The following is a 141,571-nucleotide window of genomic DNA, read 5'->3' on the forward strand; positions in this document are numbered from 1 at the left end:
AAGTATTCTGGTTGGGTAAACACGACATTCTCATTAGCCAGGTCTGGGCCGGAGGCTGACCCCTGGAGAGGCACAGGTGGGCTCGGCTGCCCCCGGAGCACACAGACCACGGGTGGGGAGAGCTGGGGAGCTGGGGCACGGAACGGTTCCACAATGGAGGTCGGACTGGCCAACAGAATCCATGTCCACTTCGTCGTCCTCAAAGGACAGAGCACCAGGAAGCCAAAATGGTCCAATCCATTAAACTAATAAGGTGGGCCCGAGCCCAGAGATGGTGGTCACAGAGAACCAGAGGTTGTGGTTTATTATTTCATTTGTTTAAAGAATCAGGCAGGGGCTGGAGATGTGGCTCAGTGGTAGAGCGATTGTGTGACATGTGAGGTCCTGAGTTTGATTCCCAGGATTGGAGAAAAAAAGAATCAGGCAAAAATAATCTGTGGTGTTAGAAGTCAGCCGAGTGATTAGGTGCATCCATTATTTTTGCTGCATAACACATCTCCCCTGCACTTAGCGAGGTGTGGATGATAGCTTATTATTAATAGAGTTGTATCGTCACCATGCTTCTGAGAGTGGCCTGGGCTCAGCCTGGCAGTTTTCACTTGGGCTCTTGTTTTTTGTTGTTGTAATTTTTTGGCCTCAGAGATTGAACCCAGGGGTGCTTAGCCACTGAGCCGCATCCCCAGTTCTTTTTTTTTTTCAATTTCATTTTATTTAGAGACAGGTCTTGCCAAGTTGCTTAGGGCCTTGCTAAGTGCTGAAGCTGGCTTTGAACTTGTGACCCTCCTGCCTCCGCCTCCTGAGCTGCTGGGTCACTCGGGGTCTTGCATATGATATAGTCAGATGGTGGCAGGAGCTGGGGTCACCTTGGTGGCCTCCACCCTCACATCCCAGGCAGCTACTGCTGCCTGTTGGCCAGAATATCCACAGATATTCCTCACAGCACATCCAGAGATGAATCTTCCCAGAAAGGGAAGCGGGTGGAAGCTGTGTTGCCTTCGGTGACCTGGCCTGAGAAACAACAGCGTCACCTCTACCAGACTTCTTGGTTGTCTCGGTCATAAATGTCTGTCCGGGATCAGGAGGAGCCCTCAGAGACCCCACCGCTTGGTGTGGGAGTGGGACACTGTCAGAAGAGGGTGTGGACAGGGGACATTGCTGTGGTCCCTTTTGCAAAATATACAAATGCTCCTTAAACTCCGATGGGGTCATGACCCCAGAGCCCGTGGTCAGTTTTATCATGAGTCCAAAATGAACGTGATCCACCAGCGCATGTAGCCTAGCAGAGCAACCCTCGCATCGCAGGCCGTCCATGGTTCCTTCTCACGACTTCCTGTGGCTCCCTGAGGAGCCGCTGGCGCCTGGCGGGGGCCTTGCCATTCCAGGATACGACCCGGATTCAGAACTCCAAGTACTTCTACTGAACGTGGTCACTTCCCCGTCATCGGAAAGCTGAAAAATCCTAAGTCAGATTATCTTTGTTGGCGACTGTTTATGATATGCCAACGGGGGGGAAGACTGGAAGAAGGGCATGGGGGGGCCGGGGGGGGCACTATTAATGGCGTTTAAAACCAGTTACACCATTTTTGAACGCCACCAGGGTGTCATTTCCAGGGTCTTTGCACGTGCAGTCCCTGACTTCCGGTTATCCCCAACTGTGGGGACTACTGTCCTCCCCTGGCATAGGTGGAAATGGCACCCCACACTCCCTCCCCAGCCCTAGTTCTCTCAGCCCCGTGGCTGGCGAGACCTCTAGCCTGGGGCACACCTTACCTCAAACTGTCCCCTTTTTGTGTCTGCACACTGCTCTAGACCAGAGGCCCTCAGAAACGTCTGTCCATATCCCCCATTAATAAAAGCCTTGGAAACGTCTCCCCAGTCTCTGTGTGGCGATGCGGGTGCGTGTTTGTGGAATCCACAGGTTGCACTGTATTGATGTACACTGTATAAAGCACGAACTAAAATAGACACGCTTAAAGGATGAGATAAAGTGGTTATAAATAGACTTTCCAATGTTCTCCTACACCTAAAAGATTTGTCTGGAAAACTCCTGGAGAACCAGAATGAATTCCACAATGGCAGATCTTGGTTCCCTCAGTATCCCAACCACTGAACAGGGTGTAAAACTGTATCCAACTGTCCACTAGACTTGTGCTTTGTGCATCTTACAGGATGCATTATTCTCCAGTAAAAGAGTTTGCTTAACAATAAGCCAGGAACTGTAGCACATGCCTATGATCCCAGCAACCTGGGAGGCTGAGGCAGGAGGATCACAAGTTTGAGGCCAGCCTCAGCAACTTAGTGAGGCATTTAGTGAGACCCTGTCTCAAAATTAAAAATAAGAAGGCCTGGTGATGTGGCTCAGTGGTTAAGTGCCTCCCCTGCCCAGGGTTCAATCCCTGGTACCAAAGAATAAGTAGGAAGAAGATGAATAAAAAAGGTTGAAATTTTCAAGGCTGCATGACTTTGAAGTCAAGATATTGAGAAGGTGTATAAAATCCAAGCCACCTCTGGCCAACAGGCCTGATGCCAGACGAAGTTTCTAGTGAAGAGCCAGGGAGAGGGTGGCAATGCAGTGGGTTGCAGGGCGGGAAGCGGAGCAAGAAGCAAAGGGCTGGGTGCTCGGTTGTTCTTGTGATAAGCTGTGACTGGCTGCAGCAATGTGCAGATCCCCAGTGTGGCATTCAAAATTTTATTTTATTTATAAACATACACACACACACACACACACACACGCGCACACGCACACACTGGGTGACTGAACCCAAGGGCCCTTTACCACTGAGGTACATCCCAGTATTGCTAATTTGCGAGGCTGGCCTCAAACTGTGATCCCCCTGCCTCTGCCTCTCAAATTGCTGGGATTATAGGTGTGCACCACTGTGCCTGGCTGCATCCTAACATTTAAAACGAATTCTACTTCAATGAAAATTTTATTTAAAAATATGTGTTCCAGGGCTGGGGGTTTAGCTCAGTGGTAGAACACATATGCAACATGCCCAAGGCCCTAGGATCTATCCTCAGTAGCACAAAAATAAATAAATGAACTTTATACATATGCCAACTATTTGCCAGCTCAAGTGCCAGGAGCTGGAGAGCCAGTGGAGAAGAAAGCAAAAGCCCCTGGGGGACTCCTCGGCTCTGCCAAGGTCTTTCCTCTGCCTTGACATCCTCAGCCCGACAGGCGCATCTCCCAATGGCAGTTTGCACCCCGGACTCACCTCCTCACATTGCGTACACAGGGACAGCACAGGGAGTTCATTCTAGTCTATCCCTCTCGTTTTAACTCAGCTTCACTGAAGTGACTTACATGCCGTGAAACATACCCTTTTAAGTCCAATATGGATCCCATTGCTATTCACCTCTTGCTAATTTTAGTTCATCACATATTTTTGTACGCCTAAACAGTGTTTCCTTTTGCTTAGTTTTTGAGCTTTAGAACAACAGTATCATCCTCTATAGTCTTCTGAATTTTACTTTATTCACAGTATGCTTCTGAGATTCATCGTTTTCTTGAGCATCTGTAGTTCCTTCATTTTCACTAGCATATAATATTCCACCATGTGGATATACCGCAATGTATTTATCCATACCCCTTTTAATGGGCAACAAATTTGTTTCTAACTTGCTGTAGCAGTGGTGCTACTACAAACTCCCTTTCTCACCAGGTGCACATGGTCAAGGGATTCTTCTTAGCTAAGAACCTGGGAAGGGAGATGTCTAGGCATAAGGGACTCAAATCTTCAGTGTGGTTAAATGTTTCAAAATAACATCACATCATTTTCCAAAGGGTTAGACTAATTGGCAGTCTCACCAGCAACCTAGATGTCCCACTCATCCCAGCCGTTACCTTCCACCATCTTAATTTTTGTCAACTAGAAGGTGTGAAGGTGTGAGATAGAGTTTGGGTGTGGCCTTTCTTCCTTTAGGTGTTCATATAATTAAGGGCTGGCTTGTAGTCAGATGGTTGGGATCAAGTGTGAGAAAGAGGACCTGTAGAGTGACGGTGGGGACGGTGGGGACGGTGGGGATGGCATGGAGCATGGCCTCAGGGTGCGCAGCAGGGATTGCAGAAGGTCCTTGCACAAGCAAGCGGCAACGAGAGAAGCCCACTGCCGTTTCCTCAGCTGGACTCTTATTCCTGAGCAGCCGGAGCACTTTTGCATATCAAACTGACTATTGAAGTGACATGAATCTCCAAGGAAAAGACCAACGGGCTGGTTTTTAATGACTTTATTTAAAGCAATGTTTCTATGCAATTAAGGGAAATTTCTGGGGGGAAAAACTATCAAAATCCATGTTGTGTCGAAAGTTGATGTAACTGCACAATAAAAAGATTGGGTCCCTGTTTGGAAATGTGCCCTTGGCGGAGGACAAGTCCTGAGGAGGTGCCGGTAGGGGCCAGGACAGGTCCACAAAGAGGCAGATGCGTGGCACCGCGGGTCTGTCCGCCCTGCAGAGTGGTGACGGGAGGGGAGGACGCTGCGCGGGTGGCAGGGCACATCAGAGCAGACGCCGGAGGCCAGCTCGAGGGAGGTGTGCGTGGCTGGAGCTGATGTGTCATGTATTCATTCAGTTAAACGTGTGCATCTCTGCTGGGTTCTGGTGATAATGTGACCAAGGTGGACTTTGTCCCCATCCCATGGCTTTACCAGTCTAGGGTGGGACACAGACACTCGGATGCTGACCTCTCAGGTGGTCAGGGCTGGGATCCCAGGGAGCTGTGGAAGCTCATGGTCCTAGCGGGGCTGGGGGCTTTCTGGAGAAAAGTCATCGTGACTGAGGCCTGAAAGACCTGGAATGAGTCGTGGGCAGTGTGTGATTTTCTAGTAGCCACATTAAAAAAAAGAGAGAAACAGGTGAAATTTAATAATATATTTTATTTAACCCGAGATATCCAAAATATTACCATGTCAACATGTGATCAATATAAAATACTTCTTGTACCCAACCTGCCCTGTCTGGCGGGTACTCTACACTTAAAATCCACCTCCATCCGCGCCACGTTCCAAGTGCTCAGGAGCACAGGGCGCCGGCTGCCACACCCACGGCACCCTCGCTGCTGGAAGCACTGGCATCGCTTGAGACTCGTTGACATGCAGAACCTCAGGCCCTTCTCACACCCAGGCCTCTGCCAACAAGACCCAGGGGACTGACATGCACATTCAGTGTGGGGGAAAACGGACCTAGTCCTGCACAAAGCGGCTGTGCCTACCGCTGCCCTCAAGTAGACGCTCAGCTCTCAGGCCTAGCCGCATCCATTCATCCGTTCAGGCATCCGTTCGGCATGTGGTTTACCTGAGCACCTATTACGTGCCAGGCCCTGTGCTGGGTCGTGCTGGGGACACAGCAGGAGCAGACAGACCTGATTCCTGCCTCTTGAAGCTTCCCAGCAGGCAGTTAGAAGTGAGTACCCAAGTCAGCGTTCTGTCCTGGCTACAGCGAACACTGCGTGCTTAACGTGAAATCCCATGTGCCAAGCGTGTCGAGGGAGGCCTGACCTGGCGTGAGTGGCAGCAGATCCAGAAAGTAACCCAAATAAGGGAAGAGGCCACAACCGTGGCAAGGGGCCACCGGCAGATTACATGTCCTGCTGCAGGGATGGACAGCCAAACAACCCCAGGCTGTCTGCAGTCACTGAGAGGGATCGCTTTCAGGCCTCGGAGCAAGGAGCAGAAGCCTGGAATATAAGGTTACAGGAAGCCAGCCAGGGCGGCCGCACCCCACACACAGACGTGCCTGAACTGGAAAACCGGGAGGAAGGGGATGGAGAACCAGGAAGGCCCACTGGCCAGGGGGGCATGGCTTGAGCCAAGGAACTAGTTAGTGGTCAGTTTTTCTAAAAAAAAAAAAAAAAAAAAAAAGTCCTTTAATAAAACATATCTGAATTATCTGAAATGCTGTAGACTAACTGAGCAGCGGAGAAGAGTGGGCAGGGCGTGGATGGACCAAGAACAGTCGTGTGCTGACAACTGCTGAAGCTGAGTAACGTTGGGGACCTGGCCATTCATTCGCTTTTCTTTCTGCTTCTGTGTGTACTTGAAATTTTCCCTAAAATGAAGTTAAAAGTGTTAACCCAAAACATAACCCTACTGACATGTGATCAATATGAATATTTTTTGGTCCCAGATCTTTCAGATCTAGTGGGTGGTGAGAGGGACATTGGAAATGGTTTTCAGTTACTGGAGAAGAAAGTAATTTAAGCCCCCCCTTCCTAAAGGAAGAAATCCCAAGATCAGAAATGTGGCCTTCTCCTTTAAGAACGGCGTCAAGAAAGGAATGTCTAAAGGCTCACGTATGGGACCAGGACCCTGGGGTCTGCGTCCTGCTGTGGCCACTTACTAGCTGTGAGCCTGAAGCAACTGAGAGAAACTCTAAGGCTTCCCTGAAACATGGCGAGTAACAGTAAAGGCGACCTCTCAGTGGGTGTGGCGTGTGGTGGGGCAGAGCTCACCAGGCCCAAGGCCCTGGGTTCAATTCCAGCACCTTCCACCAACAAAACAGAGACCACTGAATTCACGCATGCAAAGACCTTAGCACAGTGCTGGGCACAAAGAAGGCACCGGGAGGCACCGGTAGTTTCACTGACGCACACGCCCATCAGATTTAGACAGCACGATGCCTCGAAGCAGATGCGCTATGAGCTCCTTGACCCGGGACTCACTGTCTGACAGCCGCCAGCACCGAGTGGACGGCGATCCTTGAGACGCGGGAGACTCCATGGACCTTCCTTTCACACAAACTGGAAGCTCCAAATGCTTGTGAGACGCTGTGGAGACTCCCTACATAGGTCAGGTTTACAGTGATAACTAAAAACTAATGGCAGAAAATGCCTTCAGCCTACGTAAGCGCAAAGGATACTTCCTATTTTATTCATTCTTTTGTGGTATTGGGGTTTGAACCCTGGGCAAGTGTCTGCCACTGAGCTGCATCGCCAGCCTGTGAAGGATACTTACGGTGCCCTTTAAAAGTCTGCTCTGGCTTGTTCTGGTGACAGGGAAATACGCACGCTCTTCTCTTCCTACAGTCGTACAATTTTCTAATAAATGTGATTCCTGAAAGTGTTTCTTCCTAAGCTAAAGCACAAGGCAATTTTTTTCCTTATTAAGTTAACTAAATGCAAGTGCCCACTCACGATGGGGTTAGCTGGGCTGAAAAGCGAGTCAGGGAGCCGAGCCCGGGGAGTGAGCCGGAGACGGGCCGGAGAGGACGGGGCTGGGTCAAGGCCCAGCAGCCCACGGGGGAAGGGAGGGGCCATGCGAGATGTCCAGGAATCCTAGTGGACAAGCCACGGAGGCTGATGGGCCAGGATGGGGCTGGGGGTGGGGACAGGGAGGGAAGTGTCCAGGACGAGGCTCCCAGAGAATGGAAGGGCACCCTGAGACGGGCTGAGAGGAGGACAGGCTGGAGCTCAGGACACGGTGCGTGTCAGGGGCTCAAGGACCTCCAGGTTGCAGGGAGGTGGGCGTCCACAAGGCCTCCACCCCCAGGTCTGGGGCTCAAAGGAGGTCAGGGCTAAGGACAGAAGGGGTGACATCAGCACAGAGACAGGAAACAGACCATAGAGGGTAAAATGGCACAAAAGGCCGAGAGAACAGAGTCCCCACGTGAAGAAATTGGTGAAAACAAAGAACTTTCAAAGAAGCACAGCACGGAAACGTCAGGGGACAGCAGACTCACAGAGCCGGGGGATGAGCTTTCAAAGGCGGGCAGGGCCAACACGGCCAATTTTTTGCCAAGCTGAGCACTCAGGAGGGCCCACCGAGCCAGGCTTCCCTACGAGCCAGGCTTCCCTACGTCTGACGGAAGTCACAAAGAACGCAGGGTGCGGGGATGGAGCCTTCCGTGCTGGACTGGAGCAGGATGGAGTCTGACACCCAGGGCAACGAGCACTCCCCAAGCCGAGACCTGAGTTCCTAACGCCATTCTCCAAAAAAGGAACCACAGGTCTCCTGGACAAAGAGCTGATTCTAGGGCGGGGACAGGGAAAATCCAGTATGAGCCCGGGACATCTTATAGTGCCAAAAGTAAGGTGCTCAAGGAGGAAAAAAAGGAGCAAAGAACACAGAAGCCAGCCTGAAAGGGCCTCTGATGACCAAAGTTAGAACAACTTGAACCAAAAAAAAAAAAAAAAAACCAAAAAAAAAAAAAAAAAAAAAAAAATTACGACAGTATTGAGTTTTATCCAAGGAATAAAATAAATATCCATGAGTCCCTACTGATACAATTGCATAAATAAAGCAGAGAAGGGATAGATCTTCCATGTAGGAATCTAAATAATTAATGTAAAAGGAAGAGGAAAGTAGGAAGTTATCATTAAAATACTATAATAATAATGGCTACTGGCAAGATCCACTGATAAATGCTGAAAGTAGTGGGTGAAGTTTAAGGAGGAACAGGACATTTGCACAGCTTCAAGGTACCTCCCCCATATCTATCAGTCCTATTGCTATGGTCTGGATAGGTTCGATGCTCCTCTCCAAGGTTCATGTGCTGGAAGCCTGGTCCTCCGTGTGGTGATGCAAGAGGCAGGAAGGCTGGAGAGGGGAGTCCAGTGGGAGACGGCTAGGTCACTGGGGCGTCACCCTCAACAGGATCGATGTAGTTCCTGTGGGAACTTGGTTAGTTCCCATGTGACTGGGTTGTTATAGAAAACCAAGACTGGCCCCTCCCCACTCTCCAGCCTCCTGTCTCACCAGGTGCTCTCCCTCATTCAGGCTCCTGCCATGATGTCATCTACCATGAGGACCTTGCCAGAGGCTGAACAATGGGGCCACCCAATCTTGGACTTTCAGTCTCCAAAACTTGAGCTAAACAAACCCGTTTTCTTCATACATTATCCAGCCTCAGGTATTTTGTTACACCACAGAAAAACAGACTAATATGCCATAGTAGTTTCAACCCATGAAGACAAATTCTTTAGGTATTTTTCTCTCCGGAATGGGGGCTTAAACTCCTTCCTTTGAGTGAGGCCTTTAGTGACTTGCTTCTAACCAACAGAGGAAGCAAAAAGGAAATAATAACACTACAAATGAAAACCCGCAGACCCCATCTTAATGAAGGCATTAAGGTTAACATTACCTTGGTGAGGATTCTTCCCAAAGCCTATAATCCCAATCAAACAGAAAAATATCACACAAACCAACTCTACAAAATACCTGACCAGTACTCCTCAAAACTGTCAAGGTCATGAAAAACAAGGGAAGTCTGAGAAACTGTCACAGACTGGAGGAGACCCCGGAGACACGACGAACAAAAACAACATGGCATCCTGGACGGGATCCTGGAACAGAAGAAGAACTTCAGTGGGAGAGTGGAGAGGTGCGAACGAGGTCTGGAGGGTGACAGGACACTAACCAAAGTCCACCTCTTAGCTCTGACAAATGTACCACGGTTGTGTGAGCGGAGACATTTGGGGAAGCTGTGTGTAGACACACAGGTAATCTCTGCATTGTTTTTGCAGTTTTCGTACACATTTTAAGTTATTAAACGAAAAAAAGTTCGAGAAGTTTTAAGTCTACTAACTTGGCTGCAGTAGTGATGGGCAGAGTTCCAAACCACCCTCTGAGTCCTGCAGATCCCCTCTCCTGGGCACCCCATTCCAGAAGTCCTTCCTGACCCCTCACACTGGGTCAGATGCGCGCCCCTCCTGGCCATGACCATCAGCTGGGGGGTCATGTGTCCCACTGGACTGGGCTCCGTGAGGGCAGAGGCTGGCTCAGTCATCACTGCGTCTCGCTCAAGTTAGGAGTAACGTGTGTCTCCCTGAGTAGACTGCATACCTCTCAAACGGGCAGCACCGGTGCCTGGATTCTTCCAGCCTGACTTTTAACCCTTCTCAGCCCAGAGTCCGCCACAACCCACCTTTCTAGTATCCATTTACCCAATCCAGACACACACAAGGCAACATAAACAGTCCATCCTGCCCACCTACCAAAACAGGGTCAAATCACGCCCCTCTGTCCCACACAGCCATGTGTCCCCCCAAACAACCACTGTCAGAAACATTGTAACTAAGTATTTGGGTGGCCTGCACAGCCCAGAGCCCTCTAAGGCAGACGGCACCGCAGGACTCCCCCACCCATGGTGGGTTGCGCCAGGTTGGACACCTCGACCCCCAGCAATCTAGTTCCCGTCTGGGGAATTTGGAGTAGGGACAGAAGAGCTGAGGGAACGAGGGGAGCTGAGGAGGAAGGCTGCACAGAGCTGGGGCAAAAGCGCCCCCAGGGCCAGCCCAGCAGCCTGCAAACGGAGGAGGGGCGCCAAGTGAAGCAGAGACCACAGGCACCGGGGGCAGAGGGCCCGTGTGAATCCACTGTGGTCCTGTGACCCTCCTTCATGTCCTTCTATTATTATCCCCACCCAATCCACTGGGGGCCAACACTCAAAAGGTGCCCAGACTCCATTGATGACTGATGGTGCCTGGGTCCGTCCACGTCATTGTCACCTCTCATGAGAAGCTGCAGTCACCTCCCCCGGGTCTCCCAGCTCTCAGACCTCATTTCCATCTACGCTCCCTCCCTCAGTGACCCTGGTCTGGGCGTTCATGCCACCAATGTGCCACACTCCCAAATTTACAAACCAGCCCTGACCCCGCCCCCAAAGGCTAGTCTCCCCATCCCCTTGGACGCTGAGTCCACCCCGCCTTCCCCATCCAGTTCCCAGCACCCCCTCCTTCCTCCGTGCAGGCTGTCCCGACTCCCCCTCCTAACCCTACCCACACCCCGTATCTGGATGTTCCCTACAATTATATAAAAAATCTGACCACCGCTCTTGGTACCGCCCTGGCCAAGACCCAGCACCTCTGGACTGGACCATCGCAGTGGCCTCCCCAGGGGAGTCTATGCCTGCAGGACTGGACTCCGGGGCTCACAGAAATCCTTTTAGAACTTGAGATCGTATCATTTTAGCTGGAAGGGGTCTGATTGCTCCCCATGCCACTCAGCATCAAAGTTAAGTCCTCACCGTGGCCTATCAGGGCCCGCTGACCTTCACCCACCTTGCTCACCTGCTCCTTCCGCTTCTCCAACAACAAACAGGCCTTGGGGCCTCTGACCTGGGAAGTCCTTTCTCCCAAAATATGTACACAGATGGCCTCCTCCTTTTGGGTCAGGTCCTGCGTCACATTATAGTTGAAGACACCTCCATCTACAACCACCCTGTCCCCCCGCACCCCGCAGCTTTAAGCTCTTAGCACCAGTATTCCTTATCACCGTCTTGTCAACAAGAGTGTAGGCTCGGAGAAGTCAGGAAGTGCCCAAGAGCTGATGGGTGAACAAGCCAGTGAGCAAACCCTGGGGGGTCAGGCAGGGCAGGTGGACTCCAAGCAGCAGGAAGCCCAATTCAAGAGGCTTAAATGATAAGGATCTAGTGCATCCCTAAGGAGAAAGACCAGGAGCAACCTCGCTCCAGGTGATCTGGCACTCCAAGGATATCACCAAGTACCGCTGCATTTCTGTCTCTTTACCAGTCCTCAAAAAACAAATAAGCCAGTCTAAAACCATACTGCTAAAGGTGAGTTAACAACGCTTATATTTATCTAACTGAATACCATTTTATTTTGGGGAGAGGAGTTCTGAGGATTTAACCCAGGGGCATTTTACCACTGAGCCACATCCCCAGTCCTTTCTTAATTTTGACATTTTGAGGCAGGGTCTTGTTAAGTTGCTTAGAGCCTTACTCAGTTGCTGAGTCTGGCCTCAAATTTGAGATCCTCTTGTCTCAGCCTCCTGAGTCCCTGGGATTATAGACGTGTGCCACCATGCCTGGCTTTAATACCATTCATTTAACAATTGTGAAAGTTTCAGTGCTGATGAACATGATGCTGATGTTAGCTATCACACATGCAGGACCTACTGTGGGAGAGGTACCAGGCAGTTCATTAACTCTTTTATGCCTTCACTTTCTCGTCTATAGAATGGGAATAGTAGGTGACTATTAAGGATTCAGTCATAATGGTAAAATCTTGAAAAATATTAGCTTGTTTCAGTTAGCTACTGCTATGTAACAAATCATCCTAAAACACAGTCATAATATAGCAACCATTTATTTGCTCATAATTCTGCAATTTAGGCAAGGGTCAGAGGGTGAGGGGACTCAGGATGGTTTGTCTCTAACCCAGATGGGGTCAGTTGGCAGTGGTTGGATATCCAAGACAGCATCCCTCACATCAGCTAAAACAGCCAGAACTGCTGAGTTCTGGTCAGTTCTGCTCAGGAGGCTGCTGAGTCTCTATAAAGAGGTCAGGGTTCCAAGAGTAAAAGCAGAGGTCACTAGGCCTTTTAAGGCCCAGGTCCCACATTTGGTAAGTGCCACTTTTCATGGCATTCTAGTGGTTAAAAAATCACAGGCCTAGCCTAGATTCAAGGGGAAGGAAGGAGACTCTGCTACTTCATAGGAGAAACAGTGAAGGATATATGTGGTTGCCTTTCAGTACACCATTTTAATCTCACACAATAACAGCCTTGTCATTGGTTTTTCTACTTCGGTGCTTAAAATTTTTCTACATCTTCCCAACTCACATGCAGGGAGGACCTAAACTCCTTAAAGGATCGAGACTGCCCAAGTCTCTAGGTTCCAACCATCACACTCTTTTCTGTCAATGGAGTTAACACAGCTCCTGCACAGCCTCAGACGTCTCCTAGGATCCAGACCGGATTTCCTGTCAAGGGCTCATATTGCACGCTCTGCCTTTCTTTGTAATTTCACGTTTGTGTGATTACCATTCCAACCCCTATCCCTGAGACTGAGTTCTTTGGGGAGAGAAACTGTTTTGTCCTCTGGTGTGTTCCCAATACTGAGCACAAGGCAGAGGCAAGATGAAATGTCTGTGGAACGTCTTGAGTCCTCAGAAAAGTTTAAGGTGGCCCCTTTGAGTTGTGCAGGGATAGCCCCCAGGATACTTTGATCCAGATCTATGCTCTAAAAATAGCTCAATCTGATAAATGGTGAGCCTTACTATGTGCCAAGTCACTCCTCTAGAGGTTGGAGATAAAGCATGAAATAGATAAAAGCCCTGCCCTCATGAAGTTGATGGTATTGGGAGGGGCATGTCAGTAAAGATAAATTGTACAGTGTGTTTAATAGCGATATGATTGACATGAGGAAAAAATGGATATTAGTGGTATAAATTTTCAAAGGATGGTCATGGAAGATCTCAAGGTAAAGGTATTATCTGAGAAAAGAACTAAAGGAAGTGAAGGGATGACTATGGGTAATCTGGGAGATGAGTCTTCCAGGTAAAGGGAACAGCAAGTTCAAAGGCCCTGAGGCCAGTGTAGCTGGAGCAGAGTGAGTGATGATAGTCCACCATGTCACAGAGATGATGAAGGCATCTTGCAGGCCATGCAGAGGACTCTGGGCTTTAACATGAGTGAGATGGAGTTATGGAAGTGTTCTGAGCAAGGGAGGGATAGGACCAATGTGGACGTTCAGAGTCCATTTGGCTACACGTGAGGAACAGACTCAATGGCTCCCAGAAAGAACATCAACTGTGGCTACCACAGTTCAGTTTGACCAAGATGACTCTGGAAATGCCTCCAGAAAAACAAGGAGGTATGAGGTAGGCAATTAGTCAAGAGCTCAGGAGAGTGGTTCTGGGCTGGTAAGAGAAATGTGAGATACACACTTCTGTTCCTATCTCATATACTTCATAGACCTACCTAATCTAGCACCTTCTGACGTCTTCAGGCTCATCCAGCACCTTGGTACGTCAATAGTTCCCCGCTTCCCCCACCCCCACCCCCATGCACACCCTGACCCACTTCCTAGCTTTGTGATCTTGGGCAAGTTACTAAACTACCTCTGCTCTCTGTATCCTTATTTGCAAAAGGGAGGTAACAATAGCACCTGTCTCCTAGTACCATTCATTCAAAATATTTTTACTGAGTGAACTAAGTATAGCTCAGTGATAAAGTATTCAATCCCCAGCACTGGAGAGAGGGAAAAAAATTAAAGAAATTTTTTACTGGGAATCTAGAGTGTGTGTGGGGGGGCACTGTCTCATGTGCTGGAGATATCCCCTCCCCATCCCTTCTACCCCCTTCCACAAGCCTGTCAACTCAACCTTCTGGATTTCTCTCCTACTTGTCCCCATCCTTCCCTCCCTACCATAGCCCCTGCTCTGATCCATCCATGACCTTTCCTGCCGAGGAACCTGCTACAGAGACTGCCAGACCCCGGTCTTTTTACCAAACTATTCCCACATCGCAACAAAACTGGACAAGGCTCCTTTCCTTCTGTAGTGGCTCTTCCTTGTTCTCAGGACAAAAGCCAGCTCCCTAGATTGCCAAGAAAATGTCCCACGACTTAAATTTATACATAACTTTCAAAACAATCTCCACCACATAAATAAATAAATATCAGCTTCTTTCCATGACTACCTTTGCGCATGCCATTCCAGCGTACTGCCCCGCGACACATCCTGCTCAGCTCCTATTCTCCCCGGAAAACCTCCCTACCGCTGCCTCCTCCGGGCTCTCACCACGTTCCAGATTGACTCCATTATTGAACAGGTACAGGTCCGTAACGACGTCCTTGCCTGTCTTCCATGACAGAAGCTCCCCTCAAGTCGGTGATGTCCCTCGTGACAAGGCCGCTTCAAGCCTCAGCTCCTACCTCAGCTCCAGAAACGCGAGCACAGAACCTGTACGCCGTGACTAGAGACCCACCTTCCGCACGCTGGACAGCTGCACACCTGCGCAAACCATGGCCAAGGAGCCCCAATACACCTCTACTGACTGCTTCTACCATCCGGGGCCCCGGGCTGCTGATTGGCTACCTCAAGCCCCGCCCCCAAACGCGAACGAAGAGAATTCTGGTCTTTGTAGTTTCCCAAAGGAAAGGGAGATAAACAAAATGCCTCCTAGAACTTCATTTCCCAGAAAGCGCCACGCCCCAGTGGTAGAACATACCCTTTGTGAACCAGGAAGTTCCTGATTGGCCGGATGGGAGACAGACATTTTCAAGTTGCCATGGAAACAAGAGCACTTACCTGGAACCCCGGGAATATCTTTTTGCCTGAGAATCTCAAAATGCTTTGTTCCGCAATGATTCCAAAGAGGGAAACCAGACTTGGATGGGGTGAAGTCTGTACCCACTGCCTATTTCTCAGGTGGCACTAAAAGGACCTGCCACGCGCACCTGGCATGTACCAATGGAGACACTTTTGTATCAACTCTGTGGGAACCCTGGTTTATGAGAGTCTAACATGGTGTTTTCCAGAGACAGAAGAGGGCCTTCACCTTTCAGGGTTTTAGTTTACCCCAGAAAAGGCAAATGTGGGCTAGGATCCTACCCAGATGTCTAGGAATCTATAGCCCCAGACCTTCTGCAGCTCCACAGCCCTCCTTTCTCCAGAAGGGATGTATCCACACACAAAGCTCTTCTGGCACCCACTCCCAAAACTCCCTTCCCCACCATGCTTCTAAGGGCTGGATGAGGGGAACCAAGGCCCTGCAAACGCTCAGGCAGGCATGTGAGAAAGCTCTTTACTGGGGGGTACAGCAAGGAGGAGCAAGGCCATCTCCCCCTACCTGCCCCCACCCCCTCCTAGGGCCCTGGGACGAGGGGGGTCTCCCCTCCACCGGACCACCACTGTCTTTGGTACAATAAATAGAAAACAAGGGGGGATAGGGGGTCAAGGGTCCAGTCCTCAGTGGGGAGAGTGTGGCCAACCCCCTCTCCTTGACCCCCTGCCCCAGGCCCCAATCAGTGCAGGCCTCACCCACCCCAGCTGGGTAGCAGCAATTCCAGTCAAGGGGAGAGATGAGGATGGGAGCCCAGGGCCCCCAGATGGGGTGGGGGGTATGGCTTCAGGAGGGGCCCCAGGGAGAGGGCAGGGTCATGAGCTGGCTGCTGTACTCTGGGGTACACCACGAAGGCCTAGGCGAGGCCCCAGAGTGGCAGGGTCATCAGGGGGTGGGAGAGGTGGACGACCTCCTGTCATCCGAGTCCGGAGGGCTGAGGCAGCCGGGTGCTGGGGGGCAGGCGCTGGGTGAGGTGGGGAGCAGTCTGGAGGGCCGCCCACCAGGCTCACATCCATCAGCTCCGGGGGTGGTGGTGAAGTTGGTGACGGGGGACGGCCAAGGCATCGGGGTTGAGGGGGTAACTGGGCCCCTGTCCCCGGCAGTGAGGAGGCAGAGGTAGGGGCTTGATGTGTCTTGTGGGGCACATCACCCCCTGCCCAAGGGCGCAGCGGCTGGGAGGGTGGGACCTAAGAAAGCAAAGCAGTGGTTGGTAAGAGACCCAGGTCCTGAGGCCTAGGCATCCCATCACCGCCTCCAAGGCCCTCAAAGCCCCCATACCTGGGGGCTGTTCATCTCACAGTCAGTGATGGGGGGCCCAGGGCCCCCACAGTATCTGTTGCTGTAGCGGTAGGTCCGGTTGTCACTGGAGGAGCCACTGGAACCTCCTGGAAGTACCAGGGAGGAGAGGCCACAGGTGAGGAGAGAGGTAGCTGAATCTATTTGATGGTCTAGGCCTGGATTTATACTCATTGGCCAGAGCCCACCCGAAGGATCCAGCCCAATCTTGAGATTTGGGGTCAGAGTTTTGTTTTGGGTGTTAAAAGTCAACAGAATTTTGGGGGTGTGAGCCCAGGTCCAGTCTTAGAAGTCACCTCAGGGCCGTGTGGGGCTTGCCTGCTCCACCCCATTTTGGAGTTCAAAATCAGGCAGTTTCAAAGCTCTCATGTGGAGGCCCACTGACTAGGTCACACAAGCCAGGGCAAACCAGAGCTGACCCCACCCCACTGTGCCCTTCTGGGCACTGGGCACCCACCAGAGCTGGAGATGGAGCTGGCGGTGCTAGAGGAGGGGCACGTGTCGAGGGGTGCGGGCGAGGTGGAGGCACTGCTGCCTGCCGGGCCCGTGTTGGTGGCCTCGTCGGCCGTACGGCGGAAGAAACCATGCTGCAGAGCCCCCAGTGGGCTGATGCGGGCGGCGGGCTCATACTCCAGCATGCGCAGCACCAGGTCCTGGAAGCGGAGGTAGTCGGCGGGGCTGTGGCCCGGCTCCCCCGCCCGCCGGCCCCCGGGCCCGCCCGTCTGCACGCCCAGCACCTCCTGCAGCCGCCGTGTCCCGGGGCCCTGGTAATCCTGGCAGGGAGGGGGTGGGAGGGGGGGCAAGAGAGTGGCCGTCAGTGGGCAGGAGGGGCAGGGAGACACACACGGGGAAACAGAGGCACAAGAGAGAAAGTGGAAAGAGAGAAGCTAGAGTTGCGGGGTAGGAGGGAGAGACGGGGTGGGCAGGGGAGGAAGGAAAGGGTAAACAGGCGGAGAAGAAGAAAGGGGAAGACACAGGGAGGGAGAACAGGGAGAGAGGGAGCCCCAAGTGTGAGAGAGTGAGGGGCCAGCGGGGTGGGAGGAGTGGCGCGGGGCAGGAGCCGCACCTTCCTGAGTTCCTTTGTCCTTCGTAGGGTCCAGCCACCCCCAGGCAGCCGCTCAAAGTATTTGCGAGCCTTGGGTGCCTGCTCCAGCATGGGGGCCGGCGGGATGCCCAGCACCTCCACAATGCGGCTCATCTGGTCCACCTGTGGGCGGGCGGTGGTCAGGGGTACCAGGCCAGCCAGGCCCCACCCTTCCACCACCTCCGGTACAGCCCTTCCTGGGGGTGGGGGCGCACCTCATTGGAGCCGCTGAAGAGGGGTTCTCCCGTGTGCATCTCCACAAGGATGCAGCCCAGGGACCACATGTCAATGGCCAGGTCGTAGGGCGTGCCCAGGAGTACCTCTGGTGAGCGGTAGAATCGGCTCTGGATATACTGGTAGATCTGGGGAAGGGAGATAGTCAGGAGTTCCAGCCTCCCTTATTGATGCCACCGGCACCCCTAAAGCTAAGAGGACCCAACTGAGGACAAGCCCCCCAGATTCCCAAATTGGGAATGGAGGCTCAGCAACCACTTTCCAGAAACCACTGCCATCTTGTTTATCAGAATTCAGTCTCTGCTCGCCTGATTTAACCCTATCTCCACCCCAACTCCTTGACCCCTCTTGGTGACCAGTCAGAGGCTGGCAGTCTCCAAAGCCCCCTACTTTTTATTCTTTATTGTTCTAGGGCACTGAGCCACATCCCCAGCCCTTTTTATTTTTTATTTGTGACAGGATCTCTCTAAGTTGTTTAGGGCCTTGCTAAGTTGCTGAGGCTGGTCTTGAATTTGCAATTCTCCTGCCTCAGTCTCGCACATGGCTGGGCAACAAGGGGTGTGACATGGCCTCCGGCTCTTATGTAACCTTATTGCCTGTTCACATAAAGCTGCAAAACTGAAGGCCCCTTCCATCCCCAGCTTGAAGAGCACAGAGCAAACAACTTAGCAAAGCAACAGCCCAGGCTCCAAAATGACCAACTTCACCGATTGCATCTGGCTATTTGAGAAACTACCCTTCCCCTTCCTAAGTAGGTAGTGTACCCAGTGGGCCTCTCCTCTACTTCCATTACGCAGGGGCCCTCGAGGGCAGCACCAGCCATATCCCCAACTCCAGTGCAACCCCTCAAAGTGAATCTGTCGGTAGGCCTGGGCTAGCCCCGCCCCGCCCCGCCCCGCCCACCCTGCTAGCCCCGCCCCCAGGCGGGTCTGAGCCGCACCCGCTGGCCAAGCTGGCAGGAGCTGCCGAAGTCCACAATCTTGATAGCACTGCGCTTGGGATTGCAGAGTAGGATGTTCTCTGGCTTAAGGTCGCAGTGAATGATGCTGAGCTCAGGCGTAGCCAGGAAGAGCAGCGCCGTGCAGAGCTGCTGCGCTAGCTTCCGGGTCAGGTTCAGTGAGACGCCGCGGAAGTGTGTGTTGCGCAGGAGGTCGTACAGGTTGTAGGACAGCAGCTCGAACACCAGGCACAGGTGGTTGCGGAACATGAAATGCCGCTTCAGGTGGACTATGGGGAAGGTGAAAGAAACAGTAACAGAGAAGACAGGTTCAGAGAGGGCCAATGGTAAACTAGGGTCACACAGCAATAAGTACCTCAGCTTCCTAAGCACTGGCTAAATTGCTGTGTGCCCATGGGAACCACCCACCAGTCGAGATGTTTCTATATGGTTATGTTACTTGATTTAAGTCTCTGTCAAACCTGATTAAAGCAAAAAAAAAAAAAAAAAAAAGTCTTTGACACAATTCTACACTTCCTCATTTGATTTTATAGCACTGTTTTCATCATAGCTTTATTTATTTTTGTGGCAAAAAAAAAAAACACTAGTTTTCCATTTGTAGTAAGGATGTAAATTTTCCTTTCAGGAGAAACACAGTGAATCCACTTGCTAATTCTAAGAGGAATCAGTGTAAGGAAGGAAGAAGACTAGCATAGAAGTTGAGTCAAGGTCCTGGAGCCTCATCAAAATATAGCTCTGCTGAATACAAACTGTCACCTCACGCAAGTGACAACATGGAATGCCTGGATTCCTTATCTCCAACATGTGGGCAACAGTGCCCTGTCCCTCATGGGGTTGTGGTGAGGTCATTTATGTAAAATGTAAAGTGCTTATCACAAAGCCTGGCCTTTCATGAGCGCTTGATAAACTCTGACCATGGTTATCAAGCGAACAGGCAAAAATTACTAAAGCCACAGAGACTCAGTGAGGTTGAGAGGCACAGACCAGGCGCTGCCTGAAGACAAAGCCCGTCCTGTACAGGGGGTAGGCAGCCCCTCCCTATCCCCAGGCGCACCCCCTGCCAGGTTCCCACAGCCCAGCCAGTCCCAGGCCTCACCTATGTAGTACTTCATCTCCGTGTCATGCTGGTTCATCAGCTCCAACAGCCGAAGCTCAATCTGGGCCTGGTTCAGGAAGGCCTTTTTGTTCTTGATGATCTTGATGGCCACCAGCTCCTGAGTCTGATGATCATAGGCTTTCACCACCTGTTGGGCAGAGCACGTGACCAAGTGAGGCGGGGGTGGGACAGAGCCAGGCACTGCTCTTCTCCCGCAGCCAGGAGACCCAGCAATCACAGTACTACTACTACTACCAACTCACCACCAGCTGGGCACGGATATAAACTACCTTGTGTGGAGTCTTGTTACTTGTATTCTTACAGAGAAGTAAACTGGGGCACAGGGAAACATAGTGACTGGACAGCAGTCAGGACTCGAAGCACTGGATGTGTGGATCAATGTTAGTGGGTGCCTGTGCCCCCAACCCCGGGACAGGGTGGAGGGTATCCTGCACCTGGCCAAAGGAGCCTTTGCCAATGAGAGAGTCAATCTCGTAGCGTTCCAGCCAGCGCTCGCCACTGCGCACAATATAGTCATGGTTGTCATCGTCATAACCATGGTTCAAGACCTTCTTCTCCTTCTTGGTGCTCGAGTCCTGGGGTGGCGCCTGCTGGGCCCGCCGCTTCTTCTTGGCATAGTACACCTGCCCAGCCAGTCAGAAAAATGGGGACTGTGAGCCTGAACCAGCCATGACCCCTCAGCAGCCAGCCCGGGAACCCCCACCCGCTGCCCACCTCATTGATGTGCTTGTAGGTCTTGATGAGGTCCACAGAGAGCTTGCGCAGTGGGGCTGAGGTCGCGTCCCGGAAGGCCAGGGGCAGCCTCCGAGGCAGTAGCCGCACATCAGGCAATACCTATGGGGCAGAGTGAGAAGACAGTGAGGACATGCCTTCACCTCAGACCTCATGGGGGAGAATTAAATGGGTTGCTGGCTCATCAAGGGCACACACGTCTGTAACTGGATATTGTCTAGCTCCCCCACTAGAATATAAACTCCCCAAGGGTATAGACACGGATCCTGTCCTTGCTCAATCTCCAGTGCCTTGAGCAGGGACTGGCATGTGATGGATGTTGGCTAGAGATCTGTCCTGTGAATGAAGGAGTGAATGGTTTACCCTGACCTTTCACCCAGACCTGGGGCAGCTCTCACTCTTTTTGAACTCAGTGGGAGAGCCTGTACAGGACACCGGGCGCTGCGCCTCTAACATTCCACCTGAGATCACCTATTGGAGGAATCCTACCTCTAAGGTCCTCCCAACTCCATTTGCCCTCATCCCCCGTGGCCTTCCCAACCCTCGCCCCACCCTCCCCGCCACAGAGCACCTCTACCCACTTCCTTCACTGCAAGTTTCTTGGACTGGGACCTGGCCCCCAGAACTCCTGCTCCACCCCGCTTCCAGGTCTACGTTTTGGAGCCTTGTCTACCGCCTCTGTGGACAGCTGCGCACCACTCAGGCCCAAGACCCTTCGGCTCAACCCTTTTCCCCATTTGACCCCTCCAGGTCTTTCACTTTGAACTTTCTTTACTCAGTGAGCACTTTTTGTCTGCTGTGTGCCCGGCACTGTTCTTAGCATTTTGCTTGTGTTTTGTTAACTTGTTTGACCCTAGCAACGACCCAGTAAGGGGAGGACCCTGTGAGGGAGGCACTGTCATTGGCTCAATTTCCTAAACAGAAAGCTGAAGTATGGGGAACCTAATCAGCCCAGATGTCAGGATTTGAACTCAAGCTCCAAAAACTGACTGCCTGAAACTATTCTACTTCCATGGGTCTCACAATGTCCCCTGGAGACTGTCCTGCACAACTACTCCATCATTTGAACCTCAGACCCTTCTATTCCCAGTTTCCCTCTACCGCCAGGCAGGTGAGGAGCCAGCTGAATGCCTACCTGTGTGTGCTCCTGGGGCCCCGGAAAGCCAGAGAAGGGACCATGGCCTGGTGGGACGGCCATGGTGGGCTCAGAGGGCCGCAGGGGTGCGAGGCCTGGAGCGGGAGCCCGGCCGGGGGGCGCCTTCTCGCATCCTGCACCTCGGCTGCCACCGCCGCTGAGACCTGAGAGCAGGTGGAGGTGGGAAAACAACATGGAACAAGGGGATATGTGGGACAGTGCCAGGCAGGGAAGAGGTGGGCATGAGAGAGAAGGCGGGGTGGGAGGGAGGAGAAAAAGGTGCACAGAGCAACAGGTAGCAATAGAGAGAAGACAGAGAGTACGTAAGTGGGAGGGGGTGGCACGGCAGAGTCCCAGAGCAAATGATAATCAAATAAGCAAATGAGGCGGCACAAAGAAAGAACACATACAAGGGGATGATTGGGAGCCAGACAGTGTGGGAGGAGGTGGATATGGACAGTGACAGGAAAGGAGGACAGAAAGACACCAGTAATTGGGGGAGGAGAAGAGAAGACAAAAACCAGGGGTGCTCTGGGGAGAACTCATTCTTTCCTCCCTTTTCTAATCATGGCTCTCCCTGGACCCCTTACACAAGACCTCACCCTCAAATAGTCTTCCCTGGACATCAGGATCTGTTCCAGTCCCACAGCAAGGACCCTCCACTTCAAGTAGACCCTTCCCAGTACATTCCCCCAATCCAGAGAACTCTAGGATCCCCCAAACCACAGCAGAGTCCTCTGTAGGTCCCTAAAACCACATCAGGATCCTTAGGGACTGCCAGGCCACTCCGAGGTTATCTGAGAACCCTTATATGACAAAGTCCTCAAGCACCAGGGTACACCTTTCCGGGGGCACTCTTTCCATATCATGACAAGACCTCTTCCCTATATTAGGTTCTCCCAGACCTGGAACCATCCCTCCAGGAGGTCTCCCTATGCCATATTTTAGTTTTCCTGTGCCACCCAGAGATCTTCCCCATATTACTTTAAGACCACCTCCCAGGCAAGGCCAGCTCCTCCACCTCATGGGCTTATGGGGGAGGCACCTTTTCCAGTAGTTTGGAACTACTGTCCTTTTCTCCCCTATACTGGATCTTTGCCCCCATCCTATTACCCAATATGCCTACCAGAAGTCTTTCTCCAGTCACCCCTCTATACCAGGTCATTCTACAACAGTGTCTATTCCTAGAAGGCCCCCATAGCCAAACCCCAAATATCACATAGGATTCTCTCCTTCCAGTGTCTGCCACAACAAAATCCTCTTCCTACAGAACTCCCTCCATGTCAAATCCCTTCTATCCCGTGCCTTGCCACTCCAGGACCCCTTCCTCTCTTGGAGCTTTTCCCACCAACAACCTCTTCCCAGGGGCCCTCCCACATTAGGACCAACTCTCCCAGCCCCCACCCCCTACCGGGGTCAGGGCTGGCGCGGGGCCCACGGGGGGCTGGGGCGCGCTGAGGCCCCCAGTGGGGTGGGCGAGCGGCCAGCATGGCGGTGGTGGTGGCAGCGGTGAGAAGGTGGCAGCCAGTCCCCGGCCCGGCCGGCCCTGCAAGCCCCGCGGCGGTGAGGGCAAGCGGGACAGGCTGCCCCGTGGGTGACAACAGCAGCCGCCGCCGCCGCGGGCGGGGAGAGGAGGGGACGAGGGTCAGCCCGGGGCACGCGGGGGAAGGGGAGAGCAGGTGGAGGGGGGAGGGGAGGGTTAACCCTCGCCCCACCGGCCCCGCCCCGCCCCGCGGCCACCTGCCCCCCGGGGACCCTGGTGTCCCGCCCTCCACCCAGGAGGCCCGCCCCGGCCCGCTGAGACCCGGCGGGCGGGGCCAGAGTTTGGCAATCCGCACCTCCCATGGCAACAACCGTGCCATTGGCCGTCGCTGCCAAGAGCTCAGCCAATCACAGACCAGGGCAGCTGTTGCTAGGCGACGACGAAGCGGCCGGCGGTGCCGAGCCCAAACAAAGGGCGGGAGTGGGGCCCGGCAGCCCCCTCCCAGCCTCCCTCTCAAGAAGGCTCCCTCGGGCTCGGCCCCTTCCAGGAATCCGACTATGAATAGCTAGGCACAGCTCGCACCTGCCCGATGCCCCCCTCTTCTTCTCCCTCGGCCTCGTGCTAACTCTCGCGGCGACGCAGGCAGGGCGGATCCCGTCCTGCCCTCCTTCCCGCAAGTGCGTGCCGCCCCGCCCGTTGCCGCATCGTTACCTGAGGGCGCGGGTAAGGGGACTCAAACTGCTCGGGGAGCCCGAGCTCAGACCTGCCCACTGGCTGAGGGTATCCGGCGGACGCGGCGAGCCAGGGCCCCGATTACCCAGTAATGCAACCAGCAAAATGGCGACCACAACAAACCGCCCCCCCACCCCGCCTCAGGCTCCGCCCCCTCTCCACTCCCCTCACGTGACCGAGGGTAACACTCTACGCTTGCGCTCTGCGGCGCTTACTGGTACACATGCGCAGTGAACAGCCAACAACCGAAATCTGGGTTAGGACGGCTGCGCAAGAGTTGGCTGCAAGAGGAGTAAGGGCTGTGTGACAGGATGCGATTCCAACCCCCACCAAGCAAAGTTGACCGAGGGCACAAGGATCCTGTTGTCTACAGACAACAGCAATTACAGAACAATCAGCTGCAGGGAGCGACTTGATCAGTCTTTTAATAGAAAAAAAACCAACGTTCAACAGTAGCAACACACATCTCTTGGAATCCAGACAGCTTTGAGCTTCAGTTCTTCACCTTTGGAGGTGGCCTGTGTGCAGAAGATAGGAGATTGGGGATGGGGAGACGGTGTCACAGCTTGTCATCATTTTGGGGGTCCCTAGAACCATGACACTGCTGCTGCTTGGGAGGGAGATCTCTGTCTGGTGGATTACTGGGCCCCTGCTCACCTGTACACACCCACAACCACAGCGTGGTCTCTCTCATAGGGCTCTAGGGTCAACTGCTCCTGGGGCTTCATGTTCTCCTGCTGCATCTTCTTCACTTCAGAGGCAAACACAGCCTCAGCTGAGGCTGTGGAGTCAATGCAGTTGGCCTACAGAGGAGGAAGGATTTGTGGTCTGCAGCAGGGAAATGGGCTGTTTCCCTTTTTTGGTGTTTTTTAAACCAGAAGTATGCTTTCATTAGAAATTCAAGTGAAACCCAGGCTTTGCAAATGTGGTCAAAGACTTAATTGAATTAAGTTTTAATATGGTTCTAGCTGAAGCAGGATGTTCCTATTTAAAAGTCAGTGTTTAAATTTTAAACCCAGCTTTTTGTTTCCTCTTCTTCCTCTTGGTAATATTAGCGTGAAGCTGGGAACAATAAAGGTCGCAAAAGGCTAACAAATGATAAATCTTGTGAAAGGTACATAGAGGAGTTTGTATCTCAAATTAAAACATTTTGAAAAATGAAGTCACCACTAATCTATTACCCATTCCATGCCAGGATTTGTTTGAACACTTCATATGTTGCCTAATTTAATCCTTACATCAATCCTTTTAAAAAAAGGGCTAATATTTCTATGTTGCAAATGAAGAAACTGAGTCACAAAGGTTAAATAACTTACTCAAAGTCACACAACTGGAATTCAAACTCAGATGGTCAATCTCAGCATTGATATACATGACCACCACTCTCTTGCTTCTTTTAGTCCAAAAGATACCTCCCTGGGATGCTGCCACCCCATCTTAGATTCCAAGCCCCCGCACCTTAATGGAAATCACAAAGTGTCCTCCATTGCGCAGGAAGGTGTGGGCATTCAGGGCCACAATCCGGGTTTGGTCTGGCTGGGCCACGTCCGCAAAAATCACATCCACCATTGCTAAGGAGAAAAGGCAGAGTTGTTAAGGAAGTTAAAGTTGGATCTACCCAAGATCTTCCCAGATCCTCCCATGGGGCCTATGCTCCATCACCAGCAGGTTCCTGGAAGAGTCTCCCTACTTCCAGTCTCAATTCCTTCAAATGATACCTTTCCCTCCACAGTGCCCTGAGATGGGCCTGAAACTGACGGTCACATCACTCATTCAATCCTCCCAAGTGGTTGCCACCTACTCTTGTAGCCAACCCTAGGCTGGATGTGGGGGACACAGGAGTAAGACCTGGATCCTGTCCTTGAGGTGCTCTGAAGTCTTGAGGATGCAGACAGACACACCATCAAAAAGGCAAGTAAGGTTAAAGGCAAGAGTGGGTGGGTACAGGTCTGTCAAAAGAACTATGGGACAAGGGGAGGGGATGACTGCATGGGAAAAAAATACACAGAAAAATGAATGGAAGGAAAATATTTTTAAGGCAAAATGAATAAAAAAAAATGAAAAGGTGGTTTAATGAAAATTGATTCTTTAAACATCAGGAAAAGCGGACAGCAAATGTTCTTATCAATTGCCTCTGGGGCAGATTGTAAAATAAAGCTTTCCATTTTTGTACTGTATTTTGGAAAAAAAATTCAATAGTCATTACTATTCAATAGGCCCCTCTGGGCCAGGCCCACTCATCTTGTGCTTTCTGGGCTAGGATCTCACCAGATAATAAGGATCCCTGAAAGAGGCTTTAAAAAAAAATAAAAGGGCTGGGGAGATAGCTCAGTTGGTAGAGTGCTTGCCTTGCAAGCACAAAGTCCTGGGTTCGATCTCCAGCACCGCAAAAAATATATATAAATAAATAAAATAAAATAAAAAATAAGGAGCAATATAAAGATTAAGAAGAGGGGAGGAGACAAGACTGATTTTCCCAGGGCACCAGATACCTGAACCCCTGAAGCAGGGTTGCGAACTTCACTGCCTCTCTTGGTTCCCCTCCCCACTCTTCCACTCCTGTTGCCTCGAGAGACCTGCTCACCCAATCTGACTCCATCTGAATCTGGGCTCCACTGGCCTCTTCCAGGAAACCTGGTGTGGCATGCCTTACCCACCTTGGGCCACCCCACAGACCCCTCACCAATGAGCATGCGGTATTTGTGCGGATGCCGAGCATCTTCGATCACAGGAATAATGTTAGTCCTCTTCTTGGCCAAATTAATGAGGTCACGGCCAGAGCGGTGAGAAAACTCAACTGCATAGACCAGTCCATCCTAAAATAAATCCAATAATAACCAACAATCTTGGTCCTCATCTATGGAGAGACTACTTTGGGTCCGTCAATTACACATAGCATCACTTCAGACCCCACATCAAAGTGTGACTGTTTGATTACTGTTATCATCACACTCATAGTCCACCAGTGTAAAGTGAGGCAAGAAGTCACTGGCCAAGAGCCATTTAGTCATCAGCAAAGCTATGCAGTCCCAATTTGCCTGATGAGAGGGCTCCCAAAGACTTAAAATGGGCAACCACAGCACAGAGATGAAGCAACCAGAGCTAAGAGTATTTGAAATAGGTCAGGCACTTTTAGGAATTCTCTTATTTAACTGTCAAAACAACCTCATTCTCCAGAGTATTAAACTGAGGCTCAGAGAGGTTAGGTAACTTGCTGAAACCCACTTCATCTTTAAATACCCAAGAGCCTGGGGTTTTTAACATGCCTATAGTCATAAAAATGAACAAGAGGTCACGAAGTGAGATGCATACGTGCCAGGTGCCCTCTATGGGAAATGGGTACACATGAGAAATGCAGACTGGACACCATGAGAACTACTGGTTATTTCAAGAGAAACCGGATGACCAAATTTTGGGGATATGAATCCCACCCCCAACCTCCCATATGGGGGATTTATTCCAAGGGAGTTTTACTACTGAGCTGTATCTCCAGCCCTTTTTATTTTTGAGACAGGATCTTGCTAAGTTTCCCAGGCTGGCCTCAAACTTGACAAGGCTGGTCTTGGACTTGCAATCCTCCTGCCTTAGCCTCCTGAGTAACTGGGATTACAGGTGCGAGCCATCCTGCCTGGCAGGATGTACATTTTTTAAAAATGCAACAAAACCAAATAGTCTGGTATGTCTACCCCAAGTTCTTGGTCCCACTAACGCTGGTCACTCCATGCCCACACCTCCTCCCTCAAGGTCAAGAACCCAGGAGTACAGCTGAATGAGCATCTGCTTCAGGTTGCTCCACTGACTTCAGGTACTGTGACGAAAGGACCTGGCCCAACATCACACATGGTGGGAAAGTAGCCAGGCTCCACTTCAGGCTGGCAAAGAGGAGGTGGCTCTTCTCTCCATCCACCTGTCTACCTGTTCACTCACCGGGCCTACGATGTCTGAGACATGAGAGACGGTGGTGCCCGAGGCTGCTCCGAGGTAGAGCACCTTGGCCCCTGGCTTTATGTGGATCTGGTCCACGCCACCGAGGATGGCTGCTGCCAGCTTGGAGCGGAAGGGGTTCCAGGCTCGGTACTCAATTTTGTCATCTCCCTCCTAGGTCAAGAGATGAAGATGGAAGTCAGTGCTGGACTCTTCTACAGGACCCCATTACCCTTAACCCTAAGAACCCTCAGAAGAAATGAGCAAAAGAAATTGCTATACAGGAACTGAACATGGATTCCCAGCAGTGAACACAACAGGTGTACCCTTGCCCTCTCGTGGATGTGGCTGACTTGGTGAGAAGAGGCTGCAGGAGACAGTAAACAGAATAGAATAATAGTAAGACCTGTGCAACCATCATTTTCCGTCCCAGCACCTGTTTATGCCACTCCTAGTTCCAGGCACAGGACACAACAGTGAGGAAGACTTCTATCCTGCCCTTAAAGGATTAAGAACACACTGAACTAAACACAACCTGGCATGTTAGGTAGTGACACGTGCTTGGAAAGAACATTGAGCCAGGAAAGATGTGAAGTGTGGGAAACATGGCAAGGAACATGTGACAGTGAGAAAGGCCAGGAAGGCTGGAAGACGACTTCTGAATCAGACCCGGAGGGCAGAAGGAGCCATGGCTGCTACCTGGGAAGGACCTTCCAGGCAGAGGGAGGGCGAACAGGAAGGCCTGAGCAGGCCCATGGCTGACCACAGAGAAAACGACACAGGAGAGCAAGGCAGGGGATGGGCGGTAAGGGCTGCTTTTTAACAGACAGGGTGACATGAGCCTGCCCTGTCAGAAAGACCAGGTGATACCTAACCAGAGATGCAGAAGAGAAGGAAGTAGCTTTGCACAGAGCCAGGAGAGGGCAGAGCGAGGAGGCCAGTGTGGCTAGGGGAACTTGGGGGGCCGTGGAGGAGACAGGGGTATGGAAGTTAGAATGGGCAGGCCACAGTGAGGACTCAGGACGGCCACCTCAACAGGGAGTCTTGTGGGGTGTTTGAGGAGGGGGTCATAGTCTGACTTCTGTATTAAGATGAGCCCCTGGCTGTCATATGTGGGAAACACAGCAGGGTAGGGAGACATGACCACTGTGACACCATCCGCTGGGGCCTGGGAGCTTGGAGAGGGGCCCAGTCTCACCGAAATGGAAACTCTCTTCTCTCCATACACGGATTCTCCAGGGACCAGATTCTTGGTGACAAGTGCATCTTCCTTTCCACGACAAATGAAGACCCCTGGTGAGGGCAGAGAGCAGGGCTGAGGGCTCAGCTCCGCCTGCCCTGTCCTGTCCTGGGGTCGCCTACCTCGCTCACTCACCCTCATGGCGATGAGGTTCCACCATCACATTCTTTCCCGACTGGTTTCCTCTTTTTCCGCCCCGGCCACGACCCCTGTTGCCACCAGGCTGGAAGCCTCCACCTATGAGGGAGAGCTGCAGTAGGAGAGGGGGACCTGCAATCTCCTCCTGGAGGAGCGGGAAGGCCCCTCCACCCCCTCTCCACCTTCACCTACCTCTTCCTCCTCCGCCTCCTCCTCCACCACCTCCTCGGCCACGGCCTCTAAAGCCTCCACCTCGACCTCGGCCTCCGCCAAAGCCCCCTCGGCCTCCACCACGACCACCTCGACCACCTCGGTCACCAAAGCCCCCTCGGCCACCAAAGCCGCCCCCACGGGGACTGAAACCTGTGGTGGAAACAGACAGGAATCAGGGCAATGAAGCTTAAAAGACTAAATAGCTCTTTACCTGGCAGTCCCACTCAGGTGGAACACTGGAGGAGCAGGTGCCCATGTACACGAGGACAGTGTCCAAGAATGTCCAGGCGCAGGCAACGCTGAACAGACCTAAATGCCCATTGCCATGTACAATGGAGTAACGTTCATAATCAAGAATGAAAATGACCCTCGTCACACACCACAGACAGGTAAGTTTTAGAATTATAACGTTAAGTGAAAAAAAAAACAAGTTTGAGAAGATCACGTCCAGCCCGATATTCTTTTTGTGAAGGTCAGCAACAACTAAAGTTAACACCACACAGTGTTGATACATGGGGTAACTGCCCCTAGTCCCCGCCCAGGATGTGAGGGAATCATAAAGGCGAAATCATGATTTGGGTTATTGATTAGGAAGGAGTTATTAATTATGGTGTAGAGATAGAGGTGGAAAATGAAGAGATGCAAACCCTGCCTGTGAGTGCACTGTGGCAACAGGATCCCCAAGATCCACCTGACCTTGCATCTGGAAGGAAAGCACCAACCCCTAAACAGAGGGCAGTTTAGCATGATGCTGAGCCCCGCTAACTCTTCTCCCTGCTTCCAAGTTTCCAATGTTCTTCCCAGCTCAGGAAAAAAGTGAGGAAAAAAACAGGATGCAGTAGTGCACATCTGTAATCCTAGCAACTCCGGAGGCTGAGGCAGGAGGATCACAAGTTCAAGGCCAGCCTCAGCAACTTAGTGAGGCCCCAAGTAACTTAGTTGAGACCCTGTCTCTAAATAAAATATAAAAATGGCTGGGGATGTTGCTCAGTGGTAAAGCACTCATGGGTTCAATCCTTAGTACAGAAAGAAGAAAGAAAAAAAAAAAAAAAAGAGGGAAAAGGGCCCAAAATGTCCTTTAAAAATGGGCAACCTTCCACAAGTGGTTTAGGGATTGCCAATAAGATCAGAAAGTTTAACAAAACATGGATTTGGAGAGATTTTGTTTTTGTTACTTCAGGACACAGCAAACAAACATTGTTCACAAAGTACAAAACAATGCATAAAGCAGGCAGAATTCTTGTGCTAATCAATTCCATATTTGACTTTTCTGTGATGATTTAAAAGCTTTGAAGTACTATTCTGAATCATCACAAGTTCTTTTTTCTTTTTGGTAGAACTCAGGGCCTTGCACATGCTAAGTAAGCCCTCTACCACTGAGTTACATCCCCATTCCTTTTTTAAAGTTTTATTTTGAGACAGGGTCTGGCTAAGTTGCCCAGGCTGGACTCGAACTTGTGATCCTCCTGCCTGACTCCAGGGTAGCTGGGATTACATGCACAACCATGCTAGACTTGAGAAACCACATGGGTTCTTAAAGCATAGTTAGTTAGAAAATTACTGGTGGTTTAATATTATCTCATGACATAATTTTTCTTTTTTTTTTTTGGGGGGGTGCTGGGGATCGAACCCAGGGCCTTGTGCTTACAAGGCAAGCACTCTACCAACTGAGCTATCTCCCCAGCCCCATGACATAATTTTTCAATAAAAAAACTTACTGAGGGGCTGGGGAGATAGCTCAGTTGGTAGAGTGCTTGCCTTGTAAGCACAAGGCCCTGGGTTCGATCCCCAGCACCCAAAAAAAAAAAAAAAACTTACTGAAGTTTTTGTAAAGGTACATTATATTCACACCTGTCAGGTTCATGCATCTAAATGGTATTAAAGATGAAACTATAACTTTATTTTTTGTTTTTTATTCCTTAGAAAATGTAACTTAATAGCTATTTCTAATTTAAAATTTTTAAAAAGCAATAGTTAAATGTTCCAAATTCCCAAACATCACCTGGAGTTACTTTGTATCTTCTGTTCCCTCTGCAGTCTACTTTCCACATAGCAGCTAATGGTTGATCTTTTTAAGATGGCAAATCAGGTCTCATCATTCCCCTGCCCAAATCCCTCCAAGGATTTTCCATCACAACCAACACAAATTCAAAATTCCTTTCCCTGGAAGCCCCAAATCAATGAGTCCAACCTGTGGCAAAATCCTTGAAACTTAGAGATGCTGATTTAATTGTGTTGGGCATGAGGACTTTTTAGAGCTCCCCAGCTGGTTCTAACCCGAAGTGAGACCCACCAGATCAAGAATCGGACTTCTGCTGACTTCTCTCACCTCGGTGAGCCCCACAGTCTTCCCACCAAAGAGCAGTCCAGCTTCTAAATCTCCAGCATGTGCAGTTCCCACTGCTGGCTTCCTGCAGAGAGTAGCACAGCTCCCCACCCCAGTGTATTCAGGTCTCTGATCAAATGTTCCTGATTCAGGAGGGCCTTCCTGGCTGCATGACCCTTACCCTGCTTTATTTCTCTTCATATTATCATACCTGCACTTTGAATACTATCACTGCTACCTCCTTCACTAGAATTATGCTCCAAAGGCACAAGGATTTGTTTTAGTTACCGAGGCATCTCCAGCACCCTGCACAACATCTGGCACAAAGTAGTGACCCAATAAACATCAACTGAGCAACTGCCTAATGACTGTTAAGTCCCTGGGAACTGCCTCAAGGAGAAAGCACCTTCTCTTTTTATTCAGAGAGGAGGTGATCAGGGCTGATGAGGAAAGCCCTGGTCCCTCCCTGACATCTGGAGGGAGATGGCCATGCCATTGCCATTCATGACCCTAGAGAGAAGGGGAAGGATCATGATTATCAGTTCCTACCTCATAAAGTTGTAAAGATTAAATCACTTAATACACTTCACATAATACACAATCTGGTACACAGTTCAAAGAAGTCACCTCTTCCCACTCTGTAGCAGCGAAGCCCATGAGTCTCAACCCAGACCCAAAAAACAGACCCGGCAAGGACCGGCATCTGCATGGGGCGCAATGGGTGCACGCGTAAGCTTTCAGTCTCAGACACTCAACATATCCCTGTCCACTTCAGGTTCTGGGGCCCTCAGAAAAAGGTACTGAAAAGGACTCACTCCTCAGAAAAAAACACAGGTTCACACACACTTTCCAGAAAAGTTCTGAGTTGGGGGCGACCTCCAGACCCTCTGGTTTAGAATCTGCACTGTCCCACGGCTTCCCCCATCTCAAAAATGGCACCTCCAACCTTCAGTTACACACCCCAAGCCTTAGTGAGCCTTCACACTGCTCAGACTCCCGCACAATCTGTCAGCTCTCTCTTCAAATTATATTCCCAAATCAAAACGTTTTGTCACCAAGTCCACTGCTACCAATCTGGTCCGAGAGTCACATCATCTCCTAGATCTAGGGAATAAATCCCTAAAGACCGCCTGCTTCCACCCTTGTTTCCACACAGATGCAAAAGAAGGATCCCTTTATAAATATCAATCACTGCATCTAAATCTCCCAAAGGTTTCCTCTCTCGCTCAGACTAAAAGCCTTACTTAAGAGCTAACTCCAGACAGTTTCTACAACTCCACATTTTACCCTGCGATAGGATAGAGCAAAGATGGGTGGCGCATCCTCCATTCCTTACGCAATCTCACAGTCTAGAGGACGCTTGCAGGATCGCTGGGGTCTCAGGATACACAGCTTAGCAAACCTTCCCTACTTCATGAGACTCCCGGTGAAAAGAAGAGGAGTTCATGATGGGGTATGTGGGGTGTGGACCCACAAAGCCCTTATGGATACCTCTAATCTTTCCATATATGCACACACAAGAAGAAAACAAAACCTGTACTAGAGAAACAGACCCTCTTGGCAATGGTGGAAAACTCCCCAAACTTAGTGGAACTAGTTCTCACACTGAAGGAAGGTGGGTGCTAGCAAGCCTGATTTAGGAAGCTCTTAAACACTAGGGAGAGAAACACTATCTTTGTTCCCCTTGAGACAAATAAGGATAACAAAGTCAATATGGTAAGTCAAGCACAAGCACTGTACAATTTTCTTTTTAAAAAAATTACTTCGCTTAATCCTAACAGAGCGCCACTTTATTAATGAGAAAGCTGAGGCTCAGAGAGGGAAAGCCACTTGTCCAAGGTCACACGGTAGGCTAAGAAAGTGAACCAGAAATGAACACTGAACTTAGTTCCTTTTCTCAAAGCCAGAACTCTCATCATTCCATCATCAGAGGGGTGAGGCGGATTCATCAGAGTGAAAAGGTAAATAGAATAAATAAAAACTACTCATTTTCTGTGACTACCCTCCATCCACCCGCTAATGCTTGGCTTGCTTAAGTTTCTCCTACAGAACTGCGAATTCTAGGCTCCTAAATCTCCACTCCATCTCTGGGGATCCGCCCCCCGTGGAAGTGTAGAGAGCGCGAAAATGGCAAGAGAGGGCCGCACACTACCGAGCGGTGGTTCTCATCCACTCCGGCCCACTCAGTCTGGGAGGCAAGAGGATAGTGGTGGCGCTGGCGACAAGGGGAGCTTTCCAGACCCAGTTCCTTGTCCCAAGATCAGAACTCTCCGTCTTCAACCCAAGCCAGATTCCCCAAACCCATGCCCAGATGCCTGGATCCAGACTCCGGTTCAAGATCCTCAAGTGCCGCCCCGGCCCAATACCCGATATCCCTAAAGACCGCATCTACTAGACGCCAAGACCCCAATCTCAGGACCAAGACCCTCGACTCACGACCGAAGCCAGTCATAAACCTTCAGACCGCCTGGGGTCAGGATCGATCGCGGGGCAGATCCAGGATCACCTCCCCACACGAGACTGGACCCCAGGCTCAGAACTCAGGCCAAGGCCTCACCCCTCCGATTCCGGCCTGGCACCCGGATTCCCGCCGTCCCCGTCCCTCAGCCCGAAACCCAATGCCGGCCCGCACCTGGCTTCATGCCTAGCGCCGAAGTTGCGCGGATCGGGGAGTCTGCGGCGTCCCTAACTCCACGAGTCTGGAGCTTTCGCACGTGGAAAGGAGCGCAGGCGCGCGGCGGCGTATGGCCCGTGACGCAAACACGCAGCCCCGCCCCCTGGGCTCCGGCCCCGCCCTGGAGCTCCTCTCGGGCGTGGTAGGCGGAGATTCTCGGGCCTCTCTAGGCACCTCTTCCAGGCCCCGCCCCCTCCACTCGCTGTTAGCGCTCGGGCTGCGCTTCCGGTATCCGGCTTCTCTGGTGCGCACACTGGCTAGTCGGGACTTTTACTTATTTTATTTTATTTTATTTTATTTTTTTCCATGCCGGGAATTGAACTCAGGAGCGCTTAACCACTGAGCCACACCCCTAGTCTTTTTTTAGAGTTTATTCAGAAACAGGTTCTCGCTAAGTTGCTTAGGGCCTTGCTGAGTTGCTGAGGTTGGCTTTGAACTTGCGACCCTCCTACCTCAGCTTCCCCAGTAGCTGGGATTACAGGAGTGCGCCACCCTGGTGGACTTCAGGGCTCTTACTGAGGCCCCCATGTGGACTGTGCTCTCTCCCTCTTTTCTTTGTTCCTGGCTCCCTAAGGCTCCCTGTACACCCAATATGCCTTCCCTTACCCATTTCCACCCCAAGAACAGGCATCTTTTCTGGGTTCACATTCATACCTTCAAAAAGCATTTACTGTGGACCTCTTATGTACCAGATACTATAAAAGCTAGGCGTAGTGGCGCACGCCTTTCATCCCATCAACTCAGGAGGCTGAGGCAGGAGGATTGCAAGTTCAAGTCCAGCCTTCTTATCTTAGTGAGGCCCTGTCTCAAAATAAAAAGGGCTGGGGATGTGGCTCAGTGGTTAAGCGCCCCTGGGTTCAATCCCCAGTTTAAAAAAATACATATATTTTTTCAAAACTGTGGGATAAGATGGTCAAATCTATTCTGGATTTCTAGGAACTGTGCAGTAATTCAAATGGATCCAATTCAGGATCATATTACCTATTTCTTACAGAATTTACTGTTGGCTTTCTAGTTGTTTTTTTTTTTTTTTTTCTTTCTGAAGGACAAAATTATTCAGAGAACAGTGCAGATTTGGACTGCCAGCCCTCTTTCTTGGAATCCTGGCACTATCTCTTGGTTCCAATGTACTTCACCTGCCAACTTGCTCTGTAGAGCTGAAATTGGCATTTTCAGCAAGTAATTAGTGAGTGCCTGCTACTCTTCTGCTAGGGACACAATGGTGACTGAGACAGCCCCAGGCCCTGCCCTCCAAGAGCTGCCCGGCCAGTGCAGGAGACAGACTAGCTCCTGCACAGTGTAGGCCCAGAGCAACTGGGTTGGATAAGGGAGGCACAGGCAGACAGGGTAGAGCTGAGGGGAGAGAACCACTCGGGACTTTTGCCGATACTCCCCATCATCTCAACTTCCTCTGAAGCTTTCTTTGACCTTCTGGCTCTAACTACCACTTGTTTTCTCCTGAAGATGGGGCTTCCATGCTACCTTTCCAAGCAGGGGGTTTATTCCCCGTCCACCCTCATACCCACTGGATAAGACCCTCCTAGCGCCTCAGTGTCATTTCTTTCTTTCTTTTGTTTGTTTTTTGGTACCCAGGGATTGAACCCAGGAGTGCTTAACTACTGAGCCACATCCCCAGCCCTTTTTTATATTTTATTAGAGACAGGGTCTCGCTGAGTTGGTAGGGCCTCGCTAAGTTGCTGAGGCTGACCTTGAACTCCTGATCCTCCTGCCTCAGCCTCCCTGCCACTGGGATTACAGGCATGTGCCACTGGCTCCTGGGTATCATTTCTAATCCCTTCTCTGTCTCCTCCCTAAGGAATCTTTGAAGTTTCCCTAGCCACTCTGTAGCACCTGCTTCATTACTGCCAATTCCATCCACTCCCAAGCCACTTCTGCTTTTTGTAATTTTAGCTCCCACAGGACTTACTGCTACCTACACTGCTCCTGTCATTATTTTTCATGATTTCCAAATCCATATAGATGGACCTTCAACCATTCTGGCCTCTCGGTGCCTTGACCTCCTGCCCTCCAATAATCCTGTGTTCCACCTAGCCCTTCTGTCCTACGGTGGCACTTAGATCTCGTGCAGAGGTCAGGCATGGTGGTGCACACCTGTAATCCCAGTGAAAAAGGAGCTTGAGGCAGGAGGTTCACAAATTATTGGAGACCTGCCGGGGCAACTTTGTGAAACCCTGCCTCAACATTTAAAAATTGAAAAGGGATGGGAATGTGGCCCAGTGGTAGGGTGCTCCTGGTTTCACAGTATCAAAAACAAAAACAAAAAACCTTGTGCTGAGGACACAATGGTGACTGTGATAGCCCTAGAGATCCCAGCCTGCTGAGGAAGAAAGAACCTATGTCTAAACAGTGACAGCTCTAAAACTACAGCTCCTACGGGATTTTACTTCAGTGCCTCTTGCTTTCTGTCCATTACCTCCTATTGGCTCTACCTTACTCCCTCTGAAGTGAATGCTCCAGCTGATCCTTCCTTCCCGATGCTCCACTGAGCTGACTGCCTTCTCACTCTCCCTCACCCCACTGGGACCACATTACCCTTACCATCCATCCAGATTCCCCATTCATCACTGTCGTCACTGTTAGCACAAAAAGACGGGGCAGGACGCAAACCTCACGAGTCATCTCAGCTGAGGAAGGGGACGCAGGGATGAAATGGTGCTGGTGAACCCACTTTCCTGGTGGAAAAATGAGCCACTGAACAAAGAAAGGGGCTGGGTTTATACAGGTTGTTTTGAGGGGTGGTCTAGTGAGCATACCAGTTTGGGCACTCAGGAAACAAGTTTGTGAGAATTAAAAAAATTGTTCCTACTGGGCACTAGTTCTACTTGGAGAAGAATGGAGGGTCCAGGGTCTGCATTCAGTGCTTATCTCTCTCCCTTCAGGGTCCCATTGTACTGTCACTGAGAAAGGATGTATCTGGGGAAGGATGGAAGCTTTGGCCTCCTTTTGAGGGACTGTTCTGTCACTGGGAAGGAATGTGCTGAGAAAGCTATCTGTGTATGGCTTTATTTTTCACTCCCTTTTCTCAGGCCTCACTGTGTTTTTTTTTTTTCATTTTCCATATCTTATAGCCACATCTTTGTTCCCATCACCAAGCTGGGTTGATACCACCTCTCCAGTTACTCCGCCCCAGCACCCTGGTTGTTGAGCGTGGATAGAAGAAAACCACCTGACCACGCTGGCTGGTTCATAACAAAACTTGAAGCTATTTTCTGTACATACTGTCTTCACTTCTTCTCATCTTTTCTCTTGGACACATTTCAATCACATCCCCCCCCATCACCCCACCAAAATAACTTTCTTTTTTTTTTGGGGGGTACTGGGGATCGAACCCAGGGCCTTGTGCTTACAAGGCAAGCACTCTACCAACTGAGCTATCTCCCCAGCCCCTAAAATAACTTTCTTAAGATCACTAAGAACCTCCATGTTGCTAAAGCCAATGGTAAATTTTCTTCCCTAATCTTATTTATCATCAGTGACATCTGACACTCCCCCTTGCTTAATATGCTTTTTTTATTTTTTCATTTGGCTTTTGGAACCTCCCATATGCTTTCCTAGTGCCCTCTTCTTCCATTTTTGACTTGTTGGTTGAATTAACACATTAAATCCTCACTCCAACTCGTTACATCCTGTCCATCATTCCACTTTAAAGAAGAGGAAATTGAGTCACAGAGAAAGATAGTACATTGCTGGGATTATGAATGATGAAGTCTCTCCTTCATCCAATCATTTGTCTTTTCATCCATCCATTCCTCTAATCATCCATTTCCACATCCTCCTATTTCCGCATTCACCCTTTACCCTATCCGGTCACCTGTGTCTTCATCTACGCATGCATCTCTGCATGCATGCACCCATCCTCTCACCCCCAATATTCATGTCCCAGATTTCCCTCCTGTGCTGGGAGGAAAGTTGGGGGTGAGAAAGAAACAGCAGCGTGCGGCTTGACTTGAGATATTTATTCAGTGCTCTCACATTTGGCCTCAGTGGCTCAGCAAAGGGGTAGAGCAGGGTAGGGGCACATAGTGCATCCTTCAGCCTCCAGAAGGGTCAGGTCTTGAGGTCTCCATTCCTGGTGGATGACTGATCAGTCATAACTGCAAGAGACAAACACTTAGCACCTCCTCTTGCAGACAAGCCCCACCCAACCTGCCCGCTTCCCGTGAGGATCCAGTTGCTCCTGCCCCCAAGAAGCCTGGCTCCCGCTCTACAGCCCTCACCATTGGGAGAAGTCCTTGGCTTTCCATTTATCCATTCCTGTCTCCTGGGGCACATCATTGGTCTGGTCCCCGTCAAAGTTTCCACAGGCCCCACAGAGCCTGCCAGCATGGTCATTGCCAACCATCACAGTCAGCTGCCCGTCGGTTTCAAGTCGGACTTGGACCCCTCCCTTCTGGTGGACTATAATGGCGCCGTCGGGTGTCTGCCTCACAGACACAGATGTGAACACTACAGCTGGGAGATCCACTCGGAGACCATTCACCTGGTAGTGGGAAAACATGGAGATGAAGCCAGAGCCATAGAAGAGCTGGGGTGTTAGGAAGATGGAGGCTCCAAGCTAGAGAACAAGGTGCTAAAGCAGGGAGGCAGGTGCTGAAAGAGATGAACACCTGGAGACATGCGCTCGCTGGAGGAATGGTACATGAGAAGATAGCTGGGGGGTCTGACCAGATGGGTAGGAGGATGGAGAGTCGATGGGCGAGAGATGGACTCAGGGACCCACACACATCCCAAGGTCGCAGGGGAAAGCACTTTGGCCCAGACAGATAAACAGTCAAACCCCAGGATCATCCTGCTTGATCCTAGTTTTCAAAATAAAAGAAAATTTGAGTCTGTTACTGGTTTCCTAACAAGGGCAACTTTATTTTTGTAATGCTGAAGTCTGAAGATAAGGATTGATCTTAACAAATATAAGAGGAAATTTCTGTCTCTTAGTCTTCAGCTGCAGACTCAGTAACCTTGTGAGTTTCTTCTTTAAAGAACTGTTGTCTATTTGGTGGACAATTGAATCCTTCTAAGGTTAGTTAGATTCCCTAACATTAGTTTTTCCAAAGCAACTTCTTTGAAAGAGATGTTTTCTTTTTTCCAAATGCCCTTGTTTAGGGGACCTTCCTGTCAGATGATTGGAGAGATGGGTAGATAAGATAGGAAAGACAGATGCAGATCTGATGGACTGATGCATGAATATGTGGTTAGAAGGAAGGAAATAGGAAGAAAAATGAAAGAGAGGTGGAAAACAGATGCTGGAAGGGAAAAGAAAGGATGCAAGCAGCGAGGACAGGTGGAGACTCCGTAGATGGAAAGTTTCGTCACCTGCAAGCCTTGTTTGCAAGTGTAACAACTGGATCCGAGTCATTTCCCTTTACCAAGCACAGTCTGGCACAGAGGGAGGAGGGCTGAGTTTTTTCCCTCTAGCTGCCAGGTTCTGAGCTGGGTACTGGGAGAAGACTGGCCATCAAGATGGTGAGGGTCCCTGCTCCCCTAAGGCCTAGAGTCTAGTGAGGCTGAACACCTGGGAGTTTTCTTCTAGGGAGTTTGGTATGTGCTAAGCAGAGGCTGCCTAGGTGACCAGCCCCCAGTGAAAACTCTGGGCAAAGAGACTCTAATGAACTTCCCTGGAAGTTCCCCTGGAAGATGACGTGATTGCAGGAGGGGAGAACTCGGGAACCTTGAGCTAGGTTTCCTCTGGACTTCGCTTGGTCTGTCTTTCCCCTTCATAGATGTGCTTTGTATTCTTTCATTGTAATAATTCTCCAGAAGTACTACTATGTGCTGAGTTCTCCTAGTACATCTCAAAAACTGGTGATGGTCTTGGGGGAAAAAAACCCTGATGATCATGTGACCCCAGACTGACCAATCACAGCATTCCATCCCTAAGGCCACAGTGATTGATTCCAGGGGTGGACATGTTTCCAAACTGGCCCAGTGAGATAAAATCCTGGGTCTTTAGTTGGATCAATTTCTGCTGAGGTAGCTAAGCTGGTGGGGCATAGCTTGGGGAAGTTGGAGGGTTATTTTCCTATGAAAGGAAAGCCTATCTAAGAATGAAGCTGATTTGGTGAACCATAAGTCTAAAAGGTAGAGATATAAATTCCTGATAATATTGCCAAGGCACCTGGATCCAACCACTCCTGAGGCTCTATCTGTGGATCTTCTAGTTATGTGGGCCAGTCAATTTTTTGCTTAAGGTAATTCGAATTTGGTTTTCTTGCAACCATTAGAGTCTGGATTGATACTGATAACTAAAACTAATAAGTTACTTGAGTGTGTTTTTGCTTCTCAAGAACTCAGCCTATGGAAGGACTAAGTCTGAAATGTTGAAACAAAGACAAATTCAGAGACCAGACTATAGAGACCTTGAAAAGGAAAACAGCAAGGCCACCAGGGAGCCAGGAACGTAGAACACTGCACTAGAAAGAACAAAGGCTGGGGAGATACACCCACCTGCCATGCCCCAACTTACCCACACGCCCTTGCCTGGGGTCACAGTCACCATACCATTCTGGAAGAAGATGTGGAATTGGCTCACAGCTTCAGGGTTTTTATGGCAGGGCTGGACATTAGCAACCACACGGTACCAGGGGATGGTTGGCCGTAGTGCTGGGCAGCGGGAAGAGATCTCGTAGACACCAGGGGAGCCGAAGATGCTGTTGGCCCCATCGAAAGTGGTGATGTTGGCACCCAAGGAGACGGTACAGACACCCTGGGCAATCCGGCAGTCCCGGGACCCTTCCTGGACCTCGCAGACATGGCCGGCTGGGCAGCCAGCTGCCTCACAGGTTAGACCAGTGCTGGAGGAGCAGGAACAGCGCTCACTGCAGTCCGAGGTCAACAGGGAGGAGTTTGTCTGTGCACAGAAAGGGGCCAGGTTAGGGTGGTACAAGGGACTGCCGCAATGGACACACATCCGCAATCCTCTGTTCATGCAGTGATTTTGCAGTGGACTCCCATTAAGAAATGGAGTGTATTTTCCCTACCCATGAGCCTGGGCAGGCCTTAAGATTATGCTTTGTCAATCAAACACAGCAGAAGCAATGTTGTACCAGGTTCATGTCTAGACCTCAAGAGACCTGACTTCCCACCACACCCCTGACTCCATCTCTATCTCAGAACCCTGCCTAGCCACCATGAGAATAAGCCCAGGCTAGCTTACTGGAGGATGAGTGACCACATGGAAGAGAGAAAACTCTCAACTCGGGCTACCTATTAGGATTTGAATATGGTTTGTCTCCCCAAACACATATGGGAGTTTAGACCCCCAAAGGCTTATGTTAGTGGTAAGAAGAGGGTGAAAACTTAATCCAAATGGTGGAACCTTTGTAAAATGATTAGATTCGATAAAGTCACTCAGGTGAAGCACCCCTAATTGAAGGCTGGTGGCTTTATAAGGAGGGTCAGAACATCCATTGACAGAGATACACATATACTCCTGACACAATGGGATGCAGCCAACGTGGGACCTTGCCAGAGCCTGCACCATTGCTCTTTGGACTTCCAGCCTCCAAAATCGTGAGTGGAACAAACCTCTTCTCTCTATAAAGTAGCCTGTCTCAGGTATTTTCTTAAATTCAATGAAAAGTTGACTAATGTACCACTGTAAACCAGTCACCAGCTGACCCACCAGGTGACTACAGATGCAAAAGTGAGATCAAGGGACAGCCAGAAGAACTGCCCAATCCAAACTGCCATCGTAGGCTTACAAACTAAATAAACAGGTGTTGTTTTAAGTCACCACATTTTGAAGTGATTTGTAACCCAGCAAAAGCTAACTGATACAGGTAAAGGTGGGCACTGGAGATATCCCAGAGACCTAGTACCAACACCTGTTTCCAGAACACAGAGCCCTGGAAATCCACTTCCAGGAACTAACTGTTGTGGTTTTCTCCTCCGTGATCAGCTGCTCTTCACCTCATTTCCAGCCTACTCCTTATTTAGATCCTTCACTCTCTTGCCTAGGGCTGGGTTCTCAGACCTTCTCTCTCTCTCTCTCTCTCTCTCTCTCTCTCTCTCTCTCTCTCTCTCTCTCTCTCTCTCCCTGTCTCTTCACCTGCCTCCTCCATTCACTACCAGGTGATTTCATCAAATTTTATGGACACAAAATAGTGCTGATTCTCAGTGGGACCCTGACCCAGAGAGGGGTAATCATTCTAATAACATTACAGGGACAAGCCGGCACGGTGGTGCACACCTATAATCCCAGTGGCTCAGGAGGCTGAGGCAGGAGGAGCTTAAGTTCAAAACCATTTCAATAAAAGCAAGGTATTAAGCAATTCAGTGAGACCCTGTCTCTAAATAAAATACAAAATAGGGCTGGGGATGGGGGCTCAGTGGCTGAGTGCCCCTGAGTTCAATCCCTGGGACCCAAAAATAAAATAAAACAAAATAAAATAACATTACTGGGGAAACAAATGAAATCTGAATGAAATCTACAGAATGTTAACTTCCTGGTTTTGATAAACATGGACCATATAAATGAATTTCTTTCATCTGAGGAAATACATGCTAAAGTCTCTATGAGTAAAAGGGAATTACATTTGCAACATTTCTCAATTGAGAATTGAGAGAAAAATAATAGGTATATATTTACATGCAGAGAGAAGATGATAAAGCAAATGTGGCACAAAACCAGCAAAGGAAACCCCTCCCTGGCAGGTGGGCAGGAGTGCTTTGTACTATTCTTAAAATTTTTCTTTTGCTTTTTTTGTACTAGGAATTTAATCTGGGGGCACTTTACCAAGCAGCTACATCCCAAGTCCTTTTTTAAAAAATTTTAATCTATTTTGAGACAGAGTCTCACTAAATTTCTGGGGGGCTTGCTAATTTGCCAAGGCTGACCTCAAACTTGCGATCCTCCCGTCTCGCCCCCCCCCAACCGCTGAGCTGCTGGGATTACAGGTGCACACCACCACACCCAGCTTCTTATAATTTTTCTTATGTTTGAATTCTTCAAAACTAAAAGTCTGAAAACCTTGAAAGAAAAATGTCAACGTAATGAACAGAATAAACACAGTCATCCTTCAATTTCAGGACCCCCACAGGACAGCAAAGCTGGTAGCTGTTCAGGTTCCTTATATAAAACAGCACGTACTGCCTACGCACATCCTCCTGCATACTGTAAATCTTCTCTGGATCGCTTATCACACCTGGTCCAATGTAAATGCTACAGACAGAGCTGTCGTACTGCATATGTTGTGTAGGGAATAAAGACAAGAAAAAAATCTGCACCTGTTCAAAACCGATGCAATTTTGTTTTGAAATATTTCCCGTCTGTGGTTAGTTGAATCCATGACGTGGACCCTGCATGCAGGACTGATGGCACTATCTATATTGATGATGCCCGCATTTCTATCTGTGGGCCATGCATCTCTCCCGAATGCCAGATGCACACATCTAATAAAACTTCCATCACAGACAGAGGGCACTGGGCTGGGATGAGGAAGCAAAGGCAGAGGGGTCAGGGTAGGGAGGTGCAGGCAGAGCGTTGGGTGGGATGAGGAGGCACAGGGAGATGACCTAGCAGAGGGGTTTCTGGATGGCTTCTGGCAGGCGGTGAGACCGGAAGGAAGAGTAGGAATTTGGATCCACTTGCAAGTGCTGTGAGTTAAAGCCACTTGCCTTTTCTATGTCACACTTCTTTATTTGTAAAATGGGGGAATAGCAAGGAGAGAGAGGCAGAGGGAGATTTTGTGACACACACAGGAGAGGAGGAAGAGATCAGAGTGGTGTGGCCACAAGCCAAGGAGTGCCTGTGGCAGGAGAGGCGAGGATCAGATATGCTGCCCTGGAGCCTCCAGAGACAGTGCCACCCAGCCAACACTGTGACTTTAGCTTGGTGATCCTGCTTTCTGACTTCTGACCTCCAAAACTGTGGAGGAATTTATTTTCTCTTGTTTTAAACTGCCAGGTCTGGGATAATTTGTTACAGCAGCTGCAGGAAACTAATACAGGTTCTCCGCATGGAGTCACTCAGCCGGGAAATGGTGCTCGGTCCTCTGTCCCCATCCATGAGCAAGCAGGTCACCATAGAAGCTCTGAGTCTCCCTGAAGCTCCTCCACTCACCCCTGCCCACCTCAAGTCCCTGCTCACCGGCAAGTATTGGCCATTATAGATACAGCCGCAGTCTCGGGCAGGGATGCAGACGCCCTGGGAGAGCAGGAAGCGGTCGTCACATTCGCAGCCCTCAAAGCAGCGGGTGGTGCAGCCTGTGAGGCCTGAGAGGGCTGCACAGGAGCCCTGGCAGGAGTGTGTGCAGATGGAGTAGTGGCTGTGGGCGGGGCACTCGAGCGCTGCAGAGAGAGGGGACAGGGTGGGGTGACACCTTCAGGATGGCAAGGGGACTCATTGCCCAGGGCTGGGTGATGCTGAAGACAGATGATGAAGACAACTCTGAACTTTGTCCTACAGAGCTCACATCTGGTGGCACTGAGAGCAAGCGCCCCAAGTGACCATGTTGCACGGGGAAGGAGAGACAGAGGGATCAGGGTTGGGATGGGGAAGTAGAGGCAGAGGGGTTGGGGGAAGAGGGGGAGTGGGACTGGGCAGACACAGGAGAAAAACAGGGGCCATGAGGACCCAGGGACACACCCAGATTAAGGCCTGGGCTCTGGCTAAGCCACTGGAGGCTGGTGTGGTTGCCCTGCAATGGCCACCGGGGTAGGAGAAAGAGGGATCAGCTTTAGGGAAAAAATTCTGAATTCAATTGGGAACACAGCAGGTGTGAGGGATGCTGAGGACACTCAGGGGAAGATTTCTAGGAGGCCACTGGACCCCTGGGGCTGGTAGTCAGGGGACAGTTCAGGGTTGGAGATAGACAGTGTCCACTGTCACCACTGGGGACAGATCCAAGGCTGTAGGGTGCATGATGGCCCCAGGCATAGGTCCTTTCCTGAGAAGACTAAAGGCAACAGCTCTGCTTTGACCCATGAGGGGTCATTACCTTGTCCTAGAGAGTCTTGAGGGAATCTGTCCCTTCCTTGGGGATTTGAAGGAGAGGTCAAGTCTTGTGTGGGAATCTCTGTCTGTGGCATTGTCTTGGGGGCTTGGGATGAGCCACAAACTCAGTCGTGTGTGTGGACTCCTGACCTGCCCAACCCTTCCTCAGAGACCACCACAGAGAGAGCTGGACAGAATGCAGGGAAGAGGTGGAGGTGAAGTTTGAGGTGAGTGGGCCCCTGACAGGGGTCTGAGGAGGCTAGTCAGAGGAGTAGGAGAGAAACCGCAGGGGCTGCTGTTGGGGGGTTGGGGGAGCCCTGCAACAGGGAGGGACCCTTCCCTAGCCACAGACAGAGAAGGGACCGGTCAGGCCTCCTCTGAAGGGCCCATGGACACTCACGGCAGAAGCTGTCTGTCCTCCAGGGCTTCACGGACGAGCCGGAGGCCTGACAGGCTGCTGTGTAGGCTGCCAGGCTCCGGCAGAGGACAGCTTTGTCACCCTTTTGGGCACACATGTCGTACACACATTGGCGGAAGTATTCAGAGGGTTTCAGCACCTCGTGGCAGGCCGCGAAGGGGCCGTGTGGGTCTTGGAGCTGCCCACAGGCCTTGTTGTCCTCATAGGCTTTGGTCTCCTCTGCCAAGCACACAGGGCAGCCCTGAGACCCGCAACCCTCAGAACAACCCTCCTGGGAGGAGTCGGGGTCCCTCCAGGCAGTTCCAAAGGCCTCCACGCTGGAGGCCACTGAGCCAGTAGGAAGGACAAAGTCGTCACTCCAGTTGCCATTGAAGTTCCCACAGAGGCCACAGATGCGCCCATGGTAGGAGCTGGGGATGGATATGAGGACGTGGGCGTCGCCATCAAAGAGGAGCCGCAGCCCCTTGGTCGTCTGCAGAATCATGTTTCGGCCTTCTGCGGTCACCCGCACGTGGTCCACAGACACAGGCAGGGCCACAGCCTCGCCGTTCACGGTGACCTGGATGGAAGGGAAGGGTCAGGTGGGTGAGGCTCCCCTCACACTCCCAGGCGGGGAGCTGTGTGCCCCTCAGGATAGAGCTGCATCTCCCTCTGTCCTACTGGGGTGTGGTCAATGTCCCCCTCAGCCTCTGCAGGGTGAGGTAATGACTCCCTCGGAACCCGCTGAGTGGGGCTGTGTGCCCTCAGAACCCCAGATCAGGGTCATGTCCACTCACCTGTGGCCCTTGAGCCAGGCTCACAACCTGGTCAGCCACAGTCACCCTCAGGCGCTGGGATTCTCCAGACGATGCGTTGTTCTTCTCGAGCACGATGGAAAATTCCTCATCACCAGGCTTGCGCTCGCAGACTTCAGCCAAGACGTAAGAGCAGGAGCCATGCAGGTCATAGACACGTCCATCGAGGGTGACATAGTGGATACCTCCACTGGCCAGGCAGCGACCGCAGCCCGTGGGGTGACAAGCCTGGATGCCATCCTCTATTCGACACTCCTCGTAGGGCCCGCAGTCTTCGCCCTCCTGGCAGCTGACCTGGCCACCTGGCCCGCACTCACAGCGCCGCTCACACTCGGGGCCGGGGTAGAAGGCAGCGCCCAGTGGGTAGTAGCGGCCGTCATGGAGGCAGCCGCACTGGCTCACGGGCACACAGGTGTCACCGCTCAGCACGAAGCCGGCATCACAGACACAGCCCTCACGGCAGGTGGACTCACAGCCCTCAGGTGCTGAGAGGCTGGGGCAGCTCACTGGGCAGGAGTCTCCACAGAGCTCATAGTGGCTGTTGGCAGGGCACTGGAGAGCTGGGGGGACACACGGGGGATGAGCCAGGCAGGAGCAAGGGTGGGCAAGAGGAGGCCCCTGGTGGGAGAACCTGCTTAGGTGTGTATGGTTGAGCTTAGGGATCTGATCCAGAACATCTGGCAGCCGGACTCAGTGTGGGTCTCAGGTGTGTGGGGGAGGGGCAGCTCAGACCCAGGTGTGTGTTACCTGACCAAGAACTTTTAAAGACCAGTGGCTGCCTGGTGAATTTGATTATGTTCATCTGAGTGGGCTAGGATTAGAACCAACTGGTATCTCACGGTGTGAATACGACTGGGGTACGGGGCCAGATGTGCCTCGGGGTATCGAGCTGTCTGAGTGGACCTAACTGCGATGTCTGCCATGACCAGGAGCATCCACAGTGTCTGACAGGCAGGGCATGTGCATCTGACTGGATGAAGCTGACTGGGTAAACTTGAACCAGATCTGCTAGAAAGGAACTGCCCAGGACTCTCTGACTGTGAGTTTGAATGAATCTTCCTGGAGCTGTGTCAGAATCCTGATTCCATCTGGGTTTAACTGCCCTGGGTGTGTCAGTGTATAATCTAGTTAGACAGCACTGAAGATATGTGACCAAATTTGTGTGATTGGTTGTATTCTATTGTATAAGACAACTCAGGGGCATCTGAACAGGTATGTAGCTCACTAGATCTTTCTGATTGGGGTTCCTGGCTTTGGGTCAGCCGCCAAGTTCATCTGACTAGGATATCTGAGTGCATGAATTCCTCAGAGTGTACTGGACTCTGGGTTTCTGCCCAGGTGTATCTAACTGGGTCCAGTCCCTCTCTCGCTACCATATCTGATCTGATGTATTTCAGTGTGTGAATTCCAAGGAGTCTCTCAGGAGATACCTGACTCAGGGAAAGAAGAATGGCCCCGAGCCCAGTGGAGGAGCAGGAGGGCGCTTAGAGTCCTGGGAAAGGGGTGGGGGCGACTCCTGCTATGTGGACTATGTATGGATGGGTACTTACGACAGAAATCAGGCTTCCTCCACTCTTCGAGCTGCGCCCCAGCGGCCTGGCAGGCTGCCACATAGGCGGCCACAGCAGGACAGAGGCCTCCCGGGTGGCCCTGGGCCTGGCAGGCGTCCAGCAAGCAGGCTTCAAAGTACTGGGCAGGTGGTATGAGGCTGTGGCAGGGTGCCAGCGGGCCGTCGGGGGCGGAGATCACGCCGCAGGCGTTGGGGCCACCGAAGGCCTCCTGCTCTTCGGATGTGCATGGTGGCGGGCACGGCCCGGGCACGCACTCCCCGCAGCCAGGTTCTCCTCCCACCTGCCAGCCTTCGGGTTTCCCGCCCACCGCTGTCAGGTCGTCCGCTGGATCCTTGTTGTAGTTACCACACAGGCCACAGAGGGCGCCCGCGTACGCCGCTGGCACGCGCAGGCGCACGAAGCTGTCCCCGTCGAAAGTCAGGGAGAGCCCGAAGGCCGTGGTCACCACCACGTCCGCGCCACTCAGGTACGCATGCAGGCCTGAGTCCATCTGGAAGGGTAGCGCCACGAGCTCGCCGTCCACCTGCGGGCGTGGGAAGGGGAGGCAGTGAGTGGAGCAGACTCGGGGTCTAATCCTATCTCCACCACATACTAGCCGTGGAACCCTAAGCCCTGAATCTGCCCTAAGCATCTGTAGACATGTGTCATTGGTCCCTGTGGCTACTCTGAAGCAGGTACTTTCTGCAGACTCAGTTTACAGAGGAATACACTAAGGCTCAGAGAGTGGGAAGCCACTGATCCAAGCTGTGGGCTCCTAGGGCTGTATCTGAACCCATTCATCATGCTAAGGAGTAAAAGGTGCTGTGGGGATCGCCAGGCCCCCTACTGTCTGGGGCAGCCCGGAGAGCTGGCATGTGCTTCTGTCTGGCCCACATCCCTGCTCACCTGTAGCTTCTGGGGCCAGCGGGCACTGAGTGTCAGGCTGTGGTTGTAGATATGCAGGGTGACACTGCGGGTGTAGCTGACAGCCTGACTGCCCCGGTGCTCATTGACCACAGTGACGGTGAAGTTCTCGGTCCCCTTGGGTGGTTCAGGGCAGGGCCCACTCAGTAGGTACTCGCAGGTACCTTGGAAGTCGAATCGGTGGCCATCCAGGGTGGTGTAGTGGGGATCGCCCCAGGCCTGGCACTCAGCTGTGCTGACAGGTTGGCAGCCATGCTGGCCAGAAGGCAGCAAGGTACATTGTTCACCCAGCCCGCAGCTGACAGGTTTGCAGACCAACGAGCCACCCTCAGGCCCACAGTGGCACTGCTGAGAGCAGGTAGCATCAGTCCAAAACTCACTGCCAGCCTCGTAGTAGGTGCCATTGGCCCAGCAGCCACAGCCGCCGTCCAGGGGGACACAACGCTCACCACTCAACACGAAGCCTTCATTGCACTGGCAGCCCTCAACGCAGGGGCCCTTGCAGACAGCTGGTGTCGGGGAAGGCTCAGGGGGCGGGCAGCTGGCTGGGCAGGGGGTGCCACAGAGCTCGTAGTGGCTGTTGTCAGGACAGGAGATCTCTGTGGGTGGAAGAAGGAGTGGGAGAGAGAGAACAGCATTGGGACTGGGGTCCTGGAACGGGGAGGAAAGAGACAGACAAAGGGGAGCAGAGAGAGAGAGAAAGAGATAAAGGATGGAGAGAAAAAGTGAGAAACAGACACAATCAAAGAGACGCACAGAGAAATACTAAGCACCAGAGACACAGAGAAACAAACAGAAAGACCCAGAAGGACGAGTGAAATCTCTCAGCTCCCAGCTCTGCTCTGCTTCCCCAACACTCACCACAGCCGGCCTGTGTCCTCCAGTCCTCGATGGTGATTCCGGCAGCCTGGCAGGCGGCAGCATAGGAAGCCAGGGCCTGGCAGAGTATGTCTTGGGTTCCCCCGCCCAGGCACACATCCAGAACACAGCCCGTGAAGAAGCTTTCGGGCGGCACGTGGGCATGGCAGGAGGCGAAGGGACCGGTTGCGTTAGGGGCCAGAGGTCCGCAGAAGCCGGGACCCTCATACTCTTCCAGCTTCTCCTCCGGGCAGGTTGGGCAGGACCCTTTGCATTCATCCCAGCAAAATGGGTCCCAGCCTGGAACGCGCCAGCTGCCACCCCAGGTGGGTATTGAGGGAGCCACTGTGCCATTAGGGAAGACTTGATCATTACTGGGGTTTTTGTCCATGTTCCCACAGAGTCCGCACACTGCTTCACTGTAGCTGCTGGGCAGCTTCACCTCTACCTGCCAATTCCAGTCATAGGTGACTTGAAGCCCAAAGTCAGTCATCAACACAGCCTTTGATGCTCCATGGGTCACTGAAATCCGCCCACCAGCCACGGAGACAGGCAAAGTTGTCAGCACACCATTCACCTGGGGGAGAGAGGGAGGCAAACAGGGGTCACAGGGGAGGGAGGTCCCAGCTCTGGCCCCTGCCTCCCTTCCTCTCTCATCCTACCAGCAGGTGGGAGCGGCCAAGGTCTTTATCAATATGTGGCCGAATAGTCATTTTATAAACATGGTGGATGTCTGTTCTCATCCAGGCCCTGAGGAATCCGCTTCTTTTTCTGGTTCTCTCTCTTGATCTCTCTCCCCTCCCCCTTCACTAGGGTTTTCTCTCTCTTCTTGGAGATCTCTCTCTGTCTCTGCATTTTCTCTCTAGATTTTTCTCTGTCCCTCTCCCCGCCTTTGCTCTTTTCATTCTCTGTGCTTCTCTGTGCCTGGACATCTCTACTCACTCCTGGTCACTTGCCGAGCACCTATCCTGTTCCATGCCTTCCTTTCTCCCTGTGAGCTGCTAGGAATCTGCATCTTCTTCTTCCTGGGCAGAAAGGGTGGCCCCTCTCTCTCTTCCCAACTGTGACTTTCTCTTCATGTCTGAGTCTCTAGGCCTCTTGTTTGTTCCCTGACACTCTCAGGTGCTTACCTAGCCCAGCTCTGAGCTGAGCCCTTGGACTGCTCCACTTCGTTGTGGGCTGGGCCTGCTACGATGCCCATTCAACAGATGAGGACCCTGAAGCCCACCAAGTTAGCACTTGCTCAACATGGCGGAGCTCATGAGGAGGAGGGCGTGCCGGTGTTCAGACCCAGGTCTTTTACAAAGGCAAATGCTAACGTAGTGTGTTAACACCCATAGCAAAGGGTTAGGCTTCATTCCCAGAGAAAGGATAATGGTTTGCTGTAATCGTTATTGTTTCTGTTGCCAATTTGATTCAGGCCTAGGTGAAGACGGAGATCCTTTTTTTTTGGCACGTGGGATTGAACCCAGGGGCACTTGACCACTGAGCCACATCCCAGTCCTTTTAAATATTTTATTTAGAGACAAGGTCTCATTGAGTTGCTGAGGGCCTCACTAAATTGCTGAGATGGGCTTTGAACTCAAAATCCTCCTGCCTCAGCCTCCCAGGCCGCTGGGATTACAGGGTGCACCATGATGGAGAATTTTGAGCTCCTCACTATGGCTGTCAGGACACTACTGGGGGGTTCAGAGGACCATCCTGCTGAACATACCCGGACTTTGCCGATCTCGTCCTTGTGGATGGAGATGTTGGTCTCGAGGGTATTCACAGTGACAAGCTTCACATAGGACACAGCGGGATTACCCCGGTTTTCATTCTTGGTGGTGACGGTGAAGTGATTCAGGTTCTCAGAACTGACCCCTTGACAGACTGTTGTTGCCAACACATAGTTGCAGGTGCCCTGGAAGTCAAATGCCCAGCCATCGAAGGAGTGGTAGTGTGGGTCACCCCACAGCCAGCACGTGACCTCAGAGATGGGCACACAAACACCCTGGCCATTCTCAACTTTGCATGTCTCCTGTGGCTGGCACGTCACATCCTGGCATGGATCTGAGGGCAGAGGAGAGAAGACCTTGAGGGGGCTGCCCATCGTAAGGGTGGCTACTCCCCAGTATCTGCCCCAGTCTGTGCCAGGGATGCTGGCTCTGAAGGTCACCACATGTTAGACCAGATTCCAGGGTCCTCACACCCAAGACCCAGACCCTAGAGTTTGCTGTGTCCAAGACCAAGCCCTGGGGTTCCCCCAGGTGTGACATGCAGGCTCTCTGAAGGACTGTGTCCACAGTCTAAGTGTTAAGGGTTCCATTTTAGGGACCCACTTTAGGTCCCATTTTAGGACTCTAGAGTCCTTTTCTCTAGGGATAAATAGGGATCTATTTCCCTATGTTGTTTGAGACCCAGGTCCTGCTTTCAAGATCCAGGCTCTGGGTTCTCTTGATTGAGAGCCCCAGGGACACTGAGACCTGCACTCCAGGGGTCCCTATGTCTGAGCTCCCAGTCCCAGGTTCCCCCATGCCTGAGCTCTCAGCCCCCTGATCTCATATCCAAGACGATGGTCCTGGGGGACATTTTGATGGGAACCCTGTGCCAGGGGTCCCAACATTTCGTTCTCTGGCCCTGGGATCCCCATATCTAAGTCTCTTGACCTGGGGATCTTGCACTACAAGACTTCATTCCTGGGGATTGTTTCATCTAGACTTGGAGGGGGTCTCATATCCGAGTTCTTGTTCTGGAGGGCTTCTGTATCTAAGAACTCATCCTTAATGTCACTATCTCCACAACACCAACTTTTGGAATCCTCTGCGTCACTTCAAACTTCCTCCACTCTCCCTCTGAACCAGTTATCAATTTATTGCCTCCTGCTTCTAATCCAGCTGCATAGTTAAACTTTGTCTCTAGGGGGCGCTGGAGAGTCACTGCAGGACGGTCAGTCCCTCATTGGTTCCAACCTGCTCTGATCTCCCTGGCACTTCCTGCCCCTGGGTGTGCAGGGCTGATGATGTTTGGGACGCTGGCTCAGGGGGTTTCACTGGCCCCAGCTGGCTTCCCAGCAAATCACCCAGGCACTCCAGCTGGCAGGTTCCCACTGAGTTTTGCTAGCATCTCAGTGGGGGTGTCCTTCCTGTGGCCATGCCATCCTCTCTGCCACCCGAGGGACTACAGTAGGGTCCTGTTAGGTGAGATCTCAGGCTCCCTGTATCTGCCACGTTCCTATTCCTCAGCATTCCCTTTTCCTTTCTTTTCCTTTTCTTTTCTTTTTAAAATTAGTTTGTTTTCGAGATAAGTTCTCATTAAGTTGCCCAGACTGGCCTCTGTGGGTAGCTGGAATCACAGGTGTACCCACTACCCAGCTCCCTTACGCTTTGGTAGTTATTCCCCTCTTAGTAGTAAATCATTCTCTCTTTTTTCTTCTTTCTTTCTCTTCCTCTCCTTCTCTCTCTCTCTTTCTTTCTTTTTTTGGTAGCAGGGATGACTGAGCCCAGGGGCACTTAACCACTGAGCCACATCCCCAGCCCTATAAATCATTCTTTATATAAACTTTCCGTATTCAAATATGTGTGTGGTACCTGTCTCCTGACGGGACCCTGATTGACGCACCTCCATCTCTGGTGGTCCCTGTTGTTCTGTCCTCAGCCCCAAGGGTCTCAGCCCCCGCCTCTCAGTTCTGGAGGTCCCATTCTTTAGTCCTTGGGGGGTTCTTGCCTTTCCCTGCCTAAGAAACCAGCCCCAAGGTGGCTTCGTGTCCCAGATTTAGTCTGGGGATCCCATGTCTGACACTGTACCTAGAAATCTGATCCTCTGCTGGCGGGGTCCCTGTAGCCAAAGTCCTTCCTTGGTGGGGCTCTGCTTCAATCTTGGGACTGGGACTCTTCCTGAGACCTCAGAACTCTTGCTTTCTACCCTTGTCCCCTGGTGTCCCAGTCTTTCCTGACCCCCAGTGCTGACATCTGAAGCCCTGATCCTCATCCACAAACCAGTGGTCAGCAAACCAGGTGCCACTCGTTGCCCTTTTTGTAAATAAAGTTTTTTTAAAGCCACATCCCTTCACTTGCTTCTGTGGCTGCTTTCACGAACCCCGGCAGAGCTGAGCTGTTGTGACTGAGACTATGTGGCCTGCAAGCTTACATATTTCCCATTTGGTCCTTGACAGAAAAAGTTTGCCTGTCCCTGCCTTATACTGAGGGCCTCTGACATCGTCTCTCCTGGGAAACCCGGACCTGGAATCCCTGCTAAGTGTCCTTGGCTCCCACGATGTTGATCTCTGCTCTTGACATTGAGAAACCCAGCCCAGGGTCCAATACCTAGCCCTCTGCACCTCCCGCAAGAAAACCACCTTGATGCCACGCTACCCTCGCTCCCAGGTCCCTGCCCTCTTCCCACAGCCCCACAGCCCAGCACCTTTGGGGCCAGAGCTGGAGATGCAGCTCAGGACGCCTGCTTGGGGCTCGCACACCTCCTCCGCTGCGCAGGTATGATTCTGGCACGCCATGCCTTCGCCGGCGTGGCACACACACTGCTGCTGGCAGTCGTCAATCAGGACCGTCTCCTCTGGCTGTGGGGACAGAGGGCATGCTCATCAGGGATGGATCCCACCGGTGGGCGCCAACTCTGGCATCTCCAGTGTTCCAGACGCAGAAGGGTCCAGAGAACATGAACATGGTGTCTTTCGGCAGGGAGGACCTTGGCGCTGGGGCCCAAGCCATCCATCCACCCGTTCATTCATTCATTCATTCCCTTTCACGCATTTCCTGGTTCTTTCATTCCAAAATATCCACTAACCATTGCTTAACAGGAGAAGCGGTGTGAATAGTAATTAAGAGCAGACTCACTGGCTTTGAACCTGTTTCTGCTATTTCCAAACTGGAAAACTCTGGACAACATGACTTAACCTCTTTATGCCTTGGTTTCCTCATCTGTACCCTGCAGCCATCTGTAGACTGCATATAATAATAGCATCCGCCAAAGAAAGTGTATCTGAGTTGATTCATGTAACGTGCAGATGAAATGAAAAGGGACCTCCTTCCATCATCCAGACCGGAGAGAAAGTGGCTGGGTAGAGATGACGTAAGATTGGGATGTGCAGGGACGTGGAGATTCATTGCACTGTTCTGTTGACATTTGTCATGTTTGAAATTTTTCATCATAAAAGTGTCTATGTAAAATAAAAGCAGGCTGGTAGTAAGCACCACCCACATATTTACCGTGATTTCTAGTATTGCTGGTGTGAGGAGAACAGCAGAGAGGGTCCCTGCCCTTAGAAAGCTCTCAGTCTTGTGAGGGTGACAGATTTGAAACAAGGAAACACTCAAGTCAAAGGAAGAGGATTCACTGTGGGAGAGGGATACAGAGGGAATTGGCAGCTGGTCTGAGAGAGACAAAAATCTCATCTTTGTGGTCATGGAGGCCACCTTTGCCCAGACCTGGGATACAAAGCTAAACTCAATTGTGACCTGGGGAGCCAGGGAAGGGTTTAAAGCTTCAGGACCCATAGTCATATTTATAAAGGTCTTTCCCACTTCCATGTGGAGGGTGGACCAGAGGAAATAAAAGCAGGGACTGGGAGAGGACAAGCTTGTCCAAGGTGGGATGGGAGAGGGGAGGAGACGCAGGAGGCTAAGTGGACAGGCTGTGAGGTCCTGGGTCCTGCCCTAAATGTCCATGCTCCTACCGCATAGTAGGCGCCTTTGTAGTAGCAGCCGCATTCCTGGATGGGCACACAGGTTTGACCATTGTAGAGGAAGTCAGGGTCACATTCACAACCCTCAGCACACAGTTCCGGGCACTTCAGGGGCGCACTGAGGGCCGAGCAGCCGAGAGAGCAGGTGTCTGCGCACAGCTTGTAGTGGCTGTTGGGGGGGCACTCCATGGCTGCAAGGGAGGGGTGCCGATCAGGGCGTCGGGAGGAAGGTGCCGCGGTGCAGGGTCTGCCCGCCCCCTCCCCACCCCTCCGCGCCGCCCTCACTCACGACAGAAAGACTCGTTCCTCCAGGGGCCCACTTGGCCTCCCGCCGCCTGGCAGGCGCTCACGTAGGCATGGATGTTGCTGCAGAGAATGCTCAGGTTGCCCCCGCCCAGGCAGAGGTCGAAGACGCACTCTTCCAAGGGCCCCTGGGGGGCGACCAGCTTGTGGCAGGCGGCCAGCGGCCCGGTGGTGCTGGTGAGGATGCCGCAGAACTGCTCCTTCTGGTACTGCTCCTCCTGCTCCGGGCTGCACTTGCACTCCTCGCACTCGGGCGGGGCCGCGCAGGGGGAGCCCGGCACCGCCTGCTCCCAGGAATTGCCGAACTCGTTGGGGTTGGCGGCCTGTGAGCCGTCGGGCTTCTGGAAGTCATCCTTGGGGTCGCCATCGTAGTCTCCGCACAGGCCGCACATCTGCTGGTAGTAGTTGCCTGGGACGGTGACCCGCACGTAGTACATCATGTCGTAGGCCACGCGCAGCCCGAAGTCGGTCTCGATCACCACGTCCGAGCCGTGCTGGTAGGCGCGCACCTGGCCCTCGGCCAACTCCACTGGCAGCTTCTGGTCCACGCCGTTCACCTGGGAGGCAGGGAGGCCAGCTTCAGAGGCTACACTCGGAGGACAGGGTCAGTACCTCCCATGTCCCTGCCTCTGTGTCCTCACCCATCTGGGCCTCAGTTTTCATGTTTGTAAAGTGAGTCTAATAATGGGGTCTTAGGTCAGATGTGGGGGTGCTTGCCTGTGATTCCAGCAGCCTGGGAGGCTGAGGCAGGAGGATCTCGAATTCAAAGCCAGCCTTGGCAACTTAGCAAGACCCTGTCTCTAAATAAAATATAAAAAGGGCTGGGGGTGTGACTCAGTGGTTAAGCACCCCTGAGTTCAATCCCTTTATTTACCAAAAAAAAAAGGTTCTGGAAGTGACCTGAACCACTTACAACCAGTTAGAACTTCAGAATGTGACCTCATTTGGGAAAAGTGTCTTTGTGGATGTAATTAGGGTGATATCTCAAGGTGAGACCATCCTGGATTACAGTGGGCCCTAAATTCAATGATGGGTGTCCTTATAAGGTCAGAAGAAGGGAAGACACAGACACACAGAGAAGGCCACAGGAAGACAAAGGCAGGGATGGACTGCTGCCACCATAAGCCAAAAAACTCCCAGAGCCACCAAAAGCTGGAAGGGGCAAGGAAGGATGCTCCTCTACAGACTTTGGAGGCATCTGGCCCCGCCATAGCATCTAGAATTGTGAGAAACTAAATGTTAACTTAAGCTACCATTCCGAGCAATTTGTTACAGCAGCCACCAGCAAACTAATACAGATTTCAGTGGAAGAAGCAGCTCACCAGCTAATCTTAATATCAACAGTGCCATGGTTGACCCTGGAGCCACTTGCCTGGTCTCAAGCACAGCTTGCCCTTACCCTTTCTGTGTCCTTGGGCAGGTGACTCGTCTCTCTGTGTTTCCCCAAATATCAAGTGGGAATTAGGGGCCTACCTCATAGGGTTATTTTCAGGATTGGACCAATTAATACCAGTAAATTGCTGGGAGAAGTGGCCTGGATGGGAGGCAGCGCGCTCTGGGAGCACTTGCTGTGATAAGGAGCTACGACTGGAGGTTTTTATTATGAAGAGTGAAGCAGCACTAAGTGTTTCTGCTGTAAGCATCAGTGGGTGGAAACGCAGGCTACATTTCTGGGGAAATGAGCTCCAAACCCATGAGCTGAGGACCAGTGGAAGACTCTGGGCCCCGGGAGAGCCTTCTAAATCCTTATCACGGGTGTGGTGCACCCTGGATTCTTCCAGAAGTGTGAGGCATCAGGGGAGACGGCAGGAGAAAGGCATGCTCTTGGCTGAGTGTCCTAAAAACATAATCAGCCTCCATATTGTCTAAGTGGGGTTGAGTAGTGACTAAGGGCAAAGGTTGACCTCTGTGCCTCAGTTTCCTCTTCTGCAAAATGGGCATAATGATGGTTCCCAACTCATAGGGAAGCCATGGATTCAGTGAGATGCAAACAAGAACACCAACAACTCCCACGTGTTTGGAGCTAACTGTATATGCCAGGCACTCCTTTAGGACTCGAGATATTGCTAGGGAAGACATTAAATCGTGCGATGCGTGCCCAGTGCACAGTGAGCACCCCATAAAGTCATCTATTCATTAGATTATTTGTCAGCTATTTATCAGTTATTTATCAGCTATTTTGTCCGTTATTTATCACCACGACTGCTACCAGGAAGATGGCCGTGTGCCTGTATTTCAGTGGGCTCTCTGGGGAAGTCCCTCCAGTATGGCTGAAATGCCAGTTTCTACATGAGGCCAAATCCTTCTTGGCCCACAAAGCACTGCAGGGCGGCACAGGGACCAGCACGCAAACCCGGGTTCAAATCCTGCCTCTGCTGGGGGACTCTGGGCCGGTGATGGGACCTCTCCCTCTAAAAACAGGAAGCGAGTCACGGTGCCTCCAACGCCGGCGGCAAGAACACAGTGACAGCGTGCTGTTGGAGTGCTCGGCAGCCATCAAGGTCTGGGGCAGGGTGTGGAGGCTGGAGCTGCTTTACTGCTGTCGTGATGGTTACTGAGCAGGTGGCAGGGGTCACCTACAGCCTGTCCTCTGTGCTTGGGCCTCTCCCACCCTGAGTGTTCCCAACTTCCGAATGCGCCACATAGCGCCAGTGGGTGGGAGACCAGGGAGGTGGCTGGGCAGGGACTGAGAGTGGAGTGCGGGGGATGAAGGGGAGAGAGATGAGCAGAATGGACAGTCAGGAGGCTGCAGGAAAGAGACTGAGCCCCGGGGGAGCGGGTCCCAGGTCCCCGAGGCCTCCTCCCTCCTTGGCTTCCCCCTGTGGGCCCTGACCAGCTCTCTCCTTGGGGACCCCTGGGCCTCCCACGTCCTCCTCATGCTCTGTGCATCCTGAGCTGAGCCTCACCCCTGATTGCCTCCCCCATCCGGGTCCCCTCCCTTGCGCCCCTCCCCTGCCCTTACCGTGACCTTCGCCTCCCCCATCCGGGTCCCCTCCCTTGCGCCCCTCCCCTGCCCTTACCGTGACCTTCCACTGATTCTGCTCCAGCCGCAGGGTGTAGTTAGCCACCTGGACTGTGATCGCCTTGGTGACACTGACTTGCCCATTGCCCCAAGCCACGTTCTCCTGCAGGACGGTGAACTGGGGCAGGCCAGGCCGGGCGCTGCAGGTCTGAGCCAGCACATACACACAGGTGCCCATGAAGTCGAAGCGCTGGCCGTCGAAGGTGGTGTAGTGGGGGTCTCCGGACGCCTGGCAGGTGACGGAGCCCACCGCCACGCAGCCCAGGGCTCCGCTGGAGGGCTGGCAGGCCTCCTGCGGGCCGCAGGAGGCGGGCTCACAGGACACCAGGCCGCCCTCCTGGCAGTGGCAGAGGGATTCGCACCCGGGTCCGGGGTAGAAGCTCTGGCCTGGCGGGTAGTAGGCGCCCTGGTGGACGCAGCCGCAGGAGGCCAGGGGCACGCAGGACTCACCGCTGAGCGCGAAGCCGTCATCACAGACGCAGCCCTCGTAGCATTCCGAGCCACAGCCGCCGGGGACTGGGAGGTCTCCACAGGACAGCGGGCAGCCGTGGGAACATGCCTCGTAGTGGCTGTGAGGTGGACAGCCCAGGGCTGCAGGGAGAGGAGCTGGGCATCAGGAATCCGCCGACTCGGTGACACAGCTGACCCCACACCCAGGGGCCGCATTACAAGAAGCCCTATGTCCAGCAGGCCTGCCACAATTTCATCCTGCTCGGTTTTATTTTTTTTTTTGGTCCCAGGGAGGGAGCCCTGGGCCTCGCACGGGCCAGGCACGCGCTCTACCCCTGACCTTCCCCCAGCTCTGAGCCTGATGATGAAGGCTCTGTCCCAACGAGACCGAGGCTCGGGATCGTCTGAACTGTCTTTAATGACGTGGGTACAGAGCGCTGAGGCGTGGTCCATCTTTCCAGCGTGCAGCTGTTCGTGCGTGTATGATCTATGCGATATATTTGCAGTGTTTCTAGCTCCTTCCTTTTATGTGGTAATTAAAAAAATATTTGCTGTTTTTAGTAAATTTTAGGTATTTGTTAATAGTTAATGATTTAAAAAGAATTACTGGGCTGGGGTTATCACTCAGTGGGAGAGCGCTGGCCTGGCGCAGGTGAGGCACTGGGTTCGATTCTCAGCACCACATATAAATAAATAAAATAAAGGTGCACCGATGACTAAAAAATATTTTAAAAAATAATTACTAATGCTACATTATATTATTTAAAGTATTTAGTGTTGTCATGATTAAAAAGCAAACAAACAAAAACTACTTCTCTTTTCCCTCCAGTCACTCCAGTGGATAAGACAGGCAGCTTCCTCCAAAAACCCAAAACAAAACAAAATGAAAAGACTACAACTGAACCAAATCAAGCCTCCTATGCTGTCCGATATGGTAGCCACTAGCCACTACAGCCATTTAAATGTAAATTAACTAAAATTAAATAGAAGTGAAGATTTAGTCTTTAGTCACATACTTCTATGTCAAATGTTCAATAGCCACCTGTTGACTCTGGGTGTGGCCGTGGTATTAGCTGTGACCACAGGACATTTGCAAATAGGATACCAGGCAGAGCCCCCGCAAAGTGCGTGTGCTTTGGGGCTTGTCTGCTCTTGTTGCTCTTAGGTATTTTGAGAGCACTTTACAAAGGAGCCTGGGTTGCCCTCCTGGAAGCTGAGACAAAGTGAAGCAAAGAGAGGCAGTTCCAGTCAAGTCACCTCCTAAACCAATTCCCTGAAAACTGTCAGAAGGGTAAAGCCATCAGAGATGAAGCAACCTCAGTTGAGCTGCTGTAGAGTACAGAATCAACCAAACTGGCCCAGAATAAGACAGTCCAGCAGCCCCCAGCATTTTAAGCACAAATAAATACTTGTTGCTTTAATGCACTAAGTTTTGGGGTTATTTGTTATGCAGCAACAGCTAACTGATACAGTGATTTTTTGAAAAAAGTCTTTCAAGTACAGAAGTATGATAATTTAGGTTAAATTGTGTTAGGAAAAAAAAAACATAAAAAGAATTAGGACATCAGTTTGGGAGGGTGAGGATATTTTCCTGTCCCCCCATAGTGTCCCTGGTGCCTAGAACAGTGCCTGGAATATAGTAGGTATTCAACAAAACAGTCATGCTTTGCTAAAAGACAGGGATGTGTTCTGAGAAATGCATCACTATGAGGTTTTGCTATTGTGTGATCACCACAGAGTGTACCTACGTGAACTAAGACAGCTATGACGACACCAGGGGATAAAGTCTCATGGGACCACCATCATACATATGTGGTCCCTCAGTGACCAAAGCATATGAATAAATGAAGGCACTTATATTGAAGGAGATAAAGGAACGATGTGATGTTCATGGATTTATCATGTCTCTTTTCAACGGTGGTGTGTGCCAGTTGGTGCTGTGTTAAAAGAGTAACAAAAGTCAAGTAAGATGTCAATATATGTCAATCACTGTGGACACTAGATGAGGGGTCGATGAAAGTGCATATCCTAGCTTGCTTTTGAGGATGTCCAAAATTTTCCATAAGGAAAAGGTTTTTAGGAGTCAAAAGTTAGCCAGAATCGGTGGGGCACACCTGTCATCTCAGCCACTCAGGAGGCTGAGGCAGGAGGACCACCAGTTCAAAGCCAGCCTCAGCAACTTAGTGAGGCCCTGAGCAACTTAGTGAGACCCCGTCTCTAAATAAAATATTTACAAAGGGCTGGGGATGTGGCTCAGTGGTTACGCACCCCTGGGTTCAATCCGTGATACCAAAAAAAGAAAAAAGAAAAAAAAAGGCAGAAGTTACCATTTGCTGGAAATTTTGTCTTTTGCAATTATTTACACTTAGGATGAAAATATGTGGTTCCATTTATATAAAAACCTTTAGGAGTCAGAATAGCGGTTACCTTGTGGGGCAGGGGACTGGAATCTTTTATTTTCCTTGAACTTGCAACTATTTACAGAGATTTGTTCTTCTACTGAGAACTGAGCAAGCTGTTTGTTACGATATGTACGTATTCTGAATATGTGTATCGTATTTCAACGATAAGTAAAACAATTCAAAACTCAGGTGAGGGGATGCTTGCCTTTCCAAATTTCATTCAGAGGCAAGAAAAATGTCTTCCAGCCATCCCGGCACTCACGTCTGAAGCCAGGCTCTCCAGCCCACTGGCCCTCGGGGGCCAGGCAGTTGTCATAAACAGTGAAGTAGGCCAGATGGTGACCGAGAACTGGAGAGCCAACCAAGCTGCTCTGAAAGGCAGCCCTTCTGGCTTATCTCTGAATGACAGCTGTCACATGAGAATCAGACCTAGGGCCACCAGATGTGCTCAGCCAGCCGCCTGCATTTGTACTGCCCGTGACTTCCCAGCTGTCTTGTGTAACTGAGAGTTTCTGGACCTCAGTTTCCCCATCTGCTAAATGGGTATCTATGACCCTAACCCATACTCACGAGGCCGTTGTAAGGATTAAGTGAACAAATGATATTTGCGCATTCATGAATAAACATAAGGCCGGGTCCCCAGCTGCCACTCCCGGTACTCACGGCAAAACTCCTCAGTCCTCCAGGGTTGCACGGTGGCCCCAGCAGCCTGGCAAGCATCCGCGTAGCTGGCTAACGCCTCGCACAGTAGCTCGGTCTGGCCTGGCAGCAGGCAGAGGTCGTAGACACAGTCCCGCACTGCACCCTGGGGGTCCAGCTTGCTGTGACACTCCCGGAAGGGCCCCGAAGGGTCAGCAAGGATTCCGCATTCCTTCTTGCTCTGCACCTGCTGGGTCACCAGGGAGTCCAGCTTGGGACAGTCACCCGGCTCGCTCGCTCCACAGTTGGCGGGGCTTGGCTCCTCCTGCCAGCTGTTTCCGAAGTCCAGAGCGTTGGCAGCCTGGCCTCCGCCCCGCAGAGCCAGGTCGTCAGCCGGGTCCCCGTTGAAGTTCCCACAGAGTCCACACAGGGCGTTAGCGTAGCTGCTGGGCACCTTGACGGTCACTAGGGCATTCCAGTTGTAGGTGACAGTCAGGCCAAAGTCTGTGCGCACAACGGCGTCTTGGCCCTGGCGGAATACTTGCACCTGCCCATCTGCGGCTTGGAAGGGCAGGTAATAAAGGATGCCATCCACCTGGGCAGAGAAGCGGGAGGGGGAGTGGGTCAGGGGGTTTGTGGCTCTGCGGCCCACCCTCTCTCACCTGGCTTCAGGGTCTCTGACCTCCTTGTTAATCTCTTCAAACATCATGCTGGGTCCTACTTCAGGGCCTTTGCACAGGCTGTTCCTCTTTCTGGAATACCCCCATCACTCTCCATCTGGTTACCTCTGCCTCATCTTTTTGATCCAAATCCCTTATGGTGGCCTCAAAGTCCCCACTACTCTCCAGTTTAATCTCCCAGCACAGCCCAATCCCCACCCTCGGCCACTCCAGTCACGCCGGTATCTCAAACACACCAAGCTCATCCCGGCCTCAGGGCCTTTGCACCTGCTGTACCCCTTGTTGGTGGCATTCTCCCCATCTTCCACATGCCTACTCTTTGCCTGGTGGCTGCGTCTTATACTTTGCAATCTGTTTAAAATTGAACCCGCCTACCCACAAGTCCCTACTTGTCCCCACCTTTCTGACCTCTTCTACCAACTGCTCTATCCTGTCTCCCAACTTCATTCCCAACATGCATCATTGCCGGCCTCTGTGCTGTTCTCCTGTGTTCTTCGAGCTCAGTCTAACTCTGTTCCCTCTGCCTAGAAGACACCACTCTTCGTCTGGTGGCCTCCTCCTCATCCTTCAGGCCTCAGCTGAGATCACAAGCCTGATCATAGCCAGCCCGTGCCTCATCTCCTACTCCAATCCTCACTCCAGCCCTGCTGGCCTCCTCACTTCCTTAACTCCTCCAACTTATTGCTGTCCCAGGACCTTTGCACTTGCTGTTCCTTCTTCCTGGAACACCCTTCTGTCCACTTTTCTCCCTGCTAATCCATGTCTTTCCTCAGGAAAGGCAACACAGTGGAATGGTGAAGAGTACAGACTCTGGTCATACGTATGCACCACGGAATATTACTCAGCCATAAAGAAGAATGATATTGCATTTGCCAGGAAATGGATGGAACTGGAGGCTATCCTGATAAGTGGAATAAGCCAATCCCAAAGAACCAAAGGCCAAACGTTCTCTCTGATATGCAGAAGCAGACTAGAACTAGGCAGGGGAGCAGGGAGTGGAGGTTCATTGGATTGAACAGGGTGGAGTGGGGGGAAGGAAGGGGCAGTGGAATGAGTTAGTCATCACTTTCCCATGTTCACATATGAATACACAGCCAGTATAACTCCACATCATGTACAACCACAAGAATGGGAAGTTCTACTCTGTGTATTATGATATGTCAGAATACACTCTACTGTCATGTATAACTAAACAGAACAAATAAAAAAAATTTTTGAAAAGTACAGACTCTGGAGCCAGTTAGTTTGGCTTCAAACTCTAACTCTGCCACTCACTAGCTCTGTGACCTTGAGCAGGTGACTTAACTTCTCTGTGCCTCAGCTTCCTCACCCAAAACTAACTACTTAGGGCTGTCGTGAAGATGACGGGAATTAATACCCATCAAGCATTTAGTCACTGAGTAACTTAATATATGTTGGTTATTATTATTCAAGACTCAGGCACAACGTCATTTCGAGAGGTGGGAACATAAGTACATAATAATAATTATGCCCTCTGTTCATCTAAAGCCTTTTCTGTACCAGACACTGGGATTTATGGGTGAGGCATCCTTTGACCCAAGGTCACTGTGAGGATCAGGAGTTAAGGTACCTGAAGGGTTTAGCACAGCACCTGGCACATGGAACCTTCTTTTGATCTCCCATTTCTGGTTCAACCATCTGCCTCCCCAGGGTCTGGGCTCAGTGACATTGATCAGCTATTGTGTGAATGTCCCCCACACCCCACTTCTCCATTTCTTTTTAAAAGAACATCAGTGGTTTTCTACTCTCTCTGTGTGGTAGGTCCTTTGAGAACCCTTTGCCCAACACCTGGGGCCTCTGTGAGTCTTGCCGCATCTGATCTGAGAAGTGCACAGAGGACCTCTGCTCTCTCCAACACCTGCCCCTTCGAGCGACTCACGTTGCACATGCCGCCCGACACACCACCTAGCCCTCTGACAATCCATCCTCCTCCAGCAAATGCACGAATCTATAATTCTGAAGGTTCCTAACCACAAAAATAACCATGGCCGACATTTTCTGAACATTTGGTGGCTGCCAAGTCCTCTTCTAAACACCCTTCAGATGCTAATTCCTTGCATCTGCACCATCACCTTATGCTCTTGGACAGAAGGAAGAGAGTCACACAGCCAAGGAGGGGCAGTGTCCCCTGGATGAGGGACCTGGGCCTTAACCACTGGCCACAGATCTTTGAGCCGGCCCCCAACCCTAATCTGAATCCAGAATCCCTAATCTTGGGTGGCGCTTCCTGCCTCCCCCAGCCCGGGGCTCCCTGTCACTCACCAGCACTTGGCCAGGGTACTCCCGGCGCACGGCCACCTCCACACCGTAGGCCTCCACCCGCACGGCGCGCGTGTAGCTCACGGTCTGGCTGCCCCGATGCTCGTTTTCCACCAGCACCCGGAAGGCGGGCAGCGCCGCGTTCTGGCCGCACGAGCCCACCAGCAGGTACATGCAGGTGCCCATGAAGTCGAAGCGCCGGCCGTCGAAGCTGACGTAGTGCGGGTCGCCCGACGCCTGGCAGCTTCCGAAGCTGGTGGGGTAGCAATCCTGGAGGCCGTTCTGGACCTGGCACTGCTCGCCCGCCGGGCAGCCTTGCGTGCTCTGGCAACTCACCTTCTGGGTGGCGCCATCGCAGGTGCAGCGCTGGCGACACTGATCGTCCGCCCACACTGCCTGGCCGGGCGCCAGGGGCCGACCCTCGTAGGTGCATCCGCACGACGAGGCTGGCACACAGGCACCACCGCTGCTCACGAAGCCGGGGAGGCACACGCAGCCCTCCACGCACGGGCGCCCCGAGCAGTTGGCCGGCGCCGCCTCGGAGTTGCAGGTGGCCGGGCAGGCGGGGCCGCAGAGCTGGTAGCTGCTGTTGGCCGGGCAGGACATGGCTGCGGGGACAGGGGGGATGGCAGCGGGTCAGGGGGCCCTCCGCGACCCGCAAACCCTGCGACTCCTCGGAGCCGGCCATCTCAGGCAGTGACATTTCCACCCTTCCCAGGGCTCAGGTCCCAACCCTCAGAGGTATAGGTAACCCTCTCCATCCTGTTCTCGGGAGCCCATCAGTGGGTAAAGTGGAGGAGCCCCACCTTCCAAAGGCACCCAGAATCTGCCTCCTGGTCCTGTCCAGGGCAGCAGTCTCCTGCCTGGTCTCTTTGCTGCTGCCCCCACAGTCTGTCCTCAGCCAGGGCAGGTCTCTTCCTCCTACAGCTCCATCTTTCTCAAGGGAAAAGTGAGGGCCCTCCCAAGGCCCACAAGATCCACTCAGCCTGTCCACATCTCTTTCACTCACTCCCTGGCTGACTCTGTCCCAGTCCCAGCGGACTCCTCCCCAGTCCTCAAATTCCCGCCTCAGAGCCTTTGCATGGCCAATCCCTCTGCCTGTGTCATCCTCTCCTCCGAAACAGAGTATGGTTTAAGGTCAAGCCCAAGGCTCCCCAAATCCTGGTGGCCTGAGTTCAAATCCCAGATCTCCCCTTCCTAGCTGTGGGATTAAGAGTGAATGACTCTGATCTTCCCTGTGCCTCAGTTTCCCCATCAGGAAAGTGAGACGATACGGTGCTGACCTCACAGGGTTGATGTGAGATTTAAGTGAGTTCGTCTATGCAGAGGCGCTTGGTGAATATCACTGTTCTTACAGAGTGACTCCATCACCAGACCCTGCTCTCAGCTCCAGTCACCTGTTCATAAAGTCCTTCCTGCACCCTCCACTTTGTGAGCCTCTCAGATACTTCTGTTTCGTGAACTTGCTTTCTTTTGCTTTCCAAAGATATGTCGTGGTTTACCCGTTTACCACCTGTCTCTCCCTTGACCCCTAGGTTATAGGAGTGGGAATCTGATGGTCATTGCTGAATTCTCAACACTAAGGACAGGGCCTGCCGCTCTCGATGCTCAGTAAGCACTGCAGCAATGAATGGGTGGGTAAAGGAACCCACTGGTTCCTCTGGGGGCGGAGGGAGACTTACTGGGCAGTGGGGTCACAGCAGTGACCCACACAAATCCCAAACAGCCTCCATGTCTCCCCCAGGTTTAACACTCCTCTGAAGTGGTCTTTTCTGTCTCCTGAACTCACCTCTGGGAGTCTTACAGGGGCAGGGTGGGTCCCTGTGGGTCCTCACAGGGCCAGGCGGGGGATCAGGAGTATTTGTTGAGTGAATGAGTGACTGATTCAGTGGATGAACACCTGCTTACAGAGCTTGGGCTTTATTCAGAGGGCAATGGGGAGCTATGGAAGGAGTAGGAGCAGAGGGAGACCATTGTATTTCTGTGTCAGAACTCTGCAGACTGTTTCTCCTGCCAAGCCTCTGCCCATGGTCTTCCCTGGGCCCAGAACCAACATCCTCCAACATTTTCTTCTGGCTACTTCCAACCCCTCCTACAGATATTTCTTTTTCTAGGAAACCCTCTCCAAACTCTCCCCACGATGGATCAGGAAGCTTCTCTGGTGTCCCACAGTCGCCTTGAACTTCCCGGTCCCAGCCCTGACCACCCTGCCGGTACCTTCCCCATCACAGCCCAGGGCACTCTAGATTGTCGCCGTCTTGTGACATGTCCACCCCAACCCTGGGTTCACTGTGGACTCAACCTGGCTGTGTTGGCCACTCCCGTGTCCCAGGCACTGTCCAGCACCAGGCTGAGCCACAGTAGCTGCTCAGGTATTGAGCAGGAGCAAGAGGTCCCCTGCCCCTCCCACGTGCTCCCGAGCCTGCCCCCAGGGCGTGGCTTACGGCAGTTGGCTGGTGATCTCCAGTCTCCCACCGCGATGCCCAGCTCCACGCAGGCCTGGGCGTAGGCGCTCAGGCTGCGGCACAGGGTGGATCGCTCCCCGCCAGTCACACACATGTCGTACACACAATCTTCCAGGAACGGTCGGGGGTCCAGGGTTTCATGGCAGGCTGCAAAGGGGCCATCAGACACGGTCAGCATGCCACAGACACGGTGGCCTTCGTAGTGCTGGGCCTGGCCGGGGGTGCAGGAGGGACAGTTTTCCTGGCAGCCGTCATCGCACAGGTAGTCGCCGTCATCCAACTTCCAGCTGTTGGCAAACTCCATGACGTCAGAAACCTGCTCCCAGTCAGGTGTGAGGAAGTCATCGGTGGAGTTGCCATTGTAGTTGCCGCAGAGACCACACACCTGGTCTCGGAAGCGCTCGGGCAGGCTCACTGTCAGCCGGCAGTCCCAGTCATAGGAGACCACCAGCCCGAAGTCCAGCTCCACCACGGCCCGTGTCCCACTCTGGTACACTCGCAGGCGACCCTCGCTCAGGGAGACCGGCAGGCGCGAGCGCTGGTTGTCAATCTGCAGAGGAGGTGGGGGCGGTCAGACCCTGGTGCGTCCTCCCCTTTGGCCCTTTACCTCCTCCGCTCATCTCCCCTATTCCAGCCACATTCCCATTCCTTCCTCTGTTATCCTATGGAAGCCTCGTGACTTTGCCTTTACCATTCCATGGCCCCAAATGTTCTTCCCCCAGATGTTGCTACAGCTCACTTCCTCACCTCCTATGAAATATTTGCTCAAATGTCAAATGGCAACCCCTGGCTTATTTTAAGTAGCAACTCTCCCCCAGTCCCTGTTCTCTTTCCCTGTTTTCCTTTTTTCACACAGCTTCTAATTTTCTAAAATATAATTGGCACTGGGTGTGGTGGTGCCTGGCCTGTAATCCCAGCAGTTTGAGAGGCTGCAGCAGGAGGATCCCAAGTTCAAGGTCAGCCTCAGCAACTTAGCTAGCAAGGTCCTAAGCAACTTAGTGAGATCCTGTCTCAAAAATAAATAAGTCAATAAGTCAATAAATGGACTGGAGATGTAACTCAACGGTAAAGTGCCCCAGGGTTCAATCTCCAGTACCAATATATATAATTTGCAGAGCTCTCATATTTATCATCTAATTCCACTAGAATGTCAGCTCCACTAAGATAGTTTTTGTCAGTTTCCATCACTATTCTAGCTTCAGTGCCTACAACAGAGCCTGGTAGAATATCAGGTGCTCAATAAATATATGAAATCAGTGCTGCATTACATAAACACCCCTCAGACACTTACTCTGTGACTGGTCCTGAGTTGGGAGATACTTAGTATACAACAGTGACCAAGACTGCCCCATGCCCTCACCCTCATGGGTTCCAAATCCACTGAGAAAGAGAACCTATCACTCAATAGTGACAGTTCAGAGTGGTCAGGACCAGGACTAGGGAGGCACAGGCAAAAGACTCTGGGCTGGGTCAGGAGCCTAGGAGAAGGACCACACCCAATCCTGCCAGTCAAGGAAGGTTTCCTTGAAGAAGGGACAGCTGAACTGAGCCTTAAAGGATCAACAGGAGAGAGTCCGGAAATCATGGAGGAGGAAACCAATACTCATCGTTATTTGTGGGGAGTAGGAGGGAAGGTAGATGAAGAGGGAAGTAGAAAGGAGACTTTTTATAATATGCCCTTTTTATTTTGAGCTGTGCAAAAGGTTTACTGTTTTAAAAAATTAGTTACCACAATATGGGGGAATCTCCAAAGTATTATGCTAAGCAAAAGAAACCTTACATAAAAGGCCTCCTGTATTATATGATTCCATTAATATGGATCATTATGAAGAGTTTGGTTTGGTTTGGGGTGGGACTAGAGACTGAACCCAGGGTCCTCTATCACTAAGCTACATCCTCAGCCATTTTATTTTATTGAGACAGGGTCTCCCTAAGTTGCTGAGGGTCTCAATAAATGACCTAGAATTTGTGATCTTCCTGCTTCATCCTCCCAGTGGCTGTGATTGCATGATTGTACCGCCATAGCTGGTTGATGTGAAATTGTTAGCCAGGCAAAACTAATCTGTGTGTGGGGGGGACTAATCTGTGGTAGAAAAAAAATCGAGACTGCGATTGCTGAGCTAGGGTTGTGGCTCAGGAGTGGAGCCCTTGCCTAGCACATGTGAGACACTGGGTTCGATCCTCAGCACCACATTAAATAGATAAAACAAAGGTACTGTGTCCATCTACAACTAAAAAAATTTTTTTAAAAAACTGATTGCCTTAAGGGATGAGTTGAGGATTATCTGGGAAGGGGAAGGTGTGAATTTTCCAAATTGATCAAAATATTCTGTATCTTACTGGCGGGGAGTGGTTACACATTGTTGGAACAGTTGGCTGTACGCATAAGATCTGTGAATTTTATTATATATAAATTTATCTCAAAATTAAGCAAAATGAAGTGTAAAAAATATTGCATTCTAGTTAACGATATATATGTTGAAGGCTTCCTGGTGACATACACTCGTGTGTGGAATTTACTTTCAAGTTCATAAAATATAAGAGGAATGATTGACCAGATAGAGAGATGTACTGATGGAGAGATGTGTGATAAATCAAGAATAGTAAGATGTACAGAACTAGGTGACTGGCATACAAGTGTTCATTGTACAGGTTGTGTATCCCCAATCCCCAAATCTAAAATGCTCCAAAATCTAACACTTTTTTTTTTTAATCCATCACTTTTTGAGCACTGACATGATGCTAGACATGGAAAATTCCAAAATGACTTCATGTGATGGGTTACTGTCAAAAAGCAGGTGCGCTCAAAGTATAAAAAATTACCTTCAGGCTATGTGTATAAGGTGAATATGAAACCTAAATGAATTTTGTCTTTAGATGTGGGTCCCATTCTCAAGAGAGCTCATTATGTATAGGCAAATATTCCAAAATCTGAAAAAAAAAAAAAAACCTTCCCAAATCCAAAATGCTTCTGGTCCCAAGCACTCAGGATAAAAGAGATTCAACCTGTACAGTGATTTCAACTTTTTTAAATGTTTTAACCTTTTCATAATAACACAGTGGGGGGCGGATAGTTTCTCTACTGCTGTTTGTTTAGGCTGAGTAGTAAGGCGTTTACCAGAGGCAGAACAGAGACTCAGGAACCAGCCTGCCCATGTTCCTAGAGCCATCTCTTCCTAGCTCTTGGCCCTGGGGAAGACACTCAGCTCTTTCAGCCTCAGTTTCCTCATCTGTCCCTGGTCATAATTCCTATCCCACAGAGTTGCAGTAAACACTAAATGCGGGGATACAGGGAAAGTGCTAAGACATAAATCCAGCACATTAACTTTAGTCATTGGGGTCACTTCAGAAATCTCCCTGAAATGTTGGAAATGTTTCTTTCCTTTTTCTTTTGTCATATTGCAAACCATGTGGCATACGCTTTTTATCCCATCATCTCTCTGAGCACACTTAACATTTCTAGAAGTTTCTAGAAAATTTTCTAGAGGAAAGGGTTTTAAAGGTCCTGCTCCTGATTTTCAAGTCCTCCCTTCCCACCTCCCCACCCTGGGGTCCACCGCTCTGCATCCTCTGCCCCATCACAAAGATTCTGGTTTTCGGCTCTGGGCTTGGCCTCTGCCTTCAGACTGGGAGCTCCTGGGTGTGAAACTGGGGGCCTCCCAACACTTACCCGGGCGAAGCCAACTTCCCCGCGGGCCAGCGACACGGAGTGGCTGTAGGCGCGCACGGTGACAAAGCCCACGTAGGAGACCAGACGGTTGCTCCTGTGCTCGTTCTTGGCTTCCACACTGAAGGCGGGCAGGGACTCGTCCTTCCCACACAACTCCGCCATGGTGTAGGAGCAAGTGCCCATCATGTCGTAGCGACGCCCATCGAAGGTGGTGTAATGAGGGTCACCCTGGGCTTGGCAGACGGCCGTGGACTCGGCCACACACGAGGTCTTCGTGCCGGTCGCCTGGCAGCGCTGCCCAGCCGCACACCGCACACCTTGGCAGGGATCCGCAGCGGAGCGCCCAACTGCGGAGGGGTGGGTTGAAACCCGAGTTAGAAAAGTCCACAGGGGCAGATCCTGGGGTCCCCCCGCCGCGGGGAACTTGGGCCGTTTCCTCACAACCAAACACTGAACTGAACTCTGAAATCTCCCCTGGAGAGAGCCGCTCAGGCCTCCCCGAAAAGCCCAGGTTTTCTGATTCCCCGGTTTAACACAGCTCCGCCCAGGAGCGTGGAAAGTAGCAAAGAAAGGCCAGGACAGTCCCTGAGATGTTAATTTCCTCTTCCACTCTCTTCCCTGCCTTCCCATCAGGCTGGAAAGACTAAGCGACATTTTAAAGGACAGAAAATATAAGACAGAGACTATTCAGCAAAATGGAAATGACTGGAATAGGCTTCCCAGGTAGGCCTCCGACCTCACCGACCAGCTCTGGAACACAGGTCTAGTTCATTGAAATGCTGGCGGCCTCAATTTCTTCATTTGTAAGTGAGGACATTGATAATACCTCTCCATCAGGATCTGAGCAGGGATGTGCTGTGAGGTTTAAATAAGCTAAAACTTTAAGTTTGGAACCGAACCCTTGTGTCAGATGTAACCTGTTATAATTAACCACCCACTCGTACCCCATTCTATTACTCAAGCCAAAAGTGGTCCCTTGAAGTCAGGTGGTATTCACGCCCTGGAAGGCAGAGAGAAGGGGCATTTGGGCCAGGACAGGGAACCCCAGTGTCTAGGGCCCTATCTTGGAGGAGATCACCAAGGAAGAAACAACCCCTCCTTGTGAGCCTCCCTGTCCTCAAACATCCTTTCCGCCTTACCCTTCCTAACCAGGCTCCCCCTAACTACCCCTAAACACCCCCCACTACCAACCAGAAGTGCTTTACACTCAACAATCACTGCCGCCACTAAAACCCTGTGACCGGGGTGCGGCTTTTATCCTGGTTTTACTGAAGTAGAAACTAAAGTCCAGAAAGGTGAGGTCACGTGCCCAGGGTCTCCCAAGCAAAGCTGGCATTTAAACCCCAGGGAACTCTGACTAACATCTGCCTCCTCACATGCCACCTGCACTGTCCAGTGGCAGCTCCTCAATCGACTGAGCCTGAGGTCCCACATAGGACCTCACGTCAAAATGTGAAGTAACTAGAAAGATCTTGGATACCCTGAGATACACCCCCATGGTTATTATTCTTTTAGACCTTCTCAGTTTAGGCATCTACAGTTTTAGATGAGATAGGAGAGTGGCAGTTAACAACTGGTAGAGCTGTATTAGTTGCTAACATATCAAAATCTTTCCGAATGGATTGGAAAGAAGCTGCTGACCTGACCTGTCCCCAAAGATCCTTCTACCTTGGCACATGGACTCTCCCCTGGTATCCCATCCCTGACCTCCTCAGAAGCCAACAGGCAAGGGGTGATGCTGGTATAATGGGAACTTCCTGCTACAGTGCTCTGGCTGGGGTCTCTTCTTACTGCTTGTACCCTGCATCACTCTGGTTGCTAAATATCTAGAATATTGTTCCTGGGTGTATGTGTAGGTGGGGAGGGGGGACTGGAAAAACTTAAGGAAAGGTGTCAGGGAAGATGGAGATGAGAGGTGGACAGCTCAGCTAAGCCAGGGAGCCACAGAGGAACAGGTAACTAGGAAAGGGTGGCCAGATGGGCAGGTGCCCATCACTTACTCCGGCCACAGGTAGCCGCCGTCCCATAGCCCACGGCCTGGGCTAGCCCGAAGGTGAGCAGTCCAAAATTGGTTGTAGCCTCAGCCGTGTGGATCGATTGAGAAGTGTTGAGGTCCACTTCAGCATATGAGAAGGGACTGTCTGGCACAGCCAGCCATTTGAGATCGGCTCCCAGCGTGTGCCCATCCATGGTCAGCCCGCCGGTGTCATTTGTCTGGACCACCACCAGGGCCAAGCCCTCAGAGTCTGGTATACTCTTGATCACATAGGAAGGGCAGTAGGCTGCCACATCTGGGATCAGGATCAGATAGGGGTCATAGGTCACATCATTCCTTACGGCACCTGTGCCAAACAGCACGACCTGGATGCCCACATCTGCAGACAGGGCGAGCGGCTGGGTCGGCTTGATCTGAAACTCAGCCACGTCACCCATCTGGAGCACACGGGAGCCAGTTTTACCGCCCTCGTTGTAGGTGAGCTTTGTGGTCCGGCTGGCCACAACATAGACCAGATCATATTTAGACTGGGAGGCCAGAGAGGGGACCACGTAATTTGTGCCCCAGGCCGCTGTGGGTAGCAGCTGTTCCATCACAAAGTCGCACTTAGTGTGCTTCTGGGCACAGTTGTGGCCAGAGAAGACAACTACGGGGTTACTGGCTGTGACCTTTGACCCTGAGAGATCAGCTTTGCTCTGTAACTGGACTGCTTCGTAAGGGCGCAGAGTCACCTTTAGGACTTGGCCGGCTGAGTAGGATTTGCCCTTGAATGTCACTGCCCCCTTCAGGTTGACACTGACCTCAGCACCGGCTGAGCCAGCCAACACGGCAAACTCCTTGACATTTCGGGTGGAGATGTCAGTAGGTGTGACCACAAAGTACTCTGTGCCCAGGGCGCTGACAGGTTGTAGCAGTGTCAGATCCGCCGAGCTGGGCTTAGCATTTAATGCCTGCACGGAGATGAGTTGGTCAGAGTGGATCTCCACAGCTCTCTGGAAGGTATTGCTGCCCATCATCTCAGCCTCAGCACTGATGTTGACTGTGACTGATTCGCCGGGCCTCACTGTGACCGTCTGCGAGGTGTTATCTGCCTGGCAGAGGATGGAGACTGTGGCGGTGCTTTCTGACACACTGGAGATGAAGAGCTGGAGATTGGCCTTGCCGTACCCGGCCTGGTAATTCTGCAGGAAAGCCGTGAGGAATTCCTTCCCGCCAGCATTCTTGGGGTCTGCTGCGGCCTCCTGGGTCCACCCTTAAGAAAACGCAGTTGTGGGTCTATTTATCTAATCCTCCCCGGACAGCCAAGCCCTTGCCCTCTGTCTGAAATAATCACACCCCCACCTCTTCTCTTTCTTCTTATTCATGCAACATTCATCCATAAACCCTCTGGCTTCTGTTTTCCAAAAGCTGATTGCTTTAAACGGGGCTCTCAGGTTCAAGTGCTACCAGGGCCAGGCCAGTGACACAAACGTAAGAAACAGCCCAGGTGGTGACTTTGGAAAACCAGAGCACACGCACACCACCTAAAGCAGGTTGTTGCTACTAGATGTAGCCGGTTATTAGGAGGGATTGTGACCTTTTCCTTTTTAATACTTAATCTTCCCTTCCTTTTATTCTTCAGTACTGGCGATTGAACCCAGGGCCCTCCACCACTAAGTTACCTCCCCCGTCCAATTTCTTTTTATTTATTTATTTATTTATTTTGAGACAGGGTCTTGCTAAGTTGCTGAGGCTAGCCTCGAACTTGCAATTCTCCTGCCTCAGCCTCCTGAGTGGCTGGGACTACAAGTAGGCACCACGACACCCAGCTAGGTTCCCATTTTTCAAGAAAAACAATCTGAATTTTACTGGGAAATCACCAATTCAAAATTGTTATATGTACCCAAGGGCACACACTGGCTGAAGTCAGCTACCAGTGTATGATTTCTGTCTTAATAGGACTTAGGAGTTTATCTGAAGAGGATAAAAGGAGGAAGGGGATTTTGAGAGTGAGGACAATGTGTCTTCTAGAGAAATACAGCGAAGCAGGGCTTCTCAACGTCCCTAAATAGGGGGAGAGACAGAGACAGAGACACACAGAGAGAAAATGGGCAAATTCCAGATTTCTCTGCAGAGCTTAAAGATCTCTCTTGCATGTCAACTAGCCAGGGGGGACATTGAGAGGTAGATTGTGCAGAGGACACAAGTGACAGATACTAACCCAGGCAGGCAGAGTTTTCCAGATTGGAACAAGGACGTGGACGGGGGATTGATCTGACTTACCCCACAGGAGGGCTGCTCCGGCCCAGACCGTCCACCAGCTCCACAGGGAACCCATGCCTGCAGTAGGGAAACAGAGGGGGTCATAGGAGGTTGGCCTGCCGGTCCTGCCACACTGTCCTGGAAAGGACAGAAGGGGCCAGTCTTGGGGCAAGGTGTACTTGGGCACCAGCAAGACTGAGGAGGGAAGAGAAGTTGGGAGGATGGAGAAGGTGGGTTCGATCCAAGGGCCTGGGATGTGTGTGTGTGTGTGTTTGTGTGTGTGTGTGTGTGTGTGTGTAAGGCTGTCTGTCCAATAGGTGGTTGGATGAGGTGGGAAAGGCAGGAACCAGGGACGAGAATGAAGACTTGGATGTTCAGAGGGTCCAGGGAGGAGGAGAAGGAGGTCTAGAGCCAGAGGCAAGAGCAGGGGACTTGCTGTTCCAGTTCTGTAGGGGAACCCAGCCCTTCTTACCTGCAGGTCCCTGGAGCTATAGGGTCAGCCTGCAGGCTGGGTTATATAGCAGAGTTTCTTAGCCCCTCAGGCCACGCCCAGGGCCACCTGCCAAGCAAATGATGCCAACTTCCTGAAGGAGGCTACTGATCTCAGGGCCAGGTGGAATGGGGAGCCCTAAAGGCCTGGGCAGGGTGGAGTCTGGAGCCTGGGTGCTGAGCAGGGTGTGAGAACAGCTGGTGGCTGTACCCTTGGGGCCTACAAGAAATTTTGGTCCTGGAGGGGTGGCATTCCTGAGGGAGACAGCTGGGGAGCAGGATGCCCAGCCTGGGTCTGGGCAGGGCTGGGGTGGAGTGGGGAGCGGGAGCAAGGGAGGTGGAGGCAGCATTCATTATGTTTGCCGGCTCCCTGGCCAGATTCTTTTCTTTGCCCCTGCCAGGAACAATAGCGAAGGACCCGTATCCGGGGTCCTGACTCCTCCCCAGTCTCCATGGGCTGACAGTTGGTCCCAAGTAGCCCACATCCTGCTTCTAGGCACCAGTCTGGGGCCAGTGTCTGGAGATGGGCATGGCTCTGAGGCCCTGTCCTAAGCCCACCGTGGGGGACATGATGCTTCCATCTCTAGTCCAGTTGAGTCTGTATGTGAAGAAGGCCAGAAGCCTCTGATTCCTGGTTCCATACATACGTGTGGGTTTCACTTCCTGTGGAATTATTTAGTTTGGGATTTGTTTTGTTTTGTCCTGTGGGGTTTTTTTTTTTTTCCATTAGAAGGGACTGGCTGAACAGGTTTTGGGTCACTGTGTCCTCTGAAGCACTCCAGAATTTGCCTGAGATGAGACATGGGGGTCCAGATGGCACACACGGAGCAGAAGGAATAGCCTAGAGCTCCCATGAACTTTCCTAGATGGAGTTAGTGCTTCCTGGAGGGCTGCCCGACGTGTGCTGTGCGCTCCTCCTCCTGACCTCTGGGATCCTTGTTTGCTGAGGAGTCTCCCCCGGAAACAGCAGCTGCGAAGCCTAGTTGTCCTCTCGGTCAACACCCCAGCAGCTGCTGCCCCCGGGACTCCTCCTTTCTTATCACTGAGGCCTGAACCTCTGGGCAGCCATGGTGGGTGGGGGCTTTTCCCTCCCTAGGGCTCTGGCCACCTCCACACCCACCCAGGGCAGGTTCTCAAAATAGAAGATAAAGGCTCAAAGTTGACTGGAATCTAAAGTCAACCAGGAGAGTGAAACGAATCAACAAGAGGCTGGATAAAGGCAGGAGATAGCCAGAAACAGGCAGGGGTGGGGGACCCTTGAAAAGAGGGAGCTTTGGGAGGAGGGATGTCTTGGTGCCTGAGGAGTCTGAGGCCTACTGGGTCCCTGAGGGAAATAAGGACTGGGAGGTGAGGACCCCGGGATTCCTGAACAGGAAACAGTGACTGCAAACCAAGATGTCAGACTCCCTTATGTGATTACCCCTCTTGTCATGTGAGACAGATGAATAAGGATGATTCAGGGGGATGATTCTGGCCCTTAATCCCCTCTAAACTTTGGGGTCTGCCCTGGTTAATATCAGAGAGAAATCTTCCCCTTCAAAACCTATCAGTGCTTTCTGCAGCTGGAGCCCCCAGCGGGGTGGGAAGAAATCTCACAAATACTCTATAGTTGACAATCCTCTGGGACTTCTTCTGCTTCCTTTCAAGTGTGTTATGACACACCCCTGTGCCCTACCCCATATAATACCTATTCTCAGGAATCCCACTGCTGACCCCGGAAATAACCCCTGGGGACACTTCCTTATGGTCAGAGAAACTACATTTACTCTGCCGTTGGCATCCTTGCTCTGAGCCCAAACAAGGGCGTTTGTGCATCTGAGCCTTTCAGCCTCTCTCTGTGTATCAGGGTTAAATAGCTGTACTTGGCACACCATTCCAGACCCCTGGGACCCTTTGGCTTGTCTGAGCTTTATAGACCAAGGCACAGTTGGAGAATATTTACTCTCTCCAGCTAAATTCAGTTTTGCCAGAGAGATCTAACTTCATTCTAACTTCCTCCCTACATGCTCTGAATTCCAGGATCTGACTTCCACTTGCCTAGGAACTGTTTTGCTAAACACTCCAACGACCTGTTATTTACCATATGGTTCTAGCTCCTTCTCTGGAACATTTGACATCCACACATCCTCTATAAAACTGTCTAATGCCTCAGTTTCTATGACATCACTTTCTTTTGGACCTTGTGTTACTTTGGTCTGTTTCCTAGAATCACCCCTTTAATATTGGTGATTCTCAGACATTCTCTTTCTCTCTCTTTCTCTCTCTACTTCTTTTTCTAATTTCTCTTTCTTCCCTCCAGAAATTCCACCTATGCTATCGGACAGAAATTTTTGCAGTGATGGAAACATTGTATATTTTGTGTTGTCCAACATGTGAGGCTGTTGAGCACTTGAAATGTCACCAATGTAACAAAGGAACTGAATTTTTAATTTAGTTAAAGGGTTACTTGTGTGTAGTGTCCATAATAGCACAGAATCCTAGAGCTGTTGGTAGCACAGGACCCATTTCCTCTACTTATCTAGATACCTATTTATCCACCCACCCGCAAATCTAATAACTTGTTCTTTTTTAATACCCCCTTGCCATTCTCCTTGCCTCTTTATAGGCAATCATTCTGATGTGATTCATGGGTCTATTTTAAAAACATTTTATTGAAATAAAATACACATATTAATAAGTACACAAATCATAAATGTATACAGCTCATTAAATGATCTCAAGATGAACACACCCTATAACTATCACCCAGGTCAAATCTTCAAAGAGAATATTCCAGCATCCCAGAAGCCTCTAAATATTCCCATCCACTCCATACCTCCCATAGGTAACCACTATTTTCACTTCTAACACCACAGATTATTTTGCTTGTTTTTGAATTCTGTGTGAATGGAATTATAAGTTTGTATCACTTTGTAATTGGCTTATTTTAATCAATGGTATCCTGGTACATGTAATTACAGTTCATTTTCATTGCCCTATGCTACAAGTTGTATTTTAAAAACTGAGTATTTACCCATTCTGCTATCGAGCATCCAAATTATTTCCACTTTGGGCTAATGGATTTGGTCTTTTGGTGCACACATACACAATTTCTTTTGGGATCTAGTATGAAGTTTCTAATTGTATATTTGCTAGGTTTTTGGGCTCAGATTCAGATGCTACCAAATGTTTCAAAAATTAATGTACAAATTTAAACTTCCATAATCAGTATATAACCATTCTGGTTGTTTCACATCTGCACCAATATATTCCAGAAGTATAGTGGTATTGGATTATCATTTTAATTTGCAGTTCTTTGATTATCAGAGGTTGAGCACATTTCATATATTTATTGACCACTTGAATCTCTTATGGTTTGTAAATTTGGCAATGTATTTATTTAAGTCTGATAGGTTGTCTTTTTATTATTGATCAGTATGAATTCTCTGTATCTTCTGGATTCAAATCCTTTGGTTGGTTATATGATTTGCAAACATTTTCTTCCATTCTGTGACTTTTTTGTGTTCTTAATAATGATAAATTCTTCAATTTTAATGTAGTCTTTCTTATCAACCTGTTGTTTTTTGTGACTAGCTTCTCGCAAGTATGTTGAGTCTTCTAATCCATAAATATTGTCTATTTTTCTATTTATTTAGCTCCTCTTGGATTTATTTCACCAGAATTTTGAAAAATTTCTGCATATAGATCCTGTACATGTTTTGCTAGACTTGTACCAAAATAGTTCATTTCCTTTGATGCAATTAGAAATGGTAGTGTCCTTTAATTTCAGATTCCACATTTTCATTGTTAGTATATAGAAATGCATTTGTTTTTTTCATGTTGATCTTATATTCTGCAGGATATAATATAATTCTTACAGGATTTACTTACTAGTTCTGGGAGATTCCATGAGATTTTCAAATGCAGAAAATCGTGTCATCTAAAAACAGGAAGAATTTTATTCCTTTCCAGTTAACATATACATAAATATATATATATATATATACACATATGCATATATATATATATATATATATATATATATATATTTGCATTGGTTTAGCACTATGTACTGGCTTGAACTTCTGCTATTGTATTGAATGAGTGTAAGAGTGAATAAACACCCTTTCCTTGTTCCCCATCAGGAACATGTTCAGTCTTTCACCGTGAACTATGATATTGGCTGCAGTGTTTTGTTAGATGCTGTTTATCAGGTTGAGACCGTTTCCTTCTACTTCTGGTTTGCTGAGTTTTATCAAACTCGGTGTTGGATATTGCCAAAGACTTTTCCTGTATCACACGAATTTTCTTCATTAGCTTGTTAACATGGTAGACCACATTAACTTATTTTTGAATATTAAACAAGCCTTGCCTGCCTGGTATAAAAACATCCTATTTGGTTGTGGAACATAATTTTTTTTACACATTATTGGATTCAGTTTTCTAATTTTTTGAGGGTTTTTTTAAAATCCAAGTTCATGAGAGATAATGTCTAATTTTCTATCTCTTCTCTCCTTCACCTCTTTCTTGTTTTTGTAGTGTGTTTGCTTAGTTTGAACGTCAAGGTAACATTAGCCTCATAGAATGAGTTGGAAAATGCTCTCCTCTGCTTTCTGGAGCAGACTGCCTAAGATTGGTTTTAATTCTTATAAGTATTTAGAAGATTTTTCTGGTGAACCTATTTGTGCCTGGAGATTTCTTTCTCTGGAGCTTCTTTTTAAGTTCAACTTCTTTAACAACTATTCAGATTATCTGTTTCACATTGGTTGAGTTTGTAGGGTTTGTGGGTTTTGAGGAATTGATCTATTTCAGTCAGACTGTCAAATTTGTGAGCATAGAATCGTCCATATTATTCCCTCATTACCACTTTAGTGGCTAAGGGTCTAAAGTGATATACCAGCTTTCATTCTTCGTACTGGTAATTTGTGCCTTCTCTTTTCATCTTTGTCACAAGTATTTCTTATTAATTTTGTTGAACTTTTCAAAGAACCAGCTTCGTTTCATTGATTTTTTTCTATCACGTTTTTCTTGTTCAAAGTTATTGATTTCTGATCTTAACTTTCTTATTTCCTTCCTTCTGATTGCTTTGTGTATTTTGATCTTCTTTTACTATTTTCTTGGTTGGAGCCTAGATTATTGGTTTGAGAACTTTCTTCTTTCCTAATGTAAACATTTAGTGCTATACATTTCCCTTCCTCATCTGCATCTCACATATTTTGATATGTTCGATATTTATTTTCACTTAATTTTGTTTTTTTTTCTTGAGATTTCCTCATTGGTCTGTGGATTACTTAGATGTGACTTGTTTAACATCCACATGATTGGATGTTATTCTATTATGTTCAGAGAACATACCCTAAATAATTTCAATTCTTTGAATTCCGTTGTGTTTGACTTATTACCCAGCATATGGCCTATCATGTGATGCTTGCTTTCTGTGCCTAGATTATTTTACTTAACATAATGACCTCTAGTTCCACCCATGTTCCTGCAAATGACAGGATTTCATTCTCTTATGATTGAAAAATATTCCATCGTGTACACACATTTTCTCTAACCATATATCAGTTGATGGACATTTGGGTTGTTTCCATGATTATAGGGTGTCTCCAATTTTTTGTGTCCTCTTCAATTTCTTTCATTGGTGTTTAATAATTTTCATTAGAAAGACCTTTCACGCCTTTGGTTAAATTTATTACTAGATATTTTTGTAGCTTTAATTTTGGTAGCTGGAATTGAACCCAGCAGTGCCTAACCACTGAGCAATATTGCAACCCTTTTTATTTTTTATTTTGAGACAGGGTCTCACTAAGTTGCCCAGGTTGTCCTCGAACTGGTGATCCTCCTGCCTGACCCCCCAGAACTGCTGGGATTACAGGTGTGCACCACCACACCTGGCTTAATTTTGTAGCTATTTTAAATGGGTTTACTTTCTTCATTTCTGTTTCTCATCATTTACTATTGGTGTATAGCAATGTTACTGATTTTTGTCTGTTAGTTTTATATCCTGCAACTTTGCTAAATTAATTTATTAGTTCTAATAGTTTTTGGTTGAGTCTTTGGGATTTTCCATATTAAAGATCATGTCATCTGCAAACATAAACAATATGATTTCTTCCTTTCTAATTAGGATGCTATTTTTCTTGTTTCATTGTTATAGCTAAGATTTCCAGTACTGTATTGAATAAAAGTGGTGAAAGTAAACATCCTTCCCTTGATACAGACTCTAGAGTTTTCAGCTTTTTCCCACACTCAGTATAATGTTAGCTGTTGGTGCAGTATAAATGGTCTTTGTTCTGTTGAGGTGTGTTCCTTTGTTACCTACAACACTTTTATCATGAAGGGGTATTGGATTTTGTCAAAGGCCTTTTCTGCATCTACTGAGATGATCATATGGTTTTTTCCTTTCATTCTGTTTGCGTGTTTTATTATATTTATTTTGGTCTGTACATGTTGAACCATCCTTGCATTCCTGGGATGAACTCCATTCCCACCTGGAATGGTCAAAGTGAATAATGTAATATGCCTTTGAACTTAATTTGCTAGTGTTTCCTTAAGGGAAACACTAAATCTATGTTCATCAAGGAACTGGCCTGCAGTTTTCTTTTCTTCATTGCTTTTCTTTGTTCTTATTGTGTCCTTTTCCGATTTTTGTATCAGGAAAATACTGGCCTCATAAAATGTGTTAGGAAGAATCCCTTCCTCTTCAATTTTTGGGACTAATGTAAGAAGAATTGGTATTAACTCTTCTTTAAATCTTTGGTAGAACTCAGTGGTGAAGCTGTCTGGTTCTAGGAGACTCTTTCCCCCGTGTTGGAGATTGAACCCAGGGACACTCTACCACTGAGCCACATCCCCAGTCCTTTTCATTTATTTATTTATTTTTTTGGTGGGGTAGCGGGGATTGAACTCAGGGGCACTAGACCATTGAGCCACATCCCCAGCCCTATTTTGTATTTTATTTAGAGACAGGGTCTCACTGAGTTGCTTAGTACCTTTATTTTACTGAGACTGACTTTGAACTCACAATCCTTCTGCCTCAGCCTCCTGAGCTGCTGGAATTACAGGCGTGTGCCACTGTGCCCAGCTCCTTTTTTTTTTTTAATTCGGAGACATGATCTCATTAAACTGCCCAGGTGGGGCTTCAACTTGTGATCCTCCTGCCTTAACCTCCCAAGTCACTGGGAATCACAGATTTGTACAATACAACCCAGCCTGGGAGACTTTTTATTACCAATTCAATCTTGTTCATTGTTCTTGGTCTATTTAGGCTTTCTATTTCTTCATGATTCCACTTTGGTAAGGTGAAGTGTCCAGGAATTTGTTAACTTCTTCTAGATTATCAAATTTGTTAGCATGTAATTGTTCATAATAATCTCTAATGATCCTCTGTAACTCCATAGTTTCCATTGTAATATCTCCATTATCATCTCTGATTTTATTTTTTTCTCTTTGTCTTAGTCTACCGAAGGGTTTGTCCATCTTGATTATTTATAGTTCTTGAAGAAAACAAAGAGAAATGGGATTATGAATCCATTTGCAGTACATGCTGAAATTAATAAATCACCCAGTTTATCAAGTATTGACCAAAGCCCAAACAAATAAATAGCAGTTTTACTTATAATAGCCAAAGGTTGTCCATCAATACAATGGAATACTACTTGGCAATAAAAAGTAATGAACTGTTGATACACACAACGATAATGGATAAATCTCAGAAAAATTATGCCGAGTGAAAGAGTACACGCTGTATGGTTCTATATACATAAATTTCTAAAATGCAATCGGTTTTTAGGATAAAGGGGTTAAGAAATAACAGGAAGAAGAGCATAAAGGAATATTTGAGGATAGTGGATGCATTCATTATCTTGATTCTGGCGATGGTTTCATGTGTGTACATGTGCCAAAGCTTATCAAACTGTTTATTTTAAATCTGTGCTATTTATCATACATTAGATATACCTATTATTATAAAGCTACTGTTTTCAATAGCTTGAAAAAATAGGTATAAATATACCCTAAGTATGTGCAGAATCTGTATGTTGAAAGGGATGAAATGCTAAAGATGGCTATCAAAGAAGATCTAAAGAGAGAGACATATTATACAATCCAAAAAGAAATTCCAGCAGGGTTTTTTTTTTTTTTAACATTATAGGTAGATATATGCATAATATATGCATGAAGGTTACTTTTCAAGTTATTTTAAAAATATCTTTATTTTATTTATTTTTATATGGGGCTAAGGATTGAACCCAGCACCTCACATGTGCTAGGCAAGCAGTCTACCCCAGCCCCTACTTTTCTAGTGATTGTTAGACACTTGCAATGGATTTTCCCTACTTTTAAACCTTACCCATCTTTGACTTATATTATTACTGCCTTCTAAGTGGTCCAGAACTCCCCTCCACTTCCACCCTGGGATTGGTGAATCTCTTCATTCCTAGGCCTTTGATAGCCATACAGAGGACAGGGTGCGCCTAGACCAGAGTCCACCAAACATATGGAGCCCACAGATGAGTTTCATTTGGCCACAGTGTATTTTAAAATGCTTGAATTAATTATCAACATTTAATATTTAGAAGATTTTACATGAAAATCTGGATTTTCACTTTTTTTTCTTCAGCATCAGGGATCAAACCCAAGTCCTCGCGCATGCTAGGCAAGCCCTTTATGGCTGACATACAGCTCAACCCTCAGATTTTATCTTCTTTGGAAACATCAGATCTAGCAACAGTAGGCCCGCGTTCTGGCCTGACTGTCGTGGTGGGAGCTGAGTTTCAGCTGCCCGCTGTAGATAGAGCCAAGGTTCTCTGTCAGCCTGGTCTTCTTTACTTACTTGCCTTCTGGCTTCTGTATACATTCAACCTCACCCAGGGCCCCCAAATCCCATCTACGGGAACATCTTCACTCAGAACAGGAGCTGTTCAGGACTTCTTTTAGAAGTAGTTTTGTGGGGAGGAAGAAAGTCCTGGGTGTGAACCAGAAGCAATGGAGTTTAGTCAACTGGGCTGTTCCAGGTTCTAGGTTCTCACGGGTTAAATGGCCTCTGTGTGCTATTTTAACTGGGGGGTGGGGGGGAGGGGAGAAAGATAATAATAGGGTGCAGGTAAAGACAATAATGCTCACTTCAAATCCCACTTTAATTTCATGATTAGCTCAGATAATGTGTATAAAGCACTTAAAAATCCGGCACAAGGTAAAAGGCAAGAACTCTGTATAATTATTGATTACTCTTACTGTCTAATTCCTAAGGTTGTTGTGAAGATTAAATAAGATAATGAGGTAAAGTACTGAACAAAGAACCAGAAGCAGAGGACATAGCAAGTTTCTTACATGTAGTTTAGGAAGAGGCTATTTACAATAATTATCCATATAAATCCCAAAAGGATACATTGATTTTTCATTGCTAGAGTGGGCAGAAAGAACTTGATGATAATTTGGGGTGTCCGGGGAATAAAGGCAAAGCTTTCAGATGAGTTTGAGACTAAAGCCTGGAAACTGGGAGGTTGGGAGGATAGGAGGTTAAGATGATGGATTCCATTTGAAGTGATGGATTCTAAGTCCAAGTCAAAACCTGGGATACAGAACCAAGAGTTGTCCATTCAGAGGGGAAAAAGTAAGGATTTATTCCTGTCATTGTTCTCCTCTTGAGGGGGAAATAAACGAGGAAGACAGAGACCAGATCTGATGAGTCTTTGAGTTCCTCTAGCATATAACTGGCCAGAAGCAGAAGTCATTAATTTTCTTTATGGCTTAAAGGGATTTCCTCATTTAAGCCTTATTTTCTTCACATGTAAAATGAGGAAAAGCAAACTAATCTTTAAGGATTCTTTGGGATGATCCTGGTTTGCAATTCGCCTGGTCAAAAGTAAATGCACAAATAGTATCCTGTGTAACAATCCACAACATTCCCACTAGATAGAAAAAATATATCAACGACTGAAAATATCAAGTGCATACACAAGTGGTGTCAGTTAAGTTAAAACAGCTTGATAGTGTCTACTAAATGTAAACACATACTTGTTCCCAAACCAGATACTTCACTCTTGAATATACTCCCTAAAGAATTAATGCATGCTTACCCTCCATACCCAAAAATGGACTTGAATATCATAGCACCAAGACAGCAAGAATAGAAAACATCCATTCTGAGATATATTCACAAATTGAAACCATCTAGAGTGAAAAATGAAAGAACTATTTCTGTACACATCATGAATAAATCTCACAAACAAAATGTTAAGAAAAAAAGCCAAATACATCATAGACATGTTATTGAGATATGATTTGTATTCTCACTCATTTGGGCTTATTTTTGGTTTTTCACTTGACTTGGTTTCCCTTTGATTGGTTTTTCCTTTAAGGTAGTTCCTCCCTTTGCTGATCTACATTGTTATTTTTCATTTCCTCCTCATGAAATATTTTGCTGAGAATGTTCTGTAGTGCAGGCTTTCTATATGTAAATTCTTTTAACTTTTGTTTATCATGGAAGAATTTTATTTCATCTTCAAATCTGAAGATTAGTTTTGCCACGTATAGGATTCTTGGTTGGCAACCATGTTCTTTCAGAGCTTGAAATATGTTGTTCCAGGCCCTTCTAGCTTTTAGAGTCTGGGCTGAGAAAACTGCTGATATCCGTATTGGTTTCCCCCTTTATGTAATCTGATGCTTTTCTCTCCCAGCCTTCAAAATCCTATCTTTATTTTGTATGTTGGGCATTCTCATTATAATGTGCCTTGGTGTGGATCTGTTGTAATTTTGTGCATTTGGTGTTCTGTAAGCCTCTTGTATTTGATTTTCTATTTCATTCTTCAGGTTTGGGAAATTTTCTGCTATTATTTCATTGAATAGTTTGTTCATTCCTTTGATTTGTATCTCTGTGCCTTCCTTGATCCCGATAATTCTTAAATTTGAACATTTCATGATGTCCCATAGTTCTTGGAGTTTTGTTCATGATTTCTTACCATCTTCTCTGTTTGGCAAACTCTATTTTCATGATTAAATATTTTGTCTTCATTGTCTGATGTTCTGTCTTCCAAGTAATCTATTCTGTTGGTGATGCTTTCCATTGAATTTTTTGTTTGGTTTATTGTTTTCATCATTTCAAGGACTTCTGTTTGTTTGTTTGTTTGTTTTGAGAATCTCTATCTCTTTGTTGAAATTATTTTTTGCTTCCTGCAGTTGCTCTTTCAACTGCTTACTAGAGTGATCATCCATTGCCTGAATTTGCTCTCTTATCTCATCCTTAACTTCACAAATCATTTTAATTATGTATATTCTGAACTCCTGACATTTCTTCTACTGTGCTGTCACTGGATTCTATTAATATAGAATCTAGGTTTGTTTGGAACATTTTCTTCCCTTATTTTTTCATGTTGTTCACGTATCTTCTCCTCTAGCAGTGCAGATCTGAGGTATTGCAGTTTCCCCCCTATAGGCTTATAGTGACCCTACGGGTTTCCAAAACCTCTTCTTTAAGGGGGAGATCAATATTAGCAGCACCCAGTACAGACAATATGTAGCCCTAAACCAAATAGCCCCTATGAAGATGTTAACAATATTGTCATAATAAACAGAGAGGATAAATTCAATTATTAGCTACAGTATAACAAATAGATTTGCAATAAGGTCGGCAGTTTCTAATGAAGGACAAAGAGGATGGGGAGGGGTGTAGGATGTAGCTGTTAATGGAATAAGAAAAGAGTATATAGAAGCTCTAGATCGTACAAAGAGTGAAAGTGTAATAAAAAGAAGTTTGTTGATAGCATGAGAAAAGGGAGGAAGAGACCCTGAGGAACAGGTAAACAAAAAGAAAATAGAGCAAGAAAAATAAAGAAATAAAAGCCTAAAAAAATTTCAAAAAGGAGGAAAAAAAACTACTCTATAACAATCACATAGTATTCAAACCTCCCAGTCTTCAGTAGCCTGATGCATGAGAGGTACCTGATAATGAGCTTCCAGTCTCCAGCAGGCATCTCAGAATGGGATTTGCCCCACCTAAAGATGAGAGTTACTGCTTCCAGGATAATCCAAGATGGCTGCTCTGGCTTCCAAATGTGTTGGCAAATGGGGAGCTGCAGCTCAGGGTATGAGCGTGGTTGACCAGGCATCCTGGAGGCAGGGTGTGGTCAGTCTGGTTGAGGGGTTCTAGAGACTGGGCTCAGTCACTCTGTCTGGGGGTCCTGCAGGTCCTGGCTGTTGTCTCAAAATGGCAGCAGCCATGTGCAACCAAACCTGCTGGTATTGTGACAGCGGACTTCCAGGAAACAGCAGGCAGCTGGCAATCCACTGGCAGTCTGTGATCGGTTGCAGGTTACCAGTGCACAATGAGCGGGTGGACCTCAGGTTGTGGGTGATAAGTAGGTGAAAGGCAGGCAATGGGTAGACAAGAGGCAGGCAAACAGGCAAATGGCGGATAATAGGCATCAGTCAGTGAGCAATCTGTACTCAAAAATGAGTCCATATGCTGGCGGACTGCAGGTGATCCCAGTGGACAAATGGAGTAAACAGCAGGGAATTGATAAACAACAAAGACTGCCTCACAGAGAAACAGATTTCCTCTGCTTGAAACCAGATTTACAGAGCAACAAGGAATGCAGACTCCCTCTAGTTCGCCATTCTGGATCTCTCATTGTAGGCATGTTAATGAAAACTCAGTCCTTGTCACCAATGTCGATTCAACAATGAGGACAAAGCTTTGATAAAAAGGAAAAGAAGAGTTGTATTACTTTGTCAGCAAAGGAGAAATACAGGCGAGTCCTGTCTCAGGGGCTGTGATTCTGCCTATGGGGGAATAGGGCACTTTTAAAGGGGCAATTCAAAGGCTACATTTCACGTGTTCTCAGTTGGAGTTATAAATCACTGATTAATTTGGGAGACAATCGCTTATGTAATATTCTGGTGCCATCCCAAAGACTGAATTACTTCATTCCTGTGGTGGGTGTGTGTTCAAGGATGGATAACTTTGCCCTAGGATGAGGAAGAAAGGTAATCCTGTTTCCACTGAGATTAGAGAGGTGAAGAGAATAGGGAGGAGCAGGGAGAGAGCAAGAGAAAGAAACTTGTCCTTTTAAAAAGAAGTCACAGTGGCACAGCAGCAAGGACTGTATTCAAACCATAAAGTGGACCACTGTTACACCGTCTCACTATCAATTCCTAAATTCCATTTCTATGGGAAATGGATGGCAACATCTCTAAGCTGATTCTTGCTGAAGGAGGGACAAGTGTATGTGGGGGCGTAACCCACAGTCCTTGTTCTCTGTCAGGTGGGGCAGGGACAGTCAGGGCACTCAGCATCAGGGCAGTACAGAGGTCCATGGTGGCAGTTGGTGGGTAAGTGGACAAGGCATACATAGGGCAGGGATCTTGTTAACACAACAATTAACAAGACAGCAAAACATTACGTTTTTTGTAAATGATGAGCACAAAAGCAGTTAATATTTCAGCCAGTCTCTGATAACCACAAAGACAGTAATTCACAATCATGTCAGTGAAGAACAGATGGAGTTTATCTATGTAGGAGGTTAGGAAGATTTGTAGGTCTGTGAGACCTGCCTGGCTAAAATTGACTCAGGACAAACTTGTGACTCTAGAGTCCTTTGTGATCGTTGTTATTAGGCACTCCCATGTAAGAACCCTTTCTTTATAGCCTCCAGTTTTATTTACTTTTGGTAGGACTGAAACCAGTGTACATCTCAAGTCACACTGAAAGAGCCATTGTCTTTCCTAAATGTCTATGTAGGACTGTGCTTCAGTTATACTCTCCTGCCAGGTGCTTAAGACCACATTGATCAAAATCGACCCTCTCCCTATCTTCTACTTACTAAGAGTCAGCTGAGATTCCGCAGAGATCACTCTCGGGAACTTGTGAGAAGCCTCTTGGCTCCTTTAGTCTTCCTCTACCAGTGGTGTTATCTGCCAGGAGGGGTCAGGGTCTTGCTGGCCATATGTGACTTCTCCTGGAAGCATGTGGGCATTTTCCTCTCCAAGGACCCTCCTCTTTGCAGAATGTGCACTGGCTGGCTTCCTGTTCTCTAGGGTCCTCTTGATCCCCCTGATCAGCAGAAGGGGTGACTCACTGAATTTGTAGAGAGGGGTCCCATTGTTTTCAGGGTCCTGGCTGATCTTAGAGGACAGGGGCCAAAATATTGACTACTTTTTCCTTGGTTCTTTTATTTCTTTGACTGTGGTTCCCCATTTTTTGGTTTTAAACATCCATCAGGTCAGTTTTGCCAGTCTTGAAGTGGGAGTAATGGGTTTTAACTTCCATATCTATAATTTCATAGTCACCTCTTCCATATAGCTGGGGTCAGTATTGCTACTAGAAGCCAGCTTTGTATCCTGTCTGTCCTGTAGGTGATGGCTTATTACCTCAAATTAACTCAGGTTGATTTATTAGAAGCAGTACCTCTGAAAAACACGAACAAGAAACAGTAGTAAAATTTACAAGAGAGGCTGGGGTTGTGGCTCAGGGGTAGAGCTCTTGCCTAGCATGTGGGAGGCACTGAGTTTGATTCTCAGCACCACATAAAAATAAATGAATAAAATAAAGGTTCATCAACATCCAAAAATTTTTTTTAAATATTTTTAAAACATTTACAAGAAAATACAAAATAAAATTAATAGAGAATATTCAGTTTGTATAATAGCTATAAACCAAGAAACATGGGTGTTATGATCTTTAACCTTTACTTATTTATTGTATCCCCTGTTTATTTTGAGATCACAGTAATGTTTACAACAAAAATCTACATTTTGAACACAACTTTAAATGAGCTCAAGTCCAGCTTATTTTGGAGCCACCAGAACATGGACTAAAGAGAGAGGCAGAGCCTCATCTCAAGGAAGGCGGGGCTGTGGACAAAGAACACAACACAACATCACATCTGAAACAGGAGTCAAACAAAGGGGAAGAGAGCTTTTAACTTTCCTTTTGTGGAAAAAGTGACAAAATGTTTCCATGTTTTACAGTGTCAGCCTTTAAACAGATCAGGCTCTCCTTATTACCTTCCAAAAACACATTTAAATTTCCATTCCAGTGTAAAGAGTAGCACAAAATTATATATATATATATATATATATATATGTATGTGTGTGTATATATATATTAAATGACATAAATGAATGCAAACCAAGTATGGGATTTCTATTTAAATCTGAAGGAGACTTTTGTAACAGACTCTTTTAGTTTGGAGAACAACATGGTAAAGTGTTCTCACAAGCTTTACATTTTAAAAAGATTTGTATACTTGAAGAATCCAAGTGCATCTAATACACAAAGAAGCCAGTAATGGTTAGCATCACAATTGCACAGAAGTCCTTATATTAACTTAGTTTAACTTTTTTAAAGTTTAAATTAGAATCCATCGTATATGGTAACAATAAACACAGGTCTGCATGGGTTAGCAGTACTAGCAAAAAATCCAAGGCTAGCCTTAAATTTCTTGTACATTTTGGAAACAGTGTTAATGGTCAGAAATAGACTTAGTCAAAGCAAACAGATATAAGACAGGTCTTCAAAGGGTAGTGTCTTCTATGTCACATACAATGTATAAAAGAGAGCACCTACTGGTTATCTTGCTGGTCAATTTACATAAACTTTCATTTTATAAACTTTCACATAACACTTAGACAAGGCTCACACAAACAGTTCACAGATGTATACATATGTCTCTTCACATATATTTAGGGTGTCAACAATATTGTTACAACCTAAAATAACTTGTTTATTTAGCCACTTATGAAGTAATCATTTAAAAGACATTAAAGCAGGTACACACCCTAATCCCTTAAGACTTAGTTTCCCTGAGAAATAAAATCTAACAGATATAAGAAAAGTATCTGGACAGATCAGAGCACATCAGTGTTTCAGACATCGCTTTATGTCAGTCCCTTAAAATCTGAACAACTTTGAGTGTGCTAATTATAGTCAATTCAATCACATACACAAACTTTTTGAGGTTTACCTTCCTCAAACCTTCTGCTACTTACTTGTTGTAGATGTTCTACAACTTTTTTATACTAACAGTTTTGTCCTGTCTTTCATCTTGGACTTTAACATAAGAATATTACTTGACCAGAAAAAAATGCTTTCTCATCCAGAAACATTTCTTTTACCTTCAGTTTTCTGTACTAAAACACAATTCCATGCCTATAACTTTCTTGTATCTCTTTTCTAGTTTCAGGCCCTTTTGAAAATTCATATTCTGAGACAATCCTTATGAATGCTATCTGTGTATGTAATTTACACAACAAATTTCATCCCAGGAGAGGGTGGGGCAATCTGGCATACACAAACACTGTGCCTTAATCTTTTTTCTCCAAGGTGGGTTGGAGCACAGGGTATTTTTGAGCCTGAACTGCGTCTCTTATCCTTACCACAATGCCACCGACTTCAAGTGAGTCCCCATCTGTACCCAGAGGTACAATTGACAAAAAGCCTAAAGAGGCTCCTTTGACCTTCTTCTTACACTAGGCATGTTGATATTCAATGGAGGAGGACCCTTCCATCCTTCTCTTTCAGCTTCCCTGAAGATCCCTTTGCAGAGTCTTCCCATAAAGCATGGGCTGGCTTTATTTCTGGTTTTTCTTTCCTGGGTGCAGTTGTTCATCCTGCCCGGCTCCCCAGCCATTTAGTTAGATGGGATACTGTCATGGCAAGGACTGCTCTGCCCCAGTGATGGACATCCCCTGGCCAAAAGGGCTGCCCTGACAGGTCTTAAAGGGGGAGACCATTCCTGGCCCCAGGTCACAAAGTAACAGTGCTAGAAAACCTACTGCCACATCCTTTGTGGCCAGCAGCCTCCACTCTCTGTGGACAAAGGGGTCTGGAAGGCAGGGCAGAAGCCAGGTGGTCTTTGCCCATGTTTCTACGGCTCAGGAAGCTTTCCTGGGATTTCTTCCCTCCCCAGCCCAGGGCTGGTGTCCCTGACCCACAGTGAGATGACCTGTGGCTGCTGGGGCCGGAATGCCAGCCCAGGGTTGGAAGGCTCTCAGTCTTTCCCAGCCTTTCTTCGGGTGTCCCGCTGTCCTTACACACCAGAGGCAGTGCCTTTGCACCCTCAGCTCAGTTTCTTTTCTTCTTTTTTATGGACTGCATTTTGATTCTTTGTACACAAGTGGGGCACTGGTTTCCATTTCTATGGCTGTACACCCTCAGCTCAGTGTCTGACCGTTCAGACTCCTGATCGCACAGCTGCATAAATGCCTGTTCATACAGAATCTCTTCCATGTACTTCACCTCTGATAGACTAACTCCAACTACAAGATTGTATAATAATCCAGAAAAACCACTCAAAGGCCAGATTGTGTTCCAGTAGACCACCTTTCCCTCAGACAGGCCTGTGCCTGTGGGTGACCATTCAGCTGAGATCTCTCTTTGCCAGAGACTGCCAGCAGGAGAAAGGCAGCATGGCCCATGTCTTAAAGGGCCAGTAACAGATTAGAAGAAGAAGAACAGAGACAGACAGAGAGGTTCCCCAAAACCAGGACTGAGCATGGGGACCTTTAAAACAGAGAGACCTGCACATACAGAACTTCCACTAACTTCTCATCAACAGACCAACTCCAACTGCAAGATTGTACAATTCAGGAGGCCATTCAGAGGAAAGATGACAGGAGAACACCATCTTTTTCTTAGGCTTATACCTGTAAGTGACCCTTTCAGACAGGATCTTTCCTGAGAGACTATTATAGGATCCAAGCAGAATAGAGCCTAGACTTTTAGCTATAGGTGACCCTTTCTTTCAACTACTTCTGACAGACCTACTCCAACTGCAAGATTGTACCAAAAGGAAAGAGAGACAGACAGCAAGAGAGGATCCCCAAAATGTGAGGAAAATAGAGAGAGTGCACGCAAGTGAGAGAGAGAAGAGTGAGGAGGAGAGAGAAAGAATGAATGTGAGGAGAAGAGAGAGAGAAAATGGCGGGGGAGCTATTCTTAAGCAGTCGAATTCCGCAGGCTAACGGGACCAATAACGGGAGGGTACTTGCAAGCTGACTGATGAACCAATAACTCGCTAGGATGTTCACAGACTGACCAGAAGTTGGAAGGCAGGGAAATGACTGCAGCGTAAAGGGTAGGGGAGCAGCTTTATATTATATTACAATGGGGACCCTTAAAACAACCAGCCATGATTTCCCCAAGACACTACCTCTAGGATCAATACAGTATTGCCATGTCTTAAAAGGGGCAGCAACAGATACAAACAGGCAGACAACCAAAGGAATTCCCAAACCCAAGGCCAATAAACAGATGAGAACCTAGAACAGACCCAAAGGAAATAAGTATCCCTAGGTTTTCAAGTCCCATTTAACACTAGTTAGTCAAGTCTCCTACACTAGTTGTAACAGTGGATCACATTATGCTTTGACTATGGCCTTTGCTGTTCTGCCACTGTGGCTTATTTTTAAAAGGACCTGTTTCTTTTTAATCTCTCCCTCCCCTCCCTAGTCTCTCCTTCCTTCCTAATCTCAGGGAAACAGGATTGCCTTTCTTTCCCATTCCAGGCAGAATTATCTGTCCTTGAGCACACACCCACCACAGGAACAAAGTAATTCAGACTTTGGGGATGGCACAAACATCACAGAAATGACTGTCTCCCAAATTAACAAGTGAATCACAACTTCCACGGAGAACACTTGGAATGTGGCCTCTGAATCACCTCTTTAAAAGCCCCTGTTCCCTCTGATGGGCAGAATCACAGCCTGTGGGACACGAGTCTCCTGTGATTCTCCTTTGTTGGCAAAGCAATAAAACCTAGTTTTCATTTTCTCAAAATTATGTCCTTATTATTGGATTGGTATTGGGGACATGCACTGAGCTTTGGGTGACAAATTTGGCACCCAGATGGGACCCAAGAGCAGCCCTCGCTCGGGTCTCTTCGGCAGGCCTGGCACTCCAAGCAGCTCCACTTCCTGCTGAGGATGCCAGGGGCTGAGAACTGACTGAGGAGAGGAGGAGACAGGGAGTTAATTAGCCTCAGCTCAAACCAGAGGATGTTCCTAGAGGAAAGGGAGGGGCTGGGGGACTGTCCCAGCAGCTGTCTGAGCTCCTTTTGCTTCAGGGAGCTCCTCCTTCTCTTCCTGAATGGTACAGGTTGTTCCATCTTGGTCCACTTTGAGAAAAAGGAAACTGAACTCAGTAAAGTAGCAACAAACTTGGCCATCTGGCAAGTCCCCCTGTGAGCATGCTGAGACCCTTGTTTCCACACATTTGGTTCCTTTTCCTGGGGACGCTGGGTCCCTCTTTGTGGGGGCGTCTGTGGCACTACTGTGTTATTTTTTTTTTTCCACAAGATAGATAGTTTATTCTTATTACCCAGGATGCCCTCTGATCTTTTCTATTTTATCATTATCATCATTACTGATTTATTCAATTTAAGTACTAATTTCAAGATCCACTGATGGTTCATGACCTAAAATTTGAAAAGCTTCATCTATGTAAGGTTGAGACCAGCCTCAGCAACTTAGCGAGCCCCTGTCTCAATATAAAAAATAAAAAGAACTGAGGATGTGGCTCAGTGGTAAGCGTCCCTGGCTTCAATTTCCTGGTAGAAAAAGAAAAGCATCGAGCCAGCATCCTTGCAGCCCTGAGCCCGTTTATCTAGGAGGACCGTGTGAAGCAGCCTGCCAGGGCAGGACGGGTCTTCCCGCCTCCCCACCATGCGCCCCCCAGCCCCCACCATCGGAAGCCCCTGGCTGCAGAGGCGGAGACCAACCTGAGGACACTTCTTCCACCCGTTTCTTCCCCACCCTCCACACCCAGCTCTGAGTCTCCCCTGGACAGTCAGCTCCCTAGCCAGGCTGACTCTGGGTGCCACCAGCCCTGGGGGCGGAGTGGGGGTAGACTGGGAAGAAGAAGGGGAGTTGAAGCCCCCACTGGAACTGGGTTCTGGGTTCTGAATCTGTCCCCCTCACCAGGGGCCACTCCTCTCTTCCTGGGTAGGGGACGGCTCTTGCCTGTGATCGTGGCTTAGCAGGGTGGAAACAGGTCAGAGTCCACACCCTCATGCCCAGCTAAGCCTCTGCCCAAGTCTTTCTTCCATCCAGAAGCCCTGAGATTCTGGAGAGATTGGGGGAACTTGGGGCAGGGTAAAGGCACCTTTGGCTCCCAGAACATTGGAACCAGAAGGGTCCTTAAAAATGGGATCCAAATGCTTCATTTTATCAGTGTGGAAACTGAGACCCAGAGACGGGGCGGAGCTCACCCAGGTCACACAGGAGTCAGTCTCAGAGAACTGAGGCTCGGTGCTCCTCCTTTTCATTGTTCCGTGTTGATGGTCTTTAGGAAGGAGGCCCAGGGTGGCCCTGGAGGGGCTTAGAGAACTGTCCTGTCTGGAGAAACTGGATTGTGTGCTTAGCCCAGCCTGGGAGCTGGGAGGCCTGTCCTGGCTGTGCTTCTGCCACCCTCCGCCCAGGGACCCTGCCGAAGTCCCTGCCCCGTGTGGGCTGCAGAACAGAGTGTGGGGGCAGAGGTGTCCCGCAGCCTTGGGCTCTGAGTCTGTGCGGGCCTGGCCTCTCTTTTGTGTATGTATGGGGGCGGGGTCACTCTCCATCTGGAAGATTGACAGGAGGAAGCTAAAACCTGTGGGAACCTGTTTTCTCCCAGGAACTCGTCTTCCCTGGGGCCTCCAGATTAGGATGGTGGCTTCTAGTCCTTTCTTTCTGGAGACACTGGATATGGCCTGAAATCCAGGCAGAGGTGCCCTCCCCTGCCGGAGCTGCCCTGCTCCAGGGCTATGGCCACACTCTGCCTTCTTGATTGGCTTTTCCTTGGGTCGGGGCTCCCCCCTCCATCTGGACCCTCAGCTTGGCAGCTTCGCAAGGTGCAGGGCGGGAGCTGAGAGTCCTGTCTGCAGCCAGGGTCCTCACAGTGGGGACTTATTCAGCCTCTCGGGGCTCAGTCTTCTCTGTGCGGCACTTTTACATTAAAAGAGGGACTCTGTAGCTCCTGGTGCTAAGGCTGGGACGTGGCAGGCGCCTGGTACTCGAGTGTCGCAGGAGATATTAATCGGGCGCCCTGGAGAGCAAGAAGCCTCACGGTGTCTGCCCTGGGCTAAGTGCCTCGCCTGTGGGATCGGTCTGTAAGGCAAACATGCCCATCATCTGATTTCACAGGCAGGACGCTGAGCTCAGGGAGAGAAAGGACTTGCCGGGGTCATAGGGCCAGAGGGGAGGGGCTCACACCCAGGTCTCAGTGGCCACAGTGCCCTTGACTCTCCCTCCCAAGTGCCTGGCTGCACACACCCCTCCTCAGATCCTGACTGACGAGCTCTCCCAACGTTGACCGGCTCTGATTCCGCCTGCTCCTCCTCCTGAGACCCTGTCCTTCAGTGTGGCCGCTTAGGTTGCCGACCTGGGAAACAGACTCAGTAGTGAATAAAATGGAGACGGAGGTATCGATTGAAATTCAACCTGCTGAACTGTGGAGGGAGGGAGGGCCGGACACGGAGGCCCAGAGAGCAGCCGCACACCTGGGACCCTTCCTCCCCAGACCCAGTGACGTCTGTGCCCTTGGCTCTTGGTCCTGGAAGAGATGCTTTAGGGTGTGGGGCGACGGTGCCCAGGCTCAGAGCCGCACGGGCAGGGGTGAGCCCAGCCCCACACTTCCTCTTCCCTGGCGGAGGCCCCTCTCCCAGGATGTGTCGCTAGATGCCCTCACTGTGCTGCTGTCTCTGCTGAGTGGCTCTGCAGGGGTGAATTTCTGGGGGAAAGAATCAGGTTGCAGGGGTGGGGGGACAGGAGGGGTGGGACCTGCCATTGGCAGGCGTGTCATAACAAGATGGACCGCGGGAGGGGTGGCCAGTGGAGTGGGCTGAAGGCTCCTCTGTCTCCCAGCACATTTTTGTGTTGAAAGTCTCTCCACGTGGCAATGACTTTAGGAGGGGCACCCTGGAGAGGGGATTATGTCTTAAGGGTGGGGCCCTCACACCTGGATTAGAGCCCTTAAAAAAGAGACCTAGCAGCGCTTCCTCAGCCCTCCTGCACGTGTGGGCGCAGTGAGACCGGAGGACCGCAGTCTGTGAGGAGGCCGCCCACCAGGCATAGAATCTGCTGGCACCTTGGTCTTGACTTCCAGCCTCCAGAGTGAGATCTGTGAGAAACAGACGTTTGTCATTTGCCCACCACCCAGTCTACCATAGTTAGAGCAGCTGAATGGACGAACTAACACAGTCCCCAAAGGAAGGGGCTGCTTTGTTCAGAAAGGAGGCGAGAGGTGCTGAGAAGGCAGATCAGAAACTCCACCTGGCAACCTACACTTGGCCCAAGTCCTGGCCTTCATGAAAACTCATTTCTCTTTCCCACTTCCCGTCTCCCTTCCTTCTTCTTCCCTCCTTCCCTCAAACATTAGTTGCGTGCTCTCTCCATTCCACACACACTGCTAGACCCTGAGAACAAGAGTCAGGCCCAGCCAGCCTGGGGGAAGTCACCTAAGCCAGATCAGCACGCGCTGCTCCTCTCTCAAGGCCAGCCCAGAGCAGGCATTGCCAATCGATCACAGCACACTTTCCCTGGAGGTGGGCTCAGCCTTGAGATTCTGCTCTTTCTTCACAGAGCTCCAGACAGCCGGTTCTCATCAACTGGAGTTGGTCCAAATATGGAAACTCTCTGCTGCGCCTGGCCAGCAACATGCCCCTTGCCCGTAACAATTCTTCTGACATTTAAAAACAGCAAATTTTCTCTAACTCTCTCCCAAGGAAACTTCTCCTCTTGGCAAACAGCGCTGGCCTTTGACTCCTGCCCCGGCGGGTTGTTGAGTCACCGTGTTTGGAGTCTGAGCAGAGTCTCTGCAGACAGAAAGGCTACCTCTGAGTCCCACCCCACCACAGCACCTTGCTGTGACTCGGACTGGGGATGAATTTTCTGTGACCACTGTGACGAATTACGACAAACTTAGTGACTTCAAATCAGACGGGTTCACTGTTGTATGCTGCTGGACGTTAGAAGTCCCACATGAAGGTTCCAGGTAACCATCTGCTTCCCTGCTTCTCCAGCTTCCAGAAGCATCTGTATGTTCTGAGTGGTGGCCCCAGCCTCCTTTGTGGCCTCTGTTCTTCTCTGACTCTGACCCTCCACCTCCCTCCTACTGAGTCCTGGTGGCCATGGCAGGTCCACCTGGGTAATTCAGGACGATCTGACCCATATCAAAATCTTATCTGTAAACTTCCCTTTGCCACGTGAGATGGTCCAGCTTCAGGGGTTACAATGTGGTTAACTCTGGAGTTCTTTTTTCTATCTACCCCAGTGACTTTGGCCATAAAATTGGGTTTTTGCTTTTGGGGGTTTTTGGTTTGGTTTGGGTTTTGTTTTGGGATTGACGCAGGGGCCCTTTGCCCTTTTTAACTTTTAATTTTGAGACAGGGCTTCACCAAGTTGCCAAGTCTGGCCTTGAACTCAAGGTCCTCCTGCCTCAGCTTCTCCAGTCGCTGGGAGTACAGGCGTGGCCACTGCGCCTGGCAAGCTAAAATTGGAGTATTGAGAACCTGCTTCATGGACTTGCTGGAAGATCGTGGAAGACGACTCACCTGAAGCATTTAGTGCGGGGCCTGGAACAGAAGACTTGACCTTGGGCATTTCACATGAGACTCCAGCATCGTGAGAGCGGTGCCTGGACGGGCTGAGTTCTGGCCCCTCGCCGAGGCCCTGCAGGGCTCTCCCCTTCCTTACAGGCACCCTCGTCCACTGTGGGATGGCGAGTGAAATTGCTGAGAGTTTTTATCTGTGTCCCTTCCAACTACTGTGTTATTGAAAGTCCAGTCCTTGCCCCCCAATGCCAATCCAAAATGAGGACATGGTTTTCAGAAAATGAAAAAGAAGTTTCATTACTTTGCCAGCAAAGGAGAAGCACAGAAGACTCCTGTCCAGAGGCTGTGCTTCTGCCCATTAGGGGGAACAGGGGCTCCTAAAGAGGATTCAAAGGCTACATTCCAAGTGTTCTCTATTGGAGTTTTAATTCACTTGTTAATTGGAAGATAGTCATTTATGAGATATTCTGGTGCCATCCTCAGAGTCTGATTTACTTCATTCCCATGGAGGACAGATAATTCTGCCTAGGATGCAGAAGAAAGGCAATCCCTGAGATTAGGGAGGGGGAGAAAATAGGGAGGAGCAGGGAGAGAGCAAGAGAAAGAAATTTGTCCTTTTAAAAAGAAGTCACAGTGGCACAGCAGCAAGGACTGTATTCAAACCATAAAGTGGACCACTGTTACACTGCCCCACTATCAATGCCTACATTCCATTTCTATGGAAAACGGGTGGCAACATCTCCAAGCTGATTCTTGCTGACAGAGGGACAAGTGGGAGGGAGGGGAGCATAACCCACAGTCCTTGTTCTCTGTCAGGTGGGGCAGGGACAGCCAGGGCACTCAGCATCAGGGCAGTCCAGAGGTCCATGGTGGCAGTTGGTGGGTAAGTGGACAAGGCATACATAGGGCAGGGATCTTGCTAACACAACAATAAACGAGACAGCAAAACATTACTTTTTTTTTTTGTAAATGATGAGCACAAAAGCAGTTAATATTTCAGTCAGTCTCTGATAACCACAAAGACAGTAATTCACAATCATGTCAGTGAAGAACAGATGGAGTTTATCTATGTAGGAGGTTGGGAAGATTTGTAGGTCTGTGAGACCTGCCTGGCTAAAATTGACTCAGGACAAACTTGTGACTCTACAGTCCTTTGTGATCGTTGTTATTAGGCACTCCCATGTAAGAACCCTTTCTTTATAGCCTCCAGTTTTATTTACTTTTGGTAGGACTGAAACCAGTGTACATCTCAAGTCACACTGAAAGAGCCATTGTCTTTCCTAAATGTCTATGTAGGACTGTGCTTCAGTTATACTCTCCTGCCAGGTGCTTAAGACCACATTGATCAAAATCGACCCTCTCCCTATCTTCTACTTACTAAGAGTCAGCTGAGATTCCTCAGAGATCACTCTCGGAAACTTGTGAGAAGCCTCTTGGCTCCTTCAGTCTTCCTCTACCAGTGGTGTTATCTGCCAGGAGGGGTCAGGGTCTTGCTGGCCATATGTGACTTCTCCTAGAAGCATCATGGATATTTTCCTCTCCAAGGACCCTCCTCTTTGCAGAATGTGCACTGGCTGGCTTCCTGTTCTCTAGGGTCCTCTTGATCCCCCTGATCAGCAGAAGGGGTGACTGACTGGATTTGTAGGCCTGAGAGAGGGGTCCCATTGTTTTCAGGGTCCTGGCTGATCTTAGAGGGCAAGGACCAAAATATTGATTACTTTTTCCTTGCTCCTTTTCCCCCTGACTTTGGTTCTTCATTTTTTGGTTTTAAATGTTGTGGGGCGCAACCTAAGAACAGACCAATCACCACTGAGAAGTCCATATTTGAGAGTCTTTATTAGCTGGCCAGCTGACTGTTTCACACAATGTCCCCAAAATGGCTATTGGAGAACAGCCCTGACCCTAGCAGTGTAGGGGTTTTTACACCATCAGTCAGTACGTCAAGCATAATTGTCTGTTGCTATGACTTAAAATTACAAAGTAACATCATGAGATCTGAAATCATTAGCAGAGGGAAAGTGGGTCAAAATCACCTTACTTAGGTACAAACTAAAGAATGGTTACTAACATCCAAACAATCACTGTTGACATCACTGTTAACATGGTACATTTTTTAGGAAAAATAGGAATCAAAAAGAGTGCGATTTTTCATTATATAAGAATTGTCGGTGAGGATGTGGGGAAAAAGTCACAATTTTACATTGCTGGTAGAGTTGCAAATTGGTGCAGCCACTCTGGAAAGCAGTATGGAGAATCCTAAGAAAACTTCTAATGGACCCACCTTTTGACCCAGTTATCCCACTCCTCGGTTTATACCCAAAGGACCTAAAATCAGCATACTACAGTAACACAGTCACATCAACATTTATAGCAGCTCAGTTCACAATAGCTAGATTGTGGAACCAACCTAGGTGCCCTTCAACAGATGAATGGATAAAGAAACTCTGGTATATATACACAATGGAATACTATTCAGCTATAAAGAAGAATAATATTATGGCATTTGCAAATAAATGGATGGAACTGAATATCATGCTAAGTGAAATAAGCCAAGCCCAAAAAACCAAAAGCTGAATGTTTTCCCTGAGAACTGGAAGATGATATATAATGGGGGTGGGGGTGGGGAATGAGAGAATAATGGGGGAACTTTAGAATATGTAGAAAAAAATGAGAGGAGGGGTATGAAAAATGGTGGAATGAGACAGACATCATTGCCCTATGTACATGTATGATTGCACGAATGGTATGAATCTGCATTGTGTACAACCACAGAAATGAAATTATGTACCCTATTCGTGTACAATGAATCAAAATGCAGTCTGTAAAAAATTAAAAGCTAAATAAAAAGAATTTTAAAAAATTAAAAAAAAAGAATTGTCATTTTGTATTGCCAAACATGTCATGCTAAGTAACTGATGATGGGTACAGAGGAGGGGTGTTCCTATTGGAGAAGCATTTCCTACGTAATATGGAGTCTCAGAGCAAAATGGCATCTGTTCAGACCTTGCCCACATAGTCTGGCCTGCAACATTTCCATGGAAACAAATCTGTAAGCATGTCACGTTAAACATGAATCAGGCCAGTTTCACCTGTCTTGAAGTGCAAGTAACAAGTGATAACTTCAATATTCATAACTTTACAGTTACCTCTTCTATTTAATTGGGTTCACTATTGGACTGGAAGTCAGCATTATGTTCTATCTGTCCTGTAAGTGATTGCTTATTGTTGCAAATTAATTCAGGTTGTTGAGTAGTTCTTCTGAAACAGTTACAAAGTTGGTTCTTGGTACATACCAAGCCCTATTTATGTTTTATTTTGAGAGAGGAACTCACTAACTTGCTGAGACTGGCTTTGAATTTACAATCCTCCTCCCTCAGCCTCCCAAGCCACTGGGATTACAGGCATGTACTACCGGGTCAGATTGTGTTCCAGTAAAACATTTTTCTCTTAGACAATCTTATACCAATAGATGGCCCGTTCAGCCAAGATCTCTCTTCTACCAGTAAGAAGCACAGCATGATCTCTGCCTTAAAGGGCCAGGAACAGATTAAAAAACAAAACAAAACAAAACAAAAAAAAAAAACAGAGACACACAACCATAGGGGATCCTGAAACCATGGCTGATAGTTGGGAAACTTTAAAACAGACAGACCTGCACACACAAATGTCTTCCACTTAAATTCCCTCTGACAGACCAACTGTAAGACTGTACAATAATTCAGAAATCTATTCAAAAGCCAGTAAACATTATTTTTTTCTTAGACAGGCTTATACCTATAGGTGGCCCTTTCTTTCACTTATTTTACCTCTGACAGACCAACCTCAGCTGTAAGATTGGACAAAAAGAATCACAAACAACCAACAACACAAAATCATGCCCAACAATTGAAAACCTTTAAAACAGACCAGTCAAAATCTTTCCTAAGGGACTACTTATAGGATCCATGCAGAATTCCTTCTGGTCTGTTCTAGGTTCTCATCTGTTTGTTGGCCCTGGGTTTGGGAATTCCTCTGGTTGTCTGTCTGTATCTGTTGCTGCCCCTTTTAGGACATGAGCAATCCTGCATTGATCCTAGAGGTAGTGTCTTGGGGAAAGTCATGGCTGATTTGTTTTAAGGGTCCCCACCTTTGGGCCATGGTGGGGGATCCTCTCTTGCTGTCTGTCTCTCTTTCCTTTTTGTACAATCTTGCAGTTGGAGTAGGTCTGTCAGAAGTAATTGAAAGAAAGGGTCACCTACAGCTAAAAGCCTAGGCTCTATTCTGCATGGATCCTATAATAGTCTCTCAGGAAAGATCCTGTCTGAAAGGGTCACTTATAGGAATAAGCCTAAGAAAAAGATGGTGTTCTCCTGTCATCTTTCCTCTGAATGGCCTCCTGAATTGTACAATCTTGCAGTTGGAGTTGGTCTGTTGATGAGAAGTTAGTGGAAGTTCTGTATGTGCAGGTCTCTCTGTTTTAAAGGTCCCCATGCTCAGTCCTGGTTTTGGGGAACCTCTCTGTCTGTCTCTGTTCTTCTTCTTCTTCTTCTTCTAATCTGTTACTGGCCCTTTAAGACATGGGCCATGCTGCCTTTCTCCTGCTGGCAGTCTCTGGCAAAGAGAGATCTCAGCTGAATGGTCACCCACAGGCACAGGCCTGTCTGAGGGAAGGGTGGTCTACTGGAACACAATCTGGCCTTTGAGTGGTTTTTCTGGATTATTATACAATCTTGTAGTTGGAGTTGGTCTGTCAGAGGTGGAAGTACATGGAAGAGATTCTGTATGAACAGGCATTTATGCAGCTGTGCGATCAGGAGTCTGAACGGTCAGACACTGAGCTGAGGGTGTACAGCCACGGAAATGGAAACCAGTGCCCCACTTGTGTACAAAGAATCAAAATGCAGTCCATAAAAAAGAAGAAAAGAAACTGAGCTGAGGGTGCAAAGGCACTGCCTCTGGTGTGTAAGGACAGCGGGACACCCGAAGAAAGGCTGGGAAAGACTGAGAGCCTTCCAACCCTGGGCTGGCGTTCCGGCCCCAGCAGCCACAGGTCATCTCACTGTGGGTCAGGGACACCAGCCCTGGGCTAGGGAGGGAAAAAATCCCAGGAAAGCTTCCTGAGCCGTAGAAACATGGGCAAAGACCACCTGGCTTCTGCCCTGCCTTCCAGACCCCTTTGTCCACAGAGAGTGGAGGCTGCTGGCCACAAAGGATGTGGCAGTAGGTTTTCTAGCACTGTTACCTTGTGACCTGGGGCCAGGAATGGTCTCCCCCTTTAAGACCTGTCAGGGCAGCCCGTTTGGCCAGGGGATGTCCATCACTGGGGCAGAGCAGTCCTTGCCATGACAGTATCCCATCTAACTAAATGGCTGAGGAGCTGGGCAGGATAAACAACTGCACCCAGGAAAGAAAAACCAGAAATAAAGCCAGCCCATGCTTTATGGGAAGACTCTGCAAAGGGATCTTCAGGGAAGCTGAAAGAGAAGGATGGAAGGGGCCTCCTCCATTGAATATCAACATGGCTAGTGTAAGGAGAAGGTCAAAGGAGCCTCTTTAGGCTTTTTGTCAATTGTACCTCTGGGTACAGATGGGGACTCACTTGAAGTCGGTGGCATTGTGGTAAGGATAAGAGACGCAGTTCAGGCTCAAAAATACCCTGTGCTCCATCCAACCCACCTTGGAGAAAAAAGATTAAGGCACAGTGTTTGTGTATGCCAGATTGCCCCACCCTCTCCTGGGATGAAATTTGTTGTGTAAATTACATACACAGATAGCATTCATAAGAATTGTCTCAGAATATGAATTTTCAAAAGGGCCTGAAACTAGAAAAGAGATACAAGAAAGTTATAGGCATGGAATTGTGTTTTAGTACAGAAAACTGAAGGTAAAAGAAATGTTTCTGGATGAGAAAGCATTTTTTTCTGGTCAAGTAATATTCTTATGTTAAAGTCCAAGATGAAAGACAGGACAAAACTGTTAGTATAAAAAAGTTGTAGAACATCTACAACAAGTAAGTAGCAGAAGGTTTGAGGAAGGTAAACCTCAAAAAGTTTGTGCATGTGATTGAATTGACTATAATTAGCACACTCAGTCAAAGTTGTTCAGATTTTAAGGGACTGATATAAAGCGAGGTCTGAAACACTGAGGTGCTCTGATCTGTCCAGATAATTTTCTTATATCTGTTAGATTTTATTTCTCAGGGAAACTAAGCTTAAGGGATTAGGGTGTGTACCTGCTTTAATGTCTTTTAAATGATTACTTCATAAGTGGCTAAATAAACAAGTTATTTTAGGTTGTAACAATATTGTTGACACCCTAAATATATGTGAAGAGACATATGTATACATCTGTGAACTGTTTGTGTGAGCCTTGTCTAAGTGTTATGTGAAAGTTTATAAAATGAGAGTTTATGTAAGTTAACCAGCAAGATAACCAGTAGGTACTCTCTTTTATACATTATATCTGACATAGAGGATACTGCCCTTTGAAAACCTATCTTGTATCTGTTTGCTTTGACTAAGTCTATTTTTGACCATTAACACTGTTTCCTAAATCTATATGAACTTTAAGGCTACCCTTGGATTTTTTGCTAGTACTGCTAACCCTTGCAGACCTGTGTTTATTGTTACCATATACGATGGATTCTAATTTAAACTTTAAAAAAGTTAAACTAAGTTAATATAAAGACTTCTGTGCAATTGTGATGCTAACCATTACTGGCTTCTTTGTGTATCAGATGCACTTGGATTCTTCAAGTATACAAATCTTTTTAAAATGTAAAGCTTGTGAGAACACTTTACCATGTTGTTCTCCAAACTAAAAGAGTCTGTTACAAAGGTCTCCTTCAGATTTAAATAGAAATCCCATACTTGGTTTGCATTCATTTATGTCATTTAATATATATATACACACACACACATATATATATATATATATATATATATATATATATATATATATATAATTTTGTGCTACTCTTTACACTGGAATGGAAATTTAAATGTGTTTTTGGAAGGTAATAAGGAGAGCCTGATCTGTTTAAAGGCTGACACTGTAAAACATGGAAACATTTTGTCACTTTTTCCACAAAAGGAAAGTTAAAAGCTCTCTTCCCCTTTGTTTGACTCCTGTTTCAGATGTGATGTTGTGTTGTGTTCTTTGTCCACAGCCCCGCCTTCCTTGAGATGAGGCTCTGCCTCTCTCTTTAGTCCATGTTCCGGTGGCTCCAAAATAAGCTGGACTTGAGCTCATTTAAAGTTGTGTTCAAAATGTAGATTTTTGTTGTAAACATTACTGTGATCTCAAAATAAACAGGGGATACAATAAATAAGTAAAGGTTAAAGATCATAACACCCATGTTTCTTGGTTTATAGCTATTATACAAACTGAATATTCTCTGTTAATTTTATTTTGTATTTTCTTGTAAATGTTTTTAAGATATTTAAAATTTTTTTTTGGATGTTGATGAACCTTTATTTTATTCATTTATTTTTATGTGGTGCTGAGAATCAAACTCAGCGCCTCCCATATGCTAGGCAAGAGCTCTACCCCTGAGCCACAACCCCAGCCTCTCTTGTAAATTTTACTACTGTTTCTTGTTCGTGTTTTTCAGAGGTACTGCTTCTAATAAATCAACCTGAGTTAATTTGAGGTAATAAGCCATCACCTACAGGACAGACAGGATACAAAGCTGGCTTCTAGTAGCAATACTGACCCCAGCTATATGGAAGAGGTGACTATGAAATTATAGATATGGAAGTTAAAACCCATTACTCCCATTACTTCAAGACTGGCGAAACTGACCTGATGGATGTTTAAAACCAAAAAATGGGGAACTACAGTCAAGGAAATAAAAGGACCAAGGAAAAAGTAGTCAATATTTTGACCCCTATCCTCTAAGATCAGTGAGGACCCCGAAAACAATGGGACCCCTTCTGGGGCCTACAAATCCAGTGAGTCACCCCTTCTGCTGATCAGGGGGATTAAGAGGACCCTAGAGAACAGGAAACCAGCCAGTGCACATTCTGCAAAGAGGAGGGTCCTTGGAGAGGAAAATATCCATGATGCTTCTAGGAGAAGTCACATATGGCCAGCAAGACCCTGACCCCTCCTGGCAGATAACACCACTGGTAGAGGAAGACTAAAGGAGCCAAGAGGCTTCTCACAAGTTCCCAAGAGTGATCTCTGAGGAATCTCAGCTGACTCTTAGTAAGTAGAAGATAGGGAGAGGGTCGACTTTGATCAATGTGGTCTTAAGCACCTGGCAGGAGAGTATAACTGAAGCACAGTCCTACATAGACATTTAGGAAAGACAATGGCTCTTTCAGTGTGACTTGAGATGTACACTGGTTTCAGTCCTACCAAAAGTAAATAAAACTGGAGGCTATAAAGAAAGGGTTCTTACATGGGAGTGCCTAATAATAGCGATCACAAAGGACTCTAGAGTCACAAGTTTGTCCTGAGTCAATTTTAGCCTGATCTCATAGACCTACAAATCTTCCTAACATCCTACATAGATAAACTCCATCTGTTCTTCACTGACATGATTGTGAATTACTGTCTTTGTGGTTATCAGAGACTGGCTGAAATATTAACTGCTTTTGTGCTCATCATTTACAAAAAAAGTAATGTTTTGCTGTCTTGTTAATTGTTGTGTTAACAAGATCCCTGCCCTATGTATGCCTTGTCCACTTACCCACCAACTGCCACCATGGACCTCTGGACTGCCCTGATGCTGAGTGCCCTGGCTGTCCCTGCCCCACCTGACAGAGAACAAGGACTGTGGGTTATGCCCCCCTTCCTCCCACTCGTCCCTCTGTCAGCAAGAATCAGTTTGGAGATGTTGCCACCCATTTTCCATAGTAATGGAATGTAGGCATTGATAGTGGGGCAGTGTAATAGTGGTCCACTTTATGGTTTGAATACAGTCCTTGCTGCTGTGCCACTGTGACTTCTTTTTAAAAGGACAAATTTCTTTCTCTTGCTCTCTCCCTGCTCCTCCCTATTTTCTCCCCCTCCCTAATCTCAGGGATTGCCTTTCTTCTGCATCCTAGGCAGAATTATCTGTCCTCCATGGGAATGAAGTAAATCAGACTCTGAGGATGGCACCAGAATATCTCATAAATGACTATCTTCCAATTAACAAGTGAATTAAAACTCCAATAGAGAACACTTGGAATGTAGCCTTTGAATCCTCTTTAGGAGCCCCTGTTCCCCCTAATGGGCAGAAGCACAGCCTCTGGACAGGAGTCTTCTGTGCTTCTCCTTTGCTGGCAAAGTAATGAAACTTCTTTTTCATTTTCTGAAAACCATGTCCTCATTTTGGATTGGCATTGGGGGGCAAGGACTGGACTTTCAATAACACAGTAGTGCCACAGATGCCCCACAAAGAGGGACCCAGCGTCCCCAGGAAAAGGAACCAGATGTGTGGAAACAAGGGTCTCGGCATGCTCACAGGGGGCTTGCCAGATGGCCAAAGTTGTTGCTACTTTGCTGAGTTCAGTTTCCTTTTTCTCAAAGTGGACCAAGATGGAACAACCTGTACCATTCAGGAAGAGAAGGAGGAGCTCCCTGAAGCAAAAGGAGCTCAGGCAGCTGCTGGGACAGTCCCCCAGCCCCTCCCTTTCCTCTAGGAACATCCTCTGGTTTGAGCTGAGGCTAATTAACTCCCTGTCTCCTCCTCTCCTCAGTCAGTTCTCAGCCCCTGGCATCGTCAGCAGGAAGTGGAGCTGCTTGGAGTGCCAGGCCTGCCCAAGAGAGCCAGAGCGAGGGCTTCTCTTGGGTCCCATCTGGGTGCCAAATTTGTCACCCAAAGCTCAGCGCATGTCCCCAATACCAATCCAATAATAAGGACATAATTTTGAGAAAATGAAAACTAGGTTTTATTGCTTTGCCAACAAAGGAGAATCACAGGAGACTCGTGTCCCACAGGCTGTGATTCTGCCCATCAGAGGGAACAGGGGCTTTTAAAGAGGTGATTCAGAGGCCACTTTCCAAGTGTTCTCCGTGGGAGTTGTAATTCACTTGTTAATTTGGGAGATAGTCATTTCTGTTATGTTTGTGCCATCTCCAAAGTCTGAATTACTTTGTTCCTGTGGTGGGTGTGTGCTCAAGGACAGATAATTCTGCCTGGAATGGGGAAGAAGGTAATCTTGTTTCCTCTGAGATTAGGGAGGAAGGAGAGATTAGGGAGGGGAAGGGAGAGAAGAGAAAGAAACAGGTCCTTTCAAAAATAAGTCACAGTAGCAGAACAGCAAGGGCTATAGTCAAAGCATAAAGTGGACCACTGTTACAGACACTATATGGATATCAAGAGGAAGAAAGAATTCAAAAGACAAAAGTAATCTTTGCTGTAATTTGCCAAATTATACTCATTAGAGGCATGGAGAAAAGAAGTACTTGGAGCTTTGGAGACTTCCTCTGTTGGGTTGCTTGATCTAGTAGCCTGTTTATTTTTGCATTTCATCGATTTGTAATCGATAAGAAGAATTTGTGCACCTGAATATGTTTATACTTCAATAGATGTTTACTTAATAAAAATTTGTGGGGGGCCAGGCTCTCGGTTATAAGATGGCGGTGCTGAGCTGCGGAGGCGGCACAGAGCAGGGTCAGGCTGTGTTCCACCGGGACATGGAGTCGGAGGCTGGCACTGCAGCCTCTTCGACTGCACATCTGGCCATTCCCAAGGAGATATTGATCACATTTATCTCAAAATGGGATCAGATGTTGAGAGTGATCAATCTTCTGGGAAGTCATCTGATGAAGTCCAGTCACCTACAGGTGTTTGTCTCAGAAATCATGAACACAGATGACCTCAATGGAGATGTTTCTATACCAAATTCTACATAGATTAACTTATTGCAACAGAAGAATGATGTCACATCGAGACTTGAAACCACAGAACCTTCTCATTAATAAAAAAGGGAAGTCTGATCCTGGGCGGACATGTTGAAGATTTGGACCTACATTTTCTTTTATAAGATGAAGGATCTCTGATCTGATTCTGAGGTCCTTGACCCATTTTTAGTTGAGTTTTGCGCAGGGTGAGAGATAGAGATTTGGTGTCATTCTGCTGCATTATGGATTTCCAGTTTTCCCGGCACCATTTGTTGAAGAGGCTATCTTTTCTCCATTGCATATTTTTGGACCCTTTGTCTAGTATGAGAAAATTGTATTTATTTGGGTTTGTGTCCATGTCCTCTATTCTGTACCATTGATCTACCTGTCTATTTTGGTGCCAATACCATGCCGTTTTTTTCTTACTGTTGCTTTGTAGTATAGTTGAAGATCTGGTATTGCAATACCCCCTGCTTCGCTCTTCCTGCTAAGGATTGCTTTAGCTATTCTGGGTTTCTTATTCTTCCAGATGAATTTCATGATTGTTTGCTCTATTTCTGTAAGGCACGTCATTGGGATTTTAATTGGAATTGCATTGAATCTGTATAGCACTTTTGGTAGTGCCATAGACTTCCTTAACAGGATTCCCATAGCACAAGAAATAAAAGCAAGAATCAATAACTGGGATAGATACAAACTAAAAAGCTTTCTCTCAGTGAAGAAAACTATCAGCAATGTGAAGAGAGAGCCTACAGAGTGGGAGAAAATCTTTGCCACTCATACTTCAGATAGAGCGCTAATCTCCAGAATCTATAAAGAACTCAAAAAACTCTACACCAAGAATACAAATAACCCAATCAACAAATGGGCTAAGGAAATGAACAGACACTTCACAGAAGATCTACAAGCAATCAACAGATATATGAAAAAATGTTCAACTTCTCTAGTAATAAGAGAAATGCAAATCAAAACTACACTAAGATTCCATCTCACCCCAATTAGAATGGCGATTATCAAGAATACAAGCAACAATAGTTGTTGGCGAGGATGTGGGGAAAAAGGTACACTCATACATTGCTGGTGGGGCTGCAAATTAGTGCAGCCACTCTGGAAAGCAGTGTGGAGATTGCTCAGAAAGCTTGGAATAGAACCACCATTTGACCCAGCTATCCCACTCCTCGGCCTATACCCAAAGGACTTAAAATCAGCATACTACAGAGATGCAGCCCCATCAATGTTCATAGCTGCTCAATTCACAATAGCCAGATTGTGGAACCAACCTAGATGCCCTTCAATTGATGAATGGATATATATACTTCCAGGTGGTTAGTTATAAAAGAACAACCATTGTTACATTGTGTTATCACTTTTATGTGAATTTGGAAATTTTCTCTGAGCTCATTGAACAATACTTGACAGAATTTTGTGGGTGGTTTACACTGGTTGTAGCAACAAATACTTAAAGGCATGGTTTCCTAGGTGTGGCTCATGGACCCCAGATTTCTTATATCCTTTCGGGGGTATCCAGAGGTAAAAATATATTATCAGAAGTGCACAAAAAAAAAAAAAAAAAAAAAAAAAATTGTGGGCTGGGGTTGTAGCTCAGTAGTAGAGTGCTTGCCTCCCATGTGAAGCACTGGGTTTGATCCTCAGCACCACACAAAAATAAATAAATAAAATCAAGGTGTTGTGTCTATCTATTTTTTTTTTTTTTTTTTTAATTTGTAGCTGGTAGGAAGGATAGCAGCGTACCAGAGGTGCTAGAACAGAGGTTTTGGCAATGGGCAGATCTGGGTCCCCATTCTGTTCTGCCACTTCAGTCCCTGTGACTGTGGCAAGTGGCTTCATGGCTTAGCCTGTTTCTATATAAAAGAAAACATTAACATAACACTAGGATTAGGGCTGGGAATGTGTACCTTAGTGGTACAGTGCTTGTTTAGCACGCCTAAGGCCTTGGGTTCAATCCCCAGCTTTAGGGGAAAAGCGATTGCAAGGGATGATGCTTATATGGCTTAAGCACAGAACTGGCATGGGTCTGATGGTCTCCCACATGACACAACTCCAGGGCACCTGCTGCCTTGTTTTCTCCAGCCCAGATTCTATTCAATTCGTTCCTTATTGTACCATGGACTCTGGGGTCCTCACTCCTCGAGTGGAGCCCGATTACCGAGTATTACCTTCCGGTATAGAATCCTGGGTGGGGGGGACAGCCCACGCGGAGACCCCCTGAAAAACCACTTCGGTGACACCCCACCCAAGGTCTCTCCAACCCCCCTACTAAAGGGAGTGAAAAGCGCATGGGCTCCAGATTCTTCCCTCAGAGCCCAGAATTTCCTGTTGAAAGAGCAGTGAATTGGCGCCACCTACTGGACAGAAAGCCGTAGAGCGGCTCCAGCACGAGGTGCTTCCATCGTGCGCAACTGCGCACGCGCACGTCTCCGAGCCCGCCCGCGCTCCTGCGGAGTGGGGTCTCACGGCGCATGTGCGCATCTTGGGGGCGGAGCCCAGGGCGAAGACTTCCCCGCTCTGCGTCCTATCGGGCCGTCCAGGCGGCTGTCTGAAAGAGCTTACACTACGTTTCCCTGGATCCTCTTGGGTAGGAGGCTTCCGGCTGCGTCAGCGGAAGCGGTGACTGGATCTGGCCGAGCCCCGCAGAGGCCGGCTTGGTCACTATGGAGGAGATAGGCATCTTGGTGGAGAAGGCTCAGGTGCGGTGGGGACTTGGGCCTTGTATTGCGGGCTGGGCTTGGGGGAGAGGTTGAAGCCAGACCTCAGTGGACAGCTGAGTGGACTTTGAGATCCCAGCGCGGCTCCGGGTGATTTCAGAGGCTTCGGTGGAGAACTTTGTGCGGCCCCGAGGCCTGACTGTGTGGTCGAGTGACGTTGGGAGGGAATGCAAGCCGAGGGAGGGACGGTCTTTGACGTTGGTGGATTTTGGGGCCTGGCTGGGAGTGCTCGGTGACATCGTCGGCCCGTTGGGGTTGGGGTTAGGTCAGGTGGTGAGTGATGTGTGGAATGGGCCTGTGGCTCCGGGTCGTCAAGGATTAAGCGGCTAGGGGACTAATGTGTTCGGGGCTTGCCTGGAGTGGAGGGCGTTGTGGTTTTATCAGTGTATCTGTGACTTGTGGGAATCTCTTGGGGAGCGACTGGGAAATGAATGCTGGGACTCTTTGAATGTATGGGAACTTTAGCAGCCTGTCCAGGAGAGCCATGTAACATTAGGAATCTGTGGATGGGTGGTGGGGATGCTGGGATATGGTAAGAAGTTGATGTGATATTTTAGATCCTGGGGCATGTTAGGAATTGCATACCATAGCCGATCTGTTTGGGGTGCAAATTGACATAAAGGACTCTTTTTTTAGGAGACATGGTGACATCAGAAGCCTATTTATGGGGCTGAGAATTTTCCAGGTTCTAGTTAGAGACACTGATGTCAGTCTGGAGTCACTTAATAGCGAATTGGTGGTGGTGGTGGTGGCGGTGGCTCTAGATGCTTTCGTGAGGTAATTCTCTTCTTCCAACCTGAGTTTTCCCACTTGGACTAGGATGAGATCCCAGCATTGTCTGTGTCCCGGCCCCAGACTGGCTTGTCCTTCCTGGGACCTGAGCCTGAGGACCTGGAGGACCTGTATAGCCGCTACAAGGTACAGTCAGCCCTAACCTGAACCTTGCACAGGGCTCAGCATCTCATGTTCCCCCTACTTTCCACCCTGGCTCAGCAAAGCCTGTAGCCATCCCTTTCCTCTGTCTGTGCTCACAGAAGCTGCAGCAAGAGCTGGAGTTCCTGGAGGTGCAGGAGGAATACATCAAGGATGAGCAAAAGAACCTAAAGAAGGAGTTCCTCCATGCTCAGGAGGAGGTGAAGCGAATCCAGAGCATTCCACTGGTCATTGGGCAGTTTCTAGAGGCTGTGGATCAGAACACAGCCATTGTGGGTTCTACCACAGGTGAGTGGATGGGGGGCACATCATTCATTGAGTTGCCCACTTAACACCTAATTCCTGCCATGTGCTAGAAACTGGGGTCTGTCATGCTAAATAACAGCAAATGAGGCAGGATGGTATAATTTTGCTCTTCAGGGTATTTTGATCCAAAAATAGAAATATATCTCTTGAGTATATCTCTGTCATTGCTTAAATGTGTATGTGTAAAACATAAAAATTTCACCAAAGGGTATTTAGATGTACCATATGTGATGTACTCTGATGTTTTTTATTTTGTTCTCATCTGTTTTGATTTAAACAAAAACTTGGTCATCCCCTGACCCCCATTGACTCCCTGACTACCATTTGAAACGTTCATCTCTGCTAAGAACTCCGTATGTAGTAGCTGCTATTACTAACATGAACCCAGGCCCTGCCCTTAGAATCGTCATTGTTTCTAATGACCTGTTTGTCTTTTCCTGCTTCTGGCCTCTACTCTTCTAGAGCATGCTTTTTGTAAAGGTTCTTGGAAAATATTTGGACTTACTTACAGGCTATAAGAAAGTGAAGGAAGGAGTGAAACCTGTATCTTTGACTCTGAGACTTAGGAGGGCAGTGGGTCTCTTTCTGAGGTGGCAAGAGGGCAGAAGTGTAGGTTTAGAGGGAGACAGTCAAGGACATTACAGGGAGGTATCCAGCAGGCTGCTGGACAGTCAGGTCTGATGGTCAGGAGAGAAATTGCTATGCATTACTAACATGAATGTAGGAGGTAGATTAGAGAGAAGAGACAAAGGCTGGGTAACCAGGGAGGAATCATGCAGAGACCTAGACAGGAGAAGATGGGGCTGAATCAGGCAGGGGGAGGAGGAGGGGACTGCTTGAAGAGAGACTTGGGAAGCTGAGTAGAAGTTGTGGTGACTGATGGTCAATGGAGAGAAGGGGGAGAAGATTCAGGATGAGGCTTGGGACTTTGACTGGGATAGTATGTCTCCTTCAGATAGATCCAGGAGGAGCAGTTCAGTTTGGGGGAAAGACAGTGAGATCATGATAGGACAGTGAGTGAGAAGTACCTGGGGGAATATCCAGGGGGAGGCATGCTGAGCAACCCCAGTCCTGGAGCTCAAGAGAGAGTCTTGGCTGTAGATAGTCAGGAGTCATTTGTGTGAATGTAGGGGGTGGACTGGAGGAGACAAGACAGACTGAAGGTCGAGGGGACCTCTGGGGCTATTGAGGGATTAGTGGCCTGGAGGGTGTAACTGTGAAGGAAGGGAAAGGGCAGACAGTTTAAGGACTCAGGTACTTTTTTTTGGGGGGGGGGGGGACCAGGGGCACTTGATTACTGAGCCACATCCCCAGCCCTTTTTTGTATTTTATTTTGAGACGGGGTCTCACTGAGATGCTTAAGGCCTCACTAAGTTGCTGAGACTGGCTTTGAACTTGCAATCCTCCTGCCTCAGCTCCTGAGCAGCTGGGATTATAGGTGTGCCCCACCGTGCCCAGCAGGACTCAGTTACTTCTCATTTTCTCCTCTCTTCTTGTCCCTTTCTCAAAGGCTCCAACTACTATGTGCGCATCCTGAGCACCATTGATCGGGAGCTGCTCAAGCCCAATGCCTCGGTTGCCCTCCACAAGCACAGCAACGCCCTGGTGGATGTGCTGCCTCCTGAGGCCGACAGTAGCATCATGATGCTCACCTCAGGTGAGGGGGGAGCCTGGGGCTCAGGAGGCCTGATGGGACCTTGTAGGCCAGGCTGGGAGCCCCACCTCTGCTCTCCCACCAGATCAGAAGCCAGACGTGATGTATGCAGACATTGGTGGCATGGACATCCAAAAACAGGAGGTGCGGGAGGCTGTGGAGCTCCCGCTTACACACTTTGAGCTCTATAAGCAGGTGAGGCTGTGGAGGCAGCAGGGCAGGGACAGGCATCACTGGGTCTGGGATTGGTGACTGACTCCTTACCTCATCCTTTCTTTGCCCACCTCTGGGTTTTAGATCGGCATTGATCCTCCCCGAGGCGTCCTCATGTACGGCCCACCTGGCTGCGGGAAGACCATGTTGGCAAAGGCTGTGGCGCATCACACGACGGGTAAGCCTCTCTACCCCTTCCCTATGCATTGAGGTTTGGGCCTCCCCTCGCTCTCTGCTTGCTCATGCTCCCCAGGAAATCACACAGCAGGGTGCTCCTAAACATGGCCTCTGGGGTTTTAGCCCAGTGTGCCCCTTACTCTGTAGTATGGCCAGGCAACTACCTCCTTGTACCTCAGCTTCCTTTAATAACAAGCTTATTTTGTAGGGTGGTTGTGAGGAGTTAATGAAATGCCCAGTATAACAAAAAGCAAACAAACAATAAATAAGAAGTCTAAGGGGAAGGCCCTGAACAAACCTGCTTCAGTCTCATTGCCAGATGTCAGTTATACCAGAAGATGGCCTGTGCTCTCTGCTCTCTGACTCTTTCAGTGTATTAAAACGTGATTCATAGCTTGGTCAGGTGTTGATGTCTTGTGTATGGACAGATATTACATGTATCTTGGAAACCAGGTGTTCTGAGTTTTTCGTTTTATTTAATGTTCTGATTTTTAATGCATTGGGTCAGAATTTGATCTGTATACGTAGAACTCATGGGGTTGTTGGGTTGCTGTAGGACATGAGTAGATGGCTGGTCCTCAAGGCTAGAACTGGGTCCCAGCCCTGGGCTTGAGAGAGTCCAAGTGAAAGGATGCCTTTAGGAATTCTCAGTTTCATTTAAAGCAGAGTGGGCCCCACAGGATGCTCATCTTTAACTTTGTCATCCTGCTGTCAGCTGCATTTATCCGGGTCGTGGGCTCAGAGTTTGTACAGAAGTACCTGGGCGAGGGCCCCCGCATGGTCCGGGATGTTTTCCGCCTGGCCAAGGAGAACGCACCTGCCATTATCTTCATAGATGAGATTGATGCCATCGCCACCAAGAGATTTGATGCCCAGACAGGAGGTGAGTGATGCCCAGATAGGTCTGGGGTCTTGGGCAGCTTGTCATAACCAGTGCTCTGGACTGACTTTGTTGTACACTGTCAGCTGACAGGGAGGTTCAGAGAATCCTGCTGGAGCTGCTGAATCAAATGGATGGATTTGACCAGAATGTCAATGTCAAGGTTTGGGGCTCAGAATGGGCAAGTGGAAATATGGTGTAGGAATCAGGGAAAGGGAGGGACTGGCTCATGAGGAGCAGGTATCATGACAGGAAGGAGAGTGTAGGGAGGGGCAAAGGTCTGAGCCAGCCTCTCCCGGTGCCAGGTGATCATGGCCACCAACAGAGCAGACACCCTGGATCCAGCCCTACTACGGCCAGGACGCCTGGACCGAAAAATTGAATTTCCACTCCCTGATCGCCGCCAGAAGAGGTTGATTTTCTCCACTATCACCAGCAAGATGAACCTCTCTGAAGAGGTTGACTTGGAAGATTGTATCCTGCTCTGGAAGTGAGGGGTGGACCACCACAGGGTATGGGGTGCCGTCTTCATTTCCACCTCTGCCACTACCATAAGCAGACTGCAGGAGGCACCAAGGTTCAGGGAAGAGGGTGGTGACAAAGACAGCCCTAGGATGACGTCTTCCTCCAGGCATTCACCCCGTCACACAGGGAATGGTGTCCTTAACTCATCCACTGCAGATGTGGCCCGGCCAGATAAAATTTCAGGAGCTGATATCAATTCCATCTGTCAGGAGGTGATTGGGGCAGGGGATGCGGGGGAGACTTCTTTCCTGGGATGACTCTGCTGCAGTCCTTCTGTCCCCTTATTACCTTCTTGGGCCCTATGTCCGTCTGTCTCTCTCTTCTCTCTCTCTCTCTCTCTGTCTCTCTGTCTCTCTCTCTCTTTCTCAATTTCTCTTTCTCTTTCTCTATCTCTCCCTCCCCCTCACCCCCTACCTCCCATCACTGGGGGGTGGCCGTGGAGAGTACTCAGAGTATTTAATTCTTATCCCTCCACAGAGTGGAATGTTGGCTGTCCGTGAGAACCGCTACATTGTCCTGGCCAAGGACTTTGAGAAAGCGTACAAGACTGTCATCAAGAAGGACGAGCAGGAGCATGAATTTTACAAGTGACCCCCACCCCCACCCATACACACCCCACACCACTCAGGGACCGGGGCTTCTCTCACCTCTCCAGGTACCTCTGTCCCAAAACCTAGTTTTCTTTTCTCTTTACCAAGGTTTGGTTTATTCAATAAATGGATAAGATTGAATCCATTTAATTTCATCTTAGAAGTTCGACTCCCCTGGAGAACCTGGATGGTGAATAGGGTCCACTGAGTCCCTCCTGATCTGACAGTGGGTAAGGTACATGTTCTAGATTGCAGCTTGAGAGAGAAGCAAAGAATTCAGAACAGCTGACTTTAGAAATTTGGAGGAAGTTTTGGAAAACGAATCTCAGACAGAAGCCCTTGGCTGCAGAATAAAGCCCCCACTCCCATTTTCTACAGGTAGACCATTTGGGTTTTCCATGATTCCTGCCTTTCTCACACTCAGAGGGAGTATCAGGGACAGAGAGATAGCCCTTCGGAGTCCCCCAGAGCAAACATCTGTGAGGGGTGAGGGAGCAGGCCGAGTCTGGGTTCTGTGTTTGTGTCAGAGCACAGATGCATTTGCTGCCAAGTGAACAGTTTTCCACAATTGTCACTGATGATCCAGTGCACATGAGTGTGTGTGTCTTGTCCATCTGCTTCGGGGTAAGTCACTGAGGAGTTCTTTGCACTGTCTGGGACAAAGAATCTCCCCTGAACATGTTGCTTATGTATAAAGAATTGTAACTTCTGGCTAAAAGTACTTGTCCCCAAACAAATAAGGATTTTCTCTGAAAATCCTTCCAGCAAAATCCTTTTCCAAGGTTTCTTAATGCCTGAGGCTTTCTCTTTAGTGTGGCCTGGTGTTTACTGGGGTTTGATTTCTGGTTAAAGCTTGGCCCAGCTTTACCTGTGGCAACTTTTCCTTGATATCCTTTAGGTCAGGCTTGCTGCATTATGTTCTGTGACCATTTGTCACGGTTTAATGTGGACTTACAGCACTCTGTGTGAACTAGCCTCTGCTCACCTCATCTCAGGGTCCTTCATCCAAACCCTGTCGAGGCCTCCTGGTCTTGCAGGGCCCTGAAGGTGCAGATTCCTGTCTAAGCCTTTGCATATGATCTTCTTTGAACTGCTTAGACTTTGTATCCATGCTACTGGACCAACGTCCCCTCTCTCGATATCATTTAGCACATCTCCCTCTGGATAGCTTCCCTGCCACCTGAAGTGAGGAAGAAGTCCTTTCCCTGGACTCCCTGGCACCTGTCCATACTCTGCTCAGCAAGGCTTATATTCCCATTAGACTTTCTTATTTCCTTTTGCACTGGAATCTCCTCTAGAATAGTCAGGGGGTGTGACTTGATCACAGTTCAAGTACTGTCACCTGTACGTGGTAGACATTCAGTGGATGTTTCTTAAAAAACATGAATGCCAGTGTATATCTAGAACTAAAATGGGAAGAGGGTATAAGGAAACATAGTTGGAGAATCCCAGGTCTTTGAAAGGAAGGAGGTGTTGGATCCTTTCATAGATAAACTGGTAGGTTGAGTGCAGGTTAATTTTCCTTCCTTAAGTGAGAGGGGAAGGCATAAACTGCAGGGGCAAAGGAGGAAAGAAGAGATGATGGCAACACAATTTTGGAAACAAGTGGGCTGTTTGTTCACGTGCTTAACAAATGTGAGGAGACAGGAACTCAAGCTGAAAGGAAGCAAGAGGAGAAACAAATGTATTCCCTTTTCAGAAAGAGCTGGGAACCAGAGGTACCAGGTTCTGCAGGTGAAGGCTGTGGACACACCAGCCTGGAGGAGGGGTATTGCCACAGCTGAACCCCTCTTGGAGTTGGGATACTGGTTCCCATTCCCATCTACCCCTGATGGTTATGCCACTTGCATCTCTTTAAACTCTGTCAAAGTCCTCATCAGTAGGATGGGCACAACCCCTAAGTCCCAGGGAAAGGAGTGCCAATGAGAGGAGTCCTAAAATCAGGCACCCAAACCTAAATAGCCTGGAGCTTTGGGGTAGGGAGAGGAAAAACTGAGCTCCCTTCCAACTCTGAACACTTCTTGTTCAGTAACCCTCCTCCTGACCCCCATGATTGACTGTACCCTTGACAGGGTTGCACTGTGGCTGTGGCTTATTTTGCTGCTGTCAGAGTTGTTCACTCAACACCTATTCCCTGGTGCCCTGGAGGGAGCTACTGATGTTCACAAGTGAATCATTTTCAGTCCCTGTTGTTGAAGACCTCATGGTGTAGAGGGAGGCCAATTAAGAAAAATCAAGTAAATTGCAAGGTTTAATTAAATTAAATTAATTAATTAATTTTTGGTAGTGGTGATTGAACTCAAGGGCACCTAACTATATCCCCAGCCCTTTTTTATATTTTATTTAGAGATAGGGCCTTGCTGAGTTGCTTAGGGCCTCACTAAGTTGCTGAGGCTGGCTTTGAACTCGTGATCCTCCTTCCTCATGCTCCTGAGCCGCTGGGATTACAGATGTGTGCCACCACGACCAGTCCACAAAGTTATATTTTAATGTCATAGAGGATCTGCTTTTTCTTGAGGAAGTTGGCATTTGATTGGGGTCTCTGAAAAATAAGGAATCTGAAAGATGATTAGGATAGAATGTCCTTTGGTATACAAATTTTGGTCATTTTTAAAAATTGCCCTGATCACTCATCCATCTTAAAGCTCCTGGAGAATTTTTGAGAAGATGTGGAGATCCCAAAGGTGGAATCTCTGTCCTTTCTTCTTTTTTCCATTCACATGATATCCATTCACAGGGCCTTATACCATTGCATTTAGGCAAAATAACCCAAATTACTGGTCAACAGGGACTTTGGTTAATACAGTTCTAGGGATCTATGGTTGAGAAGTGCTCTGCATTTTGAAATTGCTTTCTCCTTTTGGAAAGTAATTAAGGATGGGCCAAGACCTGTGAGAGCTAAAGCTGCCTCAATACTAAGTTATGATTAGTTGAACATTTGTTACATTGATTCCTTCCAGCCAGAGTCCCCAGGAACACAGCTGTAGCTGAATTAGCTTACTACTCATTACAATGCGGGAGAACATGCACGATGGGGAACTATGGGTGTCTCAGGAAGAGGGTGTTGAAAAGATTTACCAAGGAATGTGTGCCTGATATGGAGGATGATTCAAGGAAGCAGGACTTTGATCAGGATTGGGTGGTGTCAGGAAGCAAGGGTAAGTTTATGATTGGGCATTGTAGTAAATCTAAGCTATAATGAAGGAGGCTGAAGCTGTCATTGATGAAGAAGTAGCAGTGCCTCATGTTAGCTAGGAGAGGGGAATACTTGGTCTTTTGGGGATTGTGCAGTGAACTCATTCTTGTCTATGCTTAGAATTATGAACTGACCTTGTTTTCCTCTGGCTTCTCTGTGGTCTCAGAGGCCACCATGTTGGTGTTCTGCAAGATTGTCTGTGTCTGAGAATAACGTGGCTTCGCTCTGAGTGCCAGGCCAGCTCTTAGCACCACTGGGGCCTACCTGTCAGTCTAGTTCTTGGGTGCCTGGGGCTACTTTTATTCTAAGTCACATGCTATATGTTCAAGTGTGGCTGGTTTGCTGAACAGCCTGAGTACTCTCTTACACTTCAAAAGTGGAGTCTTTGAAGCAAGGGTTTCCCTGCCATGGGGAAACATACACCTCTTTTCTCTCTTCCAGTCTGCAAAGACAAGGGGAAGAAATCTTTAGATACCTTGTTTTTACTTGTAAAAAATAACATGCAGAGGTGCCCAGAATATAAACTTTTTAAAAAAATATTTTTTAGCTACAGATGGACACAGTACATTTATTTAATTTTATGGGGCGCTGAGGATTGAACCCAGTGCCTCACACGTGCTAGGCAAGTGCTCTACCACTGAACCACAGCCTCAGCCCCCAGAACATAAACTTATTGAAACAATTTATTGTAAATTTAATGCTTGAGTGATCACCCAAAGACCAGGTGATTTCCACTGAAATCCTCTGAGTTTAATAGCCACTGGGAAAAAATGAAGTAGTTGCCTCAAAAGCAGGGTGTAGGGGTGGGAAAGCAAAATGACTTCCAAGTTCCAGAAATTCACACAGTTATTAAGGCACCTCACACTCCAAAAGTGGACATAGGCTGATTCCCCAAGTGTGACTTGAGAATGACTTTTCTGCTTTTGTGTTTATGTATGCTGTTTTCCATTTCCAACACGGTGGACTGAGCACAGGACTTGAAAGTCCCTCAACACCAGGTGGTCTGAGCCATAAGCTTTGGGTGCTATCTCAGGTGAGGGTGTGTAGGCAGCACCCCTCCCCTCTACCTCATGCCCAACAAGGAGGTCTTTCTGAAGGGCTCCATCCCATCTTTGTTCTCCCAGTTGTGGAGGGACTAGATTGGAACCCAGCCCATCCCACAGGAAGATCAGAGGTCCTGAAAATTTCAGTCAAGCAGAGGAAGGTTCTGTGGCAGCTGGAGGGCAGCTACTTTTTCCTCCAGGGAAGAGGGTCCAAAGAATTGAGTCTTGTACTCCACAAGAATTGGCTGCTCTGGATTCCTCGAAGATGCTGGCCAACCCCACTTCCATACAGTGTGCATGAGATGCCATCAGCTTTATTTGCCATCTCTTCAACCATCATCCACCCCTCCTAAGGTAAAAAAAAGTTGCAAGTCTCATACTGGTGTTCTTCTCTGTTACTCTCTCCATTTGCCAATTTTATCCAAATGCCCTGGAAAGAACCAAAATCAGAATGGTCTCTGCCCTTTAAGAACTCTTTAAAGGAGGAACAATCTCAAAGAAATGTAATTTAACTGTGGTAAGTGCTGTGAAGGAAAAACTGAGCAGTAATCTTATATAGTAGGGAGACTACGCTAACCTGTCCTCCCAGAGAAGGAAGAACTGGGGAAGAGAAAGCTCAAAACGGACACCTTGTGCTAGAAAGTAAGAAGTGCCGAAAGAGTGGTAGGGACTTTTAAAAGGACATGGAGACTGTTCAGAGGGGCTTCCACTGAGCAAACCTGGCATGCTTTGATCATCAGAACTAACAATGCTGGTTATAGATCCATTCCATAAAATAGGGAGTCATGAGTCCAAAATGGTACGATAAGTGAAAAAAATGGAAAGTTTGATGAGGAGACAGATGTTAATGTTGTTGCAAAGTACCTCTGAAGGTACTCTTAAAATTTTTTGTATGAAAAAAAAATGACCCACATTCATTATCAGAGAAGTGCAAATTAAACCAGTGACACATCACTTCCCACCTATTAGAATAGCCATTATCAAAAAGACAAGGGGTAATAACAAGTGTTGGAGAGGGTGTGGAGAAAAGGGACCTTTGTGCACTTGTTGATGGGCATGTAAACTGGTATGGTCACTATGGAAAACAGTATGGAAGTTCCTCAAAAAGTAAAAAAAAGATCTACCATGTGACCCAGCAATCCCACTGTGTATATATCTATAGAAAATGCAATCAAATGTTCCTTAGAGATGCCTGCATCCCCTAAATGTCAGTGGGTAAGGAAAATGTTTTATGAATATATGAGCATGAAATGTCCAGTCTCAAAAAAGAAAGTCCTGCACTTGTGACATGGAAGAACCTGGAGGACACTGCTCTCTGGGTTGTAGTACATCTGGATCTGTACGGTCCCCCAGAGACTTGTGTGTTTAAGGTTTGGTCCCAGCTGATGGTACCAGTGGGAGGTGGTGGGAACCTGAGCATGTGGGCCTAGTTGGAAGAGGTGGGTGACTGGGGGCATGGATTTGAAGGACACATTTTGTCCCTGCCCCTTCCTCTGTTTTCCCTGTCACTGTGAGGTGAGCAGCTCAGCTCCGCCACTCCTTTTCCACATGATGCCCTGCTTACCACAGGCCCTTAGCAGTGGAGCCAGCCAACCATGGACTGAAACCTCTGAAACTGAGCCAAATTGAATCTTTCCTCCTCTCGGTTGTATTTCTTAGGTATTTTGTCACTGACAGAAAGCTGACTGACACAGATACTACGCAGGGTCAGTAAGCATATCTCAGGTGAGGTGACAGTATACCACTGTCGTTCACATTACCAGAGCAGCAGTGTGACAGAAACCAACAGGAAGCCTGCACAGACCACATCAAATACTGTCTTCCCCATCAGCCTTGGAGAAAGAGAAAGATGAAGTACAACTTTCAGCCAGAAGGTGGTGCTCAATGTCCTAACGACTGCATCATTTCCTTGGTTTGCCCGAAACACTAGTGGGACATTTTGCCTTTTCAGCAGGACCTTAAGGTGCATATGGGCCCAAGTGGAGTAGATCAGCACTGTAGCTCCTCTTGCTGAGGTAGGGACATGACAGGTTAGGCCAGGCTTGAAACCCAGAACCCTTTAAAGGAAAGCAGGGCGACCCAAGTCCCAGACCTGAGTCTGGTGTTAATAGGGGTCTAGCACCTGCTAATATTTTTATATCAACCCATATAGATAACTGTAAGCTTATATCACTACATCTAGCTTCAATCTAGTATCATAAAGCTCATTTCTAGTCTTCTCTCTTTCCATGTCTAACTCCCTGGTCTGACAGGGACAAGTCTGATTCCAATTGCCCTTAATATATTTACCTTGTGCATCAGTTCCCCTGTGACTTACACTCAACACTGCATGTATTCTCACCCTGCTTGGATTTGATGTTCGCCACCCCTCATTCGCCCTGTGGGCCCCAATACCCAAAGTTGTGCAGCCCTCACAGCCAACCGCCTTCTTCACCTGCTTGAACTGAGTCCTGTAACACCCTCCTTGATACTGCCCAGGTTGACACCTCATGCTGAGCTGGGCTATTCCATCACTTGGACTGTCCCCTATTAGGCTCTGGTGCCCTGCACCAAGCCATCACCTGCATGAAAATCCTTGTCCTAAGACTGAGCTGCTGCTGTGATTTATCTTGTGGTTTTAGAACAGTAATTTTCGGAAAGGGAAGAGGAAGAGCAAAATGTGTTATCTGAAATAGGCAAGTAGTTCTCTGATGGACTCTGCACGGTCTAAGATAAGTTCCTTATGTTCACTGCACGCTGTCTCGCATGCAAAGAATTACAAGCATAAATGCAACCCATACACGGCCAGAGAAGCGCAGTTGACCCCATAACCTTCACAGTGACACACACGCGATCATAAGGCCAGGCGCAAAAGGCCACACACTCAGTTTTAAAATATACATATCGAGTCCCTGTGTGTATCTGGTGCCGCGACAACCGGTAAGAAACAGGCACAATTCCGCTTTACGGGGCTTGCGCTCAGTCCCGCACGCTCACGGCCTAGGTTTCGAATTCTCGGAGCTACTCGCGGCCCGATACGCTGGCATTCTGGCAAAGCTTCGTTATCGGAGACAGATCTCACGCTTGAGTTCTCAGCTTCCCGCGCGGCCCCTGAGGACCAGGCAAGGGGCCGCCGGGTCTGCGCCTGCGCAATCGGAGTCCGAGCCGACCTGCGTCCGACCTTGGACCACATATCCCAGAAGCCCCACAGGGGGCTTAGCCTGGATCTAGAGAGCCCTTCCGGTGCGTTCTTGAGGGTTCAGCCTCCGGAGGAGTTAGTCGCGCCCTAGAAAGAAGTCTGTACTAGGTGAGGTGGGGCGGAACTCACGGGAGAAGGAATGTGACCCGGCTGCCTCCCGAAGTGAGGAGCCCCGGGGCACGGGCGTGGCAGGTCGTGCCCGAGCCTCAGGCCCGTGCGGGCGTGAGGAGCGGAGTGGGGCGATTGTGTGTCCAGGTGTGACAGAATGCGCTCGCGCGGACTGTGTGCCTGTCACGGCCGGGTTGGGACCGTGGAGGTGGGTGCGGAGTGAGGCTGAGAGCGGCGCTCGGCTGTGCGGCGTGTGTCACTGACCCGCGCCCGGTTCTTCTGCCTTCACCGCAGGGTCCGCGAGAGGGGCGGCGGATACTGAGCCTTAGCGCGAAGCTTTCCCAGAAGGACTGGGCTTGGGGTAGGACTTCATGGAGCTAGAAGGGTCGCTGAGACTGAGCCCCGGGACAACGTGATGGGACGTTCCCGCTTGGGGGCGCTGTTCGGCAGCTACATTTTTCAGAACCCATCATTCCCGTGCCTCTGACCTAGGAATCTGCTGTGAATTCAAATTCCAGCCTCCTCTCACATCTGGTTGTGAGACCAGGGCAGATGTAGCCCTGGAAATTCCCCAGGCCCCCAGGCCTGTGCTCTAAAATATGCACGATGAATATCTCATTGTTTCCCTTTTTCCTAGTTCTCCGTTCTAAAAAAAAAAAAAAAAAAGGGAAAAATAAAAAATTATTGTAGCACTTCTAAAAATCTAGATCTAGTTCCAGGTGCGTTTGTTTCCTCTTCATTCATAAAATGGGGTTTGTGTTTTTAGGACGTGGAAACATTTGCTTTTCTCTTACAAAAATGTCTGGGGACTTGTTCTTGGCCTGCCTTCCCCGTTAATGGTGAACCAGGCAGTGGCTCTCCCTCCTCCTTGGCCTCCAGATTCCTCCTCACTTTTCAAATCATTCCTCTGCACTCAATTGTTAACGTAGTAGAGAAATGCATATCATGGAATCTAATGTTAAAACTTTTTTTTACTAAGATTAATGTTTAGGTAGAATGGCAATATTGATTTCCATGATCCTAGCCTAAAAGTAAGGAAACATCAGAGATATTTGGTATCAGAAAAGTCACATGGCCTTCCTTCTGCTTTATGATGTGTTTTAGAAGTGGGAATGTTAAAAAAAAAAAAAAGAAGTGGGAATGTTGTTGGAAATCTGAACATGGAAATCTGTGTCAACATGTGCAGGGTTCCCTTCCCCCCAGGGAATTAGTTGATTTTATATTTATAGATTTGGTCATAACCATTTATGAATTTGGCTTACATTCCTAATGATGAACAATAATTAACTTGAAATTTCATGTGAACCTCACTTATTAATGTTGGGATTTAAAAGCATTTTTGTAAGGAGTATATCCAAAAGACACTTCAATTGATAGAGGGAGAACCAAATGCTATTCTGTCTTCTTTGCACAAATTTTTGAGGTTCTGAGTTTGATCCCTAGCACCCCCTACACACACACACACAATTGCAATTCATTCTGAAGATGCTTCTCACTTGACTTGTGTTCAAAGAATCTCTTTTTAAAATTTTTTAGGTGTCGACGGACATAATACCTTTTAATTAATTAATTAATTAATTTTTTATGCGGTGCTGAGGATCAAACCCAGTGCCTCATGCATGCTAGGCAAGTACTCTATCACTGAGCTACCTCTGCTGCCCTCAAAGAATCTTGATAGTAAAAAGGTCTTGTTGTAGTAAAGTAGAATATTCAAGAACTGGTAGGCATTATTTATAACAGTTGTACTGATTTCCTTATTGTTTCCACACATGTCAAGCTAATTTGCTTCCAACATGTTAAATTTTAAAAAAAATTGGATATAAGAGCTGGGGCTTCCAGAAGGCGCCTTTTCCATAAGTAGCAGAATGTCTTACAAATGTCAATAGTGGAAGATAAACAGGTTGCTTACTTCACCTATTAAGTAATCACTATTTAAAGTGAGTATTCATTCCTGGGATTCCTAAAAGTCTCAAAGGTCCTCTTAGTAGGATGTCATTAGTTTATTCCCAAATATTGCTTCAGTCACAGCATTCACATTTCAAAATATAATCTCAGGACTTTGTAAACAGGAACACGGTCAAAATAAAATACAATAAAAAAAAAAAAAAAGCTGGGGCTGTGGCTCAGTGGCAGAGTGCTTGCCTAATGTGAGAGGCACTGGGTTCGATCCTCAACACTGCATAAAAATAAAAAATAAAACAATTATTTTTTAATTGAATCTAGATTTACTGTATGCTTCTGATTATGCAATTAATGCTCACTTTTTGCAAAAGATCAGTTATTCAGTTACATAAGGGATTTGTTAAAAAAAAAAAAGAAGCTTAAAATAACCCCAACATTACTCTGTCTTATCTAGATGTGTTTTAAGGCTCCTTTTTGCCAATAACATTTTATAGGACCCATTTGTAATAGTAAAAAACAAAGTAAGATAGTAATAGCTAAAATTTTAATGAAAATATATATTCCTAGAATATGAGTCCAAAATTGAACCTCATATTAAAGTCAGCTAGTATTATGTTTAAGAATGTTAGCTCCCTTCAGTAGTTTAAAGGACAAAGGGAGATGTCTTGGTTATCTTTCTGATAATCTATTTTATTAATGTTGTTAATTAAAAATAACTGTACCTTGACTGGGGTTGTAACTCAGTGGTAGAGCACTTGCCTAGCATGTGTGAGGTACTGGGTTCCTTCCTCAGCACCACATAAAAATAAATGAATAAAATAAAGGTATTGTTTCCTTCTACAACCTAAAAAAAATCTTTATTTATTTATTTTATTAAAATCTTTTTTATTTTTACAGATTGCATTTTGATGCATTGTACACAAATGGGGTACAACTTTTCATTTCTATGGTTGTACACAATGTAGATTCACACCATTTGTGTAATCATACGTATACACAGAGTAATACTGTGTTTCATTCTACTATTTTTTTGTCCCCCACCCCCTAAAAAAATCTTTTTAAAGGGCTAGGGGTGTGACTCAGTGGTAAAGTTTCCCTGGCTTCAATTCCTGCTATGAAAAAAAATTAAAAATAAAAATTAAAAAATCAACTAAAATTACACATGACTGCCTTCAGTAACAACTAGCAGGCATGCCAGAAGATTTATTTGCACAAGGCTGCTTATATAGATTAGATTAGTAAAATCTAATTGCAATAAATGATTGACCTCTAATCTCTGAAATCAGCTTTCTGTGATGAGTATATCTAGTTGAGGAGATAACATGCACTTTTCTATAATAAGACTTAATACTTCCTGGGTGTTTACTGGGTGACAGGCATGGTTCTTAGGCTGAGTTGCTCATAGAAGCCCTGTGAGTCAGGGCCCTATTACTGCCTCTGTTTTACAGATAAGGACTTTTTTTTTTCTTGCTACCAGGGATTGAATCCAGGAATGCTTAACCTCTGAGCCACATCCCCAGCCCCTTTATAGATGGACACAGTACCTTTATTTTATCTACTTATTTTTATGTGGTGCTGAGGATCAAATGCAGTGCCTCACATGCACTAGGCAAGTGCTCCACCACAGAACCACAACCCCAGCCCATTCCCAGCCCTTTTTATTTATTTTGAGACAGGGTCTCACTAAGTTTTTAGACTCTTGCTAAATTGCTGAGGCTGTCCTTAAATTTGTGATCCTCCTGCCTCAGCCTCCTTAGTTGCTAAAAGTACAGGCATGTACCAGTGTGCCTGGTTTGCCTAGCATTCTTGAGGCCCTGGGTTCAGTCCCTAGCACTGCAAAACAAAACAAAACACACTCAGATTGAAGCATTAAGAGATAACAGGAAAAAGACATCCAATAAAAACATAACAGCTATTTTTAGATTATTTTGAACATTTTCTCCAAATTCAAGAGAGAACTGTTTACAGAAGGAAGAATTTTCTCTTATCAAAATAAATAAATCTTGTAGCTGCTTGTGAGTATAAAATTGTTTTTGAATTTTATGGATTATACTTAAACAAAAAGAGTGTCATAATAGGTAAAGCAGTAGTGTTGAAATATAGGTATGTACACATTCTAGATTTTTTTCTCTGTTTTGATTTCTGCATATCTGTCCTTCACTCTGTGTGTGTGTGTGTGTGTGTGTGTGTGTGTGTGTGTGTTTTACAAATGTAAACTAATTTGCTTTTGTGTTTTATATTTATACATTCTGATTTTTAACCTAATTTTTCTGTTTATAATATGTCCTGGATATTTTTCACATCCTCTAAATATTTTCTTCAATTTCGTGTTGTAGCTATTTCCTACTTAATATTCCATTACATAGATGTTCTGTACTTACCTAACCTGTCAGCTGTTGCTAGACTCAGAATCCTTAATTCTGACACAGCTGCATGCATCTTAATACACATTTACAGTCATTTGCTTTAAACAGATCCCAGAAGTAGGATTGCATGGCTGAAGTCTTCCATATACTTCTGTATGCCCTGTTATAAGGTTGTACAAATCTATAATGTCTACAAAGTATCCATTTCCCCTCCTTTGCTCATAGAGCAATTTCTTTTTAAATCTTCTGATGTAACAATGGTAAACTGTTTCTTTTTTACTTTAACAAGATTTCCTTAATCGTGTTGAAATTTAAGAAATTCAGTGGGTGATGTATTTAGTGAATTATCAATGCTCAGATTTCACTCAAGGTAAGAAATCCTGGCAAAAGCCATAGTTCAAAGAGAATTGCTTTATTAAAAACTCAGCCCTTGGGCTGGGGATATAGCTCAGTTGGTAGAGTGCTTGCCTTGCAAGCACAAGGCCCTGGGTTCAAATCCCCAGTACCACACACACACACAAAAACAACAACAACAAAAAAACACACACACAACCCTTCCTCTTACTGTGAATTTTGGCAAGGCACTTTGCTTTGAGCTTCCTCGCCTCCTCTGTTAGAGATAACTGCATTGCATGATGAAATACTAATGTACTGAGGGACCTTCACACCGAAGATCCTCGTTTTGTTCTCACTTGGCAAATGTGGGCATGAATTCTTACCTCCCGGGGCTTGATACTGAGATGGGTATGGGTGTGTGTGTGTGTGTGTGTTCAGTGACTTCATACAGGAAAGCAAAATAGACAATCCTGATAGGAAATAGAGGCTGGTTGAAAACAGCACAGAGGATTCTGGGGGCTGTAGTTCTGACTGAACAAGAACTCCATTGGGGAAACTGCAGTTTTGCAAAAGGAAACACTGCCTGCTGTTTTCTGCCTCATGTCTGCAGAATCCAGGCACATATTCAAGCCATGATTGATAATGGGGTTTGCATGGGATGGCCACAAAGACGATCTGCTTAGGGACTTACTTCAGTTTCAGCTCAGATCAGTGTCATCAGAAACTGGGTTGGGCCAGAGGCCCTTCTGCTGGAATGCCTGATGTGGCTTCCCGCAGGAGGTCTCTGTTCTGTATTACACTTGTGCAGGTAGTTCCTGTGGCATAGGGAGGTGCTTGGCTTCATCCATACTCCTTCTTGTCTCCCCACATTTGTGTGTGCAGCTTGGTGGGGTTGAAAATAGAAATGAAGGAAAAACAGCTTCATATTGACGTTAAGTCATGCAGAGTTCTGAGACGTACCTACCTAGTCTCAAAGTCACTTGTTCCTCCTGCAGGCCTGGCTTCCCTGGACTGTGCTTCTCCAGTGGAGGGAATCCACGGAGGACTGTCGAGTTCTTGCAGTTCTAAAATCATGGCCCATGTAAGTTCCTGCTTCTCTTCCTTGAAATACTGTGTTTTAAAATTCATGTGATCATTTTTATTTATTTTGTGGTTCTGGGATCAAAGCCAGGAACTCACACTTTCTAGCAATCACTCCACCATTGAACTATACTCCCAGCCCTCATGAGATTGTTTTTATTATCCTAAGACAACCCTGTTAAACCTGCTCCCCAGTTTTTGTGACCACAATGAAGGACGGTGCCACTGCCTGGTGTCCTCCTCCTTTGCCCTTCTTTTCTCTTACCTGTGCTCACCTATTCATCCCTCATCTGTGTGCCCAGTCTTCTCCCAGGAGCATTGATGGAGCAGCGAAAGATGAAGTCCCTCAAGGGAAATACTTGCACTTCTGTCATCAGTCATGATTCTGGGAAACAGATGGTCCCGTTCGACTTCACAGACCCGGTTTTGCAGGCCAATAGAATATACTGTTCAGCGTTTTGCCATCCCAGATGAAGATGCAAGATCTCATGCGTTGGGAGGCTTAGAGGTCTAGGTGGGAGTGTGATTGGGGCCCATGTTTGGGGGTCTTAGGGATCTAGTCAGGGGATTCTCCAGGGGATGAATAATAGGACAAAAGTCAGTTTTGTGGTTGAGGGTGTTGTGCTGGTCTCATGACATCAGTGTCCTTAGCCCAGGAACAAGACAGGTATTATTGAGGGATGGAGAGATTGTAGGCAGGAAGGTCCTCCAGATTCCTAATGATGGATGGAAACAGGCTGATAGGGTTGGGGAAGACTTCAACATTTTATCCAAAATGAACTCTTAAGTATAAAAGAAAGATCAATCTGACATAGCCACAAGATGGATGTGTTTGTTTTCTGTTTCTCTAAGGAAACTTCCAAGACGGTCAAGGGTCCATGTCTGATGATGACCTTATTACTTGCAGAGTCCCCAAGCAGTTCAGGGAATCCCACAGCAAGAGACAGGGCACATCTCCATGTTCTCTGATTTCTTTCTTATGTAGTCACTAGTAATTGATCATAGGTTCTCTACCCTGATAACCTTATCTAATTCTGATCACTTCCCAAAGGTCCCACCTCTAAACACCATAGTCAGGTTAAGTTTCCATCTTCTTTAAAATATGGGTCTCACTGTGTTACCCAGGCTGGCCCCAAATTCCTGGGCTCAACTGATCCTTCTGCCCCAGCCACAGGAGAAGCTGGGACTACAGGCATGCACCACTCTACCCAGATCCACCCTCTTAATCCACCCTCCTGATGGGATTAAATTTCCACATATCCCTGAGGGACGTACTTAAACCATATTCAATTCATAGCAATAGATAATATGATTAACTAACCAATAAATATATTTACCAATGAATGACTTTATGACATTCTCTTTATAAAGATGAGCTTGAATTTTGATGAAACCATGTCACTCAAGTTCTGTTTTCTAAGAGATTTGAGAGTACTTTTGGAGAAAAATGCCTTTTTCCTAATTCCTTGAAGGGAAAGAATGAAGAAACTGATATTTATTCAGAATTTAAAATGCGAGTACATAATAGGCGTGTGTGCTTGTGTATGCTGTTTCATTGAAGTGGGAAGCTTGGGTTATTTTTGTCATTCCCAGCACTTTGGATAATTTTGTTATCTGATGGCACACAGGACATTTTGTCTGCATCAACAATATTCTCTAAAAACATGTAAGCACTCAACTTCAAAAATACTCATTTCCTTATTTTTCCACACGTTGCAAACTCAAGCCCCAGTTTACTTGCTTGCTGTGCTGCTTCTTTCCTGCCAGTTTCAAACTGAAAATGCATTTAAAAATTTTTCATAGTACATGGATTTGTTATTTCAGGTGTCCTTGGCATTCAGTGATGTGGCCATAGACCTTTCTCAGCAGGAGTGGGAATGCCTAGCCCCTGCTCAGAGGGACTTGTATAGGGATGTGATGCTGGAGAACTACAGCAACCTCATCTCACTGGGTGAGATACCTACCGAATCATGCACACTCTGCCTTCTGGAACATCAGCTTTCCCCACTGTTGAACTTCAGAGCTTTGTTTTTTGTTTTGTTTTGTTTTCGGTGCTGGGTATTGAACCCAGGGCCTTGTACTTGCGGGGCAAGCACTCTACCAACTGAGCTATCTCCCCAGCCCCAGAGCTTTGTTTTAAGAAGCCCGTTGAATTTCTGCCCCTATTTCTAAAGAAATGGTTTGCCCATTGTTGGGATGCAAATGGCACCTGTCTTCCCACCCTTTATTGACACTCATCCCTCCCTCAGCCCTTCTTGTTATTGCCTGTTTTTCTAGTGATTCCTAGATTTGAGTTTTGACATTTTCAGAAACCAGGTTTCATCTACTGTGTGTACTCCAGATTTCTGCAGTGGCTGTGTGTTAATGCCCTGCCCACCTGCAAGAGAACAGTTGGAATTAGAGTTTGCTTTTCTTAGATTATCAAAAGAGCGTCTCTGGATTATATATTGGAGGATTTGGTTAGCAAACTTCATTTAAAATCACACAAACACACCTATCTAGAAGAGACATATTCTTTTTAACCTGCTTTATGGTTGAAAGTTAGTCTGTGAATTTTGCTTTTTCCATTGAAGAAATGTCTAAAGGAGAACATGAAAGTGTTTTAGCAAACAGTGTATTTCTTTTGGCAAAATAGTAATAACAAAACAATACTACATATTCTAGGCATCCTCTTAAGCATATGTGTGTGTATGTGTGTGTGTGTGTGTGTGTATACACACACATACATTTAATTCTCACATCAGCCCTATGAAGTAGGGCATTTGATAAAAGTGCAACACTGGAAGGTAGCTTTTCAAGGTCACATAGCTGGTAGGGATGGAAGGTTTAAATTTGACCATGCAGCTGCGCAGGGTGTGCTCACAGTGCCTCTGTAGACTCCCTTTGAAAGCAGACCAGACCTTTTTCCTCTCTTACCTGGTCTCTTTAGTCCCATACTCATGAGTCCATCTTAATGTGACTATTCAGTGGGCTTTTTCTTCTTTGTTGTGCAGGCTTTTTCAAATACCATTTGCCCTACAGTTGACTGTGAATGTAACCAAGTCAGCATATAGTCATTTTGAAGCTGTGTTTGGGTTCTGGGGTTTTTTCCCGCTATAACACGCATCCTGTCTTTTCTTCTGTGCAGGGTGTATTATTCCGAAGCCAGATGTGATTGTTTTATTGGAGCAAGAGAAAGAACCCTGGATGGAAATGAGGGAAGGAACAAGGCAGTGGTACTCAGGTGAGTGATGGCAGGCCAGGCAGGGCTGCCAGCACAAGCTGTGGCTCACTGGCTCAGGGCGGAGGCACATCGCTGAGGTGTTTGAAGTCTCCTTTCAAAGGCCAGAGCCTGTGGAGAAACGGTGTGCAGCCTGGGAAGATTAGGATCCTCTCTCTTCTGTCATGTTTTCTTTCTTTTCTTTCTTTTTCTCTCTCTCTTTCCTTCTTTCCTTCCTTTCCTTTCCTTTCCTTTCCTTTCCTTTCCTTCTTTCTTGCAGTGCTGGGGATGCAAGCCCTATCACTGACCTACATCCCTAGCCCCTATAAATTTTAAGAGCTGGTTGCTTCCCATCTCAAAGAGGGATGCTTTCTTTCTTACCTTTGATAGCCATTTACCAGTTTCCAGGTCCTCTTTTACATGTAGATTTATATTAATTTCTCCATTTTCTAGAATTATTTTAACAAGTATTTCCTATTTATCTGACTTAAGCCAGGCACTCACTGTGTTAGAGTCTAGGTGCTACTGACAAATGTTCCTACTGTCTTAGAGATATTGTATTATAGTAAGGAAAACAAGTAAACAGATAATATCAGGTTTAGACATGTGTTTTGAAGAAAATTAAGCTGGATAAGGGGACAATACTGGGGCGTTGTCAGGGCTGCTTTAGATAAGATCAGGAAAGGACATCCCAGTTGATGACCATTGAGCAGAGATATGAAGTGAGGTCTCAGAATGCTCTCCCTGAAGTCACCTGGCCTAAGCTGCTGAGGCTGGCTTTGAACTTGTGATCCTCCTGCCTCAGCCTCCTGAGTTGCTGGGATTACAGGTGTGTGCCACCTTGCTGGCCAAATGTATTTTCTTTTCTTTTTTTTTTATTTTAATTTTTTTGTTTCTTAGTTATACCTTTATTTTATTCATTTATTGTTATGCAGTGCTGAGGATAAAACTCAGTGCCTCACACGTGCTAGGCAGGCACTCTACCACTGTGCTACAGCCCCAGCCCCTAATGTATTTTCTTAATCATATATGTATGGTACAAATAACATAAAAACTCATACCCGCTTTAAGTGTCAGTGTCTAATTTTTAAAAATTGGTTCATTGAAATATAATTGGCGTACAGTTAACTGCATATTTAAAGTATAAAATTTGATAAGTTGGCAGGTATATTATGAAAACATTACAAAATTAATATAATAAATATTCATTTCTTCCAAAAATAATCTTCTTCAATCTTCTTCATGCCATTCTACATCCCCTCTGCCCAGGCAACCACTGTTTATTGATCTGTCACTATAGATTAGTTTGCATTTTCTAGAATTTTGTATAAATGGAGTCACATAGTGATTATTCATTTTGCCTCAGCCCCACTCAGCATAATTATTTTGAGATTCATCCATATTGCTGCATGTATCAGTACTTCATTCCTTTCTAATGTTGAGAAGTATTTCATTGAATGAATGTACCTTAATTCATTTAGCTGTTTACATTTACATTGTTATTTCCAGAGTTTGGCTATTGCAGATAAAGCTTCTAGGAACATTCCTGTAAAAGTTCTTATGTGGGTGTTCACTTTATTTACTCTTGGGCAAATCTCTGGAATGGAATGGCTGAATAATTCGGAAAATACATGTTTAATTTTTAAAGAAACTGCAACACTTCCTTAAGGTAGTTATAATCATTTTCCTTCCCAGCAGAAGTTTATGAGTTCTGGCACCTCTATATTCTTGTTAGCCTTCCTATTGTGGTTTTAATTTTCATTTCCTTAATGCCTAATGATTTTGAACAACTTTTCATTGCTTAATTTCTCATCCATTTGTCTTCTTTGATGAAGTATCTATTAGAATCTTTTGCCTTTTTTCTAATTGAGTTTTTTCCTTATTAGTGAGTTTTCAGGAACAAATCCTTTATCCATTTGTAAATATTTTCTCTGGAATATTTTTGTCTCTTGAAAAACGAACTCGTAAGTCCAGTGTATTACTTTTCTCTTTCACTGATTGTGCTTTCGGTAGGATATCTAGACACCCTCAAATTCAAAGCTTTTCTGTTTTCTTTTGAGCTTTATTAGAAACACATATTAATTGTACAGATACTGGGATTCACTGTGACATTTCCGTATGTGCATACAGGTGCTTTGATCATACCCATGCATCCTTCTACCTTTAGCTTCTGCCACCCTTCCCAGTCCCTGGTAATCACTTTTCTACTCTCAGACTGGCTTTGTTTCCACACAAGGGAGAGTGTGTAATTCTTGTCAGATTTCTGTGTCTAGCTTCTTTCACTTAACATGATGTCCTCCATTTTCACCTTTTGCTGCCAGTGACAGGTCATTCTCCTTTATGGCTGAATAATTCTGCATTGTGTGCACATGCTGTATTTTCTTCATGCATTCATCTGTCAGCATGCACCTAGGCTGATTCCTTACCTTTGCTGTTGTGAATGTGCTGCAGTAAACATGGATGTGCAGGTGTCTGTTTTGTATGCTGGCTTCATTTTCTTCAGGAGTGGGAAAGCTGGGTTGTATGGTAGTTCTATTTTTTTTAATATATTTTTTAAGTTTTCAATGTATTTTTATTTATTTATTTATATGTGGTGTTGAGAATCAAACCCAGTGCCTCACACATGCTAGGAAAGTGCTTTACCACTGAGCTACCCCAGCCCCTATTTTTGGTTTTTGGAGGACCCGCCATAGTTTTCCACAGTGACTGTATTCATTTAATATTCCCACCAATTGTTCATGAGTTCCTTTTCCTTCATGTCCTCACCAGCATTAGTTATTTTTTGTGTTTTTGATCATAGCCATTCTAACTGGGGTGACCTGGTGTCTTATTGTAGTTTGATTTGTATTTCTCTGATGGCTAGATGCTGAACATTTTTTCATACATTTACTGGTCTTTTGAATTTCTTCTTCTGAACTGTTCAGATAATTTGCCCATTTTTTAAACTGGGTTTTTTAAGTTTTTTGAGTTATTCATATATTCTAGATATTAACCCTGCTAGATGAATAGATGCCAAATATTTTCTGCTGAAGAGTTTGTCTCTTCACCATTGTTTCCTTTGCTGTGTGGAAACTTTTTAATTTGAGGTAATCCCATGTTTAAATTTTTGTTTGTTTCCTGTTCTTTTGGAGTCCTGTATGAAAAATAATTTTCTATACAAATACCTTAAAGTATTTCCCCTGTGTTTCCCTCTAGTACTTTGTTTCAAGTCTTAACTCAAAATGGATCAAAGTTCTTGATTTTTGTACAGAGTAAGAGATTGAAATCTAGTTTCAGTCTTCCACAGGTAGATGTCCAGTTTTCCAGCAACATTTGCTAACGAGGCTGTCCTTTCTCCCATGTACGTTTTGAGTAGCTTTGTTGAGAATCAGTTAACTGAAGATGTGTAGTTTATTTCTGGGTTCTCAATTTCATTCCCTTGGTTTGTCCATACCATGCTGTTTGGATTACTACAGCCCTATAGTATGTCTTGAAATCAGGTATCGTGATTCCTCTAGTTTTGTGCTTTTTTGCTCAAGATTGCTTTGGCTATTTGGGGTCTTTTGTGTTTCCAAATAAATTTTAGGATCGTCTTTTCTAGTTCTGTGAAGAATATCATTTTGTATTTTGATGGTGATTGCATTGAATCTACAGTTGTTTTGGGTAGTATGGACGTTTTAACAATATTAATTATTTTAATCCATGAGCATGGTAAGTCTTTCCACCTTGTGACATCTTCAATGTTTTGTAATTTTCATTGTAGAGGTCTTTTGTTCCCTTAAATTTATTCTGTGTATTTTCTGGTGGGGGATACTACTATTGTGAATAGAATTGCTTTCACGATTTGTTTCTCAGCAAATTCATTATTGGTACAGAAAAGCTCCTGATTTTTTGGATTTTTTTGTGTACTATTACTATATTGGATTCATTTATCAATTCTCAGTTTTTGGTGTCATTTTTAAGTTTTTCTATGTATAGAATCATGTCTGTAAACAGGGATAATTTGACATTCTTTCATATTTGTATATCTTTTATTTCTCTTGCCAAATTGCTCTAAAATTTCTAGTACTAGTTTATTTCTGATATATGGAATGAGAACAATGAGAGTAGACATTCTTCTTTAAAATATTTTAGATGTTGATAGACATTTTATTCATTTATTTACATGTGGTAAATAAATGGGATTGAACCCAGTGCCTCACACATGCTAGGTGAGTGCTCTACCATTGAGCCATAACCCCAGTCTGAGAGAGTAAACACTCTTTTCTTGTTTCTGACCTTATAAGAAATGCTTTGTTTTTTCCCCATTAGCATGATATTAGCTATGCATTTGTCATATATAGCTTTTATTATTTTGAGATATGATCTTGCTATATCTAATTTATTCAAGACTTTTATCAATGAAGTGATCTTGAATTTTATCAAATGCTTTTTCTGCATCTTTGAGGTTTTGATTTTTATCCTTCATTCTATGTATTATTTTAAACATTCTTAAATCCCTAGAATGGAACCAGTTTGATCATGGGTATGATCTTTTTGATATGCTGTTGAATTCAATTTGCTACTGTGCTAACAAGGATTTTTGCATCTATGTATATATTGGTCTACAGTTGGGGTGTGTATGTATCCTTGCCAGGTTTTGATACGGTAACATTTACCTTGTAGAATGAGTTTTGAAGGACTACCTCCCTTTCAATTCTGTGGAACAGTTTGATGAGCATTGGTGTTAGTTCTTTAAATGTTTGGTAGAATTTAGCAGTAAACCCATCTGGTCCTTTGTTTTTCTTTAGGAAACTATTACTGATTCAACTCATTACTTATTGGTCTAGATCAGTTGTTTTTTATCCTCTTGGTTCAATTTTGGTAGGTCATATGTATCCCCACATTTGTCCAATTTCTTCTAGATTTTATAACTTGTTAGCATATAGTTTTTCAAAATAATCCCTAACTGATTTATGTGATAGCAGTTGTAACATTTCCTCTTTAATCTCCAGGTACTCTGATGTGTCTTTGATATTTTGTCTGGGTGATCTATCCATTGTTAAGAGTGGGGTATTGAGATCCCCTACTATTACTGGAGTTATTGAAGCCTATCTCTTTCCTTTAGGTCTATGCATATTTATAACATTGGGTGCTCTGACATTGGGTACATATGGATTTTTTCTTTTCTTTTCTTTTTTTGTACCAGAGATTGAACTCAGAGGCACTCAACCACTGAGCCACATGCCTCAACCTCCTGAGCCACTGGGATTACAGGGATGCGCCACCCTGTCTGGCTGGTATATATGGATTTATAATCATATCTTCTTGAAAAAGTAATCCTTTAGTCATTATATAGCAAACTTCTTTGTCTCTTACTGTTTGTTTTAAAGGCTACAAGTATAGGTACTCCTGCTTGCTTTAGGATTCTCTTTGCTTGGGATATTGTTTCTATCCTTTCACTTTTAGCCTGTCTTTATTGGTGAGGTGTTTCTTGTAGGCAATATATTGTTGGGTCTTGTTTATTAATCCAGTCAGCCAGTCTGTATCTTTTTATTTATTTATTTTTGTAGTTCTACCAGGAGAGAATGCCTTTATTTATTTTTATGTGGTGTTTAGATTCAAACCCAGTGCTTCACACATGCTAGGCAAGCCCTCTGCCACCGAGCCATAACCCCACCCCAGTCTGTATCTTTTATTTGGAGAATTAAGACCGTTTACATTGAGTTATTATTGAAAAGTATGGATGTGTACCTGGCATTTTGTTGATATTTTTCTAGTTTTAAATATTCCATGTTTTTTCCTTTTATTCATTTTTGTGTTTGATGGCTTACTGTAGTGTTTCTTTTCTATTTCTCTTTTACATATCTACTATTCTAGTAGGATTTATACTTTCACATTACCTTTCTTCTACTTCTGGATATAGGAATCTCTTAAGCACCTTTTGTTCAACTGGTCTGGGGACCATGAATTCCCTCAGTTTTGTTTATCCTGTAAGATCTTTATTTCTCCTTTTCTAGAGGATAACTTGCTGGGTATGGTAATCTCGGTTGGCAGGTTTCCCCCATTCCCTCGGGACTTGAAATACATCATTCCATGCCCTCCTGTCCTGGACGTTTTTTTTTTTTTTTTTCTGAGAAATGTAATGGGGTTACTCTTAAATATGACTTGTTTCTCTCTTGCAGATTTTAAAATTCTTTATTTTGTACCATTGACAGTTTGATTATGTCATGCTGAGGATCTTTTCTGTCATGTCTATTTGGGGTTCTATAAGTATCTTGCTCCATGTCTTTCCCAAGATTAGGGAAGTTCTCTATTATCTCTTTGAATAGGTTTTTCATGCTCTTAACTTTTCTTTCTTCCCCTTAGATATGTTCATGTGTATGTTTGATACTTTAATGGTGTCCCAAAGATCTTGAATGCACTCATTTTTTTTCCTGTCTGAATCTGATATTCCAGGAGACATGAATTCAAGTTCCAATATTCTTCCACTTTCTCTAGTCTTATTTTGGTTTCGTTTGTTTGTTATTTCCGCAATCCCACAGTGCTGGGGACTCGAACCCGGGCCTTGTGCATGAGAGGCAGGCACTCTATGTGATGGGCTATATCATCAGGACTCTAGTCTTATTTTGAAGTTTTCAACTGAATTTAACATTGAACTCTTCATTTCTGAGATTTTATTGTTATTCACAATCTTTATTCTTTGTTGGATTTCACATTCATTGTCCTGCATTGTCTTCCTAATTTCATTTAACTGTTTA

The 141,571-nt window shown here is 47.5% G+C and overlaps 5 protein-coding genes and 2 non-coding genes across 19 annotated transcripts in view; 2 read left to right on the forward strand and 5 right to left on the reverse strand.

Moving 5' to 3' along the window:
- Positions 1-15,471: 15,471 nt before the first annotated feature.
- Dyrk1b (dual specificity tyrosine phosphorylation regulated kinase 1B) lies at positions 15,472-23,920 on the reverse strand. 4 transcript variants are annotated; one of them, XM_047528436.1, is made up of 12 exons: positions 22,991-23,276; positions 21,580-21,743; positions 20,427-20,546; positions 20,147-20,335; positions 19,692-19,839; positions 18,578-18,864; positions 17,619-17,765; positions 17,386-17,526; positions 17,057-17,092; positions 16,777-16,972; positions 16,302-16,408; positions 15,472-16,210 (listed from the first exon to the last, which is right to left on the reverse strand). In XM_047528436.1, the coding sequence occupies exons 1-12, from the start codon at positions 23,067-23,069 to the stop codon at positions 15,839-15,841; spliced, it is 1,986 nt and encodes a 661-aa protein (XP_047384392.1). In that variant the 5' UTR covers positions 23,070-23,276; the 3' UTR covers positions 15,472-15,838. The 4 variants fall into 4 exon arrangements, with proteins under 4 accessions (XP_047384392.1, XP_047384394.1, XP_047384393.1 ...); XM_047528438.1 differs by lacking the exon at positions 22,991-23,276 and adding an exon at positions 23,774-23,920 and having other exon boundaries at positions 16,777-17,092; XM_047528437.1 differs by lacking the exon at positions 17,057-17,092 and having other exon boundaries at positions 22,991-23,275.
- A 273-nt stretch (positions 23,921-24,193) lies between these two features.
- On the reverse strand, positions 24,194-34,391 carry Fbl (fibrillarin). The gene is made up of 9 exons (XM_047528941.1): positions 34,268-34,391; positions 29,289-29,459; positions 29,094-29,195; positions 28,917-29,011; positions 27,722-27,892; positions 26,478-26,610; positions 25,253-25,365; positions 24,452-24,597; positions 24,194-24,312 (listed from the first exon to the last, which is right to left on the reverse strand). Exons 1-9 carry the CDS (start codon positions 34,275-34,277, stop codon positions 24,288-24,290), a joined length of 966 nt encoding a protein of 321 aa, XP_047384897.1. The 5' UTR covers positions 34,278-34,391; the 3' UTR covers positions 24,194-24,287.
- Positions 30,917-30,991, reverse strand: Trnat-ugu (transfer RNA threonine (anticodon UGU)). The gene has a single exon. It is a non-coding gene; the product is annotated as a tRNA-Thr (tRNA).
- Positions 34,392-37,637: 3,246 nt separating the features above from the next.
- On the reverse strand, positions 37,638-37,711 carry Trnat-ugu (transfer RNA threonine (anticodon UGU)). The gene has a single exon. It is a non-coding gene; the product is annotated as a tRNA-Thr (tRNA).
- Positions 37,712-38,292: 581 nt separating this feature from the next.
- On the reverse strand, positions 38,293-75,708 carry Fcgbp (Fc gamma binding protein). The gene is made up of 19 exons (XM_047529794.1): positions 75,654-75,708; positions 71,396-71,742; positions 67,705-68,275; positions 65,264-65,868; positions 62,325-62,895; positions 58,808-59,400; positions 55,774-56,344; positions 55,476-55,675; positions 54,206-54,359; positions 51,519-51,856; positions 49,808-50,381; positions 48,929-49,545; positions 48,023-48,566; positions 46,455-47,032; positions 45,661-46,237; positions 44,415-44,614; positions 40,791-41,174; positions 38,548-38,810; positions 38,293-38,424 (listed from the first exon to the last, which is right to left on the reverse strand). Exons 1-19 carry the CDS (start codon positions 75,706-75,708, stop codon positions 38,415-38,417), a joined length of 7,752 nt encoding a protein of 2,583 aa, XP_047385750.1. The 3' UTR covers positions 38,293-38,414.
- A 37,300-nt stretch (positions 75,709-113,008) lies between these two features.
- Positions 113,009-118,589, forward strand: Psmc4 (proteasome 26S subunit, ATPase 4). Its single transcript, XM_047528643.1, has 11 exons — positions 113,009-113,148; positions 113,986-114,084; positions 114,201-114,387; positions 115,916-116,062; positions 116,145-116,254; positions 116,357-116,450; positions 117,165-117,332; positions 117,416-117,492; positions 117,635-117,803; positions 118,011-118,066; positions 118,332-118,589. The coding sequence occupies exons 1-11, from the start codon at positions 113,113-113,115 to the stop codon at positions 118,443-118,445; spliced, it is 1,257 nt and encodes a 418-aa protein (XP_047384599.1). The 5' UTR covers positions 113,009-113,112; the 3' UTR covers positions 118,446-118,589.
- Positions 118,590-125,919: 7,330 nt separating this feature from the next.
- The window catches only part of LOC124967096 (zinc finger protein 546), a 20,661-nt gene continuing 5,009 nt past the window's right edge, over positions 125,920-141,571 (forward strand). For 2 of the 10 annotated variants that reach the window (XR_007105460.1, XM_047529110.1), the window contains exons 1-2: positions 132,176-133,604; positions 134,781-134,876. Coding sequence is in view for 9 of the 10 variants with exons in the window: in XM_047529110.1 (XP_047385066.1) it covers positions 133,460-133,604; positions 134,781-134,876 (241 nt within the window). In the remaining variant the exon portion in view is untranslated. The other 8 variants (XM_047529115.1, XM_047529114.1, XM_047529112.1 and 5 more) reach the window with 8 other exon arrangements.

This window comes from Sciurus carolinensis, chromosome 16, assembly GCF_902686445.1.
Source record: "Sciurus carolinensis chromosome 16, mSciCar1.2, whole genome shotgun sequence".
NCBI classification, from domain to species: Eukaryota; Metazoa; Chordata; class Mammalia; order Rodentia; family Sciuridae; genus Sciurus; species Sciurus carolinensis.

Bases quoted from the DNA above. Each gene is read 5' to 3' on its own strand.
- Dyrk1b (XM_047528435.1), bottom strand. From the start codon at position 23,069: ATGCTGGCCGCTCGCCCACCCCACTGGGGGCCTCAGCGCGCCCCAGCC. The intron at 17,527-17,618 runs GTGCGCCCCCAC...GCCCGCCCACAG, and splicing joins TCTTCAGCGGCTCCAATGAG to GTGGACCAGATGAGCCGCAT. The intron at 16,211-16,301 runs GTATGGGGGCTT...TTGCTTTCTTAG, and splicing joins GTGAGATGAACAGCCCCCAG to GTCCCACCCTCCCAGCCGCT.
- Fbl (XM_047528941.1), bottom strand. The intron at 29,012-29,093 runs GTGAGTGAGCGA...TGCCCTCACCAG, and splicing joins GGAACCTCATCGCCATGAGG to GGGTCTTCATTTGTCGTGGA. The intron at 25,366-26,477 runs GTGAGGGGTCTG...TTTTCTCCTTAG, and splicing joins CAAATACCGCATGCTCATTG to CAATGGTGGATGTGATTTTT.
- Fcgbp (XM_047529794.1), bottom strand. From the start codon at position 75,708: ATGGGTTCCCTGTGGAGCTGGTGGACGGTCTGGGCCGGAGCAGCCCTC. The intron at 51,857-54,205 runs GTGCTGGGCTGT...CTCTGCCCTCAG, and splicing joins CTCCAGCTCTGGCCCCAAAG to ATCCATGCCAGGATGTGACG. The intron at 44,615-45,660 runs GTGAGTGTCCAT...CTCTCTCTGCAG, and splicing joins GAGGACAGACAGCTTCTGCC to CGCTCGAGTGCCCCGCCCAC.
- Psmc4 (XM_047528643.1), top strand. From the start codon at position 113,113: ATGGAGGAGATAGGCATCTTGGTGGAGAAGGCTCAG. The intron at 113,149-113,985 runs GTGCGGTGGGGA...CACTTGGACTAG, and splicing joins TCTTGGTGGAGAAGGCTCAG to GATGAGATCCCAGCATTGTC. The intron at 116,451-117,164 runs GTAAGCCTCTCT...TCCTGCTGTCAG, and splicing joins TGTGGCGCATCACACGACGG to CTGCATTTATCCGGGTCGTG.